Source organism: Melopsittacus undulatus, chromosome 6, assembly GCF_012275295.1.
Source record: "Melopsittacus undulatus isolate bMelUnd1 chromosome 6, bMelUnd1.mat.Z, whole genome shotgun sequence".
Lineage (NCBI taxonomy): Eukaryota > Metazoa > Chordata > Aves > Psittaciformes > Psittaculidae > Melopsittacus > Melopsittacus undulatus.
In genome coordinates this window covers 74,498,126-74,620,021 of record NC_047532.1, presented here as the reverse complement: position 1 = coordinate 74,620,021, position 121,896 = coordinate 74,498,126, and the positions used below count along the sequence as shown (strand labels likewise).

At 45.7% G+C, this 121,896-nt stretch overlaps 2 protein-coding genes across 3 annotated transcripts; one reads left to right on the top strand and one right to left on the bottom strand.

The window, feature by feature from the left end:
- The first annotated feature begins 4,553 nt into the window (after positions 1-4,553).
- On the top strand, positions 4,554-18,217 carry IL13RA2 (interleukin 13 receptor subunit alpha 2). Its single transcript, XM_005148232.3, has 10 exons — positions 4,554-4,867; positions 6,560-6,705; positions 9,432-9,583; positions 10,922-11,075; positions 11,506-11,626; positions 13,441-13,625; positions 14,468-14,625; positions 16,049-16,193; positions 16,895-16,997; positions 17,895-18,217. The coding sequence occupies exons 1-10, from the start codon at positions 4,785-4,787 to the stop codon at positions 17,935-17,937; spliced, it is 1,290 nt and encodes a 429-aa protein (XP_005148289.3). The 5' UTR covers positions 4,554-4,784; the 3' UTR covers positions 17,938-18,217.
- An 11,788-nt stretch (positions 18,218-30,005) lies between these two features.
- On the bottom strand, positions 30,006-66,236 carry HTR2C (5-hydroxytryptamine receptor 2C). Of its 2 annotated transcripts, XM_005148233.3 has the most exons (3): positions 65,594-66,216; positions 40,855-41,055; positions 30,006-31,267 (listed from the first exon to the last, which is right to left on the bottom strand). In XM_005148233.3, the coding sequence occupies exons 1-3, from the start codon at positions 65,976-65,978 to the stop codon at positions 30,435-30,437; spliced, it is 1,419 nt and encodes a 472-aa protein (XP_005148290.3). In that variant the 5' UTR covers positions 65,979-66,216; the 3' UTR covers positions 30,006-30,434. The 2 variants fall into 2 exon arrangements, with proteins under 2 accessions (XP_005148290.3, XP_033919927.1); XM_034064036.1 differs by lacking the exon at positions 40,855-41,055 and having other exon boundaries at positions 65,594-66,236.
- Between the last annotated feature and the right edge of the window lie 55,660 nt (positions 66,237-121,896).

Genomic DNA, 121,896 nt, shown 5'->3' with positions numbered 1-121,896 from the left:
CAGCAACCGCTACATCCGACGGGAGAGACAGAACAGCTGGGTTCTGGAGCTGTGGTTGGAGGTCATTCATCTCCTCCAGGGTCAGTCAGGTACCTGTGAGCTGTGTTCTCATCTGTGGCACCCTTCCAGCCTCTCCAGTGTCCTGCTTGCACTGCAGTCATAACTTGTGTGCCTGCGGTTGCTGGTTTACATGGGTTAAGTCATTGCCATGGCTGTAGCCTTTTAATATCGCTCTCTGCAGTCCAGAGATGGATGCAGCTCCAGAGCCCTGGCTCAGCATCGCTGTTCCCAGGCTCTTTGTTCTGGAGACTGAGGAGACTTTAGAAAACTAAAAGAAGTCCAACTCCTCCCTGGTTCCTCAGGGCTCTGCTGTCTCTGGTTCTGTGTTCAAACCCCATTGATCAGCTACAGCTGCCACTCCAATGGCTGCTCGAACTCCTCCAAGAGTGAAAGTTTGCCATTTGATGCTGCAGTGACCTCGAAATGTCTGTGTCATTGTTTGTGGTTTAATTAGCTTGGCCTCATAGATAATGGAAATCTTATGCTGCTCATATCCTGACTATGGAGCCACAGAGGAGATTATATCACACCTGCCTGGCTGTCACGGCGCTAATGCTGCCCTCAGCACTGAGCCATGCACAGCTGGGCACAAGCGCTTCCAGTGACCAACAGGGGCAGAAGAATTAGAGCTTGGTGACTTCTCTGACATTGACGGTGCCAGCAGCAGGTCTGACTTCACATCATCTTGACGTGGTTTTCACCATAGCAGAGGAATAGAACCACCAGACTGTGTTTGGAAAGGCTCTAGGGCGTTTTAGCTAACACTTCAATGTGACCCACTTACCAGGATACTTGTAGTTTTCAGCAACTCCATGAGCATCTGTCTTTGGAGTCTTATAATCATGGCTTCAGTATGATGATTTAACTACCAGAATTCATACAGCTTCCCATGTGTCCATACAGACACATTTCTGTATGCAGGATCTTCTATAAAGCTATTAGAGCTACATCCCGTTCCCTGCTCTTCAGCATTTCAAGCGGATTTGTTGCTCTGTCTCCCAGTGTATTCACGGGTATTTTGCTGCTCCAAGGTTAGTGTTGGGGGTCTTGGAATTCTTTTGCAGCCTGAGTGAGAAATACGGGTATCTTCGTGTAAATATTGCTTTATGTTTGTCAGAATCTGATATTCCAGAGAGACCGGAATTCAGAAGCTGTTGAGACATTGTTCACTTCAGCTGCTTGCTTTTGATGTCCAGAATTTCCAGTTCTCCTGTAATCAGACGGAAATCAAAAGAAAAGGAAAGCAACAGCAAATTGTGCTCCCTGGCATCAGCTTCTAATGCACGAACACTGAACAAACTATTGGCTTCTGCCAACAGGGGTAATTTTGTGATTTTTGGCTCACACAACACCAACTGCTATTTCCCAGGAATACCGGTTAAATGATGATTGTGTTGTTTCTGAGGAGATGTCAGGGAATGGTCAAACAGTTTCCTTCTTCCTGTCTTTGCAAACTAAAGGCTGCAAAAGAGGAGAGGGAGTAGAGAGAACTTGGACCACTGCATCCAGTCAAGCATCGTTTGTTACTTGATGTCCTTCCCCTTCTGGGAGCAGTCCCCTGCCCATCTCATGATCTGTTTCTGTAGCATGTATAGAACTGTAGGATCCCAGACTGGGTTGGGCTGAAGGGACCTTAAAGCTCCTCCAGCCCCAACCCCTGCCACAGGCAGGGACACCTTCCACTGGAGCAGCTTGCTCCAAGCCCCTGTGTCCAACCTGGCCTTGAACACTGCCAGGGATGGGGCAGCCACAGCTTCTCTGGGCAGCCTGTGCCAGGATTCTACCACCCTCACTCTACAAAGTTTCTTCCTCACATCCAGCCTCAATCTCCCTCTTTCTGTCTAAACCCATCACCCTTTGTCCTGCTGCAACAGCCCCTGCTGAAAGTCTCTCCCCATCTTTCATATAGGCCCCTATTTAAGCACTGAAAGCTGGATTGATCTGAAGATGTGTGGCTGCTGCTGACTGATTTCTCGGGAGTGCTGGAATTCTGCTGGACCAAAGAAATCCAGAGGGATTTTTGCCCAGCCCCACACCACACTCCTTAGTTCAGCTCTGAGGCTGGAGCAGACAGAATGTGCTCTGCGGTGCCATGGGAAGCACCCACAGAAGTGCTGCTGCGGGACAGAAATGGTCTTAACTGTGAGGGGACAAATCTCAACCAAAACAAGACACTGGAAAAGGGGCTGCCAGGAGGGGCTGAGGGTTGGGGCAGGTTTTCGTGCTTCCCACCACCACCAGTGGGAGGAAGGCAGTGCCTGACTTGTGTTGCGTGAGTCCTTCCTGATGGGGAGGGGTTTCTGACCTCGCATGAATGTTTTCCAGACAGAGCTCCTCAGACAGTGGAAAAGCATGGGACAGTCGGTTTTATAGTTGATATTCTCAGGCTATAAAACAGGGCGCCGATGAGGGACAGATGCTGTGGGCTGGCAGACAAGCCAAGGCAGCTCCCCCTGTGAACTGCGGCTCGTTTGCTTCCTCTGGAGCAACCTCTCTGCTGGGCCAGGCAAACCCCTCTCTTCTCCCTCCAGTCCTTCTCCTCCAACACACACAAACCATTCCCGTATCCCCAGTGCTCTCCCCTTTCCCAAGGCAGGGTGGGCACCTTGGCCAAGCAGAGAATGTGACAACCTCCACCCAGCCTGTGCATCACCCTCCCATCCACAGGCAGTGCCTCCACTCAGCATCGCTGGGATAGGACATGGATCCTGCCCCGTTTAGCCTCAGTGGATCTCCTCCAGGACCGGCATGGAGACTGCATTAACAGCAGCAGGAGAACAAGCACAGCACAAGCATCAGGTACCAGCACCACAGCACAAGGAAGGGAATAGAACAGCACTGATGGTTTGCAAAGGGCACTGGTCTGGAGAGGAAGGTGGAGGGAGAAGGCTGCACTGGTAGCACTTTGCAGCAGCAGATGCATGCTCTGCTCCCCCGGGTACTGCACTGGTGGAGCCTGGTTCCTGCAAACCCCAACTCTGCTTTTTTCCACTACAGTTTTCTCAGGAACTGACCCTGTTCCAGCACTCAGGAGCTGGCATTCACCCTACTGGGAAATGAGTCTCATCTGTTTCAGATGATCTGTCCAATGTGACCTTTTCTGCTTAAGTAAGTAGCTTACACAATGAAAAATCCATGAACGTTAAACGTTAACCTTGCACAACCCTGACAGCAGGGCCATACATTTACCAGCAGCAAAGGACTTGTTTTCCCCTGTCCTTTGCAGAAAGAACGAAAACAGCCAATTGCAGTGAAGGGAGAGCTCGCCCATAACCTGCTCACAGCCAATATGCACAGGGTGTTCAAGGCAGCAGGGTTTGTGCTACCCATCTCTACTGCTCTTTGCTTTGGAAGATGCAAAGCAAGAGGCTGTTCACTTCTTCAGTGGTCTCTAACCATGGTAAAGCCCCCATTGCCTTCACAGAACCATAGAATCCCAGCCTGTTGGAAGCGACCTTGAAGCTTATCCAGTTCCAACTGCCTGCCACAAAGCAGGGACACCTTCCACTAGAGCAGCTTGCTCCAAGCCCATCCAATGGGAATGGTTTCACACCTGAAAAGGGATGGTGCCTCCCTCAAGTCAGCACAGCCATTGGCAGCACTGCCCCACGCAAGCACACTGTCTACCTGTGTGCACACTGAAATGGGGAGCACAACTGGGAAGTGGAAAGGAGCCTGATCCTGCCTTTGCTGTTCCAAAACATTCCCATTGACTCCAGCTGGGAAACAATAACACATTAATTCAGGCATCAATTCAAGCAGCAATACTGTAGGTCTTGTAGAGGGGCTGAAAAGTGGTCTTCTCCCTGCCCCACGAAGGAAACGGGCTCCTTCGGTGCCTGATGCTGTTTCTCATGTTCTTACTGTCTCTGAATGCTTTCTCAATACACCCAAATGTGGCCATGGGCAGATCCAGCCCCAGCCCATTGTTTACTGGTGCATGTGCACCACAGTCCTGCTCTTTCCAAAGCATCCTTTATCATCCCCCCTCAGGGAAATTGCTGCAACCAACTTCCTTTAACATGCAGGGCAATATGGGGATGACCCACCTTGTATTACTGCTCATGAGCCTGGCATGGTCCCATACTCAGCTTGTTGAAGCAACCGTGCCTTGCAATGGGTCAGGATGGGGGATGCAGGGGAGGAGGATGAATCAAATGGTGTCAGGTGAGGCCATGTGAGTGCCATGTTCATAGAATCATGGAACGGTTTGGGTTGGAAGGGACCTTCAGGCTCATCCAGTTCCATGGGCAGGGACAGGTTCCACCCGAGCAGGTTGTGACAAGCTGTGCTGGTGTGCCCAGCCCACAGGAGAGCTGGAAAAGGACGGATAATTCTGTGTATTTCCTACATAGCCCCGAGGGGCAGGAGCAGTCGGGTTGGGGATGGTCAAAGCAGGGCTGGAGCTGGGGGACCGCAGCCCGGAGCTGCATGGGACGAGGTGCTGGTGGGGCCACCACGGCGAGGAGCTCGCAGGCAGCCTGCACTGATTCAGCCATTTGGTTTGCACTGTCATGAGTCATTTAAACACTCACACGTACCTCGGACCTCCCTGAGCGCGGCTGGAGCTGCAGTTACCGCCGACACCTCATCAGTCCCAGCAGTGCCCTCTCTGGGGCTGCCTTAGTAAAGCCTCTGGTCATGTGGCAAGCGCTTTAACCCCTTTGCAATGTGGCATCGGATCCCAGCTGGGCCTCTTTAAAACCCTCCACAGCTCCAGGGGGATGCAGAGCTCGGAGCAGCGCGGTCCCGGGGCTGCGGAGGAGCTCAGCGCTCAGCACAGCCGGACTCTGCGCGCTGGGGCCAGGTAAGAGCTTTGGGCTGGTTTGAGAGTTTTCCATGCGAGCCTTCGTTTGCTTTTACTCGCCTTGTGAATGCATGAACTGAACTGTGTGGGAATGGAAAGCGCTTCCTCCAGCGACATCTGTGTGTCCTGAGTTAGAGCTGCTGCTGCCCCCGGCTCTGTAAGGCTGCTCTCAGCGGGGCATCCTTGGACTCAGTTGTGAGACTTGTCCCAGGTTTTTACTGACACAAGGTTTATTTCCTATTTGTTATGTTGAGAACTAATTCCAGTCATTCTTTCTTACTGGAGCACTTCCATCTATTCTCATTTCAAACAGAAAGTATTGCTTATACTGATGTGATGGACCCTGGGGGATTTAGTATTAGAAACTAAGTTGAAAATGAGCAGTTAAAATTCCTGTAATTGCTGCCATGTGTTGCCAGCTACAAGCTGTGGGTAATTTCAGCCCCCTGCAACCTCCCAGCACAGCCCCCTGCGGCTCCCCTAAGCCACCGCTGACCCAAACACGGAGGGGTTCTGGTGGCCCAAACCCTCAGCTCCCCCCAACCACCCCTCACTGGAAGCTCAGCATTCAGCAGACCCCAGTTTTGCACGACTGCACCAGAGCTGCTGGTGCTGAGGAGGAAGCAGCTGTGCCTGAGGAGGACCTGGCTGCATGGACAGTGCAAAGGGAGTTTGTGATGTGGAAGGGGCTCAGTGATGCACCGTGTGTTCACATGGATCTTGCTGTGTTCTTACACAAGCAGAGTTCAAGCAGTGGCTTTAAGCTTTCAGTAAGATTGATATCTATATCCATATCTAGTATAGATCTGTATCTATAGCTGTATCTCTATATCCATATTCATATCTATATGTCTATATATCTGTATATCATCTGTATGTATCTATGTGTAACCTCCCTCTCTCTGTCCCCTGCTCTCTATCTGCTCTATACCTATACCTGTATGTGGATGTAAAAATTAAAGAAAACCCAATTGTTTTTACCTGCAATCCATGTACTTTCTGGCACAGGGAAACAGCCTGGGCTGGCGTGCCCATAGGCAGCGATTCCTACCCACCTTCAGCATGAAACCTACAGGAAGGGGAAGACCCCCTCCCTGAAGCTGCTCCTCTCCCTCAGTGCTGCCAGCAGACCTGCTCAGGAAGAGAACTTTGTCCCCTTAAAACACGATCCTAACGGGACCCCTCATGAGCATTCCTATTGCTCCTCCTTTTGTTGGAGGGTGAATTGGAAGGGAAATTCCCTTCCTACATCATCTCTTTTTAGTTCCCCAAACCCTAACACAGGGACACCGGAAGCACTGGCGATGCTTGCATGGGCTGTGCACGGGCTGAGGCATGGCTCGGGCACTCTGCTCTGCTGCCTTTATCTCAGTGGGGTATCAGTGATCGCGGGCTCTGCAGGGCAGGGGCTGTGTCCCTGTTCCATGGAAGCTGCGCCAGTGGCCCTCAGTCAAGGGACAGGCTGACAAGCCCGGGGAGAATGTGCTGAGCCAGCCAAAAAGGCTTTCACACGAAGCCAGGCTCAGCCATGTGTTCCCATCGCCAGGCTGACACATGGGGCTCCCCTGGGAAAGGATTAATCACCCTCCATGAGGGGTACAAAGGCGCCTGCTGTCATCAGCGCACCCGCAGAGGGGATGCCAGGGCCACAGCACTGCACCGGAGCCCTTCAGCTCTGCTCTCCCCCTCCAGCCTCTGCACCCCGCAGGACACCAGGCACCGGCCAGCACAGTCCCTCCTGCCCCTCCTCCCAATGGCTTCCCGGTGGATCTGTGCTCTCTCTACAGCGCTGGTGTGGGGCTGCGCCGCAGCATCCTCCTCCTCATCCCACGCTGCAGGTAAGGGCTGGCGTGCTAACGCATGCTCTGCATTGACTTGGGCTGGTGATGAAGTCAAGTCCTTCAGCTGGGGCTTTGCTTGTGTGTGTGTGTTACAGTGAGAGGTGGATGCACAGCCCTGTGGTAACTGTGTAAGTGCGGTGTGTGCTCAGTGGGTGTCTTTCTGAGTCACTTCAAAGGAGCAGGAACTGCCTTTGGTGCCCAGCAAATCTATGATTTGAGATAGAGTTATCGGGTACATGGCTGGGACGCAATAAATACCACTTGAATACATGAATTCTCCTGAGCATGGTCCCAGTGGACAGACTGTGCTATAGGAGTAAGGATCACAGAACCCCAGCCTGGTTTGTGTTGAAGGGACCTTAAAGCTCATGCAGTTCCAACCCCTGCCACAGGCAGGGACACCTTCCACTGGAGCAGCTTGCTCAGAACTAGGGGATAACACTTTCTGCTCTGCAAGCTCTATCCATGGCAGTGGTGGGGGGGACACGGCCCTCAGCAGGGGCTGTTGCAGCAGGATGAGGGGTGATGGGTTTAAACTAAAAGAGAGAGACTGAGGCTGGATGTGAGGAAGAAACTTTGTATAGTGAGGGTGGTAAAATCCTGGTACAGGTTGCCCAGAGAGGTGGTGGATGCCCCATCCCTGGAGACATTGCAAACCAGGCTGGATGTGGTTCTGAGCAGCCTGGTCTAGTTGGAGATGTCCCTGTTCATTGCAGGGACTGCACTGGATGAGCTTTGAAGGTCCCTTCCCACCCAAACCATCCTGTGATCCTGTGATTAAATGAAATAGAGTGTCTCCAGTCCCCTGCTCGGTATGAGTGATGTGGGTGAGGACAGTTGGCCCTGTAATCCTGTGACTGTGAGAAACTGCAAAAGACAGTGTTGACATATAAAAGCAAAAGTCAGATCCCTGAACACAAACCACATCCCAGAATAAGCGTTCCCGTCCCCTCGGAATCCAATTGCAATTGAGTTTGCAAGAATTCCTCTTTACAGCTGCAACTGGTTTGTAAAAATGCTACAATTCTGTTCAGGCTCAGGATGGAAGCAAATTTTGGTGTAACTGTTTTCAGTCAGAAACTGCATTTTGGACCAGTCCAATCCTCTCTTGACAGCTGAACACCAGGCTCAGAGCAAAGGCCAGGAACTTTTTGCTTCCTGGCTTGTGAGGGTCAGCATTCACCCACTCCAGAGGATATTCCCAAGCACAGGAACATGCAGCTGTCAGCCCGCATCACATCCCCTTGGCCAGGTCTCGCTCCAGCAGCTCCACGTCTTTCCTGTGCTGTTGTCCCAGAGCCAGATCTGGACTGCCCGTGCTGGGAATCCTGTGCCTGTGGTAGCGCAGTGATCTCAGCCCTTCACCTCCTGTGCAAACATGGGGCTGCTGAATGTGGAAGCTTTGCACCGCAGGGCTGTGCCCCATTTCTGGAGCTGCAGTAGTCCCCCTCCACCCCAGGCTGCCTCCATGGGATTCAGTAGTGGGAAAGTGTCATTTATTACACAGAAAAGGCCATAAATGGAGTCTCTCTCCAAGTTCTGCAGTCTGTTGCTCCTGGCTCCCCCAGGCACTGCATAGGGCCCTGCTTTGCCATCTCACATAACAACAAACTTCCCGAGAGGTTTACAAGCTGAGAAAAGTGGGATCTTAAGATTACTGCCTGAGGTGTGCTTCACGTGGGAGAAATAAATCCTGCAGGGATGTTCTCTGCAAGCTTCCCAAGGAGCACAATGAAGTCTGATTTCTATCATCATCTCCCACTGGAATCTGCTCTCAGGGTCTGCTTCCATGGGGGGGTTTATTTAAAAATAGGAGGAAAAAATGGTATAAATCCTGATAGAGACAAGCAAAAGGGAGCAGGGAAGCAGTGACCTGATGGCCAGACTCAAGAGAGAAGTGGTGACCATGCTGGACTGGCACTGCTGGGAGATGGGCTCCAAATCACTGGGACAAACAAGTGTCATGCAGTGAATGTGCAGAAACCCCAATGGATCTGGATAACTTCAGCTCTAGAGAGTGGAGAAAAATCACTGTCGATGTACAGAAACTGATTTAATTTAACCAATAAAACCGAGCAGCCAAACAGCTTTTGTCAATGACAGCTCCACCCACAGCTGGGCTTGGAGGCAGCAAGTCTTAGTACAGAATTTATCCATGACATATGCTGATCTATTAACATGATAGTACCTTACAATAGCTTAATAAAAGCCAGATTGACTGTAAAAGCACACTTCTGTGTGTACAGCTGATGTACAAAATAACAACGATTTTAACTCTGCTTTCCTGCTGCTTGTTTTCTCTCTTGTTTTGTTCTTGTTATTCTATAATATACTTGAATATTTAAAGCAGGATGGGTGGTTTGTCTGTTATGGTCAGGGAACTGCAGCACGCTATGACCTGGCATCCTGTGTTGTGTGTCTGAGCTGAATGAGTCTGCAAGAATGCTCAGTCAGTAAATACCATGAGCTAAGAGTCAGCAAAGACAGGACTGGAAGGATCAGCCCAGGACACTCATTTTGGTTAACAGCTCTTGAGAGTGCCAAAGGTGGAGCATCCTTCATGCCTTTTCACTGATCCTTCAGTGTCTTTGAGTGAGACCTGTGCTTGTGCACAGGGCTGAACCTGGCCCAGGAGCCCCACTCCTCAAGTCACCCAGTCCCACAAGGGGTTTGTGTTTGTCCACCTCCACACTGGTTTCCTCCCTGCTTTGTTTCCAATGCAGCTGCTCCCCCACAAGACCTGCACATCACTGATCCTGGCCTCCTGGGCTCTCTCGATATAGAGTGGAAAGCTCCACCCGATGCACAAAGCTTCAACGAGTGCACAGTAAAATACAGGTTTGAATACCACAGCGCTGGGGACAGAGACTGGAAGGTGAGCTCAGTTTAATCCTCTTACACCCAGGGTATTGTTCTGCCTTTAGTCCTGCAGAAGTTTCTGTTTGCATTTTGAGGAGGAGCGGCACCAAAGCAGTTCCAGCTTTCCATGAACAAACCAGACTGCTCCAGTGGTTTGGATCTTTTGCCAGATGGGAATGTGTTCTGAAACGCAGCCAATGTGCTATTTCTGTCAGAGGGTGTGGTGCTCGCTGCCAAAAATGGTCCAGTAATATCCTGCAGCATCCCTCACTGTAGGAGGCACAACAGCTTCTAGAATGTCTTCAGGGAGCTTAAACCAAAACTTGGTGTCAGCAGATCCTTATGGATGCAAAGTGGTGAATATATTAAGGATTACATTTCGTTAATTATCCTAATGCTCCAACATTCCCCTTATCCAGGGATACCATTGACTCTAAAGCAGCTCTGTCATGAAATGGTCTCTCATTGATGTACAACAGGACAATAGCAGCCTGCGAGGGCTGGAGCAGCTGAGAGAGCTGGGCTGGGGCAGCCTGGAGAAGAGAAGGCTCCTGAAGGGGAGACCTGAGAGCAGCTCCAGTGCCTAAAGGGGCTGCAGGAAAGCTGGAGAGGGGCTTGGGATAAGGGCCTGTAGGGACAGGACAAGGGGAATGGCTTTAAGCTGCCAGAACAGGGAAGACTGAGATGAGCTCTTAGGCAGAAGCTCTTCCCTGGGAGGGTGCTGAGGTGCTGGCACAGGGTGCCCAGAGAAGCTGTGGCTGCCCCATCCCTGGCAGTGTTCAAGGCCAGGTTGGACACAGGGGCTTGGAGCAGCTGCTGCAGTGGAAGGTGTCCCTGCCCATGGCAGGGGTTGGAGCTGGAGGAGCTTTAAGGTCCCTTCAACCCAAACCATCTGGGATTCTGTGGTTCTATGAAATGGGGTGTGGCCCACCCATCCCATGGGAGCCTGCCGGGATGGAAGAGCACAGCGCCTCCCACCCTCTTTCAGCTATGGGTTGTAATTGTGAGGGCATGGAAAGGGGCTCTTGGACCTGACATCAGTCATGATGCACATCATACTCGGTTATGCTGCTCTGCAGATTCTTCTATGATGATCTCAACCGGCATTTAAAAAGCACAAAGAAAAGCAAACACAGTTCTAATAACCACACCAGAGTTCCCTAAATCAAATTAATTAAAGTGTCTTATACAAAACAGATCTACAAAGTAGGAAAAACAACTTCATCTCTGATACCTTGCCAAAGGCCAGATAAGATCAAGAAGAATCAGTTTGGGATTGGAGAATACACCATGGGAGTACAGCTAACCCAGGTGGGTGCAGAATTGGTGCTGATGAAGTCTGTCTTTCACCCAGGTGATTTTTACTAAGAAGCTAAAAGTCAGAGTTGGCTTTGACCTCAGCAGGATTGCTGAAGTGAGGGTCCAGACACTGCTGGAAGGACGCTGTACAGGTGGTGTGGAGGTGCAGAGTGACTGGATTTATGCTACCTTTCAGGTCCCATTGCAAGGTTAGGAGCAGCCTTTGGTACCTGGTGCTGTTTGATTTTGCATGAGCCTGTTGCATGAGCCACTGGGCTGCTGGGTGGATAAACCATTGCAAGGCTTGCTGAGTTGTAAGACACCAGAGCATCTTGGCTTCCAGTGCCTGTGCTGGAGGATACTTGGGGCTCATTTTCCTTCACCTGTATCCAAGCTCTGCTGGGCTGCACAACACGAGCTCCACTGCTGAATGGAAAGGTCAGGCATGGTTCTTCCTGCTTGAGGTCCAGTGAACTGGTTTTTATAGGAAACAGCACTTGGCAGCACAACTAACAACAGTGGCTGCCTTTTTCTCCCTTTCAACTGCAGCACTCAATTGTTCAAAGAGGTAAAATGCTCTTTCTGCTGGGCCTGACTGGTACCTGGCTGAATAGTGGTTATTTCCTTCTCATTTGACAGGAAAACTGGAATCAGAGGTTCAGAATTTCCACTGCATCTATCATGACTGGGAATACCTCAAGTGCACTTGGCAACCTGGTGATCTCACTCCTCATAGTGTACAATATGGACTATATTACTGGTATGTATCAGCAAGGCAGACTGAACATCCAGGCAGCAACCAAGTGAACCTCTCAGGGTACTAAAATGCTATGGAAAATATGCTTTTATGGCTGGCAGTGCTGTTACATAATCCACCCCAAATGAGCTGAAATAATGCTTCAAGGAACATATTCCTTCTGGCAAGGAAGTACTAAATCCCTGCTGACCTTCCACGGGAAATGCCTTCTCCCATCAGCTTTTCCCTTGTATTCATCCCTAAGGAGTGCTTTCTGCATATCGTTCATCATGAAGCCTTGTCCTTTCCCTTTGCTGAATGTACCTGGATCATTTTGGCTGCACATTTCCCTTGATCACAGCACATACATCTCTATAGGATGGGTTCAGCAGGAGGTTACCAAGCTCAGTGAACCCTACAGAAAGAGCAGGGCTTCCTGGCAACTGGCAGTTTTATTCTTCAGGTATATCTTTATAGCATTAGCACATCTCATACAAGCAAACAATGCTGCCAAAAGGTAGTAATAATGCATGTTTCTCAGTTGCTTCTTTCATCCTGCTGCCTTATGATGGTTCTGCAAGAGAAACAAAGTCAGTCTTGCTGGGTTTGGACAATTAACGCTGTACTTGTGCTTCCATTCCTATGATACAAGATGAAGATTTCTAGTTAGAAGATCATTTGGTTTCCTGTCTTTGTTCAAAAAAGCTGTTCAAAAATAGCTTCCACACAGCTCTTGGCATTAGTCCTCAAAGCAGAAACCCTGATTTTGAACCATTTTTCTGACTACCAAGATCTGCTTGAAAGAAACCATGGAAATTCTGATTTGTGCCTAAAAAAACCCACCAAACCACAAAAACCTCCCCAAACCCACCCTGCTCCACTGTCTGCAGCAAACCCCGGCAGCTGGACCTGGATCCCATTGTATAATGGGTGGGAACACAGCCATGGCATCCTCTGCTCCCTGTGAGTCAGTTATAGCATTGCCACATGAATCCTTTCTCCCAGACATCATGTGCTGCTCCCAGAGGGTTCCCTTAAGTGCAGGGCAGAGGCTGATTCAGCCCTGCCTCCAGGGCACGAACCCAGCAGGATGCTCAAGGGTACAGAACACACTTGCAGCCTAGGCCAACTGTGTCTTGGGCTGCATCCAAGGGCCAGCAGGTCAAGGGAGGGGATTCTGCCCCTCTGCCCTGCTCTGGTGAGACCCCCTCCCCTGCAGTGCCACATCCAGCTCTGGAGTCCTCAGTACAGAAAAGACATGGACCTGTTGGAGAGGGTCCAGAGGAGAAGCACAAAAACCATCAGAGGGATGGAGAAACCTGCTCTAGGGGAAGGGGCTGGGGCTGGATAAGCTCTAAGGCCCTTCCAACCCAAACCATCCCATGATTCTAGCTCCTTCCTCGCTCCACCCCTGGTTTCCATCACATGCGCATGCAGGTGCAGAGACCTGCCCACAATCACCCTTAACAGCTTGTTAACACTCATTACATTCAGGTGTTCACAGTCTGGCTGGGAAGGTGACCTTCCTGCAGCCCCAGAGCTGGTGGTGCTCTGTATGCCCCAGAGGAGTACAAGTGTCTCCGTAAGGAGGGGCCACATCCTGCCCAAGCTCTGCTCCCACAGTGGCACCTTGTGAGGCCTCTTGTGCTTCAAGAGAGACTGACACAGCCTACAGACCAGCCTGGAAGCAGGATTCCAGGTGACCAATGCACAACACTGTGTTTTGCGGAAGGCAAGGGGTAGGCAGGATATAGGCAACACCTGAGGCTAAGGCCTCACCCAAGTAGTCAATGCCATTGCTCTGGTTCTTTCTTTCTCTTTTCCCTTTCCACCACCAGGTACGAGGGGCTGGACCACGCGGTGCAGTGCGATAGCTATGTTCAGGAGCATGGGGTGAACATCGGTTGCGTGCTGCAAAACCTCAGCCAGGCAGAATATAAGGATCTGAGCATTTGTGTCAATGGTTCAGTGGCCACGGCGCTGCTCCGGCCCTTGTACATCACCCTTCGCCTTCACAACCTAGGTAACACTGGCAGGGGAGCAGCCGGGCACTGGGGAAGAGCTTCTGCCTGAGTTCCAACCCAGTCTGCTTCAGTTTGAACCCATTCCTCCTTGTCCTATTGCTCTAGTCCCTTATGAAGAGTTCTTCTATGGGTTTCTTGGCTCTAGTAGCACCACCACAGAGCTGGTTTCACATCCTTATGCTGGAACTGAAATCACTGCTCTGCTCCTGCAAGCACAGGAGAGCTCTTTGGGTTTGCTGTTCAAACCAAGCTAAGGGCTGGGGAGAACTGAGTGCAAAGTGTGATGGGGTCTGCAGAGGAAAAGTGCATTTCAGACATCAGAGACAGGGAAAGGAAGGAGAGCACAGCATGATGTATCACCTGGCACACCCACTCACTCACTATTATGGGCACTTCCCATGCAGATGCAGTTACTCACTGGGGGATGAATATCTAGTCCTGCAGCTGAGCCCCTGGACTAGCAAGCAGGATGTCTGGATTCAGTTAGTGCTGCCATGTGCTTCACGTGTGGCTTTAGGCAGCTGACATAAACCAGAGCCTCTCCTGGGATGCAGAGAGTGTTTCACTAGTGGGGCCAGGCTGTGTGCCGAGCACAGTGCTCACACCACAGTGTTCCAAAGCCCCTGAATCACAGCCCAGCACAAGGACCTAGCCCAGCACACACACCAAGGTCAAGTGAACTCGCCCTCCAGCCTGGTGACATCCGCTCCTGCAGGCTGCGGTTTATGGAGATGGGAGCCCAGAAACCCCATCAGCGAGGAGAAGGGGCAGAGGCTGCTGGTGATAAACTGAAGATGTTTGATTGCTCCTCTTGACCTTCCCTCTCTCTGTTCCTCCCTAGCGAAGCCCTCACCCCCAGAGCAGCTGGTGGTTTCCATGCTTGCACCTCAGGAGCTCCACCTCACATGGATCCCACCAAGTGGCAAAACACCACCCCAGTGCCTGGAGTATGAGGTTCAGCTGGCAGAGGATGACGGGGAGAACAAGGCTTCCTGGGTGGTAGGGACAGCAAGCACCGTGCCCATGGGGGTGGGATAGGGGAGCTCTGCCCATGGCCAGCGGAGGGGAGACAGCCAGAGAACTGGGGCTTGCACCAAGCTGCGGATGGTGTGTGCAGGGCATGAGCTGGTGCTGCTGGTGGAGAACCATAGATCACAGCATGGTTTGGGTGGGAAGGGACCTTCAAAGCTCATCCAGTCCAACCCCTGCAATGAGCAGGGACATCTCCAACCAGACCAGGTTGCCTGGCCTGCAATGTCTCCAGGGATGGGGAACCCACCACCTCTCTGGGCACCCTGTGCCATTGTTTTACCACCCTCACTCTACAAAGTTTCTTCCTCACATCCAGCCTCAATCTCCCTCTTTTAGTTTAAACCCATCACCCCTCATCCTGCTGCAACAGCCCCTGCTGAAAAGTCTCTCCCCATCTTTCTTGTAGGCCCCTTTTAAGCACTGAAAGACTGCTCTAAGGTCTCCCCTTCAGGAGCCTTCTCTTCTCCAGGCTGCCCCAGCCCAGCTCCCTCAGCCTGGCTCCAGATCAGAGCTGCTCCAGCCCTCACAGCATCTCCATGGCCTCCTCTGCACTCACTCCAGCAGCTCCATGTCCCTCTTGTGCTGCTGCCCCAGAGCTGGATCAGGGCTGCAGGGGGGGGGGATCTCCCCAGAGCACAGCAGAGGGGCAGGATCCCCTCCCTGAGCTGCTGCTCATGCTCTGGGGGTGCATCCAGCACACGGGGGGGGTTCTGGGCTCAAGTTCACACTGAGAGTGCATGGGGAGCTTCTCCTTGCCCAACACCCCCCCAGCCCTTCTCCTCAGGGGTAAATGCTATCAGCTGCTCCACTGCACGTGTTCCTACTTAACACCCTGACCCCCAGCTGCAGTGTTTCCTTTAGCAGTCAAAGAGCCCAGTGTGAGTCTCAGAGACGGCTCCCTCAGGCCCCTGCCTGTTATCCCAGAGAGCTGTCGTCAGCAAGATGTGAGGGATGTTGGTGTTTGTTTTCCTGAGTATGGCAGCACAATCTGGGCCAACAAAACTGTAATTCTAACCCTCCAAGGAAGCAGCCCAGCACACAACGTCTCTTGTGCTTCTGTGATGCTTTTTCCTTGTGCATTATCTGGGTGCAGTTCTGGTGGCAAAAATGGCAAGAATTAATCATAAAGGATCACAGAACCCCAGCCTGGTTGGGGTTGAAGGGACCTTAAAGCTCCTCCAGCCCCAACCCCTGCCACAGGCAGGGACACCTTCCACTGCAGCAGCTGCTCCAAGCCCCTGTGTCCAACCTGGCCTTGAACACTGCCAGGGATGGGGCAGCCACAGCTTCTCTGCCAAAACAAAATCCAGCATTTGCAGAGCCTGTTCAGAAACCACAGAGCTGGTGTCCTGGGACCCCCTGATGTTTGCTCTTTCTGTTTGCTCCTCAGTCGGTGTCAACCCAGATGGAGACCACGTTAACGATTTACAGAGCCAACCAAAGCCACATCTCATGCGCTCGGGTCAGGGGGAGAACAAACATTTTCTGTGCGGACCGGGGCTTTTGGAGTGAGTGGACACAGGAGTGCTTCTCTGGTATGGACCCCAAAGCAACCCGCATTTCTTTTGCATCCTTTATAAAGCCTGTTTGGGACCAAGCACTGACAGCTGCTGTGGGCATCTGCTCGTGTCCAGCACTGGAGGTGGGATCCTGGTTTAGTTACACCCTCAACCTACTCCAGCACAGCCATTCCTACAGCTCTGCACCTCCTGTGTGTTGAGCAGGCAAACCCCAAATGTTAATGCTTCTGGACCACTGACTTTCCCTGCTGCATGGGGCCGGCTGGGATGGGGCAGTGACTGCTTTGCAAAAGAGGGCACGTGGTACTTGGAGTCTCTCCACAAGCATCCTCCTGCTGCCCTGCACCACAGGGAGCTCCTTTGCACCCTGTAGGCTCCTTAGGGCTGTCCCCATGTGCACTGGCCCTGCTGCAAAATGCACAATGCGGGGAAGAGGCACAGAGTGGAGCCTACACACATGTGCAGAACAGATGTTACCCTGAAGGAGTCTGTTACCCTGTACAGTAACATATACCTGGCACACATCTGTAATAGATAAATAAATACATTTAAAAACATAGAAATACATAAACAAATACATAAATAGAGGCATAAATATATGTAGCATAACAAATCCGGACACACTGAGTTTACATTGGAACCCAAGCTTTGTCAGAACTAATATGACCCATGCTGCAAGATAAAGTTTTCTTCTTTGCTGTCATTTATCTTTGCAGTACCCAGAAAAGAGGACACGCAGCTATTAATCCTTGTTCCAGTCATCCTGAGTTTGTCAAGTAGCCTCATAATATTTATGCTGATTGGTCAGTGTAAGAAAAGGTAAGCACCAAGGCAGCCTGTCCATGCAATGTGCTTTTAAGTGGGTGTCTCAGACAGCAGTTATAAATGAAACAATACATTAAATAATAAGAGCCAAATATTAACAGATGCTCCAAGACTGGACACCAAACAACAGTCTATTTTCAGAAAGCAAACCTGTATGTGTGGCTGTTTCTGATATAAAATACCTCGCAGCAATGACCCAAATCCTGCTCACATTAGTCCAGACTGCTTCTGTTAAATGCAGCATAGTTACTTGCATGCCCAGCAGCATAAATAACGCCATTATCTTGCCCCAAACCACTCAGGCAGCAGAGATTTGTACTGGTTGTGTTCAAGTGCTGTTTTTGTGAGTTATGGCCTCATTCTCTTTGTGCTCCCATCCCAGTTGTTTGCATTCATGTCAGTGGTGGCACATGGGGAAAGTGGATGCAGGGGATGAATTTTCCCATATCCACCTTATTGGTACTGATGATATTTTCCCAGGTCTGAAGAATCACTTAGAGAGTACTGATCCCCTGGTATGACAACTATCATCTTTTCCTTATGGCCACATAGTTTAAGCAAATGGGTAGCTTTTCTAATATGCCTTTTAAGACATCACTGATGAGGGAGAACTGGCTATAGAAATACCTTCATGTTGTCCTTAGAGATGAACTAACAGTTGAACGGATAGATTCAGAGACGTGCTTGCCTTCATCTTTGTTTTTATCCAACTTCAAATATTTTGGTTCATAAAACGTAAACAAACTGCAGATGATGGCAAGAAAACTGGGGCCAGGAAACGTTTCCTGCATTGCCATTGCAATGCAGCGATGTGTGATGGGGATGCTACAGCATGTGCCCAGCTCTTTCCTAGTCCTGGGAATAACAGGAGATGATCTGTGCCCATTTCAGATCCCCGGCAGGAAAGCCATTGCACGCTTCTGTGGGATGCTAACTCCATTTGCTACTGCTGTACCACTTGTGTTTGATGGACTGCTCTTAGAACATCATCCCAAGGACAGCTGAGGAGGCCTCAGCTTTCTGAAGCCCACACAGGTCTTCCCTAACTCCTGCCATCTATGAGGCTGGTTGTTGCAATTCAAGTCCTCAATGAGCCCAGGAAAACACTGGAGGCATTTTAAACTGACTGTGGAGCAAGCTGTTATTGATGACAGGACAAGGGAGAGAAGGGAGGCAGTGGAACCTGCCCTGAATAAAGGAAACGTTGTTCTGTGGCTATGGTTTGGTTTATTTTAAGGCTCTAGAAATGTGATAGCAGGACACACACTGAAGGGTAGCACCTCACATACAGTCTAGGTACAAATGCCTGCTTCTAGCCATTGCACCCACCTCACTCTCACCATGTCTTCCTAGTCCACAGATACTCAGCCTGCTGAGTGCATTTAAATGCTGAATATGAGCTACTTAAGCTATTTATTTCATTAACTGCGGTGCCAAAGCTGAAGTGGGGAGGCCTGGAGGGGAACTTGTGCTGTAAGAAAGCATGATCACAGCTGCTGTTAGGGGCAGATGCTTCACAGGATATGAAAGGGTTACATTGGGAAAGGCAGTGTGGGAGGTTTCTAGGAATTGGGCTCTCATACCAGAATTCAATGGAGCACCCAAGGTGTCTCTCAACACCAGGTATTCAGCTGATGAAATCGCTGAGTGATATGTAAGGAACTACTCCCTGTGAAGATGATGATGATGATAACAATAATAATTATTACTACTACTACTACTACTAATGAATCAGCAGTAGATGAGACACTGTTCTCCAAGCCCATTCTGATATGGTTTTGGTCAGAGACCTAACCAGCTGACAGCCAGAGGGTCAGTTTGCTTTCATCTGATCAGAACAACCAGAACACATTTTCTTGCAGGAGCATTTATTAAAGATGGGAATGTCCAGTGAACAGTGGAAGCTCAGAGAGAAAAATCAAGTTTGCATCAATCAGCTCTGTAAAGAGCCAAGCTAATCCAATCAGACACAAACCAGTGCGGCAAGTGCTGTCTTACACATCCAACTGCAAAATCATTCAGTCACTATCAGCTGCTTCCACTGCTAAATGGGCAACAACCCAATGCTACCTGGGGAGCAAGCAAAGGAAGAAAGCATGAGGAAAAAAGAGTCTATGCACAACCTGGAGCAGGGACATCTCCAACTAGACCAGGTTGCTCAGAACCACATCCAGCCTGGTCTGCAATGTCTCCAGGGATGGGGCATCCACCACCTCTCTGGGCAACCTGTGCCAGGATTTTACCACCCTCACTGTACAAAGTTTCTTCCTCACGTCCAACCTCAATCTCCCTCTTTTAGTTTAAACCCATCACCCCTCATCCTGCTGCAACAGCCCCTGCTGAAAAGTCTCTCCCCATCTTTCTTATCCATAACTCAGTAACATTTGGGTTATGGTCTTCCAGAATGGGCACCAGGACAACAGTTACTGCACTAATAATAATGGTTAAAACCAGAAAAAGACTAGAGAAAACCACTGGGAAAAATCCCACTGAGATTTACCATTACCGGAAATAGCTTCTGGTAGGGCCCTGATGTTCTGAAACCTCTCAAACAGTTTAAATGCACGCTAAAACCTCCCCAAGGGGACAAGCAAGGCAGTTTGAGCCCACCCTGTTGCCCTGGGTACCTCGGATGTGACCTCACCACACAGGCACACTGAGCACAGGCATTTGGAGTGAGACAAATGGTGCAGACACCTCCACCTGACGGGCAGTTTTAAGCTGGGTTAAAGTTTGTTGTCTAACTTTGTTTCAAAAAGAGGTGAAATTGGCACCGGTAAGACATGGGGAAGGGGCAGATGCTGCACCTCTGCAGCTACAACTCACCCCCAAAACATCTGAGCTATTTCAGTAACCACAAACCAGAAAAGTTAGGCTGAAGCCTGCCTAGAAACCTGCCTAGTAACAGAGTGATAAATTAAGTGCATCTACTTATGGTATCTGTGTGTTGCAGCCTTACAGGAGTATTTAGGTGAGGGAGGCTGGTCTCAGTCCCAAGCACAGGGCTCCCCACTCACCCAGCTCACCCTGGCAGAGGGGCCTCACTGCAGACACCCCCAGCCCCTTTCTCTCAGCACCACATCTGTAGCATGTGCAAAACACAGTGCTAAGAGGAAGCCTATTGAAGTAAGACTGAACGCTAATAGCTGCTAGTCCTTCCTCACGTTTGAACCTCACTGGGATTTCAGCACTATGCTTCCCCCCTCTGTTTGTAGAATTACACTAATTACGTATTTCTTTCCCACACTATTTGCATTACAGTGCTTTAATTCATCTGCTGGAGTCTATAATTAATATTTTCAGTAAAGCACTTTCAAAATCCCTCCTTTGCCATGCTCTGCTCTTATTGTTCCCAGCTCAGGCCTGGGTTCCCAGTGTTTTTACCATCTTAGCCCCATGTATCTGGTGAGGCATTTGCCCAACACACAACGAGAACTCCTTTGCATACCCTTGAGATTCAGGTCTTGTTTCTGTCTTTGAGTGATGTCAAGTCTTAGAGCCATCTGTTGAAGAGTAAAACCCAATCTTTCCACCAGAGGCTTTTCCCCCCAGAGAATGTCAATATTTGTCAAACACCTGAGAGCTCGATCCTGTGTGTGCTGCAGGGAAACCAACATCTTTTTGCCTCTGTCACATTCTGCTTCTGGGAAGGAGCAAAACAGGGAGGGTGGATGCCAAGGTCTCTGAATTCACAGAATCGCCTTGCTTCTCTCCCTGAGGTCTGGTATCAAGCTGCCAACAAGAGAGTGATGTGAACATCAGTTTACTTCTGTTTCTCCATTATCCAACCTCTTATTGCTTCGTTTTTCTGACTGGCCTCTGGATACACGATTGCACCCTGGCAAAGGCTGAAAGCCCTAAAGTCAGGCTGGGCTCTCTCAGGGGCTCTTTACTCCTCCTGCACTTGAGGAAACAAGGCAGAGGCTGCATCCCACCGGCTGAGGCATCCCTGCTGAAATGTTCTCTCTCTACAAGCGCTACCAGCTCCATGGCCACTGGGTGTCAGCAGCAGTGCTTGGAAGCTTTGGAGGATGGAGGCAGGTGCAGCATCCCCCGCCAGAGCTCGGCAGTCAGTGCATGGAAATGGCAGAGGGGCCAATGGCGCTCTCAGTGCCGGATGAGGTTCGTTCTCTTTGCGCTGTTGACAAGTGTCACCCCTTTGCTCCACCGTTCAGTGACAGGCTCACTGCTGGGTAACATCACCCCTCGTGGCACCGTGACCAGGACCCGCACTGCTGCACTGACCAGAGTGGCAGCATGTGCCAGCCAAACCCAGCCCTGCCCTCGCTCCCATGCTCATGCCATAGAGCACACATAGAAGTACCCCATCAGCTCCAATGGGGGGCTTGGCCAAGTGTGGATGCACCCTGCTGCATGTCCCTGCCTCACTGGCACCAGCTCCTGCATCCCCAAGCCACTGTGTGTCTTGGAACCCACCCTGGAGCCTCCACAGACCTCAGCACCCATCCCTGAGGCACTGCAGCTATAGGGAGAATCACAGAGTGGTTTGTGTTGGAACGGACCTTAAAGCTTCTCTGGGCACCCTGTGCCAGCATCTCACTACCCTCACAGGGAAGAACTTGTGCCTTAATGGCTAATCAAAACCTCCCATTTCAGTTTAAACCCATTCCCTCTTGTCCTGTCCTTACACAGAGTACAGTACCTATACGCATATTGGAGTACCTAGGTCTCAAAAGGATGTAAAGTGACACAACCCTTCTGGTTTCAGCTACCAGATGCTGAGGCTTTGAGAGTGCAGTAACTGGTGATATAATCTAAAATCTAAGCAGCACCAAGGTTTGCAGCCCCCAGCCCTGTGTGCAGGGTATGTTAGGAAGTGCTGTCAAGCTCTTTATGTCTATGTCGAAGCTGACTTTTCTCAGGATGGTGTGTGGTTCTCACAGCTTCAAGGCAAACAAGTGCAGCTGATGCATGTGCTTAACCAAACAATTTGAGGCAACATATTGTGGCTGAGCTGTCTGAACAGCTGAAACAGCTCCGCAGACTGTGCTGAGATCCTCTTCCCAGAGTATGGAGACATAAAACTACCATAGAGAAACGACAGCCACAGCAAGGCTTGCACCAGAACTGAGCATCCGCACCTCTGCCATCCTGGGCTGCTTCCTCATGTACTGGATGCTCCTCCAGATATACCAAGGGACTGATTTGCAGCACAGAACCACCCCCCCGCCGTGTGGTGGGTGCACCCCAGAGCATGAGCAGCAGCTCAGGGAGGGGATCCTGCCCCTCTGCTGTGCTCTGGGGAGACCCCCCCTGCAGCCCTGATCCAGCTCCATGGCCTCCTCTGCACTCGCTCCAACAGCTCCATGTCCCTCTTGTGCTGCTGCCCCAGAGCTGGATCAGGGCTGCAGGGGGGGTCTCCCCAGAACACAGCAGAGGGGCAGGATCCACTCCCTGAGCTGCTGCTCACACTCCTTTTGATGCAGAAGTCAGAGACAACAGATGAAGGTTCCCATCCTATCTCTGGGTGTCCAAGCATCCTTCGCACCCTTACAGGGTCTGACTGCACAGCCATGGCTTCCCAGGGAGCTTGAGAGAGCCCCTGTGCCACCGAGAGGTCCCCATCTGATGCATAAAGCCCAGGAGAGGACAGTCCTTGACTTCTATCTGATGATCTTCCAGCTTTTAACTGTTGAACTGGAAATATGTCATAGAATCATAGAATAGTTAGGGTTGGAAAGGACCTTAAGATCACCCAGTTCCAACCCCCCTGGCATGGGCAGGGACACCTCACACTAAACCATATCACCCAAGGCTTCATCCAACCTGGTCTTGAACACTGCCAGGGATGGAGCATTCACAACCTCCCTGGGCAACCCATTCCAGCACCCCACCACCCTAAGAGTAAAGAATTTCTTCCTTATATCCAATCTAAACTTCCCCTAAGTTTCAACCCGTTACCCCTTGTCCTGTCACTACAGTCCCTAATGAACAGTCCACCCCCAGCATCCCTATAGGCCCCCTTCAGATACTGGAAGGCTGCTATGAGGTCTCCACGCAGCCTTCTCTTCTCCAGGCTGAACAGCCCCAACTTTCTCAGCCTGTCTTCATACAGGAGGTGCTCCAGTCCCCTGATCATCCTCGTGGCCTCCTCTGGACTTGTTCTAACAGTACCATGTCCTTTTTATGTTGAGGACACCAGAACTGCACACAATACTCCAAGTGACCCAGCCTTTGGGACTCTCAGATTGATCTGAGCTGTTTGCTGCCCACAAGTTTGTGCCCATGCTGCCAATTTAGTTAAAACACACTGAGAAAACAATAACCTTGCTGCCTGCCAGCTCGGCTGAGCCCACTTTGAACAACAGAAGAGCTTAAAAGGCCAACACCACAATTTATTTTACTAAAGAAACCCATGAAGCTCTTGGCTGCACAGCTGGAAACACAATGACAAAGAAAAGCATTGAAGAAGTCAGGCATTGCAAGCACAGAGCAGGCTCTCAGCCCTTAAAGCTGCTCACCAGTGTTCTTACAACCACCCCAGCTAATGGCAGCTCTAGGGGACATTACCTCAACACTGTGGCTTTCCAAAGGAGAATGAGGCTGGCTCCAGGAATACTCAGTGTCCATGGAAGTGCTGCTATTGGGTACACAACACTCCCTTACGTGACTGCATGCAGTCAGGCATGGTCGCTTCTGGATGCTTTTGAGCATGGCCGTGAAATCTTGCTGCACACAATCTGGGGCTGGCTCAGGGCTGGGAACACACAACCCCTTGGCTCCATGTTGTCATGCCTGTGGGACACGCACTGCCTTGGCACGTCCTCGCCTGCCTGCCTCCAGAACCGTGATGTTTCTTGTGACTTTGCTGGGCTTGGAAGGGCCATAGCACAGAAATAGCTTCTTGCTTCAACATGTTTGTCCTGGCCACGCTCTGGGGCATGCCCCTGGTGAGGGCAGAGGTGCTGCCTGCTCATGGCTGGCTGCAGGCAGGCTGGGCTCAGTGCTCCTGCTCCATCTCTGGAGCACAGATTCCTGTATGAATGCAAGAGCTGAGCTCTCGGGAAGCTTTCTGGTTGCTGTTACTGCTCCCCTGGCAGACAGCACAATCCCAGACCTGCAAGAGCCACTTGTGAGAAATGTGCTTCTAATTTTGAGTTTATTTCTGTCGCTTTTTGTGTGCCAGTGTTTTCCTGTAGCCTACACAGCTCCTCTCCCTCCTTAGTCAGAACAAGCATTCCCTTGATGGAGTCCTGATGGAGAGCTTTCTTCACTCATCTTTGCCTGAAACAAGCCAAGCATTCTATTCTCTTCCCATTAAAAGGACTCTCTATGCCCCTGCCTGGACTTGTATCCCCCCATCGTGCCTATTCCCATGGCTGCTGCTCAGTCCTGTCTATGTTTTAAAGCAAAAAAGCCAACATACTGCAACAAAGCATAGCAGGCAATCACATTCATTTACCCTCCAGGAGAAAAGATCTGGCTAAGGAAAACCACCATTTGCTCACCATGGTTTGCTGCATGGAGTCAGTAATGCATCCCAGCACCCATAGGACCAGCCTGGTGGAGGATGCAGGCAGTCTTCTCTTCAGCAGCACCCAGGAAAGGTGCAGGATAGACCAAATGCCCATAGTTTGAGGGTTAGCACAGCTGAAACCTCTGCAGAGCATCTGCACTTACCTATTGCTTTGAGAATTATCACGATCTTTGGGAAGTGTGGGCTCCACAGGGAGCATTGAAGTCTTCCTTCCCAGAAAGCCACAGAAGAACTGTTGTAGCCTTCTGATGCCTTCGATGAGCATCTGTGCACCAGCACCCGCCTGTTCTTCTGCAGGAGGAGACACCAGCATCAGCAGCACACACCAATGTGAAACCCCTCTGTGCAGGCTGTGGTCTAACAGGCACCAGCCTCCAGCTCGACTGCAGAGTGTCACAATGTAAATAACTCAAAGTGCCACAATTAGATCCTATTAACAACACACTGGGTAATTAGGCTGTATTTTAATTAAACATTAATGCATCCAATTTGTTGAACTAATTATGATTCAAGCACAGGAAAGTTGAGAACAGTGGATTTCACTTGCCCCTGTGGGATGCTGCATGATTCATTTCTCAAGTCACCTAAGTGTTGCTAGACACTGCAGCGACAAAGCAGCAGCTATCATCCCAGGGATCTGTTGGGTAAACTGTACTTGTAGGCTAAGAGATCCTTCATTTTTTGGGGAAACAGACTTATGGGGCAACATTCACGGGAGATGTAAGACACAGCAAGGATTCACAGAATCATGGAATGGTTTGTGTTGAATGGACCTCAAAGCTCATCCAGTTCCAACCCCTGCCATGGGCAGGGACACCTTCCACTGGAGCAGCTTGCTCCAAGCCCCTGTGTCCAGCCTGGCCTTGAGCACTGCCAGGGATGGGGCAGCTACAGGGCTGGAACTGGATGAGCTTTAAGGTCCCTTCCAACCCAAACCAGTCTGGGGTTCTATGAAAATCACCCACCTGAAGATTTTCCATCTCTGTGTTGTTGTCAGATTGCAGCATCCCTGCACAGCCAAGAGGGAATGACACATCGCAGAGATATTTGTCGACTCCTGACAGCTTCAGAGCACAAGTTTCAGTGTGGGTAAAAGCGAGCAAGTGGAAGACCTGAGACTTAAAGAAAAATGAGTTAAAACCAACTTCAAACTGAAACAAATCAAAGCATTTTTTTGGTTCGTGCACCCCCAGCAGTACATTATCACCAGAGCAACCCACATTTCACAGTGACACCTACGGCTGCATTCCACCACCCATCACAGGATTCCTCCCCGGCTGTTCAGCTAGTCACAGGTTTCCAAGGGAAGCCTGAAGCACAACGACACCTCTTGCTGCTCTCTGGAGGCGCTGGGATGTGCGTGTTCATATGTGCAGATGTATGTGTACATGTATCCACCTCTGCTCTTCTGCTGCACCAGCCCAAGGCTTGGTCATCTTTGAGTGCTTTCTCACAGGAAAAAAGCTTCTGATGCCTTTTCTGCCCCAGCGTGAAATGGAGACAAAGACAAGTACGGCTCTTGGCTGGGCAGGCAGCTATCCTAATGATACTGTGACCCAGGGAGGAAACCCATCCAAGAGACATCTGCATCTTTATCACATGCCGGATGCTGCTTTTGGAATGCCAGATTAGCCTGATTTGTCTGCAAGAACAGCAGACACTCTTCATTATAAGCTCAAAGCTAAACAATATTTTTGAAGACCTGCTTGTGGTTTGTTTTTTTTCCTTTATTTTCTTCTTTTGGAATTTGGGTCTCCCTATCCAGGGCCCTCATGGCTTCAGCACATCACATGGCTGCAGTCAGGCTAATGACTTGGAAGGGAAGAGCACTGGCCATGCTGCATGTCAGTGATGAACCTCTTTGTAGGGCTGCCCAGGAGAAAGGAAAGTGTCTCTATAAAAGAGAAAGGCACCAACCACACTGTTCACGCTGACTACTCACACATCCCCTAACATGAGCATCTTTAAATTATCACTCACATAAAAACTATTGCTGACACACAGGTCGTCAAAACAAGGAGAGCCTTGCTGAAGTGGGATGCCTTGAAGATCCTCATCATTGGCTCATCCCAAATGCCACATCCTCTGGGTAGCTGCTCGCATCTTCAGCAAGCAAAGGACTGAAGGAGCAGGCCCTTGTCCTCAAAGGACAGCCTCTGAGGTCCTTGGAGATCTCCAAAGCCACCATGGTTGTCTCCATGGAGGCTACACCCCAGACTTGGCTGTGTGGAGCAGCACATCACAGATGTAGATGAGCCAGCTCAGGCCTGGAAGCCAGGCTGCTGAGCCAGAGCAAACGTGGCCAGCAACATGGGGAAGGCTGCAAGCCCCTACAGCTCAGGAGGGGGCTAGTGCAGGGACTGGTTCATGGCATCACCAGTAGGAGACTCCTTGATGCAAGTCAAAGAGAGTCATCTGTTTGCCGGGTCAGATCCCCTACGTGCATGCTCCATCTCTCAGGCAGCCTGCCCGTGCATGTCCCATCGGGTTAGGGAAGCAAAGCAACCAACACAGTGCAGCCTACGGCACCATTTCCACTTGATCAGCCCAAGCTCAAAACAAAGCACCACCACACACTGCTCGTAAGACAAACCCATACCTGAGCCAAGGCTTGAAGACTCACACAAGGCTTCCAGTGGGTACCCCCACCACCACCAGGCAGCCCTAGGGCAGGACTTCTTGAGGCACCACCATGGTTAATGGCTACAGCTCAGCAGAAGCAAAGCTGCTGAGGGACAACCTGACTCTGGGTGAGTTGCAGAGAACTAAATTAATTCTTCAGACAGAGGTAATGTTTAAAGTGCAATTTTTAACAGCTATTCCTGGAGGGAGGAAGGAGAAAAGGGGAAAGCATTTACCACCGTCTTTGCATTTGTAACCAGTACGAAGCGCTGGTATCTGCTGATGCTCATTTCTGTGATTAAGCAGCTAAGGGCCATGCTGCAATTGTGGGAGGAGAAATGAAAGTTATCCTCAGGCTTATCCTCATTTTTGTTGCTGTTTTGGTTTTGGCTCACAACATTTCTCACTCAGGGAAGATTTAAGTGGGGACAGATGAAAGGCAGAGAGGGCACATTCATTACTCTGTGTTCTGACAGACCATGAAAGGAAAATTAAGAGCGATTAAACCAACAAACTTTCTTTAATAAATTAATAGCAGCATCACAAAAACCCTGATGTGAATGACCCAAAGGAAGCTGGGTAAGTGACAGTGTCTGACCATTCCCCACACGCGGTCACCCGCTGGCTGGGAGCGGGCGCAGGCGCTGTAAGGCAGTCCCCTTGGCTGCAGGTCTGGACAAGTGATGGACATCAGAATGGGCTGACACATTTACACTTCTGGCGCTGAGGTTTTAAAAACATTTATAAAAATTCTGTAAATTCTCTGTTCAGTTCCATTATTTACATCCAAATATAGCAGGTTCCCTTTTCCCCCATACAACAGAACCGGCAAGGGTGAGACATAAAGGTTGCTATGCAAAAACAATGCCTGTGTGTGGACTTATACCAAGTCTGAGGATGCTATGGAAAAAGAGCTATTCACACACGACCTATTGACACATGTGCTAGAAGCAACTGGAATTCAACTTATTGCTAAATGCCTTCAGAATATGTGGTTGTCTTTTAAATATACATATATGTATATATATGTACACCCTCACACATATATATACACACACATATACATGTTTGGAACAGATGTGCTATGAGTTCACCCAAGGCAAAAAAAAGAACTTAAAAAGCAATGGGTTCTTTCTGATCTTTTCTGTGCTGTTGGAGATCATCAAACCTGACACTGAACAAAGGGCAGCCACCGAAGGAACAAGTTTATGTCTCTGTCCAGCCTTTTTCCTGCTGGTTACCAGACACCTTTTTGGAGAGGCAAATGGATTCTCGAGCATTCAAGCCTGTGGCAGCAGCAGCAGAATGGCACATGGAGCATCTCTGCTGCCTTCTGCAAGCTGTAAGCTTTGCGCTCGCCTGTCTTCATGGAAGTACTGTGGATTTTTCCCAGGAAGGGTGGAGGAAGAAGAGAGGATTATCAACATATTACGCTGGGAGCAGCCCAGCAGCAGATGTAACCTGTCAGTTGTGTTCCAGCAGCTGCCTCAGCAAGGTTGCTGCTGTACACAGCAATAGCACAAAGTTGTGCTGAAGCACTGGCAGAATTTCCCATTTCTTTTACAGGTTAATTTTGGTGGGATGAACACAGCAAACGTGGGGTACAAGGAATTCATGTTGGTAAAATGCTATTTATCCATGCCTAGTGTAAGCTCTTCTGTTCCAAGGATTTTCATAGGCAGAGGTTGTCAGTGATGCTAAAGGCATCTATGTTACATGAGCACTGCAGCATTTGTGTAGTAGTTAATGGAGATATAAAAAACTTGTGGGTTGGCATTAGGCAACACTCTACACAAGGAAAATTGCATGAGAGGCATCACCCCAGAGGCACACTGCCAGAAAGACACAATGCCTTGGGAGGGTTTTCTACACAAGGTAAAATTAATTCAAATGATACGTGGTGTGAATTAAAAGCATTAAATCCCAATGCGGATGCTTTCATTAAGATGTAAGTGGTTAATATGATCTACTATAATTTACTTTGGAAGTCAAATGGAATAAATCAAGTTTAGAAGTTAATCCAGAGTAATCTTCCATGTAGACTGGCTCCAGATCTGCTTCCTTCCTGCCCCTGGGCATCATTTGCTTGTGAAGCATGTCACCAGCAGACTATTCCAGTCACGTCCTCTGCCCAGCCCCTGCTGAGACAGGAGAAATGAGCAGGGACCCTCGTTCATGCCTCTCTCTCAGCATCCTGCAGGTAGGCACATCCTGCATCTCACAGCCCGATCCCAACCAGCTCCACATGTGCAGCAGCTTCTGCTCTACACCCAAAGCAGTTTTACCACCAGCACTGCAAGACCCAGGATGCTGAAAAATAAAAGCAAATGCTAAAGAAGCTAAGGAACAAACAGATGTGAGGACCAAGAAGGCGAGAGCTCTGACAAAGCCAGAGTGCTCTTCTCCAGGTCAAACAAGACCCTGATCATCCAAGCAATCTGTGCCATCCACACTGAGCACATCTTGCTCTATCCCAGAGCTGATGATTAGCTGCAAGACCAAAGGAGGGCTTTACATAAATCTAAGGCACTCCATCTCTGAAATGCCTGAAGCACACAACTGGGGCTTGCTGTTTCTCGTGCTGCTTGTCCAAGTGTGCAAGCAATCCCAGTCAGGATCGCAAATCCACACCAGAACTTCATTTCCCACCTTCCTTAGGGGAGCCAGAGCCTCCTGGGGAACAGAAAGAAAACAGCAGAATGCGAGGGGGTGTCAAAATAAAACAGAGATCCCTTGCAGGGCAGGACTACACCAGTATGGCAGCAAGCCACTACCCATAACAGGACAAGTCTGGCCAGTGCCTGCACAGCCCCTATGCTTCCATATGTCTCTCTGCCAGGTTTCTGTACAGTCTTTACACAGCACAAATAGGGGTGAGGATTTAAAGTATATATTTACTGTCAACTTGAAAAAGAAAGTTCTACTGACCAAGTCTAATAGCATGTATTTGATATATAACTATTAACGTGCCATTCTGGACTCCAGCAAATGCCACCTGAGATAAATATTCAGCATTTTTGTTCATGCACTGGAAGAAGAATTCAAACATTTTGTCCATGACATATGCAAAGTAACTAAGAGTTCTGATCTAGTATTAACAGTAAATATAGAACCTTAAACTTCACTGCATATATACTAATATATATGATCTTAAGTACTGGACTGGAAAGACAACTCCTTTTTCTTTAAAAAAAAAATGAAAAGCTTTGTTTAGAATGCAATATTTACATGGTCCTTTGACCAACACTTACATTTTTATACAATATATTTGGGCTACGGATAACCCACAGCAAAAGGCTGTGTGAGCACCTTTACACACAGCTCACTCTTTCACTTATTACATTACAGCTGTTTATGGAGACCTCTGAAGTCCCTGGTTGCATTTCAAGGCCCTCCTCAGCATCATCTAGTACCATGCTATTGAGTTCGTTGCCATTTCGATAACTAGTTAAAGTCAGATCTTTGCCATATAAAGCTGTTGAAGCCACATTCAGACACTGATTCTGCCGCAGGGCTGACTTCTTACTGGTCTTGTATAGGCAGCGGATGTAATTGGAAAAAGCCCTGCGGTACGTCTTGTTGAAGAGCGTGTATACAAGGGGATTGACCCCAGAGCACACATACCCCACCCAAACAAACACATCAAGGAGCTCACTCAGCAGGTCTCTGTCGCAGGCTTCCTTGCAAAGGACAGACATGACATTAGTGATGAAAAATGGGCACCACATGATAAGGAACAAAAAGAAGACGATGCCCAGGACCTTGGAGGCTCTTCGCTCATTGTTGATGGACTGCATAGTTCCTTTCCGAAAGAGCACTGCCTCCTTACTTACAGGAGAGTTCAAGTGAGATGCCCCCTCGTGATTGTGAAGCATTGAAATGTTCTCTGCATTGTTTTCCTTCTTGAGGCAGTTTACGCTGCTCCTCCTCTGCTTGGGCACCTCTCCACACATGAACACTGTTGCCTGTCTCTGCAGCACCTGGACAGTCAGGCAGTACGTGATCACCATGATGATGAGAGGGATGAAGAACGCCATGAAGGATCCAATGAGGACAAAGTTCTCATCGTTGAGGACACAGGTTCCATTTACGAACACCCTGGAGTCATCCTGCAAACCAATGACTGGAATAGGCATAGATATCCCTAGAAGAAGGAGACCAAAACAAGATACTGTTACCTGGATGGAGAGGGCCCCGGAAAGGCAGCAGAAATGATGTGAGTCCTGCATGCATTTTGGCCACTGCCTCAACCTGTCCAAAAGAGAAGCTACTACTCCCATATGGAAGGGAAAACCTCATGTACCAACTCCTGGGAATGCAGCTCCAGGACATGAACACCCTCCACTGGAATCAACTGCAGCTTTGCTGTGCTCCATAGCTGGCACAGTGAATGCACCATCTCTCCTTTATCAAGTCCTTTTCCAGCATTAATTGCAGTCATTACCCTGCTCTGCTCCAGCTGGCCACTCCATGCCTGCCAGATTGGGGAGGTTTTGAAATCACTGACATAGGGTGGATAACAGCAAATTTTAAAGAGAAAAAATACCAAAATGCAGAAGAACCCCAGCTACTGAAATTGAGGAGTGAGTTTCTTAAAGAAATGAAAATAAACCTGATAAAAAATGGCCACTTTTGCCTGGGCATCATGGACACATGGAAAAAAAGCTCCTAGCTTCCTGGGTGCTTATGCACTGATGATCTAGGTGCAAGCAGGCAGTGGTCCCTGCAAGCTCTGCCTGCCCAGGCATTTCATCCACAAGCAGTGTGAAACTAGAGAGATACCACAGACACAGCTTGAATTCTTAGAGGCAATTACACAGCTGAAGGAAAAGGCTGCAGCACACATCTGCCTGATTCCTATCCCTCTATCTTGAATACAGGGCCAAGAACTGGGATGGGCAAAGTGAGAGTAGAAGGGGTGTAATTAAAACAGTTAGAGTGAAGTGATGGTCTGAAATCAGAACCCCAGTGATAAACCCTCTGGCTGAAGAAGAAGGAAACTTTAAATGACTCGATTACAACAACTAGAGCACAGCTTCCAGCTACTCCTAAGCACTAAACAGTCTAATAAGCCTTGGGAATCACTGCACTTGCCAAGGCAGTTTCCCTTGTATCCTGGTGGCACAGCACTTCTGACAGTCATGGACTTCAAGGCAGACAAACGAGATTAAGAACATTTTGGATCCCTCTTCCTCTCCTGCACCACCCAGCACAGCTTGTCTGTCCAGAATTTCAGGACATCAGGAGTCCTGGATGGAGGGTCTCTGACTGTGTGTCTGTGCTATTTGGCACATGGGCAGAGCAGACAGCATGTCAAGCCCAGAGCATGACTGCCCAGGAGTGCGCATAGCTGCCTGCACCCACGGCTAGCCAGTGACTTGCCCCTCACAGAGTGAAGGAATGAAAGCATTTTGAATACCTCTAATTCAGATGCATTTACTCACTGTCCTCCAACACTCTTTTCCTCTAAGGAATACATATCTGTACTCTTGCTCTATTCTACCTTGTGAAAGTCATCATCAATTTACTGTGGGGACAGGAAGAAGAAATGCCAGAGTACTGGATCTCACTCTGTCCTGGCTCACTCCCAGACAATGACAGACCTGAGACCTTCCAAACAAATCTGTCTAGACCCGGCCAAATCCAGCAAAAGCAACAACATATTTTGGAATACCACAACCTATGCTTATGGCTGAACATGGAAAAGACATGGTGGGCCAGGTCTAGTGATACTGTTACAGGTTTATCTAGCTCTGTCTCATATCTTTGGTGGGTACCAGAAGTTTAGGGTCATGGCACAGGATGGGGCAATCATCTGCATTACAGCTTAGACAATTGCACAAGGTGCATCCACACCTTGTTTGTAAAACAACCTTTGGGAGAGCTGCCTTCTGTGAATCCTCAATTTCATTCATAACCCCACTGTACTCAGCAGCATTCAGCTCCACAGCCTGTTTGCCATTAGAGCAAAGTATTGCTTGTTCACCTCAAATTTGCTGTCTGACAATTTCCTTTGACTCCCCTCACTTCCTCTACTGTGAGAAACAGTGAATAATCACTCTCCGGTCTCCTTTTCCACCTTCGCAGTGATTTTATAGACCTTCATCATCCCTGCTGTCTGACATCTCTTTTGGAGCTGAGGAATGCTGCTCTATTTACTCACTCTCCTCATGCCAAACTCATTCTGTGCCTTTGATGCTCTTTCTCTATTTCTGTCTAAGTTCCTCTCTGTCCTTGTATGGAAGCAAACAGACCTGCACATCCCAGCAGTCAGAAGGTCTTTTGTGCTGCCATTCCCACCCTCTGACCACCCGGCTGTCCATGAGCATTCACTCCACAGGCACATCTGTGGGCTGGCCATGTCCTTCCTTAGCTTCTTCACCCAAACAATAACCAATGTTGAGGCCACTGTTGTGTCTGGATTGCTTTTTCTGGGGGGGTTGCTGTGAACAGCACAGGTCCTATAACTAATCCTGTGGGACTCTATTTCTAAACAGAAAGAATCACATGTTAAAGAGATTAACCAGGGCATTTTTCCATTCCAGCTAAGCGTTTTCCAGGATTCTGAGGAAATACATCTGCAATTTCTCATTATCATAAAATTACAATTTGCCAGTAATCTAGTGAAGAAATGTCTTCTGAAAAATAGTGATTCTAAATGCCTTCTGTGGTCATAGGATGTGCTTCTTAGCTCAAGTGATAATTCCAGGATTTTCCCCCTAAGTGCTAAAGCTTATCAGCTTAACCTTGGCAAGGCAGTTGCCTCCTTTCTGATACATTAACCCCTATTACCTTGTCTGTGCCAAATCCCTGTGACTGCAATAACCTTCATCCCATCAAGCCATTGACTCTTTATCAGTAAAGACATCTTTGTAATCTCTTGGTTCCATCAAACCCCAGGCATTCAGGGAGTGATGGGAGATGGACAGAGCAATCTTCTTGCAAAGAAATCTGAATCAGGCCAACGGCATTACACTGGGATTGTATTTCCATGGACCATTTTATGCTTTAGAGCCATCTATAACATATACCCTTTGGCATAAAACTCCAAAATGAATAAAGGTCCATTCATGAAGTAGTCATTATTGGATTTAGTATTATTGCTTTAGCCAAGGGAAAAGAGATGAGGGTTCAGGACATCTTCATGGTCACACACATAAAGTACATTTGGGAAGAATAACCTAGTTCTGGGATATGATGAATACACAAACCAAGAGCACTGCTAGCAGCCTACAACTCTGCATGAGCATGACACACCTCAGCACTGATGGCAGGTAGCTGCTGTAATGGAAAAGTGATCTCTACCCCTCTCAAAGTGGGATTTCCAACTGAGAAAGCACAGAAGAGCGAGAGCACCAGGTCTTTGCTCCTTCCTCCAGCCCAGGAAAATCCCACCATTAACAGCAGTAGGAAGAAAGATGCCCTTGGAGGAGCTGCCAACACACATTCAGTCAGCTGCTAGCTCACCTACAGCACTGCTCAATGGGGAGCATTGCTCTCATCTCAAATGCTTTCTTCTGCCTCACACTTCTCCTCTGCAACTCATTCTTTGTGATTTATTACTCACCCACTCCGCAATCCAGCCCTGGAGGGAGCTACATCTGTCACACAACTTGGGCAATGGGGACTAAATCTACACCACCCCAGGAGTGAGAAGTGAAGGGTGGAAGGCCCCAGACACCCCACAGGGACTTCCTTCATGGGGGATTACTGCAACATTGCTACTGCCACAATCCTCAATGTACAAATACCTGCTGCAGACACAGCTCTCACCCTGCCTGTGACGTCAGTCGGGTTGCCTTGATCAGTACATGCTGTGCTTATCATGGTGCTTGGACACAGATAAGCATGAATGGCTGCCTTACTTGTGTTCAGCTCTTTGAATGCGTGTGGAGAAGGCATTCAACTCCACTTGAGCCAAGCAACCCACTGTACTTACACTGCATTTGTCACTGTTCAAAACAGAACTCAGCTACTGAGCTGAGGTGTTCAGCCTCAGAGGTGTCTTCCAGTTGTGTCAAATGACCTGTTCAAACTAAGGGGGCAGAGAATTCCCATACAGGTGGGTTTGTTCCAAACACTTGCAAGGCAAAAGTTTTGTGAACTGATTGCACATCACTCTCTGCTCTTCAGAGCAAACCTGATCACCTTGGCTGATGCTTGAGCAGTGCCCAGAGGAACTGGCTTTGCCCCAGGAAGAAGAGACAAGCAGCCACCACTGGGTAGAAAGACACGGACCAGGTCCCTGCTAGACTCAACACTGGGAGCAATGTGCACCCTTCTGCCAGGCAGCAGCTTGGGCAGAACACCCCTTTTCACCACAGCAGCTCACAAGGGAGAAGAAGAATATGAATTCTTCTCTTCTCCCCTCCTATAGCTGCTGTCTGACAGAGCAGCAGGAAGCAAGTCAGAGAGAGATATCCTTCCAGATTACAAATCCAATTACAGCTGTTATCCTATCTGCTCCTTGTCAGCTTTAAAGATGTTTTTAAGCCAGCAGAATGGTTCGCCAAATGGGGCTGAGATGATGCTGCGGACACAGAGAAACAGATGCTCTTCACAGACTCTCAATTAATAAAACAAAACCCAAATGACTGCAAATACAGCTTTGTAAAACATTCACTTGCTTGCTCCAGAGAAAAAGCTGGCTAAAAAGTCCAAATTGTCATTTACAGAGTTTAGATTGGATGAAAAACAGTAATGTTTTTGTGTTTAATCTCTTGTTTTCTTCTGTGAAAGCCCATAGACTGCTAGGAATTACTGGAAAGATGGATCCTTTCATGGTTATTTCCACTGCAAAAGGAAGTAATTCCCATTCTTTCTCACAATATTCTTACAAAAGAGGTTATTTTGTTTCCTCCAGTGACAACCACTTCGCTAAAAAACAGAGGTCTGCGTATGGATTTATTCTGTCTTTCCACGTGTGGATTCTCAGGGCTGAACACAGGAGGGACCGTATTTTGCTGCAGGTACATGAGCTTGGGAATGCTGGGACCACCTCTCCTAGTCTCTGGATACAAAGCCTGCTGTGGTCCTTGGCAAAGCCTCTGCTGATGGAGGTGGGCTTTGCACCTCCTGGCCCTACACACAATCTGAAGAGAATAAGAAGCAGAAAGAGCCGTGTGCCAAAGGAGCCAATGGCTGCCACAGGAGGAGTCTGTGCTGCAAACCCAAGAAGGCTGCTGCCCATGCTAAATGCTGTGTTTACATCCAGATCTTTAACCTCAGATTTACTATTATACAAAATAGAGGTGGGTTGTGACTTTGAGACATTCACCTGAACGTTAGCAGCTGCTGTAACTACGCATTAGCATAAGGTCTGATAGAGGAAATAGGAACTGACTCCCCTAATCCTCTCTGAAAAGGGAAAACTAAGCCAAACCTGCTTGGTTTGTCAGCAAAAGCTGACACTCACAAAGTGCCTGCAGGTTTCTCTGATGATAACAAACAAACAGCAAGAAGTAAACCCCAGCAGACAGTGGCCTCCTTACTGTGAAAGCAGCAGAGCTCTTCAGAGGCAGACTGAAGAACGTGGGCATTTGAAGTGTTCAAACCCCAAAAACTCCATTTATTCCCTGTATGCCAGCAGCCTAATGGCAGTGGTTTCATGTGCTAATACAACAACCATGCACCTTCAGGGCTGCATTAGGTCTATTTTTATCTGACTGTTCTAATAAAACAACCGTGCCAGCCTTGTATTGGTTTAAAATCAGACATAAAAGGGAGCTGAACTTTGAAGGATCTCCCTGCCCCGCAATGAGCACAACTGCAAACAGATAAATGTAATTACTGGCTGTGCCTACACGAGTGGCTGACCTTTACTTAAACCTTGCGAGAGCACTGAGCAGGCTGAGCCCAGATGGGAAATCAGCAAATGTCAGTAAAAGACAGAAGAAATAAATTATTTTCCCCCCTGCCCTTGCATTTTGCTAAATCACTTCTGCTTTGCTCAGCCGTGTGCTTCCAGCAGTGCATCTGAACAAAGGGGATGGGGCTCCTGCTCACAGCGTACCTGCTGCCAGGGCTGGGCTTCCCCAAGCCTGTGCTGATGATGCTCAGTACCAGTGACCTCAGACAGGAGATACCGGCATCTTGCTTGCCCCTGGGACCAGATGGGGTGATCCATTCACCTTGAGTGAAAACACTCCACAGGTTATCACCATCTGCTGCTGTCCTGGACAGAACCCTTCACTGGGTGACAAACCCAAACTGATCCAGCTACAATGCCTGAAATCTCAAGGTAGCTCCCTTGCTACAAGCTCAGCTTGTTACCAACTGCTGTGATCTTCCTCACCCTGATAACTCTTGCTGATGGGCTAGGGAGACCCATCATAGCATGACAGAATCAACAGCGTTGGGAAAGCCCTTTAAACTCATCCACTCCAGCCCTTACCCCAGCTCTGCCAAGGCCACCCCTAACCCATGGCACTGAGGCCTCGTCTCCATGGTGTGTGAACACTTGTAGGGACGGTGGCTGCAGCCCTGCCCTGGGCAGCCTGTTCCAATGCCTGAGCACCCTCTGGGGAAGAAGATACCCTTCCTAAGGCACATGACTAAACCCACAGCCTGAGGGTTACTCCAGTGAGTTACTCCAACCCTCTTTACCTGTATGCACCAGCTGCTCTTAGCCTATAAAAAGGCTACAATTCCTTTTAATACCAGTGGTGTCACTCCAAACATGTTCCTCAAACTGAGTGTCCTTTCCCACTAGGATTATCCTGAGTGAGATAGGGGAAGGCTTAACTGATACCTGGAGGCTCTTTAAGGACATCATTAGGACAGCTTGCAGCCATGGGGCTTCTCAGTCTATGTGAGAGAGGAACAGCAGTAAACCCCTGTTAGAGTTTACTTGATCTGCGATGAGCATTTAGTGATCCTTGCAACGTGTGTCTTTCAGACTTCTATAAATAGATCTCCTCCATAAAACAATGTAGTATGAAAGTTTAATGGGAATGTAAAATTCCTTTTTAAAGTTTAATATCTACCTTAAATCAAAATGATAATGTTATGAGAGGGCCAGGGAGAGGATGAAAAGAAAAAACTCCCGTTTTAACACAGCACATATCATCATATTACCAGAGTTCAACAGAGCAATTCTTTTGTCTGGTTACTTGTTCCATTTTCAAACAAAAAAAGGGACCTGTGGGCTCGCTTATGGCACTGATACAATCACCAGAAGTTAAAGGATGGCCCTGTCTCAGTCACTTACCAAGTGACACTGTTAGTAAGGATGTAAAGCTGTGAGATGGGAAATTGGCAGCATGTGTCATTCCGGCACTCTCTAGTAAATTGCCAGATCTTGGACTTTCTGGGAAGCAGAGGAAAACCCCTTTTGTGCCAGCAGGCTGCAGTGCAGGTCACCAGAGAGTCAGGATTCAAGTGCTTCACTTGTATTCACATCAGAAGCAGCAAGAGCACACCCTTCCACATCACCGACATCCCTTCAGTCACATTTCCAAAGTGGTAATTCTCTTACATTGCTATCACCCAGTTAACACCTTCTCCTGTATTACACAGTGCGCATTAGAGTTTGATCAGCTCCTCATCACTCCTGCTGGGAGCTGCACAGGGCTCTCCTCTCTTGGCCATGGTGCCCCAAAGCCACCTTCCTCACAGAGGGATACAGGCAGGCTGGTGGGATGGTCAGCTTCACGTATCAGTCTTGAACATCTTTGCACTTGAAGCTGTGCAAAGTCTGCAGTCTTGAAACAACACCAATTTCTGCCAGCTCATATCTACCATTGATTTTCATTTTCAATCGTGTTGTATTGCCAGACTCAGTACAGCGCTATCTGTCACAAACCTCATAGTTACAGGCCCAGCGCTTCACAGCACCCACTTTAACTGAACACAGGAATATCTTGCTCAGGCCACATTTGCTAAGCAGAGGACAACTGGCAGTGATGGACTTGAATCTGGAACAGAGAGGACTTTGGAAAGACCCATTCATAAAGTAATTGTCAGCAGACGGGAGGGCTCTGTTATGTTCCCCTGCTTAAAAACCTAATCATAGGTTTAGGCTTGTGCAACCTGCCAAATTTATAGCTCAGTGAGCAAAGAACCTCTATTATATATTTTGCTGTCAGCATTAACATTCCAGGAAAAGAGAATGCAAAAGCGACTAAATTAAGATAAATTACATGCTTTTTACTTCCTTTTTAAAATTCTGCTTCAGGAACTGGTGCATTCAGCAGGGTTGCATTGAAAAGTTCCTTCATTCCCACTGAAGCAGGATCTAGGAAATGCAAACTGAGCAGCCCGCACTTCAGTTTTGCTCTGAATTTGTTATTTGATCATGCAGAGGAATGTACAAATCTTTTGTGATATTTAATACTGAAGGGAGGATGAATTCACTTAACCTGTTCCATTCTCTGGAAAACTGTGTGGGGTTTCACTGGGTCTGCCTGGAAAACTGTGTCCAGTTCTTGGGCAACAGCACAAGAGGGACGTGGAGCTGCTGGAGCAAGTCCAGAGGAGACCATGGAGCTGCTGCAAGGGCTGGAGCAGCTCTGCTCTGGAGCCAGGCTGAGAGAGCTGGGCTGGGGCAGCCTGGACAAGAGAAGGCTCCTGAAGGGGAGACCTGAGAGCAGCTCCAGTGCATAAAGGGGCTGCAGGAAACCTGGAGAGGGGCTTGGGACAAGGGCCTGTAGGGACAGGCCAAGGGGAATGGCTTTAAGCTGCCAGAACAGGGGAGACTGAGATGAGCTCTTAGGCAAAAGCTCTTCCCTGTGAGGGTGCTGAGGCGCTGGCACAGGGTGCCCAGAGAAGCTGTGGCTGCCCCATCCCTGGCAGTGTTCAAGGCCAGGTTGGACACAGGGGCTTGGAGCAGCTGCTGCAGTGGAAGGTGTCCCTGCCTGTGGCAGGGGTTGGGACTGGAAGAGCTTTAAGGTCTCTTCCAACATGGACCATTCCATGATTCTATGAAATCTCTCTAAGACTGCACTTTATTCAAGCAAAAAATTCAATACGGCAGAGGGAAGCAGTCAGACACTTCTGACCCTGCCTCAAACATCTCTTTTATAAAGAGCACTGAAGGAATTCCCCCCAAAAAATGCTTTTCTTCACATAATTCCTGACATTAATGAAATATCTGGCTATCATTTTGCCTCTTCCCTTATTTTACTGCTGCTTTATTTATCGATTTTTATCAAAGTGATACAAAAGTGCCTTCTTTTATGTCTATTCCTCATTTACTATGACTTCAAGTTTGCCAGCTCAGTACTAGCAGCAATCCTGCTGTGGCACAATGTAACAGAAGCTCCAAAGCCTGCACAAGAGCAGTAAATCCCTCTCTGCTGCCCTGCCTTCATTCTGCGCCACTTCACTTGAACCACTGCCACAATTTGAGCGAGTTTATCTACATCAACTACACTATAGATGTCATTTGTACTGGTTGGGTTTTCCTTCCATAGGCTTTGCTAATGCTATTTTCTGCTTTAGTTACTTAGCAATTTTATGATACCATTTATCTGTCTTATTGGCATATTGCTATGAACACAGCAGCAATGCTTCAGCATCAAAAGTGGTGGGGTTCCGAAAAACGACTACTACTTCTTTTGGTCGTTGACCAAGTGCAATGAAAGACTTGTGTTTCCCAGTAATCATCTCTTATATTCAGGCATGCAGGCCAGGTAAATTAATTTGAGTCTCCTCTTAAAAACCCTAAATGAAAATTGGAGGAACACTATCATTCATTACGACACGGTGAGGATCGTGAGCCGCATTGCTTACCTATGGATATGGTCCAAACTGCAGCAATTTTCATAATAGCCTTGGTGCGGGAATTGAAGCGGCTGTGCTCAATGGGATTGCGTATTGCTACATACCGATCAAGAGAGATGGCACAGAGATGCATAATAGATGCAGTTGAAAAGAGCACATCTAGGGAAATCCATATAGGGCACAACTGTTTAGGCAAAGGCCAAGCATAATCTGAAACATAGAGAGAAAAGAAATGAAAGGAAAAAAAGGAAGGGAAATAATCTGGGAAGCCAGGCCATCATTTCTGAGAAACCTGTGGGATATTTTAACCCTATGATACCAGCAAGGGGCACGTGCATGAGGAGAGGACAAGGAAATCTCTCGCAGGGCCTCTCTCCAGGCAGTCCCTGGCTCCCGACGCTCCATAAACCCATACCCAGTTCCCACACGTCTGTTTTCCACGAGCAGTAGCTAAAGGCAAACGGACATTAATTTGGCAGTGCCTCCAAGTGACTGCTCTAACTCTGCTCCCCTCTTTATCTCTCAGGCACATCTGTACAAAATCAAATATTACATTAATTTACATTATCTCACCACATCCTGATAATGGCTCGCAGAGTGTTATGTGGCATTAGCTTCACCCAGAGCTTTCTAAAGCTTTCCTGGTACATACCTCTCAGTTCCTGTCTGCTGAGGACAAAGGCAGCAGACAGGTTTTTCTAATAACTAGCTAAATGACAGTACTTCACCTTAAATATTCCCCCTAGGCAGCGTGCCTTAATAACAGAGGAATAGCTGCCTCCTTACAGAGCAGCTGGGACTGAGCGGCTGAAATATGGAAACTGCTTTGAACATAGACAGAGCTGTTATCCTTTACAGAAACAAGTGTGCCAGCAAACTGAACAGATCAGATAGCTACCTCTGACAGCAGCTGGCATGCAGCTTATTTGGGTGCCTGCATTCATTATTACTCAGTTTACTCAGAGCTGAAGTACAGCTGGAGAATAAAAGTGACCCAGAAAAAACCTCCAGGGGTGCTGGTATTTAAATCAAAGCACAGAGAAAATTGATTTGTGAATGATACTCCCATGTTAATGCTCAGAGTGGGCTGTGGGAGATCAATAACATGTCCTGCCAAGCTCTAACACACTTATCAAAACAAATCAACAGTATCTATAGCAGCTGAAAGCATGAGAGGTTTCATGATAGTTGAATCTGAGATATTCTTGTGTCTTCATTCCAAACATGGGTATCTAAAGCAACCTCAAAGTTCACATCACTCTGCAGAATCAATGTCGTATTAAGCACAAGGCAGCTCCATCCTACTGCTCACGAATGGAAAGGGAGAAATGTTAGTCTCAGAAAGCACATATTGAAACAGATTACCCAGCCAAGAGAGACCCAGGACACCTCACATGCAAAAGCTGAGATGAGCTGAACCAGAGCAAGTCATTACAAACTGTCCAAGCACAGCCCAGGAATCCCACACAAAGAGCATGGCAGAACAAGACGGACACAAGCTCATTTTACCAGTGGGAAACCCACAGGAGGTGCACTAAATAACTCACAAAACCCACATAACAAGACCTCAGCTCCTGGGAGATGAACCATTTATGTCAGCAAGTTTGCACCACTCCTACTAGATGGACTGTAAGTGGACTGAAATTCAATGTAGCAAGTAAGAGGTGCTTATCAAAGGGAACTAAGTAAAGCACTTTGTGTCTGGAGCATCTTTACTTTAAAGGGCACCTCTGCTGTGCAAATGAATTGAGCTTGGTTAAATGATGACTCAGACCCTTTATGAAGCTATGATCAAATTCTGCACGTCCTGCTCTTGTTCACACTTTGCAATAGCTTAGGGCTTCTTTGGCATCAGCCTGCAAATGAGCTCAGAGCTCCAACAAAGCACACCTCTGAACTGCTGGGTCTTTAATGATGCCTCCAGGGAAGAAGAAGCCTGATCTCCTTCCAGCAGGACCTAACTCCTTGTACAGCCCCAGGCTTTTGCTGTCAGCCCAAGCTAAAACACATTCAGTCACACTTTATCCCTCCCTACTTCTCCCTTTGAGCTGCTTCCTGATACAAACTGAAAGGAGTTACAGGTACAAGACCTGGAGAAAAGTACCAGGACCATGTTGTGATGGATGAAGTGGTCCTGGTGAATGTGCGTGGGATGATGGTGACTGTGCAGCAGCCTCTGCACAGGGGGATGATGGTGATGGTAGTGGCTGCTCCTCACATCAGGCAGAAGGCCAGGAAGTCTTTGGTGTCTACAGAAAGGGCCTCCAGGCTCCCTGTGCACGCAGCGTCTTCAATCCGATCTGTGGCACTGCAGTGGGCTCCATCTGATTCCTGGCATTTGCTAGACCTGGAAGAGGTTTCTACAGCAACCACCTTCTGAGCATTACTGAATGATGAATAACTTCTCCACTTCTTCCTTCTAGCTATCCCAACCACTTCCCATGACTGATTTCCCCTGGAACAACTCCTGCTATTGATGTGAACTAGGCAATAGCAGTACTTCTAAGCTTTAGCAATTGCATTTCCAACAGAAAGCATGAATCTCAGTTCAAATTTGGCTCCAGAAGGAACAAAACAGTACTGAACACCTAAATAAGCAAACCACAAATTCTTGGTAAGAAATGTTGATTTTTATACCTTGAATTAATCTGCGCCCTTCATATCAGTCACATAGTTAATGCACTGGCTGGTAGAGCAGACAGGAGAGCGCTGAAGGAAATAAGTGAATCCACCAGGTCAGAACAAAAGGAGATATTTCTTTAACTGGCGTGTAATAAAACTGCAGATGTTTTTGTCTTCAGAAATTCTGTGGATGTTAGAAGTTTACACTGGACAAATTCATAGAGAAAAGCATAGAGAAAACTACTGCAAGGAGAGATCAGTGTTAGCCTCTGGCTCCAATCAGGGTAAAAACACCATGGATGAAATCCTGGAAGGAAACTAATGCCTGTGTATACCGCTTTAGCCTTCAACTCTGAATAGCAGCTTATGGAACCTGAGGCACCATCTTTTTTCATGGAAAACATGGGTCAAACACTCCTATTTAACCAGGAGTCATGGTCCAGAGGTGGGATTTTGTCTCCTGCACTGGTAAGAAAAAGTAAACCCCAGTTTCTGCTTGCTAATGAGCACTGAGATGGGCCCAAACTATGCCAGCAAAACATAGAAACTCAAAACCATTTTGGCAAAGCTGCAGAGCTTCTCTGTGTGTAGCTCATTTGATGTCAGAGGAGAGGTCCCTTCAATTCCTTGTGCTTTACATCACAGAAGGTATCGAGAATGAAATTCAATCACTTTTGTCAGAGGTTCTATGCATACAGGTGAAAAGTGCTGTGTAACGCTGTGATTGCGGTCATTGTGCTGCTCACAGCATGAGAGGCAGAATTACCAGCCCCTGCAGCAGGAGGTAACTGAATAACCCAAACCACAGCAAATGGGAGCAAAATCAATTACAATAACACTGAATGACTCCAGGTTGTAGGAGAACAGCTGAACTGAGACAAAAAATGAATGAAGAAGTGTTAGACCCTGTGAGGAAAAGAAACCGTGGGACTGCAGGAGGCCGATGCAAACCCTTTCCTTCTCCACAGAGCCTCCAAGACCTCATGAGCTGTACCCAGCTTCCCTTGCTAAGCTGGAGTAGACAGGAGTTGTGTGTACACAGACACCCCCCATGCTACAAGTGGACTGGCTCACTGAATTTACATGTTAAAAAACAACTACAAATGTACTACTTCCATAGCACAGTCTGCCCTGGGAATACGTACTGTAACACTCAGGACAAATAGGGCATAACAGTGATAAAATACCCACTCATACCATAAGACAGTGAAGAGCTGTGTAAAATTCATCCCTGTAGCATCAGAAACGTTTCATGACAAACTCACAGCAAGCTGCAACCAACACAGCTTTTCCTAACCATGAACAGGAATTTGGAGACAGCTTTGGACCTCCCATGTTTATCCACGGCTGCTTTGCATGTCAGGATGGATAAAAGGGTGAAAACCACCCTTCAAGATCACACAGGAAGAATATGGGCATACTTTGTCTTTTAGACTCACAGTGACATTTATGCGCATATATACACACACACACACATCCATATATAAAGTACATATACATATGCATTTATACAAGGAAAACCCCAGAGCTAAGAGATGCAGAAAAAGAACTAGAGAGGTGTATCTGTTCAAATGCAGCCTCTTTCAATGCTGTTCATTGGCCTGGACAAAATCAAAGATACAAATAATATTTCTCTTTTTGGTTTTCTGCTTTACATTTTTGCTTTAACTACCAGATCTTGAACTACTGTAACTAAAAATGGTGGGAAATCATGAATTGGAATGAATCTCAACCTCAGTACAAAGCACAGTTTCTTAGCAGTTAACATGGCAACACAGCATGTGTTTGAAGCACATCTTCATCATCCTCCAGCTGCCACGGATCTGTTCCATGCCATGCACAGATCTGTGCTCTGGCTCTCTGAAAGGTCAGTGGCAAAAATCCTGGACTACTTCCTCCCCTAATCCCCTGGGGAAATGAGGACAAGGCCTTTCAGAATGAGAAGAGTGGCATTTGCTCAGGTTTCCCTGCTGTAACTCAGAGCAGCTTGGAGATGATGGGAAACAGCAACCCACATGTGCCCAAAACCTGTCACTTTCTGCCAGATTGAAGCGGCTTTTGAAGAAGGGCCTGGAGCCCAAGTGTGATGGGGAAGGGCTGAGGGACCTGGGGGGTCAGTCTGGAGAACAGAAGGTTCAGGGGGCACCTGATGGCTCCCTACAAGTGCCTGCCAGGAGGATGGAGCCAGGAGGGGCTGGGCTCTGCTCCCAAGGAACAAGGGATGGGACAAGAGGAAACGGCCTCAAGCTGCACCAGGGCAGGTTTAGATGGAGCTGAGGAACAATTCCTTGCCCAGAGGGTGCTCAGGCATTGGAACAGGCTGCCCAGGGCAGGGCTGCAGGCACCGTCCCTGCAAGTGTTCACACAGCGTGGAGACGAGGCCTCAGTGCCATGGGTTAGGGGTGGCCTTGGCAGTGCTGGGAATGGTTGGACTGGAGGAGCTTAAAGGGCTTTCCCAACCCACTTGATCCTATGATTCTTTCACACGTTCCAGGCAAAGCTGTTGTTATGGGCTATGGAAAAAAAACAGCTCTTGCCCACTGTTAGAAGCCTTTTAAACCCCATGGAACCATTAATATATTCACCTGAAGCTTTTTATACTAACCACACTTTTCCAGTATTCAGTTTGAAGTTTCGCTGTTGCCACAGGCTTGACAAAAATAGAAAGCAATTACATACAGTTTTAACATTACAGCATTGCATTATTCCCAAGGGAATGAAAGCATTTAAATGGTTTTCTCTCTTATCTAGGAAGTAAAGTATTTCTTAGCCCGAAACACCACATCCGTAAGTGTAAAGCTATGTTATCTATTTTTTTTGCTAATTTATTTCTTTCAGATTCCCACAGGCAAATGGCTCTGAGACATCCCAAGAGCCACACAACCAAGAGTGCTGAAAACCTCCATCATGGCAAAGAAGTACAGAATGTTTTGCTTGAACCCCCTGCAGACCCCAGTGCTCACCAGCACATCCGCACACACAGCTAAGCTCCCTGGCATGAGGAACAGCTGCTCTGCAGGGCAGTACTGCTGGTGCTTCTGACTTTATCATCAGTAGAGGGGAAGTTAGTGCTTTTCTAACATACTGAACTCCTGGGCACTGGATTCCATGAGAAATTGGCTTTACCTGTAAGGTTCTAGCCTGCATTTTTCTAGAGGAAAAATAGATTAACCTAAAGCTATCTGGACCCCTTATAAACTGCACATATTCCACTACAGCCAAGCAGAAGGACACAATCTACACACAATAAATGAAGGTGCCTTTTAGGGGAAAGACTGTATTCTTGAAAGCTGCAAGTCTGAAGGTCCAACAGATGCACAGCACAGGATGAGCTCTCAGATGGGTGATATGATGGCTAAGAACGTGAAGAAGACCTCTGAGTAAGAAAAGGAGGACGACACTGCCCACACATAGTGCTGTTGAGACCATTGTCAGGACCCTGCTCTTGAACCTCTGTGCCCAGAAGATGCTATTTTGCCATAGTGCAACACCACATGAAGGATTTACTGGAGTCTGTGCCACCCACCAGCTCCAAACTGGGCCATGGCACCATTCCTGAGCTTTGGTTTTCCTCTGAGCTATTTGCTTTTCACCTTCCCTGTGGAGCTGTAAGCATGGTACTACTGGTGCCCTGGGGCAGGGAGCACCAGGCAAGTGGTCTCCTTTAGAAACCCCCACCATCAATGAAAACCCCACATTACAGTGATTAACTGATGTGACTATTTCGTTGCAAATTAAACAATTGCACCCATTCTGCTGTTTTGAGACTTTTAAATAACTGTGTTAGCTTTTGCTTTCTATCCAGGATGGCAGTGACTTGCAGTCTTGACAGAACTTGTAAGAAATAAGCAAATTTAAAGCCAGAATGGATATAATTATCTGATCGAGGAAAAGGCTGCTTGAACATCATTTAAGTAGTATTATAAATGCAAGGAGCCAGCTCTAACACAGAATCTGCTTAAAACAACCCTTCTAATACATTGGGATGTTTGCTAAGAAGAAAACATGGAGAATGTTGTTGCCATCCCAAAGGCAGCATCTCTCCAGGAAATATCAATTATTCTGTGTGTGTCTTTCGCTCCATTAATTCATTTATTGTTGGAGACTAAAATGATGTTTCAAGTCAGAGGAAAAACTTCTCGGCTCAGTCATGTTCTTTGCTCACAGTTTCAACATCTGCAGCTACATCTGGAATTTTCACTTGGAATGTTACAGACAATTAACGGGGCAATGGTACAATTAATTGAATTTTATCACCAACTCCATCTAGAGGGCTCCTTACAGCATTTTAACTCCAAGAGAGAGATGATTCCTTCAACACAACTCTGAGATACACATTCTCCATAATACTTTATCTGAAAGAAACCACAGTTTAATAGAACATTCACCGATGTTCTGCATGTCAGCACAACGTCAGGACAGTGGCCTCTCCTTTCAGTTCCTTCATGCAGGTTATGGATCAGCCTTGACCCGCTGTTTAAACAACCAATGAAGCAACAGTTGAACCAACACTGCACTGGAAAACAAGCCCCCAAGCAAACACAGGCCTCAAATGAAATACCTTCTAAATGTAAAACTAGAGATATTTTCCAAACCCCTGTTTCATTACAAAGTGCACAAACATGACGATAACTGGTGCTTTTTCCTAGTTCTGATGAAACTGTAGAAGATCCCTTATTACAAGAAATAGCTGCTATAAAACACACCGATCATTTGAGGAACCAATCATTTGAAGATGATGGGGCATTATTCAGATTGCATCTGCCTGCTGAGCAGCCACCTTAGCTGGAACCCAGAGTGTTTCATGTCAAATGAAGCACAGACAATGGCTTGATCCTAGGAATGGCTCTGTGGCAGGTGAGGGGACACACAGCCATACAGAGGGGATTTGGGTTTAGGTCTTGGGTTTGATTTCAGCAAAACTCAGAGGCAATTTAGACCTCCATGGTCCCCTGACAGCTGCCTGAGAGCCCACCCAGGATTAACAGAACCATCAGATCATGGAATCAACCAGGTTGGAAAAGACCTTTAAGAGTCTCCAGTCCAACCCTTACCCCAGCCTTGCCAAGGCCACCCCTAACCCATGGCACTGAGGCCTCGTCTCCACGGTGTGTGAACACTTGCAGGGACGGTGACTGCAGCCCTGCCCTGGGCAGCCTGTTCCAATGCCTGAGCACCCTCTGGGCAAGGACTTGTTCCTCAGCTCCACCTAAACCTCTTTGTCAGCTCAGGCTCCCTCCCAGCAATGCAGCTGAACAAACCAGCCTCCAAATCCTGGTGGCATTCCTGATTTCAGACACAGCCATAACAAGGATTTCCTTCATTATGATGGAACAGGGTCTGTACCCAGAGAGCACGGGTCTGCCACTGTCAACCAGCCAATGCTTCTACTACATATTCCAAGAAGATGCCCAATTTTACAAGAATTGACGTACTTACTCCAAGCAACTCCTTCAAATCTTTAGCATTAACTTTGAGTGTGCAGATACAGATGTTTTCAGGAGCTCTGATATTCTGCTATCCCTTGCACAGTGGTCAGTGTTTCCCCTCCTCCTTGTGTGGGAGGAAGTAAAGAATTGCAGCTCAGAATATAAAGCACAATGTGATATAAAGCAAGATCTGCAGTTTGAAAAGCAGCAGTGATTTTTGCCTCCCATTTGCTCACAGGCTGCTGGATGGGACCAAGATACCACAGCCTTTCAGCCCTTGTTCAGCACAGCACTACACTTGCACTGGTCTAATGCTGATGGAAAATGCAACCCCTGTTCAAGTGCTGTGATTAATTTAGGGATAACAAAGTCGTTCAGTGAGTCAGCTTTCCTTCTGACTGTACAGTGTGCCTTCCTCAACAGCAGGAAAGCTATTAGGGACAGTGGGTTAACTGCCTGGCTGAACTTCATGCCAGTGTTGAGTCTCAGTTTGCTTTTCTGATGAGCTTAAAAGCCAGCACAAGCAGTCTGTGAGACTGATAATGACAAGAAATCACTGCAGGCGAGGGAAATAAGCTTTGTTTTGGTCATTCTCACAGATGTTTATTTCCATTTCTGATATTTCTCAGAGCAGACCACTTGCAAAATACATTCCCTGTTTGGCTTCCAACAGGCATCTCTGATTCTTTGTGCAGGTAGAAATGCCAGCGTGAGAGTCCTCCACAGAAGCCACTGCAAAAAGCAAGGATTCGGGGGGTTGCTAAGAAGCTGAGAAATTCTGCTCCATATCCTTGAGTGCCATCTACTGTCCTTATGTCACAGAATACCTCAGATGCACATGGGGCTTCTGTACCCCTGCTTACCCTACACCTGAGCTGACAGACCCCAACCCAGCCTAATGCAGGGTGATGTCAAATCAGCCTTTTCCTTCAAGTCACCATACTTTAATTCAATGTGACAGCCACACAATATGATGTTAAAGATCTGCATTATTGTAGGCATTTTGTACACACGTTGTTACCAATTAAAACCGCTCACCACTAACAGAGTCTGCTGTAAGACCTGATCTGGAGTAAGATTTCATCTTAGATCATGGCACTTGCATACTGCAGCATTTACAGCTTACAAAATGCCAAATTGCTGTCAAACTGCTTCATGAGCACATGTAAAGGTCAACCCAGCATAGCTTTCTGTACAGAAACTCCTCAGACTATGCCAACACATGCATGTTCATCCTCACATCCTGGGCTTCTGAGGACATCCCTCAGTCCAAAAGAAAACAAACAGGCAGCAACATCCATCCTGCCTGACTTTATGTCCTTTTCTGATGAATGAGGCAGGTATCAGTTTGGAATCCTGGGAAGGTTTGTGTTGAAAAGAGCAATGCAGGACAAGGGGATCACATCTCCCATAACAATGCTTCCACATGTGGAAGTATTCCAGATGGACAGCATCAGAGGCAATGTGAAACCTCCTGTATTACCACATTCTCAGCACAGTTGCACTCCTCTGGTTTTGAGTTTTGCAGAGATTGTAGGCCTATTGCAAGTTCCATTAACATGAAGTAGAAGTTTAATTTAATGTGGATAAATGAAGTGTGGGTGTACTGACATATTCGAGAGAATACTATTACCCAGGAAATTATAGTGGTCTCATGAGGTGGAAAAGGAAACTAAAGAAATGCTATTTAGTTAAGTTATACCACTGGGTTTTTTGATAGACTTGTTTTTGCTTTGTAATCAAGTGCAATGTTATTTTATTATCATGGTTATGCTACTATTACAGTGTAATCTTGCACTTGATTACAAATCAAACCCAGTGGTAACTATGATAATAAAATAATGTGTAAACATAATGATCCAGCAAAACGTAATAAAATAAGTGTTGCTATTGATTTAACAAATGTAAATGAGTAATATGGGTGCTGTAGTAGAACTAGTTACCCCCAAGATACAGGAGGCACTTATCCCAAAGTGCTTATCCCACTATGGACTAGAAAAAGCTTGGAAAGATCATTATGGAAAGTAGATGAAGTAGGTTATAGAGGGAATGTTTAAAGGACTTCACCTTGGAAGTTCTTTTTCCTGTGTTCATGCTTGTCAACATCAACTTGTCATTTTGCATCAAACAAATAACCTTGTTCTGCTGTTGTGCATCCTGGCTGGAGCCAGCTAGCAAGATTTTAACAGCAAATGAGACTCACAACTTTTGATTTCTGCTGTGTATAAACCCAGTGTCCCTCTCCATTCATTTCAGCTGATCTGAAGGAATCAACAAAAGCTTAAATAGCAAACTGAAAATTTTACCCCAAAATTCAAAGTTTAAACAGCAGAGTGAGAGGTAATCATTCAGAACAATGGCATGAATGGAAGGATAGAGCTCTGCTGCCTCCTAAACCCAGCCACCAATATTCATAGGTGTCAGATGCGCATTTACAGTCCTCTGCATCACAGTGGGTGCCAAATAGGTACGGTGAAAGCCTGTCATACAATTTCCATATCTCAACAACACCAAGACCTCTTTCTACAGCTGCTGCCTCTGATTGGGGCTGGAAATAGACATTCATAAAAACAAGCAAAACACCCAAAATTCACCTAAAATAAACACATTAAAAAAATAAACCTCCATCAGAAGGTGGGAGCAGATTGGTCAGGGTAACAACTGGTCTGTCCTGATAACTCCAGCACAGCTGGAGAAGAGAGCCTGCTGCCAACATGCCAACAGGAATGGAAAACAAACCACCTGAGAAATAACGGAGAATCAATAGAACCTTATCAACCATCCTGCCTTGCTCCTAAAATCTTGCACCTAAGAGCTGATAGAGGAACAGGGTATTTTATGTTCATTACTCATTGAACTTTGTAGTCTAGAACCTTTTTCATCTGGGAACTGAGAGGTTCCCTCACTAAACCCACTGCTGTCACTGTGCTCATCAGAGTGCCTGCAGAAACAGAAGTTTTCCAACATTGATACTCATTACAACCAGAGAACACTGAGTGTGGAAGAATGGAATATGTATTTGAAACTAATGCATGAAACCAAAATGTTGCTGTAGCACACACTGGTAATCACAGGCTGGGCTCTGTGACAGGCTCATGCACAAATTCCCCTCATGTCATTAGCATCTTTAATGACAATTTTGGCAGAAAAGCTAGTGAGGATGCATTCTGGTTCTCTTCTGAGTTGTTCATTCAGGAAAGTATTATATTGCGTCAATGAGGCAGCGTGCAAATTAGTGCAAGGCAGAGCAATTGGCATGTGGTCCCTCTTCCATCAGTGTAATTTCCATTTGATTACCATGCAAACAGATGAATCACATCAGAGCCTCTTTCCCAGCATGTGCTGATAAAACACAAAGTGGGACCTTAATGCTACTCTTACCATTAGGTCTCAGGGAAGTGAACTAACCTACGAGGGTATTTGCACACATTTTAATGACTATCAGACAACTCAAGAACCCAAATTTCAAGGGATATGTCATGTGAATTGGGAAGAGACATTAAAATTGTAATTTGCTGAGTAGAATTTAATGACATCAATTCACCAGACAGATGTGAAAGGAAGAAGGGAAATTTGAGTTAATTCTGAGTTAATTGACCCAATCCTGGAAACATTCATAATTCAAACTAATGTACTACATTGATACGTTTGTCTTACAGTCTAAGTGCTTTTCAAAGACTTCACCTTGTTTCTCTGGATTTCTTTCCATCTTGTGTAAAGCAGCTGCCTATACACTTACTGGTCTGCATCATGGCAGTGAATGATTTTGAGCTGAAAGGCTGGGTTGCCCATTCTATCCACCTCTTCTACAAATGCAGTAGTCTATTCCTTGAGATCATGCCATGGCACCATCACTAAGATTGAGCCCTTAGGCAAGAAATTAGGATGTTACTGTGTTACTTAAAGAATACTGAGGTTACCATACACTGAACAGAAACCATACTTCCCTTCACAAAAGGCTGAATGAAACAATACAATAAAGTGACAAATCTGATAGGATCAAATATAGCAAACAGTAAAATGCTGACATGAGGCATCTAAGAGATCACAGGTTGGCAGGAGAGCACCTGAAGAATAACACAAAGGAATTACAGCCATTACAGCCAGTAAATTGGCTTCATCATCCAACTTAAATGCATCTATGCACATATCAGAGAGAATATGCCTGCAGGGCTACTACCTTATTGGCATCAGAGAGATGTGGTGGGATGGCTCCTGTGACTGGAAGGATGCAATGGAAAGACTGAGATGAGCTCTTAGGCAGAAGCTCTTCCCTGTGAGGGTGCTGAGGCGCTGGCACAGGGTGCCCAGAGAAGCTGTGGTTGCCCCATCCCTGGCAGTGTTCAAGGCCAGGTTGGACACAGGGGCTTGGAGCAAGCTGCTCCAGTGGAAGGTGTCCCTGCCCATGGCAGGGGTTGGAGCTGGAGGAGCTTTAAGCTCCGTTCAACACAAACCAGGCTGGGATTCTATCCTGTGATCTATCTGCATTCAACAACAGGCTTCCCGAGTCAATGCAGGGCATAATTTCCAAACAGAACAAGGATGAGAGAGTTTTTCAATTATGCATTAAATCAAGACAGAGTACAGAAATACAGCTGACCATCCTTGGAGTCCTTCTGCACTTCCCCTTACATTCTCCAATATCTGCAGCTGCAGCCAGCACAGGAAAATGAGCCATATGTTAATCTTTACAACAGACTGCAAGTAGGACCGTTCCTGGAAATTATAACTGCTTTTTGGCAAGAGCTGAGAAACACATGCTACCAACCGGTTCCTCATTCCAGTTTCACTCCACCGGGGTGAGTGAGAAGAGATAGCAAGTTCTCAGCATGAGATAAGACATCCTGGATATTTGGTGCGTCAAAGTGTAGCCAGATTTAGCTGCACACACCTTTTAGGAGGGGAAGGAAGGGCTTTTCTGTGTAAGAGAAATCAGAAGCTAAAAGAGTAACTGGTGGGGGTGGTTAGGATGGACAGAATGAGTAAACGCATTGAGATGCACTCCTCTGTCACAGCTCAGGGCAGGCTGCTATGGACACATCCGTGTTTTGAGGTCTAAATCAAGAATCTATTTCCCACTTTCCTAGGTTAATGCCTGGGTAAAGATGAGCAGGAGCTGTTGTCCTCTCCCCTCTGCTCTTCCTTGTCATCTTCTGTTCGTCTCTTTGGTTTTCTCCCCTTTCATTTCTGTTTTACATTTTTCTCTAAAGATCACACCAGTTACAGCCATCAACAGAACAAAGGTCAACTCACACGCAGCTCCCCTGCTCACCAAGCAGGTGCTGCCTGAGCATCAGGCTGCCGTGAGGCTGGGGAGGCCCGTTAGCTGCTGCTAAAGCTGAACTCAGGTGAGCTGTGCAAAGGGGCACCTAGGCTGGGACCAGCATCCGTATCTAAGATAAAGTCCCCGTCAGAAGTTATCATAGGTAAATATCTATTGGACAATGACATGGACTAAAGTGAACTTGATCTTAGTAAAATGTCTGCAATTCTGCTAAAATCCTTTCCCTTGGTTCTAAATTGTAAGTTTAAGAAGAGGAGATTAAACAAACCTAAGGAGGGCTCTGTGTGGCCACGTCTCTCATGGCCCCAGCACCTGGAGGTGCTCCTGTTCTTCCATTCAGAGGAGGCTAAATCCGTCTGTAGGAAAGACATCAGCTGTCTCAATTTTCCTTGGTATCTCCGTGATCTGCCTGGCACCTTTATAAAGCAGCAAATTTATTGCTGGCACAGTTTATCATCATAGGGTTGGTCTTCCTACATATCACAATTCTGCCTTTCTCATTATCTTGTATCAATTTCAGGTTTGCTGCAAAGCATGGAAGTTTATATTTCTTTTCCACTAAACCCATAAAAGTTAATTACAACGAGGCAATGCACTTGCAAAGCTACGACTGGGTCTAACAGGCTACTATCATAAAGAGTAAACAAAGACTCATGCATTTTAAGGCACAGTTAGCTTCACTGATCCAGAAGCAAACTGCCCATGAGAAGATTGCACTGACAGCATTAAAACTGCTGCTGTATTTAAACTGACAACCCCTGTAAAACAGAAATGTAACTGTACACACTCCAGGTTCTGGGGGCTTTACACTCCTGTGAGCTTTAAAACCCATCGCACCTTCCAAACATATGTACCAAGAGGGTGAAACACAAAAATATAATTGGATCTAAATCTCTATTTGCATTAAATGACAGCATTTAAATGTGCACCACTCAAACCCATTCCAGTGAGTCATAGCTGAACAGAAGAGATTTATTTTGGATGGGCAAATCTCAATTACACCGGGCAGGCAAAACATGTCTGGCCAATTTAGTGTCTGAAATATGACAAACAGCTCTCTGATGGGATGCAGCACACATGCTACGGATAAATCAGATAACTCTAAGGCCATGTGTTCAAGCAGCATACATAGGAGTTAACCAACTGAAATCAACTTGAACAGTTCCCTTCACCTTTCAGGAAGTCGGGAGAAGGGAGAAACTGGGCCCTGCTGATGTTTTCTGCTACGTTTGTAGCAGCTGCATCAAAGGAAACATCATCACTGAGACACATGGGTGACATTTTACATGGTTCGTGTTCCCCTTGAGCTGCTTCCATGGTGTTTGCTAGGATAAGACCACATGTCCAGTTGAGCTGTGGAGCTGTGTTCAAGGCCAGGTTGGACACAGAGGCTTGGAGCAGCTGCTCCAGTGGAAGGTGTCCATGCCTGTGGCATGGGTTGGAGCTGGAGGAGCTTTAAGGTCCCTTCCACCCCAGACCAGGCTGGAGTTCTATAAAATACTGAAACATGTTCCCCTGGATAAAACTGCAAAGGGGAAGCAGTTTATTGGCTTCTGAAGTGAAGTTGCAAAGCACGTTTACTTCTTGCAGTAGAAAGGTACATGGAGGTTCTGCTTCCCTTGCACTGCAGTGGTAGCATTTTTCTATTTAAAACTGCTTCTTGCAAGAAAGTTTAGGCTGGCAAAGAGAAGTTTTCCTTTGTACCAAGGTGATCAGATGTGCCAGGGTTTTCTGTTGCTACATCCAGATCCTGGCCTCCATATCCCAACAGGAGGCAGATAAAGGAAAGGAAACAGGATCTGGCAGCTGTAAGATATGAGTAAGACATAGCTGCAGCAGCTCAGGGTCTTACTAACAGTTGGTAGCAAACAACGTGACACAGCAAGTCAGAAACTTCTTTCCACTCCTGTATTCCTGTGGGATCCAGGAGCTCCTTGGAACCTCATTGTTTCAAATTTAGTCTGAAATTTGAAATTTCATTTGAAATACAAATTGTGTCAAAATTTTGTTTTCCTGTTTGGATTATGTTGCTCAGGAAAATGGGATTTCTCTCTCTCAGGTGAATTTGCTTTCCCTGCCTTTTAAAAATCTTTATTTTTTAACCAAAACCAATGAAATAAAAAGAATAAAATAATCAACAGTCTCAACCACCCCCGAAAAGAGGAGTTCACACCTTTCTTAGCAGGAAACAGAGCAAAAGAGAGGATAACCAGCCTCAAAAAGCCCATGCAAAGGCAATCACAAGAAGCTTTTCATCCCAAACCACATGAAGCAAGTGAACGCCCACTGACAAAGACTTTAGGATGAGGCCCAGCCCTGGTAGCACATTTAAGCACAGACCCCCACTGTGCAGCATCAGGTCTCTTACCTACATGTACCAGAAAGCTGTAACAGGAGAGTGATTCATGTTTCATGTGATGGTGCTGAACCCTAAGAAACAGCAATGCTGTAAGGGAGCTGCATTGCAGTGGCAGAAGGGATTCCTTTTGACTGCTTAAAGAGCAACAAAACATCTGGGACCCTTCTAGATGAAGGATGCTGCCACAGTCATGCCAAGAGCTACACTTCATGACCAGGAAGGAGGAGTGTAAAGAGGGCTGGAGGAGGCAGAGAAGTGCTCTGGCAGAAGTCCTGACCTCTCTGAACCTGCTGCCAATGCTCCCACTGAGTTTAGCATGGTCAGGATCTCCTCTGGGGTGTTTTGCAGAAAGCCATTCCCTAGGTCCCCCTGCAAGCACAGGGGAACAATAAACCACGCACTGTTATCCGCCTGCAGCCTGCTGCCAGCCATTGAAACACAGGAGGTAGAAACTTGTTTAGTAAATAAAATCTAATGTGTTCTTCAGCATTCCTGGGTTTCAGTTTTCTACACTGAGGACTAAAGAAAACTAAAAGAACTTCTCTTTTCTACTTGATGGGTCACCTTTCATCTCAGAAAAAGCCTCTCAAACCTACAGGGCAAAGGATGAGTCTGCAGCATTGCTCACAGCCTGTGGGAGTAAGGGCCACAAGCACCCTTCCTGCAAGGGCAGGACTGGCTCAGGCTGGCAGTGCTGTACCATGCTGAGGCTATCAGATGGTGCACCCATGGCTTGCTCATGACACCCACCACAGCCCCCAGCTACCACTGTGCACCCCGAGTGCACACCCAGCACTCTGCTCGACCTCTCTGGAGGGGCACTGTTTGATTAAATCCAACTGAAGGAGATCCAAGGGATGTACGATCAACAGATCTCTAGCAGCCAACAGCAAGCAGCCATGCAACCTGCTCCGTGGCCAGCCCTCAGGATGGAAGTTACCAGAAACAGGAGCTGTTGGAAGTGTTTGTGCTGTGTTCATCCATGCTGGAGTGAGCAGCCTGAGCTCCACGGGCAGCAACATCATCCCTGGCAGATGACAGGCTCCATTAACCCAAAGTAGCTGGTTGTTTAACAGCAAGAAGTTAGGAGGAGCAGGAAAGCATGTTTATGAGGGCGAAACATTTATTGTTTTCTCCTAAAGCTGGCATATTGACAAGATTCTTTTGTCAATGGGAACGAACGCAGGGAGGGTAATAATGTATACATCTGCCTACACCAAGATGCAGGCTGAAGGCAGAGCTGGATGATAGAGAGGCGGCTCAGAGTGAAGAAATAACAAGAAAGAGGCAGGTGGTAAAAAAAAAGAAAAGAGATAGCAAGAGTTCTGCCTCTGTATCCAACAGCATAAACTGGTCTTCAGAGTCCTGTAAGATGATGCTCCATAATGTGGATTATAGCTGAGCTCAAATTAGTCATAAGGACCTGGCACAAAACTGCCAGGCTTTGCCAAGAGCAGGTGAGAAAGATGCCATTCAAGCTCTCCTAAGGCTGGTGTTCATGTACTCTAGGAAAAATCCTCCCTGCAACAGCAACCCCTTTGCCACATCAGCCAGTGCTTAGCAGCACAGGGAGCAAGATCACAGACCTAAGGCAGGGGGTCCTCTGCTCTCCTGCTGGGAAAGAGAAAAGATTTAGCATGTGCAAGCATACCCAACCAGTGCTGAAGCGATGGTCAAGCAGCTTGTGGGGAACAGCTAATCTGTGAGCTGGTGCATCCTAGGAGCTCAGGTATCACTGTCTTCGTGGCTGGCAGGGGTGGATGCACTGAGCTCCTTCCTTGGAGGAAGGCTCTTGCTGACCACAGAGACTGGCTCCTGTTTCCCACCAGCTCCAGAGAGAGCTGCTCAGTTCGCAGCACACGCCTGCAGAGCGCAGGCTGGACCAAGCCTTGGCACAGCATCTCCAAGGATGCCATTCAAATGGTACCTGTGGTGCATGACCAGCAAGCCCTGCCTGCTCCTCTCCCTCCCAGGAAATATGTTCCTGGATGTCACATCACAGCAGGATAATGCTGCAAATCTACTAGCTGCTGTTGCTACACAGAGGCCTGCTAAGGGACAGATTTATTCTAAGGGAGGGAAAAGAGCCTCAGAGCTTCCATACAGAAGATTTACAGTGGGTCCCATGGACTGTATTTGTTTTTTTTGAGGAGGAATTTACAATTCAAGCCAAGGTTTTACAAAAATCTGTATTTTCACGGGGCCAGTTGCTGTTATATTGAAAGTGACAAGCTTTCTAAATCTGTCCCTGCAGCTGCAGCACACACAAAAACCAGCTCAGTTACTGATAGAGGACATTACAATCTGCCCAGAGAAGTGACGGCAGGTCAAATGCTGCACACTTAGAATTTAATCTACTGGAAGAAGACTGATCCTGCAGCTGTTAGAAGTGAGCTACCTTTCAGATGAGCTAAGTACGCTCTGTAGCACTTCTTGTTCTATCCAACTTTAGGTTGAGAGACAGGTCAGAAGTCAAACCCAACTCAGAGTAATGCTTTAACATAATAAACCTCCTAATTGACAACAGTCTTTCTGCAGGCAGCAGACTTCCTTGGCTTGCTTCCCTGAATCTATACAATTGATTTATAGACTGTTCCTTTGCTTGCAAGCCTTGCAACCAAAACCCATGCACTGCCTCAAAAGGGGCAACTCAGCAGAAAGAAAGCAAAGACAAGCTTCACCAGGAAACTTTTCCCTGTCTTATTCCTAGACCAGAACCTCAACATCAGTGCTGGGTGTTTTGTTTTCCATGGCAGCAGCTCATCATGGAAGAGCTGGAAACAACTGTATGGGCTGCCCATTTTTGATCTTTCTCTGAACCTGATGAGGACTGAAACTTCAGCAAGGTTTAGAAAGGAGCATATGAAGAAACCACTTCTGTCAAATGAATGTTCCCAGACAATGGAAACCATGAGCACAGATGTTACAGGTACTATGTCATTGCTTTGACAATAAAACCAAGTTTCAGCACTGTGCCTCTATCAAGGGGTAGCTGCACCCACATAAACACCTTTTATCATTTAACTGCACCATGGTTTGACACCATTTGGGCCTCCTCTTCACTCCTGGGCTACCCAATAGTCTTCATTCTCTCTGCACTGTTGCATGACCTCTTGGAGGAGAAGACAACAAATCAAATACCTCAAGTTTTGACTCTGCAGCTACTGCAGGGCTGCCACAGCCCCTCTGGAATGTCTGGCAGCTTCTTCTATCCAACTGAGAAAAAATGAAAGACACAGAACAAAAGAGGAGACATTTATGCTAATTTCAGATGAAGTGTTTATCTCAATGGAGAATATGGCACTGGAGGCATAAACAACCTGCCTGTTGTGACAGTGCTGGGGATGGGGCTGCTCCTTGGATGAACAAGTGGAATTTCATCAGTTAAGACTCGAAAAAAGAACGTGCAAATGACTGTATCCAGCTCCCATTGGTGCCATTCTGCAAATGGAAGATTTGATATCTCATCTCTTCTAGCAAAGGAATTTGAAAAGTTTGAGGGCATTTTCAGACAAGACATCAAGAAAAAGACACATCAAAATAATGAGAAATAACAGCAAAAGGCTGGAGTAAGTTAAGCCCCTGTGGTAATTTTAAGGAACAATTCTGCCTTAGTAAGAGTAGAAAGATGTCAGCTCTGAAGCACCACAGAGCTCTGTGGTCTTTATGTCTTTATTGTGCAAAGTCCAACATTAAAAATTTAACCAAAACCTAAAAAAAGCAAGATAAAAAGCCCAAACTGAGGTATGGATAATCTCAGGTGAGAGCAGAAATGAAATTAAGAAGAAATGAAGAAATTTATGCATATGGAGCCAATCCAGCTTTCAGTATAACAATTCAAAGCTAAAGGCTACTCAAAGTATTTTGGAAGAGGTTGATGCTAATACCAGTGACCAAATTTAATCACTGCTCAGAAAGGGTACAGAGCATCACTCCTTCCTCCTGCCACGTATTGTAACCATCTCCAGTCCTGAGCTCCTGGGCTGACTCCAGCTCTTTGGCCTTTGACTTGCACTGACCAGCAGCACAATCTTTGTCACAGTAGGTAAACAGGCTCTTGTTCATGTGGAGAAAACTCAGCAGTAGGAGACTCAACAGCTAAATTCAAGCTTTCTCTGTATCCAACAATCTGGAAAGAAGATGAGCAATGATGTAGCATGGGTTTAGATTTCACAGAACTATTCAGGTTAGCTGAAGTTCCAAGAAAGCTGTAAGGACTTCAAAAGGGAATGAATGCTGCTGGCTGAGCACACAGCATGTCAGAAAGCACCTGTTACTGATGGCAAATGAGTTATCTAATAAAACTAATAGATGCTGTTGGGTATAAATTTCATTGCTGACATCCCAGTTACAAGGTGTCATTGGAGAGAAGGAGTAAAAAATAAACCCCATCTCTGAGTTTATGACATCAGTCAGTGCAAGCAGCCTAGGTGTGTGCGTTCACCCACCCTCTAGCAGAAGAACAAGCTGTAATGGTTGCTCAGTACAAACAGAAAGGTCACACGTTTAAAATTAACACGCATGAAAACTCATCTCTGAAGATCAGGCAGCTGCCATCTGGAGCTTGGTGCAGTCAGGATGCACCCAAGGCCAGGACTTGGCAGGATTTCTGAAGGACTGGCTGGTTTTAGGTACCTGAATATTATCTCCCAAAGTGCTAAACTGCACTGCTTCCCCAGTGCAAACCTACCATGGCTTGTCCTAAAACAGCTCATGCAAGTGCTCAGCACATCTGTGTCACCATATAATAACGATGGTAATTAACTGTAATAACAACCATCAGGATGGAAAGCTGCTCCACCAGTTGGGGCTAATGAATGCTGCGCCTAATATCAGCCTTCCTGGAAGCTGTGTCAGGCCACCAGCAGTCCAGTGTTGTTTGAAACTCAAAGAGAAGAGAGAAACCTGGGCATGAATTGAGGATGAGTGTTCTGGCCACTTGCTGGCCACGCTAGAGCAACTTGTTAGCAGCTCTGAACCCCTTTTGTTATTACAAAGAAAGCTGAATACTATCTGTAATATCCATTCGCATTAGCTGGTGAGATCTTTCACTAGTCCTTAGTAGATAAAGAGCAGCCCGTCTCTTTCTTGCCCATCAACACCAGACAATGCAAACCCACCACCACTTGTCCCTAGAATGCTCCACGGTGAGGAGAACCTCCATGTGTTGTCAGAAGCTGTTCCAGGCAGAACACCTGATTCCCACCCACACCAGTATTTTTAGTTAATCAGAAGTTTCTCCATTAAGATTAAAGAGTGTTCATTTCTTATTTACCCTCCTCAATACATGTTCATTAGTTAGCACACTGATTTGTTTTGTTCCTGAGAAACTGTATACCATGGAAAACATTCTGCATTGTCAAATGCAACTCACTGATTAGTCCAAAACATTTAAGAAAGATTAATTGAAAAACTGAAGAATAACTTAAGAAAGACTGACCAAAGAAGGGACATTCACTGCCTGAGTTGGAGAGACTTGAAGTCCACCTAACCCCGTAACTGGGCACCTCTGCAAGATCAAGGACACTTGCCCTATATGACGTTTTTGCCTTGGTCTTCGCTGACACTGGCTCCAGCCACACTGCCCAAGTTGTGAAGGCCAAACTGGTGAGAAGGCAGCATGACCCATCCTGCCATCCCCTCCTTTGTAATCACATTCCTGAATGAACTGACAACACGATTTTTCCTTCTCTTAATTAAGGGAACCACTGAAAACAAGCGGTCATTGTGGAGAATGTCTATTCAATTTCCTGGTCATGTTTGAAGTGAAATCTACTTCATTTACCTCATTATCTGAAAAGTAAGGAAATGAACCTACTCTGCAATCTAGAATTTATCACTGGGGCTGAGAGAGATAATGTGGGAACGTAACAGTAACACCATCACTCTTCTATTTATTAGATCTAGCTTTTAAAGGTTCATTTCTAATTACAGAAATTAGAAGTGCCTTGTACAGATCTCAGAGAGACGTGCTGCATATATTTCTCCATACAGCACATTGCAGCTTTTGAAACAGCCCAGTGTCATTATATACAGACTATACAGAACACACAGGGTAAAACATATAGAGCAAAAATGACTGACCATTCTCAGGTAACACCTGCAAGCAGTAAACACTCTCCCTGCTCAGTGCACAGCCATGAACCCATGAAGTGACTCAGAGCAATTCTGCTGCTGTGTGACTATTTGCCCCATTAATCACTGATCCTGGTTTGTGTGTTCCCGTGTCAAACAAAACATAAAACCTACTAAAGCATTTGTATACAGTTGGATTTCCTGACCTCCAGCTCTTAAAAAACCAAGATAAAGTCCACTGTCCTGCTTGTCACTGTGGCATCCGGGGGCTTGCATGCTGCTGTAAGAACCATTCTTCCAAAAACTACAGCTCAAACTAAGCCAAGAAACCCTGAGTTACACAAGAGGCCAGCCTTTGTGCTCCAAACCAATGTGTGCAGCGGTGCAGAGATGCTACATGTGACACCAGATAAAACAGACTCAGGGATAAGTGATGGCTCTCTGGAGGCTGTCAGTTATAACAACAGCATTTGTTAATGTTGTGACTTTGCCAAGAGCCTCTCCTGCTCCTGTCTCAAGATGCCACAAGAACTGGTCCACCAACCTGAGTATAACACACAAGACACCTGCTCCCCTCCTTGTCAAAGCTAGCAAGAGCTGTAGTACTCTGAAAAGCTTGATGACTCCAGCACAGGTGGAGCTGAGACAGACACAGCTGTATTTGCTCCAAGTTGTATGTAGTGACGAATGACAAGTTTAACCTGCTTTTCCTCTGCCTTTGCACACATTTCATTGACATGAACCACCACATGCTGAGACTGTTGATGTGCCCTATTAGTCTTACATCCTAAATGATTTTCCTAGATGCTCATAGCAAAGCATGTTATGGTGGATTTAAAGAGGAGCAATACCCTTGAAGCAGCCTCAGTCCTTTTCCTTCAGTCCTCTCTCTGACATCACTCATCAGTCCGTGCTCCTTAGCTTCTGGGTATCAAATCAAGTGCTTATTTTCAAGATGAAATAGCAAATAATCACTTTGCAGAAAGGACAGACCTTCTATACCCCCTTTGGCAGCTGCCTTCTTGCTGCTGGGTTGGCACAGCCCTGGCTGCTTCCTTCCACAATTAACAGCTTAAACAAGACAGAAGTGTGATCTCACAGGGGTCCTGCTCAAATCAGTCCAAAAGTTCCTCTGAGGTTCCAGTTTCCCTAAATAGAGCTTTGCTTCCTCCCCTCATAAAGCCTGAAGGCAACATTCCTGCTTCAGCCCAGCCCAGCCAGGGCAGCCAAGCCAGCACCCAGAATGATTCCCCTGAATAGCAGCAGCTATTCCAATTTTCATAAGTATTTCCACAAATTTTCCATGCCTGCTCTGAAATTACAACTTTTGGCACAAAAAAACCCCCAATTCACACCCACAAAAACCCCAACAATCCATTTAGTGCCGTTTGCCTGCAGAGAAGTGTTTGGGCCATCAACAGCTACTACTGGTGCTTTGGTAGAAAAGAGGAATAACTACAATTCCTCGTTCAAATTCAGTTCAATGATATTTACTTGCTTCTAAATATGCAGCGCACTTCACACCTTTAAACAACCCTAAAACCTCATTTTCTAGGCCGAACAGAAAATCCATTTCCATTCATTTTCAAAGACTCAGGAAGTATGTATGTAGGAAGTTCGCTTCCATAAATTCACCTTTTTAGAGTCACTGGGTAACCCAGAATTTATGTAAGTGTAGGTCAATCAAATCATTCAGTATTTATATGCTCCCTTTTAAGCTCCAGAGAACTGGAATAAAATGCTAAAATGAAATACACATGTTGTAATACGCAGAAGATTTAGGGATGGAACTATTCTGACAGCCCAGAATAAAAGGCTTTATGCATACAATCTCAATGGGTAGGTCTGCACCTAAATCACATATTGATTCAACTCACTGTACACAAGTTAGATAAGTTTGGGAACGATGTATGCTTGATCAATGTGTTTTGGAAATGAATCTCTGTCTGACTTAATCATTTAGGCAAGAAAAGAAGTCACATAAATACCCCTATATTTTACTTTATAGGACAGTAAACCAATTTCTAATCAAATTTGTGAGTAAACAGTGTTATTTGTTCCCAAGAAATATCAATATTAAAATCCTTTTCAAAGAAAATTTGAAAACAGGCTTCAAAAATGACTGTTATCTATGAAACACACACCCATTATATTGATAGGTGAGTCTAGAAATGGGATCATCGAAGACACAGGCGAAGGCAAATATCCCTTTGTAATACCAGTGATGGAAAGTCCTAGCACCACACCAAAAGAGGTCAGATTTGGAGACTGGGACAGATGAAAAAGCTGGATTTGCTTTATATTTTACTCCTTATAAGTGCTAACAGTGATTCTATACCTGAGTGCAGGAGCAATGCCCCCATGAGCACAAACACACCAACCCTGATGCGGTAGAGGAGAAATAAATGCTTACACCTGTACACGCAGATCTCCAAGTGTTTTATGACAGACAGGGATACAGAGGCACAGAAAGGCAAAATGACGCCCTGAAAGACACAGCCAAGCTCAGGTATGAATGCCAACAGTGCTGGTTTTCATTTGAAAGCCAAATCTACCAGTGCAAATCTCCTTTGTTAACCACATTGCTCAGATCACACAGATATCGATGGGAGCTCAAGGAGCTGGGTCACAAACACTCCTCAGCTTTTCCCTAGTTTCTTCTCCCCTGATTAACTCTGGGGCCATCCAACCAAGAGGTAAGAAGCTGACTCTGCTGCAGTTTCTCTGGGTGCCTTCAGCAACAAAAAACCCAATGGCAACACCAGTCACAGGTCATTCCTGGCAGCAGGAAACAAGCTCTGCTGTCAGCAGAGCACTGCCCTCACCTAGCAGAGCGTGACCCTTAGCACAGACGCAGTCACGTTCACTCTGATACTTCCCAAGCCACCAGTGCATGAAAACGTGGGCAAAGCAGATTGCTGCAGCCTCAGGGGATTCCCTGTGAATGCAAACAGCCAAACAAGGAGGGAAGCCACTTACCATACAGGACTGTAATGAGCGACACGGGCATGACCAGGATACCCACCAGCATGTCTGCCACTGCCAAGGACATCAGAAAGAAGTTTGTGGCATTCTGCAACTTCTTCTCCAAGGACACAGCCATAATTACCAATATGTTCCCCCCAATGGTGAGCAGGATGACAACCAAGATCAGGAGGGCTGGCCAGTTCTTCTCCCTCACAGACATCCGAGAGACTTCACTCTTCTCAGAGGCATTAAGAGGATCAGATGTAGGCAAACTCTGATTCAGAGTCAAATTGCTGCTTAAGGACCAAGCCATGAGACCACCACGCAAGCTAAAATCCAGGGTAACAGACACTGTCGTTAAGCTGAGTAATATTCCAGGACTACTTAAAGTGCTCATTGTCTGTGACGGGATTTTGTGTCTCTCAACAGTGCCTCAGAGGTGATCCCTTTTCCAAACTGCAGGTCCAGGGCAGACACTGAACTTCATAAAACCTGAGCCAGAAAATCCTATGATCTTCCATGGTGAGGCAAACCCTAGAAGCTAGTGCAGAGCAATTCTGGTTGCCTTGGATGTGGTGAAAGATGACCGCTGACCAGTGACCTTGGGGGAAAAGAGACTTTGCAATCTCCAGTTGGTTTCCAGGTCCACCATTCTGAAAAAGAGAAAGAATATTCTTCACTGAAATCACAGCACACAGAACACCTTCTTTATATCCCCCTGAACTGACACCCTTATTCTCTCCCTTCCTGCTGGCTAAGATGTTCTCCAGACGGGAAGCAATTTATCTTATAGGTACAGACTATGCTTACAATTATGGGGGGAAAGGAAGAGAATCACATCAGTGTGTTCTGGCTGGTTAAAAGCTGATTATCACTAATTAAATGTTTTGTGAAACCTGCAAAAGCAAATCTGAAGAGCAAAATATGTTTCAGTTGATAGCCACTTCAGAGCTACTCTGCCGCTGTGTACAACAGTAATCACACAGAATTCCAACCAATCCACACAGCACAGCCCAAGCACTGTGTAAACCAGCGCTTCCAGTGGAAGTGTTTGAATAGATTTTGTGTATTCTGAGATAAAGCCCAGGTGTAAAAACCCTCAGATGTTCACGATAAACTGTCCTATTGTGGTTTTATAACTCCTCTTATGGTTTTTATTGGGCAATAAGTGGTGGCTATATTGGATGACACTGTATGTTGCTGTGCTGTCAGTCTCTGAAAACAAACAGATAACAAAGACTGAAAAGAAGGGACAAATCTTCATAAAAGTTGAGCAGTTATTTCTGCTCTTCTTCATCCATTTTTGTGCCACTGTGCTCCCATGATAGTCATCAGCATGCAGCTGGGCCAGTAAACCAAATCCAACCAGCCTGCTGCCCAGGACCACTGGATCAGCATCCTCACCGCACACAGTGGGTAGAACAGATTTCCTCTGTGTATCTCTCATGATTTATGCTCCTTCACAAAGTAGTTGACAGTAAGGGCAGATCAGATCACAACCCCTGACTGCCCACGTAATACCAGCCAGAAAGCATCACACTGCTGCTTCTGAAGGAGTCCATTAGCCCTGTGCATTGACCTAATTCAGAAAATCAAACATACCCTTAACTTCAGGCAGATGCCTACACCCACTGAGGCTAAAGGTGCATATTCCCAGTCCTGGCTAAATCACAGCCTCAGGCACTCAATCATTTTGACCGTCAATCCCATATAACTTCGGAAAACAACAAAGAACACACATCACACACAGTATAGAAGCCAGCCAGATTAAAATCAGCAGTGTGCAATTTATTCTAAGCATAACTTCAACTTTTTGTGTAGTCCACGGGAAAAGAGCTGTTCTATAACTGTTAAAGAAATAACTAAATAAAAGCCATATTTCAGCCCCTGAATCCACTGTGGCACACGTGTGCCACAGCAATTTGCTATCCAGGGACCAAAAGAGAAATGTAATTCATGGGATTACATTCGGGTTTATGTAAAATAAGAAGCTCTCAGAGTCCTATAATAAAATGTTTAACATTCATGAAGGTTTTGGAAACTTACTAATGGGCTTTGTGCACAAAAACATTTCTTAAATGAGCAGCGCAGACAATGAAACCAGATTTGCTTCTGCATTATAGTTAATTACTCCCAAAGGGTCTCTAAACCTCATATTTAGGAAGAAGCTTTGCACTATGTGCACAGCAAATAATTCCGCAGCTGCACGAGCAGATGAATGAGGAGCAGCCACTGGACCTTGGGCTTTTTCTAATTTAAGTGGTCTAAAAAAAGTCCATAGAAAGTTTCAAAATACTTCAGAGTATTTATTTTTCTTGCCTCCAAAACAGCTTTTACTTGAAAGCTGTGAACAAACCCAAACAGTTTTCCAGGCCACCTTTCCACAGTGGAGGAGGTAGTAGGCAGCTCTGTGGCACTTGAGCTTAGCTATGTAGGACACTCCATTAAAGCCAGTGGGAATTTCTGGGTCTCCTTTGGGTCCGTTACTTTGGGCACTCCTGGTCATGCCACAGCGCCATCTTGGCAGGATGAGCAGAAAGTTAATGCCCAAACATGAGGATATGCTGCATCCCTGGCAGTGTTTAAGGCCAGGTTGGACACAGGGGCTTGGAGCAACCTGCTCTAGTGGAAGGTGTCCCTGCCCATGGTAGGGGTTGGAACTGAATGAGCTTTAAGGCCCCTTCCAACACAAACCAGGCTGGGATTCTATGACATGCTCAGACAGCAGGAGTCCAGCCTCGGTCTTACTTCTTCCCATGTCCAAGCTCCTGGAGAAGGTGATGACATGACATGACAACCACACTTGTCATAGATTTGAGTTTGCCGTTCCTTGCATGTGCTTGTTGGGGTTGCCAAAGGAACATAAACAGGGAGATACCTCAACTCTAGATCATAAAAGCAAAACAAAAAACACCCCTCCTACAACCCCAGTCAACAAGCCACAAAACAGAAGAAATCTAACTGAAAATATGGTTTCTGAATTAAAAATGTCTTATTTTATAACAGCTCAGGACTGCAGTGCTGCAGATCCGGCTCTACCTTAAGAGTTAACAGTCCTATTACTTCGTTAATACTTGTATTATTTCACATGGGTTTAAATCAGCTTTCTTTTTCACTGCATCCCTCAGCCTCCACAAGGTAAAACTTTATGACTAATTCCTTCAGCTACAGACTTCTGAGCACATCACTGTACCAGACAAATAATTCACATTTGATTCATAAATTCTGCATATGTTTAAGAAATATCTCCGTAATTTTAAATTAAAACCTGTGCCTCCCACAGATTTTTTTCCAATCACTGACTTCAAAGCACACATCCTGAATTCTGTGGTCAAGCATCAATTCGAGTGCAATCTACCACCAACAGGCCTTAAAACTGTAATTTAAACATTCAGCAAAGCCAGGTTCTTGGCTGTGCTACTCTTGCTTTTTGATAGAGTCAAGTAACAAGTTCTTTGGGCACATTTCCCCTTCAGATTTAGTCCAGTTTAGAATAAACTGAAAGTAGAAAAAATCAGTTTTGTTTCTTTCCCCTCAAGAACACCTGAATTATTTAAACCAAGCGTTTGAGATGCTGAAGCTTTCATATATTCCAGAAGGTTAAAACCCAAGAGCTATGGTGGTTCATAAGCCTGTAACTAGCAGGGCACTGGGGGGGTTGGATGCCTTTGGGAGTGTTTACAATCATTTCTCTTGCTAAAAGGAGCAAACAAACAGACAAACCTTTCTTGAAATAAATACAATTATTTTCCCCTTTGAATTAAATGCATTTGTCTTCAGTTGTTTCACCCTTCAAAGCTCCTGGAGAAAACCAGCCACCTGCTGGGAACTCCAGAAGTTCCCAGGCCCCCAGCCAGGATCCTGCCTCTCCTGGATGCACTCGGAGCTCTTGTGCTCTCATAAATCATTCACTAGCTCTCTAGGACTCATAGCCTGAATATTAACAACATGCATTTGGAATGGGGCAAGAAATCAAAGATTGTCAATTTAGCCCCAAAAAAGAACCCGAGTCTCAAGCTGGCTCCGAGAGGACAGGAATACATTAATTCTTGCTAAGTCTTGCTGTAAAAAACAAAAGTATTTAATGATCAAAAATTATGACTTTCAGCAATTTCCTTCCCACGAGAAAAACAAGCAACATCCAATAGCTTGTCGTAGCGACAGAGGCCATATTTGAGCAAAAGAGATGCCTTCCTCTTAAACTATCAGCAATACTTGCTTCACTGAGTCACATTCACATCTCATTGCTAAGCAGAGGAGAGCCAACAACTTGTTAAAGATCAACCATGTTTTTAAGTCACAAGGATTTCCTTCAGCCTTGGATTAGATGGGAGCCTTCCAGAGGGGTAAAAATAAACATGAAGATGAGCAAACTGAACTGCAAATACTGCAATTCTTCATGGGGAAGCAGTTGCAGATAGTTCACAACTACGTGAGCCAGACAATTGGCTAATGTGAATTGTTATGGCTCCATGAAACCCTTTGCAACATGACAAATACTTTAAAGTTATATACTAATAAATAATTAACACCATTCAGGCTCAAAAAAGCACATCTAAGGCTTCATTCCTCACTCCAAACTCTGCATTTCCAGCTATCTGCATCTTTACTAACCTATTTTCCTAATGCTTGCCAAATTCATTTTCGTTTCTGTTTGGAACAGAAGGTTGCTTTAAAATACATCTTTTCACAAGTGCTTTGCGAGAGCCCCTTTAGTTTTAGTGACTGAATAAAGGCATATTTTATATTTTCAGAATGTTGTATTTTAGGCACTTGCAATTCGCTTTTAATCTCTGTGTGGCCACAATAACATACAGCCTTATTTCTGTGAAGACCAAGAATAATGGCTTTAAACTGAAACAGTGTAGATATGAGGACGAATCATAGAATCATATGAATCACATCCTTGTACTGGTTGGAAGGGACATTAAAGCTCATTCAGCCACGGGCAGGGACATTTTCCACTACAGCAGCTTGTTCCAAGCCCTGGTGTCCAACCTGGCCTTGAACACTGCAAGGTGCTCCTGTTGAGGTGTCCAAGAAACCTATGGCTCAAATATATTCTGCAAAGTGGCAAATGTAGAAATGCCCAATTCATTTCAGTCACCTGGGAGCACCAGAAAACGTTCCTGCCTTTTGAAAGCAGTGTCAACACAGAGATTGTGTTTTCACAACTATTCCAGTGGGAAAAGAAAAATCAAACCGTAATGATTATTTTGCAGATGCCCGCTTCAAAATGAACTGAGGATGCAGCCTAGACACTTAAAATTAAGTGTTTAAATACCTTCCAGAGCCACTTCAAGTGGGGACCATATTACTAACACTTTGATCAGGGACTTTGTCTCCAAGGAATTATTCAATACTCCCTCTTCAGATTTGCAAGATATTCTGGAAGTTTTCCCAGCAGGTTCCAGAGATAAATCAGAGTTAAAAACACTTAGTAAAACCTCAGGGAAACCTCCCCAAACACAGCTTTTAACCACTTCTTTTAATTCCAGCACAGAAAGCAGCTATTTAATGACTTACAAACTAAAAAAAGAGAGAATTTCATTTTTTTCCACAGCAAGACGAGATGGATTTTCTCAGACACAAGCTCAAGTGTGTGAGAAATGACATTTTGTAGGGTCATAATAATGAATCACTACCATTCTGTCCATAACCAAACAGCATTAATTTCCCTCTCTGTATCTTCCCTAATACCAAGTCAGAAAGGCATTAATTTCTTTCCCAGACATTCCAAGACACCACAAGCACACAGAAGGGATCTTAATTTACCTTCTGGCTGGAAGACCAGCATCTTTATCTCCTGTTTTCCCTTGGTGGAAGAGCACCTGGGAGCCTCACAAGAAGATGCAGATACTCTGCCACTCCCTGCAATGATAAACTTGCTCTCTGGGCTCAGACACACAGAAGGACTACAACAGAATAAATCTAAGTCTCATCACATACTGTCCTAACTTCTTGGAATGATGGCACCCAAGTTGTTCATATTTTCTATGTGTAGATATCATTCCAAATTGCCTTTTTGGGGGGTAATATTTTTTCTTTTAAATCAGCATGTCCCTAGTGGCTAAAATTCACTGCTGTAAAAAGCTCAGCTGAGCATCCCTCAGCCTCCTTGGCAGGTCTATTTTGGGACCCTTATTACTGCAGCTCTTGTGGCTGCAAAGACCCCCCCACACACACACACCTTCAGCCACCAGTGGGGTGACATTCGCTCAGTCCCTTTTTGATTCAGCCATATGTCTTCATAATTCTCAAACAGCACATAGATGACATTTGTTACTAGTATGTGCCCATAGGAACACGCACTTACCTACATATATGTATTTAAATATAAAATAACCATGGAATTATTTTATTTTGAGGGAAATCTCACATTTGTAACAACTAACCTGACATTCTTGAGTCAATGTGCACCCTTTGCAATAGTAATAAAAAGCAGTACTTAATCTGGAAAAAAAGAACATGAACATTCACCAGGCCAGATCCTGAGTCACAGCATGAACGTACACACACCATTACCCAAAACATGTGCCCTTTTTTAGGGGAATGGTAGCAATTCATCTGTCACTTAAGGCAAATTTCCCCATCAAGCAAGAAACTGATGTAGCATTTGTAGCTTTCTTTTCACTCTGGTTCTCTGTTTCTTCTGGAATCAGGCCAATTTGGTAATATCTCATTTTTTAAATGAAGAAACTGGGATTATTAAGCAGCCACATGGGGCACATCCTACACCAAAAGCCACACGTGGTCCAGGTAGAATCTCCCCTTAGCTTTGCATATAAACCCTGGGTACAAGCAGCTCGACTCACCATGGAATCACAGACCTTAAAGCTCCCCCAGCTCCAACCCCTGTCACAGGCAGGGACACCTTCCACTGCAGCAGCTGCTCCAAGTCCCTGTGTCCAACCTGGCCTTGAACACTGCCAGGGATGGGGCAGCCACAGCTTCTCTGGGCACCCTGTGCCAGCGCCTCAGCACCTTCCCAGGGAAGAGCTTCTGCCTAAGAGCTCATCTCAGTCTCCCCTGTTCTGGCAGCTTAAAGCCATTCCCCTTGGCCTGTCCCTACAGGCCCTTGTCCCAGGCCCCTCTCCAGGTTTTCTGCAGCCCCTTTAGGCACTGGAGCTGCTCTCAGGTCTCCCCTTAAGGAGCCTTAAAAAGCCCTGCTCTCAGCCTGTCATGCCTATGCACAGCCCAACACGTCACCATGCCATGGATGCTCACTATGGAGTTCACACAGCTGAAATTGCTTCTCCCTTATATCAGTTTTCCCAGGAAGCAGCTGAACCTACAGAACCCTCTAACTGAAAGCCCAGAGAGCTATTTAATTTAAATTATAAGATATTTAATAGAAGCCTCCTATCTAACATGGTGGTGCATCATTAATACATGCCACTGAATGCCCTTCCTATTGTCAGTGCTGCCAGAGCATCTTCTAAAAACCAAAATCACAGTATCAGATGAAACAGCGAAAGGCAAAGCAAAGGTCAAAGCATAATAAAAAGTGTCCCTGACAAACTGCTCAGGGCTTTACTATTCTTTTATAATTAAATAATGATTTTCCACATACCTGTTCAATGGCAGAGAAGGAATGACCAAAACATCCATGAGTCACATTTCATACATAAAAATTACACGGGAAACATAGCTATTCATTGCAAGAGCAGACAAAGGTTCCTACTGTATGGATAATGCTCATGGAGTGATTCAAACCCAGCTCTTGGCAGTGTGCAGCCTCTTACACACCAAAGCTCTGGTCCCACCACTGCACCTCTTTGTGAAGTCTATGGAGATGCTCTACTGTAGAGAAAGAGACCATGACCCAGCAGCCACATTTTGTCTCTTCTTTCAGTTTTACAGGCTCTCACATGGCTATGTAGGAGGATCCCAGGAATGTTAGGGAACAAAGACTGATAAATGATACGTAGTTCCTTTAAGAGATTAAAAGTAAACCAAAACCAGACAAAAACACCACAAAATAAAGAAAGGTGTTTTTTTTTCTTTTTAGTGCCCCTCTCTTTTTTTCCACCCCTTGAAAACTTATCCCTCTGGACCTGAAAGGGATGACTGACACTATAAATTCAGAAAACCATGTTTCTCTGATCCAAATATAACAGAACCGGATATTCTGGTAAATCAGGACTAAGGAAAAGCCTGAAGACAAAAACAGGTAAAAAACAAAACTCTTAACAGGGAAATTAAAGATTTAAAGATACATGAAAAGTGCATAAAACATGACACAAGTTTCCCAGAAGTACATCCTAAATCTTGACATCTTATTTCTTTATTCCTTAACACCCCATTTAACTGGGAAAAAAACCCCAGCAGTGGTTCTAATTAACATGGATGTCACTCAGCCACTTGACTTGGTGTCACCAGGGAAATCATTAGGTAAGCCCCAGAGAGAGAGACAAAAAGAGCAATTGCAAAAGCCATGGAATTGGCTGCTGAAGAAATGAAGATGGATGAGGCTGAAAAGCCAAATCCTGGTCTGGAACTAAGTTATTTGTTGGGGTTGGCAAGGTTTGATCTTCACAGTCACTTCTTTCTGATTTCTTATCTTTATTTAATGATGCCAAAACATTTACTTAGGGAATTGAATGCCTGATTGGTCAAAACCAGGGTGCAGCACCCACACTGGGAAAGGCTGGAACACCACACAGGAGAAGCTGAGTGGCTTTGAGGACTGACTAATGACATAACTAATAATGAAATGTGATAATATAAACTTGGCTGTGAACTAAGAGTTTATCAGCTGGAAACAAAAACAATTCAGTGTCTGAGGCATACATCAGCACAAGAGGGACATGCAAGAGACAAATATAACCTAAGCTATACATAAACCAAGCAAGGGATTTCTTGTAGAGATAAGGAAGAACTAAGGCCACTGGGCATAGGACACTTGAATCCTAATACTTGTATTTTTATTCATTAATCTTCTGTTTTCAAGAAAGATGATTCAAACAGGAGCAAGCCTGTGTATTCATGTGCAGGAACATCATGCCTCTGAGGCAGTAGGTCATAGAGGTTGGGAGCTTGCCAGTGCTAGTCTGCAGGGCTGTATCCATATGGCACAGCAACCTCCAATGCTTACTCAACTTCTCAGTGCACTAAGGCATCTTAGATGCAACATATCCATCCCTGGAGGTGTTCAAGGCCAGGTTGGACACAGGGGCTTGGAGCAAGCTGCTCCAGTGGAAGGTGTCCCTGCCTGTGGCAGGGGTTGGAGCTGGAGGAGCTTTAAGGCCCCTTCCAACCCAAACCAGTCTGGGATGGTGGAAGTATTCCTCTGCCTTTCTTGGCAAGTATTGTGTTTGCAGAAACTTTTTTCTTCAGCTACATTGATCATCTAGCCAGCTTTAGCATCAAATGACCCCATGGTTCTCCACGTACCTGCTTGCTCTAATGCCCTCTCCATCACTCCCACACAATCAGACCTCTTGCCTTGGCTCTCTCCATCAGTTTTCACCCTGTTCCTTCCTCACCCACAGCTCTGCTGACCTTGTCCTCCTCCATCGACATGCACCAAGCCCAGCTCCAAGGAGGCTGACTCACAGATTGAGCCCAAGAGGTCATCAGCACTCCTCCCTCAGGCCAGCTTTCCTCCAAGATCAGGATCCCAAGTTCCACCCATTTGCCTTTCCTTCTCCCTGATCAGACACATCCTTGTGCCTTGCAAGCCTCCCACCCCTCCATGCTGACTGCTTCATGCCATATGTTCTAATCTGGATGCCTTATTCCAGGTAAAATCTCTGTTGTGCTGCTGCTCCCAGACTAAGCCGGGGCAGTTTCTGATATTTCACTATAATCAATCACAAACATCTTCAGGTAAACAAGATGCTCCAATTGCCTCTCTGGTCAGACAGACTCTGGGCAGACTCAGGACAGTCTTGATTTGTACCAGAAAACAGGCCAATTGTGTTGAAACATCTTCAATGAGGTTAGAAGCAGGCTTTTTATTTAGAGAAATTATTTCATTTTCAAAGGATTTGACAATTGTAATAGACATCATCTACGAATAAGTCATGGTGGATGATATGCCTGAAGCAAGAAGAAGAAGGCTCATTAACTTTGAGAGAAAAGACAGACAGGGACATTGGGGTAGAGCTCTGTGAGTTCCCAAATTATGGAAGAAGAGCGAAGAGTCAGATGCCACATGCACATGTGCAGGAGTCATTTCCATGGGAGCAAATTGCAGTGACACAAACTGGCATCTATGACACCAGTAAATGAGTCAGGGATAATGAAATCAAGGGGGCAAAACAAAATGGAAACTACTTCAGCTCCCAGCATGACGTGGAGAGCAAAGGTGCTTCATAGGAGTTGATGTAATTTGGATGAGACCAGTTCTCTTTACGAGAACACACGTGAAATAAGTATTCTGTATCATTTGGATTCTATCCCAAATGGAATGCATGAGGCATGCTGAAACTGCAGCAAGGGAAGCAGTCCTGAGGTGGCTGGTGCTGCAAACTTAACAAAAGGGCTAGCACAACAGCAAAGAAAATGAAAAAGGAGGAAAGCTGCATAAAACCACCAGGAACATGGGAGAAAATATGGAGGATAACAACTAACAGAGAAGCAGACACTGCTATGTAAAGCCAGCCTCTGGTCTCAGTGACAGCCTATGAAGGAAAACTGGCATTTAGAAGTGATGAAAAACTGGTATTTAGAAGTGGCAGCATTCAAACAGGATCCAAAGCAGCCATGCCCTGTTTGAAGAGGAATGTTTCTTACATTTATCTAAGACTTGGCTGAAATGCTGTTTTCCAGCCAGGCTGTGGATAACTGCTGTGCTGTGGTCAGAGACCCAGAGAGTGCTGTCCCCATGTGAGTGATGGGTGACAAAGCCCACCCTCTCCTTATGCACTTGATGCTAGCATGAGTATATCCAAAGGATGCAAATGCTCTTTTAATAAACTGGACTAAAGAAAAACGATGAAACTATCAAACCAATTTATATATGAATAAGGCAGCGTCTGTGTTTTAATGGCTGGAACAAAGGCAGCTAACTCTAATGGAGCCGATTTTCTCTCACAAGCAATTACTAAATAGCTTTCACTTTGTCAGCAAGGTAATATCTTTGTGAACAGCTCAGAGTTAAGGATGTAACAAGCCATCAATTGTCAAGTGGGGGAAAACATTTCCCCCTTCTCTCCCTTGGGTAAAGCACATTTGGAAGAGAAACACTTCCAACCTGGTTCATTCTATGCTCCTCTGACAAAAACACTCTTCACAGGAGGGAAACGCTCCCTCAGAAACAACAGGGCAGCACCATCATTCCTGGCTTCTGATCTCTAACAGCTCCAGCATCATCCCAAGCTAAAGGAATGTGGGTGCTGGCACTATTAGTTATAAATGAGTGAAAGTTAAGCTGGAATTTAATCCTTTCATGTTTCACCTCACAAGGAGCAGACAGATGTTTGAGGGCAAGAGGCATGATCCCTTCTCTGACATCTGAAGGCTTTCAGTAAAGAGTGGGTCCTTTGCCATAGAAGTTCAAACAGTTTGAGGCTGAAGTTACTTTGGTTTATGAGTACAACCACAGCACACAGCGAGCACTGTGCAGAGACACATGAGCCAAGGCTGGGGAGTCAGCAGCAGAGGATACTTAAGAACAAGCCGCATCAAGCCAGGTAACCTAACACTTTAAACACCTTTAAACACCAGGCAGTGTAGCCATTACAAACCCATGGTTTGATAAATGGCAGCACTCTAAAAATAAGCAATTAGGGTACTTCTATTAATTAAGAGGCAATAATAGAGTTCCTTGCATAGATGAGCTAACAGATGTCATTGTATCGTTTTTAAATTACACTGGCATCATTTCTCTCTCACACACATGTGACCCTCAAGGAAGATTTGCATAGAAAGGTCAAAGAAGTAGCAAACACATTTCTGAGTTCCTAGTTTTATGACACCAAAGCAGCGCAAAGAGCAATTAGAAACGCAAAATCCTCAGTGAGGCCAAAATCAGCTTCATCGATACAGGTCAACAGGAGCGCATCCCATCCTGGTGATGCTGCTGTGAGCCACAGGACCTTGCTGGTAAGCTGAAACTGTGACCTGATCTGTGAGGAATATGGTTTAGTTTGCAGGCTCTTTAATGAACTCTCTCAGTAAGTCCCCAAAGTAAAACCAAAGTCACTGTTGATATGGGATCCTTATGCAAAGATGAAGGCAGGGCGCAGAAGCCCATAACAGAGCTACAGGAACATCTGGAACATGAAAAATTCCTGCATGTGGAGTGTGACCCCAAGCCTTGTTTCCATTTACAACATAAACATTTCCATAAGATTGCCCCAGGGCAAAGCAAAGGTTTATGTTCTGCTCCAAGATTAACACAACTCTCAGCGTCATTAAAAATGATATCCCAAGCATTTTATTCTGCAAGTCTGTGCTGTCAGAAACCCCAGCTGTTCAGTACAGATGCTGACATGAGACAGGACAATGTTCTCTGCTGGAAAACCCCTTTGGGCATGTAGAACATCAATAGGTGGATAGAAAAACCCATGCTGATGGTAATGTGCTAATGCACAGCACTGTGCAAGAGCTTCAAACAAAGCAAGACCTAGCAAAACAGGCATCTGATCCAGATCAAAGTGACCAGAACACACATGTAGCAGCACCCACCAACAACACTGCACCAAAAGGGAGCCCTCACGGAAGGCAGCCACCTTCAAAGTGGGAAGCACCGTACAGGCTGATAGAAACCTCAGGGGTGGAACAGGCAACCAGCAGCCATTAACCATTCTGGGTAGAAACACCAGTTTACAGGTCGTGAGCAACACTTAGAATGTTGAACCCAGCTGCAGCCTCAGTGTTCATGCACGAGATGCAAAATGTTAGAAACCAAATGCCTCTTAAACACTGGGAACAGCCCCTGAAATGCAGCTGATGCGACCCAAGCATCCTCCTCTTGCAGGAATTTGTTTCGATTAAGAAAAATTGAACAGAGAGGATCCTGTTTGGGCCAATGGAAGTGCAAAGTCAGGCACATTATCATTATCTTGAAGCTCTTTCAGTACCAGCTAATCACAACTGCTGAGGACCCGGAGACGCACTGACCTGAGGCACAGAAACTTCACTCAATGAGAGGGTGCTGGGACCGGTGCTGTTTAATATTTTCATCAACGACCTGGATGAGGGAACTGAGTGTACCCTCAGCAAGTTCGCTGATGACACTAAATTGGGAGGAGTGGCTGACACACCAGAAGGCTGTGTTGCCATTCAGCAAGACCTGGACAGGCTGGAGAGTTGGGCAGGGAGAAACTTGATGAAATTCAACAAGGGCAAGTGTAGAGTCTTGCATCTGGGGAAGAACAACCCCATGTACCAGTACAGGTTGGGGGTTGACCTGCTGGAAAGGAGTGAAGGGGAAAGGGACCTGGGGGTCCTGGTGGACAGGAGAATGACCATGAGCCAGCAATGTGCCCTTGTGTCCAAGAAGGCAAATGGCATCCTAGGGTGCATTAGAAGGGGTGTGGTTAGTAGGGCAAGAGAGGTTCTCCTCCCCCTCTACTCTGCCTTGGTGAGGCCGCATCTGGAATATTGCGTCCAGTTCTGGGCCCCTCAGTTCAAGAAGGACAGGGAATTGCTTGAAAGAGTCCAGCGCAGAGCCGCAAAGACGCTGAAGGGAGTGGAACACCTCCCTTATGAGGAGAGGCTGAGGGAGCTGGGTCTCTTTAGCTTGGAGAAGAGGAGACTGAGGGGTGACATAATCAGTGTTTACAAATATGTGAAGGGTGGGTGTCAGGATGATGGAGCTAGGCTTTTTTTCAGTGATATCCAGTGATAGGACAAGGGGAAATGGGTGTAAGCTGGAGCATAGGAGGTTCCATGTTAACATCAGGAAGAACTTCTTTACTGTGAGAGTGACAGAGCACTGGAACAGGTTGCTCAGGGAGGTTGTGGAGTCTCCTGCATTGGAGATATTCAAGGCTCGCCTGGCCAAGTTCCTGTGTGATGTACTCTAGGTTACCTGCTCTTGCAGGGGGGTTGGACTGGATGATCTTTCGAGGTCCCTTCCAGCCCTTGCGATTCTGTGATTCTGTGTGATTCTGTGACCTGAGCCCCACAAAACCAGCAGGCAACTCTGCCCTGAGCACAGAGAAGCCTCTGAAAGCAGGGAAATGTGAACTTACTCCTACTTTCCCTTCCCCAGCAAAGCTGTGTGGGAGAACAGACATGGTTCAAGCACAGAACCAAGGAGGAAAGCAGAAAAACCCAACAACCAAACACTAGAGATTGTAATTTCATTGAGGATTCATAAGGTGTAACAGCACCAAGCAAAACATTCCATATTTCATGCTTCTAGAGCATTCATTTTATTTAGAAGGCTGAAAACCGTAACTCTTTCTAGATAAAGGCACTATTGTGGTCATTTGGATGTAGAAGGGCTTTATTCTGCCAAAAATACCAGAGCCCTGCTGCAGCACTGAAGCCCAGTAACACAAGACACAGCTCTGAATCAGAGCAGCTGATTCATTCAGAAACAAAGGTGCTGCACTTCTCTCCTTGATCACACTCACTGCCACTGCCGCCCACTGAGGACAAAGCAAGCTCTGCTACTCATATGGCAGGTGAGATAAAGCCGCTTTGTTCGACAGCTCAACAACACAACGTAAGCAGCAGGAAGATCACTTCTCACCAAGCTCCAGAAGAGCTGCAAGGCTTCAGTGGCAACACCTTGGAGTGGGACTGGGAGGGCAGAACAGGGCTTAGGTCTGGAGAGCTCAAGAGATTTTGGTAGCTTGCTCCTAATGACAGTGTGCATATTTAAAACATAACCAGATAAATAAGACCTGGGCAAAGCACGATAGCACATCAAAGGCAAACACTGTGCAGCTTGCTCCCAGGACAGAAACAGAGGCAGCACCTCACAGGGCCAAAGCTTAAGCTTTTTTTTGTTTACAGGAAGGACTGAAATATGGGACAAAGCTGGAATTTCAACTGTCAGATTATTTTTTTAAACAACATCACAAATTCTCATAAACATCTCATAATACTTCTTGCTTTCACTTGCTACTATTTAATATCAAATGAATTCTTCTTACTTCATTTCTTTTAAGCCACAAAAGCACAGTCCAGTTATAAGCACTGAGTAGCAAAGTGAGCTACTCAGATTCCTGAGACTGGACCTGCTTCGGAGAGGGAATTCATCTCTGCTGCCAGCATCACAACAGAAATTTAAGTGAATAATTTTATGGTTCTAAGAAAAATCTTTTCTGTAGAACAACAAACAACAGGGCTACTTATCCCATAGTAACCTATAACCTATCGTAACACCCACACCAACAGTTACTTATTCCTATATAAACATATAATTTATTGAAAAGCCAACAACAGTTATTTACTCCTATACTAACCTGTGATCTATCTCTAACCCATGGCTGTTCCTATCTATGTGCGCCTGCGTTTTGGGGCAGATGGGCCAGCAGTGTCTGTTGACACAGTGGCAGCAGCCCTCCCCCCGGTGCTTGTGGAGCAGGCGACTGCACAGGCCTGGGTTTTGTGCTGCTCCTCTGCAGCTCCTGCACCAGGCTCAGCACCAGGTTGGCATCTCCCCTGCCTGGTGTCCCTGACGCTGAGACCCAAGGGAGCTGCAGTGGCCGCTCTCAGCTGCTCCATAGCAGCTTCTGCTGCTGTCTCGATCTTGTGCAGGTTGGGGGAGTCTTCCTGGAAATGCGGATGGTAGTAGAAGAGCAGCTATAAAATGCAAAGGAGAGGAGTCAGTTGCCATCGGTGCAAGGAGGAGAGAGACAGAGATCCGATAACTGGGCATCTGCATCGGAAAAGGCAAATGTGGGTGTTCAACAGGACTTTCTGGGGCATTTTAAACCTCAGCTGTTTGGGCTGAATGCAATGTTAGGGTAGAGTTTGGTCAGTCATAACCACCCTTGTGTTTCCAGCTGCTGGGAGCAGAGAAGTGTAAGGTCTTCAAGAGCCCAAAATCCAATGGAGAACCCAAATAGGTCTTGCTTTAGAGCAGCTGAGATTGGAATGGGCCTGTTAGGAATAACAGTGGTGTTGCCGTGTATCTTGTCAGTATTTGGCAGCTGCCACAAGATGATTGAGGGTTATTTGTGTGAGGAGGAGCCAACGTACCTGTCCCAGAGCAGGCCCCGCCGCTGCTATTGCCTGCAGCTCCCAGATGGGGGTGGCCAGGATCAGATCCTCTGGCATCCTACAGAAGCCATGGACATGGAGCTGGCTGAGGAAGCTGCTCATGTTCTCAGCCATGAGGATCCTGCGTGCTGCCTTCCTGCGCAGCACTTCCTGCTGGAAGAGATCCTCTGCAATAACAATGCAGCTCCCGTTGTTGCCCCACCAGATGGAGCTGACCCTCTTGGAGCAGACAAGCCTCCATAGTGTGTAGAGAAAGGTGCAGGGTGCTGGCTTTCGGAGCCTGGCAGAGGTCTCTGAAAGACAAAATTGCCTGGTCAGGTCCCAGGGTTCATCAGGCAAACCCTGAAGGGAGTTTTCTTTTGTGGGAGGTGGGTGGCAGCAGCCCAAGGTGCTCCCGTGTCACCTCTTCGAGGCATAGCCGACGCTGAGGATGCCTCCCCTGAAGGTATCTCGAGCACCGCTCGGTTGCTCTCCTTAGCACAGAGCGTTTGCTGAGCAGGCAGACTGGGTCCTTCTGCTCAGCAGACTGAAGGGCTGTGGCACCAGCGGCCCCTCAAGTTCTCCAGTGTCACTGTGACATCAGGGTTCCATGAGGGTTCTGTGAGGGTTCCGTGAGGGTTCCATGTGTGGTGCCCATCTCCTGGCAACAGGAACGGGGAAGCAGCAGAAGCTGCCAGATCACATTGTCTTCTCCTGCAGAGAGCTGTTTAGAGCTGAGAAGTGAGCCCAACTGTATTTGCCTTTGGCCTGTGCTGCTGGGGCTGTGCTGCCTCCCGTTGGCCCTGGGAGCTGGTCCCCAAGGCGGGATGGGGAAGGCTGCAGCGTTGGGCATCAGAGTGCCCAGAACTCAAGTTTGTGCCTTGGGCACCTTCCCCCTGTGCAGAAATGCCCCAAGCCTCTTGTGTGCAGTAACCCTGCTGTGATTTCAGCAGTGCTGCTGCTGTCACAGCTGTGCATGTGCTGGGTGATGCTCTCAGCTTTCAGCAGGGCTCTGTGCTGCTCTGCAGGATGAAGTCCAAGTGAAACACCACCTGCACTGATCCTGCATGTGAAATAAAGTGGTGCTCTGCACTCCTGTACCTTTCTGGGATGGGTTCCTCTGCTTTTCTTTGAGACAGAACTATTAGATCCCAAGCCAGGACAGTTCTGGGCCCCTCAGTTCAAGAAGGACAGGGAATTGCTTGAAAGAGTCCAGTGCAGAGCCACAAAGATGATGAAGGGAGTGGAACACCTCCCTTATGAGGAGAGGCTGAGGGAGCTGGGTCTCTTGAGCTTGGAGGAGACTGAGGGGTGACCTCATCAGTGTTTACAAATATGTAAAGGGTGGGTGTCAGGATGATGGAGCTAGGCTTGTTTCAGTGATATCCAGTCCTTGAGGACAAGGGGCAATGGGTGTAAACTGGAGCATAGGAGGTTCCATGTTAACATCAGGAAGAACTTCTTTACTGTAAGAGTGACAGAGCACTGGAACAGGTTGCCCAGGGAGGTTGTGGAGTCTCCTATGTTGGAGATATTCAAGGCCCACCTGGACAAGTTCCTGTGTGATGTACTCTAGGTTATTCTGCTCTTGCAGGGGGGTTGGACTGGATGATCTTTCGAGGTCCCTTCCAACCCTTGGGATTCTGTGATTCCGTGAAAGACAAACCCAGACATCCTCACCTTCTATACTTTAAGCTCACCCAGAGCAGCTTATTCCACTGATAGGACAGAGACAGGACTGCACTGTACTGATGCCATGGGAGAGCTCTGCTGCTGAACACATTTTTCTCCAGAGATGAGCTGTGAATTGCATCAGCTTTTCCCTATGTTTTTGAGAAGACAGGGAACAGGGCTCTCAGTGATACACAGCCCCCCCAAATAACCCACAAACAAAGCTATAATCCTAAGCAGCTCTTCCAGACAAGGACATGGAGGACTTCTCAGACATCCTCGTACCTCTTCTTGCTTGGATGAATGTTCTTTCGATGATCTCTTTATCACCACAGGCAGCATGAAGAGTGTGTGCTTCACACAGCACTATCAAAACCAAGCCACAGATACCCAGGTGTGCCGGGTGCATTGATTTCTATCAGCTTTAGCCTGATTTTTGAGTAACTGCAGCTGTGCACTTATGCCTCTTCCTCCCTTTCCCTATGCTTCATCATGCCTCACTTGCAGAGCTAATGCAGCAACAGCAACAAATCTCAGGGGATCCCTCTGTGCCAGGCATAGCTCTTACTGTAGGAGATTATTTTTCCTGGTGCTTGTGAGGTCTTCCACAGAATACCAGGATCTGGAATGGTTTTGGGGGATCTATGAACAGACCCTGCCTGGGCCCTACAGAATGGCTTTCCACTGAAAACCAAGACTGCTTTCCAATTTACCACTATACAGCTCAGGTTAGAGGGAAATAAACATTTTGTGTGTATATATATGTATATATATATATATATATATATATGCATAAATACACATATATAATCCACACATGGTTTCTATCTCAATCCATTTGTCAGTAATAAATAACTCAGTAATAATTTCTTTCCCCCCATCACCATTTCTGCCTCAAATCCCTGTCATTTGGGAAAGGACCTTCCTGCCTGCAAGGTTTGGGCAAACTTCAGAGCTGAGCCCCATCATCCCACATGGCTGCAAACAGTCTTCCACACTTCCTTTTCCAGTGACAGCTGCATCCTGGGGTACCATGAGGTTCTTTCCCAAAGACATGTGGCACAGCTGCTGTAATTTGTCTTCACATCTCATAGCTTAAGAGTTACAGGCAGAAAAACATGTATGGGAACATCTCCACTGTATCCTCCTGCATGCTGAAAGGGTTCCCTCTGCTCCAAAGGGAATGCTGCAAATTGCCTGAACAGGTTGAAGCAGCACAGAACCCCAGATTGGTTTGGGTAGGAAGGGACCTTAAAGCTCATCCCATTCCAACCCCCTGCCTTGACCTTTGGATGTCCTAGTGTCCTAGAAATTGGCTCCATAGCCAATTTCCTACCATAGCAGGGCAGTTCAGGCTGCCACTAAACAGAAACGGGATTTAAGCCATTTATAAGTGATTCAACAGGATGTGTTGGTATCAGGTAGATTATAGCTATTGGGAGGTAGGTTACAGGTATTAGGTTTTCTCCTTACTATAAAGGGATTAAAACCGGTGTGAAAAGTAATTACTAGCTTCTGGAAGTATGAGATGGTTCAGTTCTGCAAGGTCTCTTTAATGGCCAGTAAAGATTATTTAGTCTCTCCTCTGCTCTCGTGCCATAAAGACTGCCTTACATATGCTTCAAGAAAATGAATCTGCTTTATCTTGACACTTTTGATAAATTCTGGCTCTGGAGAAATCCTGTTTACTTGTTTTGCTTTAAATGGTAGGATGTAATGAAGAGGATATTTATTCCCAGAGTTGCTTGGGAACAGTTCCACAAAACTCTTTTTTTTCATGTAAAAAAAAAAAAAGATGTGTGAAGTTAACAGAGAAACTTTTTTTGTGGGGAACAGTTTGGATGCATTCCTCAACAGAGAGCACTGTGGGAAAATGTTGGGGAAATTTCACTTTTACAGTCTGCAAACAAAAATAATCCCAAAGATTAAAGCCATTTCTTCCTTTTAATATTTAAAAAAGTAGCAACAAAAAAGCTATATTAAAAATTTGAAATCAAATATTCCAAGGCATGAGAATGACTCAAATTGACCCAAGATTAGTTCCTGCTGAGATTTTTAGTTTACATTTATTTTTACGCTTTCTGAGATTTCACACAGGGAAAAAAAATGGACTCCTGAATAACAGTTGTGGGCAGGAAAGCTGTTTCCCACCTAGCACTAGCTGTGTTATTAGGCTAGCAGGGAAAGAGAGAGAGAGACACCATGCTACTCTCTGGATCTAACAACTTCTTCTATCATGCTAAGATAAAAACGTGTGAACATCAACCACATGGAATACAAGTTCTTTGTTTTTCTTTTACTAATGAACTGTGCAAAGAATGCAACATAATTATGCTTTCAAAAGAAACTACTATGTTACCAGAGATACTAAAAAAGCTCTGTTCTTTGGCTGGCACCCATCTCTGCAAATGCTGTCACAACAGTCTCCAAACTGTCACTTCAGCAACTGCCCCTCATGGGAAAAACATATTTCTTCCAATCAGACAAAATTCTAGCTCCATGTTTGAAGAGTATAATTTGATCTTTTCTCTAGGAACTCATTAACCACTTGAGTTTAATTATTAACATTTGCTTTTAAAATTCACTGAATTAACTACCAGTTGCATGAGTGCTTTGGCGAGATGATGCCTATTGCTGCAGTACACGGGCATGTTACCAGGGGAGATGGTGTGATCCATGTCCACCTACGAAACTCCTTGGAACATCAAAGAGATGTATCTTCCACCTCTGGATCTGCCACCAGCTTGCTGGATGACTCTGGGCAGGTCTTTTTGCATCTATTTAGGATGATCAGGCTCAAATGTTTGCTATTTGCATATCAACTCCCCAAAATTTTTGCTTCACAGCAAGGGAATGGAAAAAAGTTCCTTTTTTGTTCCCAGATTTGACACATTTAAGCAGCCTTAAAAACAATCAGTGATACAAAGGAGCTGGCTGAAAAATAAACCCTTCCAAGTTCCCAGTGTCATAAGATATTTGCAGATGAATAAAGGCATAAACTTATGCAAGAACTTCTACATAACCTGTAATAGCAGCCTGCACAAGACTCAGGGGCTTTTGTTATTTCTGCATTTAGTAAATTCAGGCGTTACATTGCTCCTGAAGTCCTCTGCTTTTACAAGCAGGTATGATTGACAGCCTCTAAATGCTCTGCTCTTCATAATAACCATGATTGACAGCCCCTTGGTGTATAGCCCAGTCAGCCCAACAATGTTATTGTTCTCTAATAATTATCTGATCATTTTGTTTGCATGTGATGCTGTTGGTTATGGTTCAGCTAAGGGAGAGTCCTCATAACTTCCCAAAAGCTTGTTTAACCTGTGTTGATGTGGGGCTGCCTGATTCTGTGGCAGGGCTGGGACTGCACACATTAGTGCCCAAGGTGCACTGGCTGTCAATCTACTGGTAATTGATGCTTTCCCTGGAAAACAGAACATATTAAAGCCCAAATATGCGACAATCTGTGTATCAGTTTGGCATATATCACTCACACAGTTTTTGTACAAAGGGAAATGTTTCTTAACAGTCCCTGGAGCACAACAGTATAGCTAGTAGTCTGTATCTGGTTGGGTCAGAGCCCCGCATAGGATAGAGCCTGTAGCTGAGCTCAGTTCACCACAGTTGATTATTTCCAAGCTGCTCAAGATGGAGCTTATTTAACTGCTGCTGACAACAGTGACTGAGATTTTTCCATCTTACACAAAAATGATCCTCAAGAACACTCAGCCCAGGGACCAGGTTGTGTGAGTCACTGGCAGAAAATCATAACCCAGTAGGGTCACTTTTCTGAGTATTTTCTGATAACTACAAAATGAAATGAACTATATTATGTTCCTTTTATATTAAGTGAATCAACCATAACACTGTGCACTAGAGAGTGACAATCTTAGTGCGAAAATGCTCTGCCCTTTTACCCTTGTACTAGGCATAAATCCAAGCTTGCATTCTCCTGAAGTATGAAAGCACCTTCTTCATCCCTGACTTGATTTGCAGCTAGGATGGAAGCAGACAGGGCTCAGAAATGGAAACAACATTGGTTTGGATTTTCAGCCTAGGAAGACTCAAGAATCTCCAGGGTTTTTTGCACACCCATAAAACTGAACTTGGCAGAACAGCTTGAAGTTGAACAAAATGCTACTCCCACATCAGAGTAGTGTTGGGAATGAACTTCACACTCGATTGCCAATTTACCTATTTTTGATGCTTTGAGAATGTTCTTTCTTGATTGTGTTAAAAAACCTCACAAACCCACCTACCCTGCAAGAAAGGAAAAAGATTTCACAGAATGGTTTGGGTGGGAAGGGACCTTCAAAGCTCTTCTCATTCAACCTCCTGCATTGAGCAGGGACATCATCAACTAGACCAGGTTATGTTAAATCTAGTTACTCTTAAAGGACTAACACCTGAAGAAGTAAGCTCAGTCTGGAGCTTCCCAAACATTGCCAGTTCTTCATTGTGGTGCTGAAAAGAGTAAGCAGGTATCAGAAGGAGAAAGCTGAGTGTCCTGGGATTCTGCTTTCTGAAACCAGAACTGTGGACCCTGAGTGCAGTTTTGTAGCAAACCTGTTTGGTAGCCTTTTCAAAGACTGGTCTGGCATTTAGGCTGTGCACCAGCTGACACTATGCATCACCAAACATGCTACAGATCCAGGGCTTGGGTTTGCATACATAACACTGGAACATCAAGTTTTTTGTTCACATTTACTGCAATTGAAATCAAGAACACAGTGCACAGATTGTATAGCCAAATGGGCTAATTCTGCTCATCAACATTTGTTCACACAGATTTAGGGGCTACATTGGGTCCAACTGAACAGTTGGGCCTTTATTCTTTGTTAATTTGCTTTCCAGTCCTTCCGAATTTCACCAACATAGAACTGACCATTTCAGCAGTGTATTATCTACAGTCCTGACCCCAACCTCTAATTGCCCACAGAGCTAGTTCCCACCCTGGAAACATACCCAGCATCTTCTAGAAGTTGGTTTCAGGATGATAAATTGCGTACAGAACAATGAATCATTACAATGACAATGCAGTGTCTCACTACAGATGGAGGAAACTACTCATCATATACTGGATACAAAGCAGAGGACAAAAAATTCAGCCATATGTAACTTATGCAAACACCATGAACAAGAGCTACACCCGGCTTCTCACAGCTCTTGAGTCAATGGCATCTCTGGCCTCTTTTTTTCAAGGACTTTCAGGATGTCTTACTGAATTCATACTGCAATTCCTCACCTCCAGCTTGGGCTCAGAGACTTATGTAACCCAGTGCAATCATTTTGGCATGTCCAGAATCTGTTTTGGCACCTAATGCTCTGTTCCACATGCACACAAGCTCTGGTTGCTCACTAAAATGTACCAGAGAACAGAATAACCAACATACATGTAAGCCTTTTGTGGGGCACAGAGATGGTAGGAAGGGCCCATGCTTAGTACCTAGGGACCCATCCCACCACCAACAGCAAGAAAGAAGTTCCCGAACAGGTAGAGAGCAAACATTCTTCTCTGCTGTCTAAGCCACAGCAGCGTGTGGGACACAGGCACTGAAAACACATCTCCAAACCAACAGAGATGCTGGCCTGCAGGGGGTAAGAGTCTCCTGTGCATTCAGAACTTGCTCAAGTCTTGAACAACTGGAGTCCTTTCTGGTGCTTAACACAAGATTCCCAGTAATTTCCTTAGCACAGACCAACCCCTCCCAGCCACACTGCCCCCTGGGTCCTGCAATTCCTAAACTTCACAGATGCAGGGTTTAGTCTTGGGGCAATTCTGCTACACCAAAGAGTAAGATGAAGAAAGTATTTAATGTATTTTTATGATCAGAAATGAGCCAGTTCTTCGGAAACCACCATCTGTCCACAGACAAGCTGAAGAAGCTCCTGCCTGTTGAAAAAGTGTTAGTACCACCTAATAGCAGCTCATAGCAAACAGCTATATAACTACAGTATGTGTTGTACTAGATAGATCAAACTAAGACAAATTAATGCTGTTTTGAGGTTTCTTCTATGCAGCACATGGGATCATCTTTGCCTTCACCTTTTGCTCTGCTTCAGTTCATGTGCCTCACTCTGCTCCCACTACTTCTACCCTGCAATCCCACAAACCCCAGATGAAACTCCTGAGAGCAATAAATTAGATAAACTTATTATTTCTTACTCAATAAAAGTTACTGATTCATCCAAGTTTATTCAGTACATTCACAGTCCTCACAGGAGTTGTGATGATCCTCATTTTCTAACAGGGATATCTTCAGCACTGTTTCATGTTTCATTGTAGGAAAAAAATTGAGTCTTGCCAGTTAAGATAGTCTTAAACCTTGACTAAATTACTTTTATCCTCTCTATTACATTACCAACAGATACATTTCCATCCTCTTCCCATTCATGCTTCCTTACAATCACATTCTAAAACTAGATGCTACCAAACTAGAATTCATCTAATTTCCAATTTCACTAATAATTTATCAGATCAGCTAAATGAGTTTTATTTAGAATTATAGGCTTAGTTACATAAGACAGATTTTTCTCTCTATTAAAAATGTTAAGCTGCCTAAAAGGAACTAACATACTAAACTTTAATCTTTGTTTGAAGTCCAAATATATTATTATTAAGAAGTAATCTAAAATTGACAAAAACATGTTTAATTTTAGACATATCGTTTTAATTCAAAATTAATTAAACAAGAATGGAAGTAGCAAATTGTGTTATTGAGTACAACAGACCTCGCAAAATCAAACTAAAGCATTTTAACATTCCGGAGACGATGCTGAAACAAGCCTGCGTTTGGATTGTCAAAAAATGCTATGAAACATGAACATAATCTTGTCAACCAACAAGACAAAAGTTATGCTGCTGAAAGATGCAGAGACCTTCAGCTGCCTGAGTTTAGCTTCAGAGATAGGAACATCACAGGAACCAAAGAACAGCATTGGCAGCATGTGTCACCTGCCTCTACACATTCTGATCTTCCACACATGGGAAGGCAGACTAAATAACCACAAGAACACCTTCTGATATGATTTCTTGGAAGCAACATCCTTCCATCCCTACGGGTTTCCTAACTCTGAGGCAGCTCTGCAGAGAGGGAGCAGGTACAGCGTGCAACTGGGGAGCAAAGCTCCTTGGCTTCAGAGGCAGCAGCTCGTGCTGTTAGCCTGTGAGTCTTCAGCCTTGTCCCCCTGCTATGCATCACTCCTACCAGGGCACGACCTCCTCCCGAGGCAAAAAAAAATCATCACACCACTTGCTCATTACAGATTACCACCTGATTGTTCAATCCCAATTTCTCTGCTTCAGATCACCAAGCAAAGCCAAGTACTTTGGTTCTTTCAGACACTACTGACAACAGAAACACTGTGCTGGTTGGTTTGGCTCTGTGGACCACTTTTCTAGCCTAGGATTTTGGGGCATTTGAGCGAAGTGAAGGAGAACAGAGCGATGACGTTGGGTTTGTCCCATTTCCAGGCAGAGTGGCAGAGAGCCAGTTCCCAGAGTTTTTCTGAGAAGCCAATTGATTCATGCTTGTCTCAAGTCCCAGTATCCTTGTGAGAAGCTGTCAGAGGGCAGCCAGAATAGTACAGATGCTTCACCTCCTGCCAAACACTGAAAGGAAAAGCGACTGCATTTCAGTCACAAACAAAATCAGGGAACTGTCACAAAGAACCTTCCCAAAGCTCAGATTGTACCCAGAAATACAGCAATCAGTCACTGCTGTAGATCAACACAGCTAACCAGCTCATCCCCATGTCTTCATGACCTATGGGTTGGTTGGACCCAAGGTATCACTGGTGAGCAGCACAGCAGGGCGGAGAGTCACGCTCAAGAAGGCTCCCAACAAGATCCTCAGTAAGTCTTGCTTTAAACCAGGCTTCAAGGTGTCCCACAGCCAATGCTGCCAACTTCCCTCTCACATACCCAGCCAATGGCACACAGGCTGCCAAAATGGGAGAGGAAGAAAGAGCAAAATGGAGACCACCACGGCCTGGGTTTCTTTTGGCTTTGCAGTCTTAGAAATGAGCTTGTGTCAGATACAGAGAGAAATGGGACTGTAATTTAGACATGTTCTTTCTTTAAGTGAACCAATTCGCCTGACCATATTTCAAAGCATCTTTAAGACACCACTATATGGGTATATCTTCACAGGAATAATTCTACAGAAAGGCTGACAGCTAATTTAGCAGGACTCCATTCCAAGCTCTTACACAGCAACTCAATTCTCTGCAGACTCTCAGACAGCCTTCCAGCCACACAATGGCTGCATAACACGGGTAAACACACTGATATGCAATTTACAACCAGAGAAATCAAGACCCACTATCTGGGAAATAAAATCTGAGCTCTGCAGTAGAGCAAACAATGTGCCCCAGCGGAGCCATGCCTGGCTTCCCACTACAGAAAGCCTGGACTGTTACACTTGAAGTGTCCAAGCTTTTTGCTCAGGCACAAGAGCAAAGCTCACCCTTCCACATCAACTGGACTTTTCTGATAACCACTCTGCTTGCAAGCCTGGAAATAGGAACAGAAAGGCAGAAAATAGAGGGAGATGATAAAATTAAGATAGTCTGGAATGTATTTCACAGAACTTTCATGCTTCAGTGCTGTTCCATCAGATAACTGGAGGAAAGCTTTAGGCATGTTTTGGACTGGTTATTCATCTTGCCTGAAATTCATCATTTAGAAGCTGTATCAGTTTACCAGCCCAGCTCTTTTCAATTCCATCCCTTCGCTTCTTTTGTCTTCCCCTTCCTTCCTTCTTTTGCAGCTGCAATATTCACTGTCTAACAACCAAGTTGAATTAGTTCACTAATGGTTTCAGGAAAGGCAGGATTAATGCAAGAGAAGTGCTGGGAACATCCAGCTGTGAAGGCAGGGTGGGGGATCCCAAGCAGGACCACTCCTCTCAAGAGCAGTTGGATGCTCAGCAGTTAACTGAGCAGAAGAGCTCAATTCATCTTATGCAGCTTCAATGTAACTTGAATATCATTGCTGTCCTATGCAGCTAACATGGAAAGATATTCTCTACAGCTGCCTGACACAGACTAAGCTAAATGCCTGAATTTCAGCAGCCTGAATCTGAAAACCCTGTCATGGTTTTGGTCATGGACCAATTTAGTTGTGAATTGAAAGCAACTGTAATGTCTGAGACAGTTTCTTCAATGCTCACAACTGAATTCAAATTGAAAGCAACAACCAAGAGGCTCAAGCCTAAGCGTCTCTGCCTAAGGCAGTATTGATCTATTAACTAAAGGATAAGGCGGAACACATCGTACCTCAGGAAATGCATTTGTTCCAAAACACATTAAGACTGTCAACATTTTATCTTGAAAGTTTACAGCATGGCCCACAAACCAAAACCACTGCCATGTCATAGGATGCAATAAAACTGCTTTAACACTGATGGCAATGCTATAGAGAGGAAAGACACAGGGCCAGCACCTGAAATAAAAACCTTCTGGGGCTGGAATCACAAGGGATTAACTTTTCTAGTTTATGTGATGTGAAAAGTTCAGATTAGAACACAATGTTCCTTCTGGCATGAGAAAGTCCTGTTCGACTCTGCTGTGTATAATCTATGACCACTGTTCTTTGTTTCTCCATCACCTCTGTAAATACACATATACACCACAGTGCTCATTCACCCCATGCCCACCACAGGGAGTCCTTTGGCCAGAACTGCCTCTAGAGCTCCATGGGAACAGCACAGGGACAGAACCTGGATATGGAGAAGAGCTCTGCTGTAAAGGCAGCGCAAGGCTTTGTCAATCAAAATACATCTTGTACTACAAATTGGTACTTGGCTACATCTTTTAATTAAGCAAAACATCTATAGTAAATAATTACTTAGTATTCCAGGATAAAACTTGCTTGTTCTATTTAAAGCAACATCAAAAAAGATCAAGGCCTAACCGAAAATGCAGTGCATTTTCTATGCAGGAGAATAAAGTTTCTTACTCAATAGCATAGAATACTACTAAATCAGAAGAGGTGCATTCAAAAGACATCTATATAGGCAGAGGCTGCATCATCCATAGTTAAAACAGCTACAACTTATACGGTATGTGAACTACTAAGTTCATGGCAGCCGTATACTACTGACTACCCAAAGAATACATTTCGCTCTCTAGGAAATTCAATAAATAACTGTTAATATAAAACTGTGGTTTATATTTTCCCATGAGAAGCCAGGGGTAGCCAATACCAGTGACACAGTGGTAAATTAGAGAAATCCTCCAGTAACCTATAGAAATCCTCCAATCCTTCTTCAGAAAATGCCCTGTTAAAACTATTGGACTCATTGTCACCCAGTGAATGAATACTAAATTTTAGAGTTGAAAAAGCAATTAAATTAATGAGAAGGGAAAAATCCATTCAAGGCTGTTAAACAGATCTGACTTAGGGAGTCCCTAAGCAGAAACCGCTGGAGCCTGGGAGACTACACGGCTGTGTGCTCGCCCTTGGCACAGTGGTAGGCCTGCTGGAGTTAGTGTTGGAAACAAGACACTGTGCTGGATGGACCTTTGGACTGACGCAGCAGAGTCACTCTAATGTCAAGAGCCCACAAGAGAAGAAATGGGCAACTGAATTATGCTGCTTTAATATGCAAACAGCCAGATTTGGTACTTGTATACAGTCTAATGAAGTAAAGGGAAAAATGCATGCCTGTTACATAGGGGTAGAGCTCAGCACAGCTGAGAACAGAAGCACTCTTTAGACATTTCAATGACACCTTCTTGCTGCTGCACCCAACTTACTATGCTAAACATCTCATGACCAGAAATCAGGACATGCAGCAGATGACAGTGGTTTTGGGGTGTGGGGGGTTATTTTGTTGTCTCAAAGAAACTAAACAAGCTGACTGAAGCCAAACCAAATGAGAACCCCAAATCTATGATTTCTTTCCCTCCCCAGGGCCTAATAATTTGATCTCCTGACAAGAGGGAAAAGTCCAAATTCACCGTCTGAATGTAACAAATGATGTTTGGAGACCACAAGACAAAGCTCACGCTATAGTGGAAATCTGTTGTGACCAGTGCCGAGGGAACCACTCAGTCTGTTCCCTGCATGGTTCAACTCCCTCACCACAGGCTGGAAGATGGAGAATAATCCATCCTGCTGGGTGCGATATTTTTCACTGCTCTACAGTTCAACTCCTTGGAGGCTTATCTTCCCCATTGCTTACTGCTTTAGTGACCTTGGAAAACGTAGATAGAGATTATGGTAGCAGAATACTAAAAGGATTATTGCTTTTATTATCCTACTATTGGGAAGCTGATTAAAAGCATATATCCTTCCACAAACGACCCTGGGCATTAGCACTCTCAGCTGTCTTCTTACAAAAGGTCACTGGGCAGGATATTAAATGCAACCTTAAGTATTGAGCACTTTCCCATTCCAGCACAGATGTCCTCATGGCAAACATCACAGGGAGCTGTCTGCCCCTAGCCCAGGAATCCTTTTTTCGTTCTTACCAAACCCAACCACAGCAACTTGGATTTTCACAAGAAAACCTCACTTTACCAAGAGCTAAAGAATGGCTGTGGGTGATGGAGAGTTCTGCAAGTTCAGGCAGATCTCGTTTGTGATTGTCCCTGTGAGCCACTCCACCAGGTCACAGTGAAGATAACGGCTCAGTCCCCAGAACACCTTCCTGCTGTGTGTACAAAGCCAAAACAACCATGCAAGAACCACCAGAGATATCACCACATGTTTTCACAACGACAAGCTAAAGCTTGGCCCTTTCCAACCCTAACTATTCTGATTCCATGACATTTTGCAAGGTCTGAAGATAGAGCCTTTAGTATTTTCCCATAATTAAGCAGGCTGTTTCCTAGTGTCATGCTTCATGTAACTACCAGCTGCTTTGGCATGAGGTAGAATCGCCTCATGTCTCCTCCTACCATGTGGCAATTGCAAGGCATAGACCCTGATACATTCAATATGGAATAGAATCATAGAATCAACCAGGTTGGAAGGAGTTTCAAGTTCATCAAGTCCAACCATTGCCAAGGCCACCACTAACCCATGGCACTGAGGCCTCGTCTCCACAGTGTGTGACCATTTGCAGGGATGGTGACTCCAGGTCTGCCCTGGGCAGCCTGTTCCAATGCCTGAGCATCCTTTAGGTGGATAAATTCTTCCCAATATCCAGCCTAAACATCTTCTAGTGCAGCTTGAGGCAGTTTTCTCTTGTCCTATCTCTTGTTACTTGGAAGAAATGATAGGACTTCTCCTCTATCCAAATACATGAGTTACTCTGAAGTATAAAAGAAGTTAAGATTATAAAAGAAGCTAAGTATGAAAGAAGCTAAAGATTCTCCCAGACCCAGAAAGAGGTCAGACAGGGAGAATCTGCTCCCAGTCTGCCTTGCCTGTATAAAGTACCAGTTACAAAATCAGTGCATGTAAGAATGAGTTGCAGTGGTCATCTCTCTAAGCACCTAATAGAGTCACACATCTCCTTTAATGCCCTAGCTTTTACTTCATACCTGTTAGCAATGCAGATACTGGAACACCGGGTGCTCAACTGAGGGTAAGAGCAGATTGCCAAATGGATGCAAATAACTCACAGAGGCTGAAGCTATTTTCTCTGACGGCCTCTACCTCTCCTTGTAATAAATCACTGGTTTATGGAAGAATCCCCAACAAGGTTGCAGAGCACCACGAGTCAACGGCATTGCTGGGAATAAAACCAGGTGAGAGTCAGTTTTCCTGCTGGTATTGGCCCAGAGAAGCAAAGGAGTGCTGCTGGCACTCGTTATGCAATGGAGATAGCCCATCTTTCTGCAGTCATCTGTGGGTGTCAGAAGAAGCTAAGAATAAACTAGGAAAAGCCTCTGGAAAGATGTGATAAGAAGTGAGCTGAAAGAAAGATCACTCAAGATACAGCATGTATACCCTCGCTTTCACTTAAAACACACACTTACCCAACCCCTGCTAGATGACTGCAGATGATAATCACATATTACAGCTACAATTACTGATTAACCTACCCAGGAAGTGCTAAAACAAGCAGAGGAAAGTAGATGTTAGGAACAATAGTTACATCCCTGTACACACAGGATACACTAGAGTTGCCAAGCTTAGGAAAATAGATAGGTGCCCCCTCCTGATAGGTGCCCCCTCCTGCTCATTACAGGGAGTTGTGAAGCAAATTGCAGCATTTTAAATCCTGCTTATCCACAAGCTGGATAAATTGAGATTTTTTTCTTTCTTTCTTTTAATAGCTTGCCTCAAAAGAATATGCAAGCATATCCAGCAGAGAAAGCAGGTCAGCACTGACCTCTGTGAAGAAGGAGAGCTGGTCAATAACATGAAAGAAGCCAATTAGGACATAATTGTGCATTCCTACTTAAGAAGCTACTAGGCAGAAGAGAAAGAAGAACATGACTGTTGAAGTATGACCAGTCTTGCCAGCACAGGCTGGGGCAAATCTGCTGTTGTGAATGAGATGCACTTTAAGTCCTTGCCTGCAAACTGAGGGAGTGATAATCAGACCCTGGCAATTAAAAAAGTAAACCTGGGTTTGTGCCAGCTTCAAGCCTCTTATTTTCCTTGTTAATAAGAGCAAGAAATTTCCTTTCTCTGAAAACCTCTGTAATTCTGTAAACTTCTGGAAGCTGGTGAAAGCCGAGATTTCTGATGATCTCCTGAATTAATGGGAAGCTCTGGGGCAGTCCAGCAGGGAAATTAGTACTTAAACTATACACACACAGGTCAGGATTCACAGAGAACTGTTCACTCTTCTGAGACAAGTGATGTCTGCTTCAGGATAAACTGAGGAGTCCTGTGCTTGGTCTCACTTCCTCTGAGCACAATGGAATTACACCAATCCAAAACCTGATAGAACAAGATTGGAAGCAAGCCCAGGTAATAAAGGGTCGAATGAAATCCAATGAAAAGTTGACCTTCACTTTGTTGCATCTGAATTTTTGCAAAAGGAAAAAATTCTCAATGCCTTTCAAAGGACAATGCAATGGGTGATCCGACCCACTTGTACCTTTTTACACTGCCCCCAAACCCTCAATATACCCATCTATTGAAGTATCTAATACCAGTGAGAATCAAGAGCAGCAGAAGCCAAATTTGGATGGAAATCTCTCTTTTGGAAGTCACTGATGCTGACTTCTGGCAATATTAGCAAAGCACCCATAGGTAGAAGAAGCTTTTAACTAAATGCAGCAGGAAAGAGTTTCAATGAAATTTATTTCCAGGGTTAAAAACCCCCCAGACAAGCAAAGGGCTGCTCAGTATAAGAAGTAATGGTCTTTGTTATGGAGCAAAAAGACTCCTCATGTTCCCTCTCCCCAAAGAAATAAAGCTCTGTAAACACTGAGCACATTAATAATCTGCACCCTCCTGGTGCTCTGATTGACTTGGCCTTGCTGTCAGTAGGGAGCTGGAACAAAGGAAGGGTGCAAAACCAACCTGAAACCAAGCAGCCCATTTCCAGGCACTACTGCTGGGACCAAGAATAACCACTGGTAAATATTTAGCTCATGGCTGTCACAGTGGACAAGCAACAGCTACCCTGCAGCTCACACACTCTTCAAAACACAAGAGAAAGGGGCTTGTAACTGGATGAGCTTTCAGGTCCCTTCCAACACAAACCATTCTATGAGCCTAAGATTCTAAGACAAGGGAGAACAACAGGGTCTGGCTGCATGTTTCTGGAGTCATGTACTGAGCCGGGTACAAGCCAGAAGGATGTGATTTCTCTAGTAATGTGCTTATCACACTTAGGATCTGCTGTTGGCAAAGAAGAGCACTGCAAAGATTCCCTGAAGACATAAACCTAGACATTTCATGATTCAAATACAGGGCTTGTACTTTCTTTGTTCTGCTCCACCCTAATAATGCAGCTGGCTCTATGTAACTGGTGGTAAAAAAGAAACTGGCAAACCTGTGAATGTTACATAGGGAAAAAGGGATTAGCATTTCCAGCTTTCTTCTTTTCCCTAGAAACATCAGTTTCCTACCACCATTGCTTGACAGAACACAGGAACCTTCATATATTGAAGCAACTAATGATGGCTCAACGATACACGGGAGCCTGAGAATAGGATGGGAACAGATAAGGAATCTCAGATCAACCTTACAAGCATCAGAAATGGGTTCTGTAGGCAAAGAAGCAATAGACATTATGTTTTAATGGATTTTCCCTTGCACTAATCCATACTGTTGCCTGCAAAACTTCCATCATTTTCCCTTGGGCTAATAAATGACTCACATACCAGCTAGAAGCTTTCAGAAGCACTTCACTGAAGAACAAGGACTGGACTCATGGACAAGGTTTTAATACTTTTCTAGCCATCATGTTCTAAGAAAGTCATTGCCCTGCACAGTTCAGCCTAGTTGCACAACCTGCTTAGCCTTGGCTTCAGAACAAACCAGGAGTAGGACATGGGCTGGTTTATGATGGGTATGTTTTCAATTCAAGAAAATTAATGTTTCCCCCAAAAAAGTTCTCATCCTACATCTGTATTTGAATTCACAAATGGTTCCTGATAGAAATAACATGTTGATTAAGTCATCAAATAAAGTGCTCTCTGGCACTGGTAGCAGCAAGGCAGCAGCTGTTTCTAAGAGCAATTGTACATCAAGTGCAAAAGCTGGCAAGCTCCCAGTTAACGTTCAGTTACCTGACCAGGTAATCCTTTTCAGCAGCAAGAAACGTAGAGTCAGCAGGAATTTTTCTCCCCAAAGTAGCCAGAAGAAAAGGAACCTCTGCCTTTCCATTCATTATTTAATATACTTGATGCAACCCTTATGTTCACAATCTGCAGCTACACTGAGAAACATAAGTGATCCAAAACCTCCAAGGACCTTAATCGTTACAGAACATGCAGGAGGAACTTGTTGACAACAGCAGCAGTAATTTCAATCTGCTAGCACTTTCAGAGACAAATAGCTCTGTATAAAACCCAGCTAGAGGAGGCTTCCCCTCCTCCTGGTCTCTGAACACTGACACTGGGACATCCTATCCTACACTCACTGGGTGATAGCAGTGGGTAAGTACCATAGATGATCACATGGAGCACAATGGTAGGGAATGGGGGCCTTTTCTCTCCTGAAAGAAGTGCGAAGCAATTCTACAGCAACCATCACAGGCAGAAGTGCTCCCCCAGAGACAGCACATGTGCTTCTTTACAGTGTTTTTACTGCTAGACAGTAACCATGGATTTTGCATGGCAATAGTTATTCTCTCCGAATGATGAAGCTTCACCAGCAAAATCTACAGCAATAATGTGTTGTCAAGGCTTTTCTTTTTTGTTTCTCCACCAGGAAGTTATTGTCTGACAAATTTCTAGGCAAATTCTAACAAATCATTCCCACCCCTACCAGGAAAGGCAAACCAAATGTCTTCCTTGAGCAGAACTTGCACAGAAGCCTCTGCATCCTCTTTAATGCCATTCCTGGAATAAACGTATTTTTGAAGTTTGTTCTCTTATGGACTTCACAGAATCATAGAATAGTTAGGGTTGGAAAGGACCTTAAGATCATCTAGTTCCAACCCCCCTGCCATGGGCAGGGACACCTCACACTAAACCCTATCACCCAAGGCTTCATCCAACCTGGCCTTGAACACTGCCAGGGATGGAGCATTCACTACCTCCCTGGGCAACCCATTCCAGTGCCTCAGTACCCTAACAGTAAAGAATTCCTTCCTTATATCCAGTCTAAACCTCTGCTGTTTAAGTTTTGTCCAAATACTGGGAATTCCTCAAACACCAAGATAAGACTCTGCCCTTCGGAACACTCACTGGTTAGTTGCCAACACTAGCACCCATCACTGATTCTAGTCCTATCTTTTCTTGAGGAGTCTCTCTCAAAGTAAACTCCAGCCATTTGGATCTGCTGCTACTGAAACCTCTACAGAATCAAGAATTTGTTGACAAAACTAGCACCCATGCAGAGGATAAACCATCCCTCTTCTACCTGCATCAGAGGAGTTGCTGCAGCAGTGTGTAGCTTCACACACAGAGATGTCTGCTGCCCTGGCAGCCCCACGGCAGTGATGTCTTCCTTACTTCCCAATGGTTTTAGCTGCATCAGTCTACAGGGAAACGCTCATAAAATTGTCTGTGCTCAATGTCCAGCTCTGCAGTGTCAGTCTCAAATCACAGTGTTTGTAATGCAGGGTCACGGAATAGGATGCAAACCCATCTCAGTCCTGCAGTCGCAGGGAAGAAGAAATGTTGGCAATAATGGAAAGGCATCATCAGTATTACTGTGATGAAATGTTTGTACTTACTGCACTGGCAATTTTTCCAAATGGGTTGGCTTAGAGACAAATCTCTTGCACTGATTACTAAATTATTTTCTTTACAAAGGTCTAACAGGCTCTGTTTTCCAGATGAATGGCCTGAAGCCACTTGTCTCAGAGTTTCAATCCCCTGAGATTCACCTTGGACAGTAAAGAAATGAGACAGACAAACACTAAAATGTTCTCTGTGTGAACCAGCAGTGGCTTGGCTGATGAGAACACTTTAGGTAAAGTACCTTTCAATTTAAAATAAAGACAGAGATGAACTGTGGCAAGGTAAAAGACACAAGAAGTCAGAAGCAATGTCTGCTAACAAAGCATTTTAAACCAAGTAAACCCTTCTAAAAAAGCCCTTGGCTTCACCATGTCTCACCACATCTCCTCTGGGAGAGCTGCCTTGCCAGACAAATTCAGGGCAGTGGGCTGGCACTGCTAGCTTCCCAAACCAGTCAGCCCAGCTACAGCCAGACTCCTTGGCTGTGCTCTCCCCATTGCCTGATCCCAAGGAGCAGCATCCTTCTTATCCAAACAGACAGTAATACAGTTACTGACAGGCTGAGAGAGCTGGGCTGGTTTAACATGGAGAAAAGAAGGCTCCTGAAGGGGAGGCCTTAGAGCAGCTCCAGTGCCTAAAGGGGCTGCAGGAAACCTGCAGAGGGGCTTTGGACAAGGGCCAAGGGGAATTAATGGCTTTAACCTGCCAGAACAGGGGAGACTGAGATGAGCTCTTAGGCAGAAGCTCTTCCCTGTGAGGGTGCTGAGGCGCTGGCACAGGGTGCCCAGAGAAGCTGTGGCTGCCCCATCCCTGGCAGTGTTCAAGGCCAGGTTGGACACGGGGGCTTGGAGCTTTAAGCTCCATTCAACACAAACCATTCCATTATTCTATTGTTCTATGACTTGCCCAGCTTTTATTGATCAACACTTACTTTTTCCTTGGAAGAGGACACCTTTGCTCAGCGAGGGCAGCTCTTCGCAGCCTCCTGCACATCTGGTGTGTAGTGATGCAGCTGAAGAAGGGAGAGCCGTCAGGGACCAGGGCAAATACCCCACACTCACGTAGTACCAGCTAGATCAGACAGCATGGCAGGAAACTGCAAAATTCAGCCCCTCTGGAAGCTGCTCCACAGAGGATTTGAGGCCAGGATACGGTGATGAGCTAGGACAGTTTGCTCTGCTGTGACTCAGGGTCTTGCTAGCATGCCTTCAGTGGGCTCCTTCCAAAGCACTCTGCTCTTGTGGATGGCACTGAGCGGAGCTGCTCACCAGGGAGGAGACTCAAATATGCCAGGGAGACCTTTGGGAGAAGAGAGAGAAAGGGAGGAATTAAGAACGATGTTCACCCTTGAAAGTGAAATCTATCCGTAGCTTCTACACAACACGTTTCCAACAGCCCCAATAAATGAGTCCATTAGATAAAATCCTGTTAATTGGACGCCTTCATTAGCTGTGGCTTACTTGGAATTTGTGCTGGGTTTAGTATTCTATCACCAAACATAGTTCTGGTTAATTCAAACCTCACAACACCGAGCAAAAACTGCCCACAATTAACAGCTTCAAATTCAAGTAGCTTTCATCATACAAGCACCAGCAAGAGCTCGCACCACTCTGCACTCCCCTTTATGTGGTCATTTAGCTTGGTTCACATCTGAATTTCTTCTCTGGGCTCAATCGATGCAAGCTCTCCCTGGTTTGAGTTGCTCCCCTGACACACAACAAACCAGCTCCAGCCAGGAAGCTCTGATCTGTCACCAAAGTTTTCCAGCAGTCAGACCCCTAAGCATTCACTTTGGTAATTGAAGTATCTGATGAGTCAGCAGAAGGGAACATAACAGCATATTTCTGTGCAACAGGGAGAACTTTACCTTCTGCAGGCCCTGGTGGACTATCAAAGCCAGTACAGCGTGTTGCATGACGTTGCAGCATCCCCAGGCTAGAAAAGTAAGTAATATGAGTCAACCACAAAGGGAAACAAATTCAAATGGTCATTAAAAAGCCTTACAAAATTAAATAAAGACATTAATTGCTTAAAATCTCTATGAAAGAGCAGAGTTGAATTTTACTGTAGTAGTTATGATATGGCTTCAGTAATCAAACCAAAACTTGGCAGGCTTCCACCCCTACTTATGTTCCCTGGTTATGTTTACAGCATCATCAGACACCTGTCTGAAACCTCAGAAAGAAATGAAAAACCAGCCTAAAGCAGGAGCAGCAGAGAAACAAGAGCATCGTGGAGGCACTGACATCTATCAGCATAGAAAAAAGGGGAGAGTTACTGAATGTACTGATCTCAGCTAAACCACATACCAACTGTCCTACCAATATACTACGTACCAACCCATCAGGGCCCTTGGAAGAGGGAAGAAAGACAAGTGTCAGCCACAAGAAACTTGCACAGTGTGTTCTTGTAGAAGAGGATGCTGTGGTGGAACAGCCATTGCGTGTTCTTGGCTCTGCATCATTGCCTGTTTCTAAGTACCACAAAAACTCTGTCTTTAAAATGTCCTTTTCCAACAAAGTGCCCCTGAACTCATAACTCCTTCACCAGCCATCTACAGATACGACAATGTTGGTGTATGAGAAACTGAACATGCCTCGGCAGTGTGTGCTCCCAAGCCCAGATTCCCTGTGTGCTGGGGTGCACCCCCAGAGCGTGAGCAGCAGGTCATAGCTGGGGTTTGGAACTGGATGAGCTTCAAGGTCCCTTCCAATCCCAACCAGGCTTGGATTCTGTGATTGTCTGACAGAATTTACATTGCAAACAGATCACAAATCCCAGTGAAGAGTTTGCTGTGCTACCAGGTTGAGGCCAACGCACTCACCTTCAGGGCCATCTCAGCATGCGACAGCTACCCAGATTAGCCCACAAAAACAGACTGCAGCAGCTGCTTTGAGGCTAAGACAAGTGAAACCCCCCAGCCCTCAACATCAGCACTGCACCATTCCTCCTCTTGTATCTTTTACAAAATGGCCTTTCAGGGATGCAGTTTCCAAAGCCTTGCTGGTGACACACAGCTAGGGGAAACAGAGAATTTACAGTGATTAGAGCAGATCAGATTTATAGACTAAACAAGACAGATGATGCAGTGAAGCAAGGAATGAAATGTAATGAGGCCAAGGAAAAATTAAACACAAGCCATATTCCAGCCTAAACAGCAGTCTAAAAACAGACAGGAAATAGAATCTAAAACAATTCACATAACATTAGCAGCATTATAAGGGAAAACCAGAAAATATCTTGCAACTCTGACAGACTTCATAACACAGAGTAAAAACCAATGGGAGTCCGTAAGGCAAGTTAAGAGGGGCTGTTGAAATACTTGTATGAAAGGTTCGTATCCAACCCTGAGAGATTTCACAGGTATCAAGTTATTTGGGCAACATTAACAGTCATGCTTCATCCTTCTAAAGCCTGCAGGATCCAAACACCTTCAGGGATGTGACAGAAATGCAACAGTGAAGGGTTCTCCCAGAATGAAAAGGTGAAGCAGGGAATGAAACTGGCTTTGAGGAGAACAGGAGAGAGAACCCAAGAGTTTGAACTTGTCCCTGGAAAAGCCTTGGGGTCTGGAACTCATGGCTGAACCAGACTGAAGACAATACGGTGTCAAAGGATACACTGGTTTAACCAAGACAATATTGCAATAGATTTTAATGCAGAGAATTCCTTTACAGACAGGAACATCCTTAAACTGTAAAGGCCCACTGTACATACAGCATCACAGCAGATCTCCTCAAACCCAGCAACTCATTAGCTGTGCTCCCGACTAGTTTCTTAATTGGGCTCAGCAGTAAAATCATCATTCAGATGTGAGCAGTTCTGCTGCTCAACCTCTCATCTATTTTGAAAGCTTAAACAAATTCCATAAATATTTAAATTAAATATAATCTGCATTTGCTTAGGGATTTTCATTAAGAATTAAGTTGCCATTCCCCTGAAAGGTGTAAATCTTTAAAGCCAGAGCAGTAGCAGGATAAAGCCAGGGCATTGCAGATTCTGTACCATTATGAACACATTTCTCAGTGTACTGCAGGCCCAGTTTGGTGCTGGGGCACAAGAACTCAGACTCAGCTTTACAAAACCCCAAAAAACTACAAAACAGGTTAAAAACTTAATTTCAAACTGCTGAGACTGAGACTCAGACACAGGGCTTTACTCAGGGGTTTCTCCATGTCTATTTCTATTTCAAGCCTGGTTTCTCTAATCCTTCCTTCCACAGTCAAAACCCCAAGCCTATGACTTTGAGTCCACTGATTTCTTCTGGGTCTGATGAAGAAGCCTCACACAGGTGTCTATGTGTAGGAAGGAAAGGCTCCTATGTTGGCTTCACACCATTCTTTTGAAACAAGCAAGTTACAATTCTATTTCAGGCAGATATTTATTCTTTGCATGAGGGTCCAATATCTGAACCCTACTCAGGGACTCCCCAGGTAGACCGAAGGAATAGCCAGGAGACCTGAGAGCACATCCCGAGCACACCAAACTGGCTCCAAGGATGCCCACTGCAGAGCATCCTCCTCAAGCTCTGTGTGAATGAAGGAGGGAGGAATCACAGTATCACACACTGGTTTGGGTGGGAAGGGACCTTCAAAGCTCATCCAGTTCCAACTCGCTGCAATGAGCAGGGACATCTCCAACTGGAGCAGTTTGCTCAGAACCACATCCAGCCTTACCTGGAATGTCTCCAGGGACGGAACACCCATCACCTCTCTGGGCAACCTGGGCATTTCCAATCCCACCATAACACAGCTAGAGAAAATGCATCCCATCACAAACACGTCTGAGAAGTTAAAAATTACATGCAAGACACTAGATAGCAACAAATGAGCTGTCTGTAGCCCAGGACTGAGAACAAAATCATTACAGAGATTTAATTAGAAAACTAGCTATTAAAGTAGACTGCAGTTGTTTAATAGTAGTTTGTCAGTGAACTAATGTAATTAACTGTTGGACAGAAACTGGGGCAATACAGTGGTTACAGAAAAAGTAACCAGAGAAGAATGAACTGCAAAAGTCATAAATCACAGACTCAATCGCAGGTCTTGTTCTCTTTTAGCCCACAAACCATTTAAAATGCTCTTCTATTTGTTCTAGTCACTGAAAGTATGAAATATGCTGACTGCAGCCCTGCCCTGGGCAGCCTGTTCCAATGCCTGAGCACCCTTTGGGGAAGGAATTGTTCCTCAGCTCCATTTAAACTTGCCCTGGTGCAGCTTGAGGCCGTTTCCTCTTGTCCCATCTCTTGTTCCTTGGGAGCAGAGCCCAGCCCCTCCTGGCTCCATCTTCCTCTCAGCTGGATTTTACTAACTAAAGCACAGGAAAATTATTATTTTACAGAAAATGGCTTTCAATTTTCCTTTGAATGACTTCACAGCACATAAGAAGACAGTAAAAACAGAGCTGCGTATCTCCAGAGGCCTGACTTCAAACCTCAAACTTGCAACCAACCGGACACTTGCTGATCTAGGATAAAAACAACCCAGCACAAAACCCCAGCTCAACACCCCACAACAGCAATTCCCACACACACACTGAGAAGAGGGCAGAAGATTTACCCTCATTTTGATGAGAAAGGGCACAATTTTGACACCGAGCTGCCTGTTCTCCAGGGGACACTGAGCAACTCAGAGCATTTTCAACCTGCCATCCACCTAACTTCAATATGTTTCACCAGTTCAACAAGTGGCATCCAGAGTCCCATTAAAAAGGCCGTGTGGGCAGTTTCAGATCTGCAGATTTTCTGGAACACTCTTAGGAAAGGAAATAAAGAACAGCAGAGCTAAGAGTGAAGGATGAAGCTTTTCCATAGCCAGAAAGAGCAGACAATAACATTCTTCACCATACTCAAGTTTCTCATCCAGTGGAAGCTGGTCCCAAGGCTGAGATCACCCTGGGTGCAAAGCAGCAGATCCACTGCCCCCAAGGTAGGGTAGAGCAAATACATTAAACCCACAGCAATTCCAAACAGCTTCAGCTTTGCCCTGTTATTTTCCTTTGCACTGCAGTCCTTGGCACAGAGAATGAGACAGATGCAAGCATCACCTTTCGTTCTGTCCCTCAGACACTTCTGCTCTGACAAAGCCTCCAATTAGCATTCCTGTTCATTATCCAATATATCACTCATCCTAATTCTAGTGCAGCAAACCAGTTCCTCCCCAGATTAGAGGGAAGTTAATGATGCTTTCTGCTACTACCAGCTTTGCATAAGAAAGGGGGTGGATTTCTTAAATATTAGACAACATTCCCTTCCTGAAACATCTTGGAGCAGACTTCCCTTCTTCACCAGTGAGGTTCAGCTGGGCTGCCAGGTCAGGAGATTCTTTCTCTCCCTGACACATATTTACCTTATGGCCAACAGAGAAGTAGCCCAAGTGTCTTTACCTCTATCTTCTTCTGTAACAGAGCTAAAAATCGTCCCTTGAAAACATAAAACCAAATCCACATGTGAGAGAGCGATTTGCTTTGGTGCACGTTGGGGTTGTTCCTCCTTTCCCCTAGACTAGGTATTCAGCCCATGAACCACACACCAGCCCCGGGATCAGCGCAGGTAGAAGGAAGGGGAGCTGCTGCTCTGGAATACGAAAGGTGTGAGGAGAATCATCTCCACATTGCACCTCCAAAGCACTGCAAGCTGAACCCAGCATGGGCACCTAAAGAGCAGAACACATCACAGGGAACACTATGCAGACCAGAAGCATCTAAAGAGAAGTTTGACCTAGGAGCCACTGATTGCAGGCCAAAGTATTCCCATGTAAGTAAGCGATGTTAACCCTAATTGCATAGAATCATAGAATGGCTACAGTTGGAAGGGATCTTAAAGCTCATCCAGCTCCAACCCCTGCCATGGGCAGGGACACCTTCCAATAGAGCAGCTTGCTCCAAGCCCGTGTCCAACCTGGCCTTGAACACTGCCAGTAACAGCTACCATTGGCTGTGTCATCAGAGTAACTTCAAGTGTTCCTATGTTAATAGCAAACCCTCATTAGCAACTCTACTTTTTCCTAACTTTTACATTTCTTATTTATTAGATGGCTCATTTTAACTGTAATTTGTGTCAGACTCCTTCTGGATGAAAGCTGGAATTCCATTAACAATACAGACACAAATTATTTTAATAGGTGCACTGGCTACAAAACCATCAAACATTATTTGCATTTAAATGGGAGTCATCATATGAAGAAAATTATCTCCATAATTAGTGACTTGAGCCAACTGTTGCTGATCATAATAAGATCAAAGGGCTAGAAAAGACCTTACCTCACCCATACCTCTGCCTAAGAATGTATTGATGATAGATGCTCTTTTGAATTAAAAGTTTGCAATTAAACATCATTTCATGTGTTTAGCTAGAGAATTCCCTGGGTTGCAGCTTTCTTTACATGTTAATAGGAAATGTTTTATGTTTAAATATTGGGTTTATGCAAATCTAAGATATTACGATGGGTTTAAATCTTAATATTAAACAATGAGATGTGATTTTAATTCTGAGGCAGATTATTTCACATTTTGATTTCAAACACTAGAAGATCTTAAGGTCCTTTCCAACCCTAACCTATGATTCTATGAAGTAGACAAACCAAGTTTAAGTTAAAAAGACACAAAACCACACCACTTCAGGCCCCTGGAGATGGAACCGATCTGAAGGAAGATATCAAACAAGAACAAGCACACTTAATCCCCAATGGCTCTGAAGCAGATGGGGCAGGAAATGTAGTCCCGCACCCTCAGACAATCAATTCACAGGAGCAAATAGGGGACAGCACCTGGTCTGAGCAGGAAGCTGGGCACTTGGATCAACACTAGACTCAAACCCACTCCTTCAGTCCCTGTTTCTCACTGGATCCCGCTGACCTGCTTGCTGAAGTAGAAAAACTGCACACCACTTGCCCTGGCCGTTTTGTCACATCAGCACAGCTCAGCATCACCAGTGTGACCCACACTGGTCTCAGGAGGGTCCATGATGCTCAGAAGTCTTATTTCCCTCCCTAGGGATGTCATCCCTCCAGCTGGCAGTGAAGACCACAGGCCAGCACATACAGGGAATCGCAGGAGAGAGCTCCTCAATCCCCATGCAGCAAAGCACTACCATGCTCACAAACCTGCCCAGAGCTCATCCAAATGCCAGCTAAACCCAAGCCCTGTGACAAAGCTGCAGGCAGCTGCAGAACTGCAAGGTCTGGCTTAAGCTTTGAGCTTTAGTTCAAACAGAAATTGCCCTGTTTGAAGCCCATAAAGATCCATTTTGGCTTTAGGCTCTCTTAAAGCGAGCACAAATCATTAGTGTTTTGTCCTGGCACCAGGATTTATACTTACTTTGTGTTACCATGAATGACTGCCAACAGAGAAGAGAAAAGCTCAGGTCCATTAGCCATCCTTTATTTTTTCATGATCTTCCCAGAAGTCATTGCCCACACTGTTCTGATGCATCTCTGCAATCCTCATCCAAGTCATTGAAAGCACTTGCTGCAGCCCTGGGATATCTACAGTTTTTAATCCCGGGTGACAGCAGTAACAGGCAGCAAAAAGAGAGCCAACCTCTGAACAGTATCACCAGCGAGAACAAATTCTGTGTTAGCTTGTCTTTTCTTCACTACTGCACGCACTGCCCATGCTGCAGACATCATATAAGGTACTGATTCAGAACGTGAGCAAAATGAAGGAAGTGGCATTTCTATCAGCAGGGAACAGTTGGGTGGAATCTAAGATAAGTGCTTAGGAATGCTCAAGTGTTCTTATCCCAGCAGTTCAGAGCCACAAGTCTAATTCTGTCACCATCTAAATGCTACTGAGCCATTCCTATTAACACAGGTGTGCTTATTTCTGTCCCCTCAGGTGGGACTCACCAAAATGATCGGCCAGGTGCTCACAGAGGGGAGAAGAAACACACACCAGGGCCCCTGTTCCAGCCACTGCCTTCACAAAATGCTTATTCACCACTGACAGACTATGAGGCTATGTTCTGCACTGGCAGCTTTAAGACCTGGTCTACCTAAGACAGAAGGAGAGCAGCTTATTTCCTTTCATCAGTAGTCTTTCAAGGTACTCTCAAGAGAGCTCTTTACGCACACTGAGCTGTAACAACTGACAACACCTGAGCCACCTGGTTTTAGATGTTAAGGGGTTCTCTGTGGATTTTCCCATTTACCAGCTGATTTGGGCTGGGTTTTTTTTCAGATTAGAACATTATTTTTATAATCACAGTTGTAAAATCTCTTCTGAGGGTTTTCACGCAGGATTCCAACTTGGTTTTAATGGAAAATTATAGAGCCTCAAAACTTGAGTTTCCTGTGGGAAATACCATCACTGCAAAGTCAGTACCAATGAATAATAGTTCAAACTCATGGAAGTACATTTCCTGGGGGGCAGCTAAAACACCTCATGACCTGACCTGTGCCACATGAGCTGAGCAGCTGCTATTTTCAGCTGATTTTTGAACATCACCAATTTGGGAATTACAACCTCTCCTAGACATAGAATGGCCAGGACTTAGAGTGAGACCACAATGGGCATCTCCTTCCCTGACACAAGCTGTTACCTTCCATATCGTTTGCTTACACAGAACCATAGAATCCCAGCCTAGTTTGTGTTAGAAGGGAGCTTTAAAGCTCATCCAGCTCCAACCCCTGCCACGGACAGGGACACCTTCCACTGGAGCAGCTGCTCCAAGCCCCTGTGTCCAACCTGGCCTTGAACACTGCCAGGGATGGGGCAGCCACAGCTTCTCTGGGCATGCTCACAGGGAAGAGCTCCTGCCTAAGAGATCATCTCAACCTCCTTGGTTGAAGTTTGAACCTATTAACCCTTGTCCTATTACTGCAGTCCCTGATGAAAAGTACCTCTCTGGCATCATTATAAAACTCTGCTCTCTATGCTTTAAGATTCCAAAAATCTTAAAAATGAAAACCAAATTGCACATAATCCTGATAAATGCAATAAAAAGCAGCAGCAGAGAACTCATTCACCTTTCCCAATCATTTTCTGAGGAATAACTTTGTAGGCACTTAGTATCAGCTCCACACCACAGGCTACACAGACATCGTGTTTGAACAGCCACCAGCCAGCCCTTTGGAAAGCCATCATCCCAGTTCCCACATCTGCCTTCAGTCCAAACCACAGTGTTTATTTAAAGGTTCTGCAGCATTTCAGAAGACTGCACAACATCATCCAGATAAGCCACACTGCAGAGGAAACGGAGCCAGGGAAAGGGCAGGCACTAGGGAAAAGGATGTGCTCCACAAGACACCTACCAGGGCATAACTAATACTGCATGCAGATTCACTGGTGCAAAAAAGGAACTAAAAGCAGTGTAATGAGCCATAGGACCTAACAGCTGAAGTCTACATCTGTATTTCCTTTGTTGTAAGTCATAGAACCATAAAATGGTTTGGTTTGACGAGACCTTCAAAGCTCATCCAGTTCCAACCCCCTGCCACATGCAGGGACACCTTCCACTAGAGCAGCTTGCTCCAAGCCCTGTCCAGCCTGGCACATCAACCAACCATGTGGCTATTTCAATTGTCATAATCCTGGGAGCACAGTGGAGGTTATTCCCCATGGCCAACAACCAACAACTGAAAATAACACAACCTGAAAATGGATCAAATTTACAGTAGTTAAAAGAACCATTAAACATCCCTCAATGTGGAAGTGCTGAGTCATGAGTTTTGGAGCATGTGCCAAGGCTGTGCTACTCACCCAAGAGATGAACTCTTTAAAAAAAGATCTTTTGTAACTCTTCTGAAAATAATGTTATTTCACTTCACTTGATGAAATTCCCAACACAGACAATGGAGGATCACACATCCCTTGCTACACTGTGTTATGGCAAAGCTGGTCCTACCTCATTCCTGGTCACAAGCACTAATGCACATCAATTATTATACAAGGAGGTGAATTAAACATGAAGATTATTTATTTTCCTAACACATTTTAAATATGCATTTACTTGTGCCTGATGAAAACTGCATTGGTTTTGCTTGGGAGCTGAAAGGGGCAGGATGCCTGCTGTTACAATGCATTTTCTAATTAGACTTTAATGAACCTTGCCAAACTTCTTGATGCAGCTTTCTCACTTTTAAAGACCATTCAGTCCCTGTCTAAAGAATGAGCCTGCGTTAGGATTTAAAGGTTTCCCTTTCAGTGGCGGGGCTGTGCACACGGAGTCTGAGCTTCAACCAGAGGCAAACCGTTTTTCTTGTTAAAATCGAGCAGAATCAGCACATTGGCCAAACGGAATTGCTTCATTTTACATCATGTACATCATTCATTTGCATTATTTAATTTGTGAGGGAAAACACTCAGGAAAAGAAACAGACCAAACAAGCAAACAGAATCCTGCCAATTGATTGCAGATCAGCAGCAATGGCAAATTCTACATCCCACAAGTATTTTCCCCTAAAACTTCCCCTTGAAAAAAGAGATTGCTTTGGCTTTTCCAAAAGAGATCCCAGTCTGAGCAGTCTGCTGTGAGCGAGGTTACAGGCAGTGCCTCCAAACTGGCAGCAAGTTTATGCTGTTCACACTGCCAGGAACGCTGCAACCAGATCTCTTGATTTATTTATTTTTCACATAAAGATTAAGGGGTTTAACAGCAAAGGAAGATTTTGTGCAAGTCAAGTGGAAAACAGTTACAGACTGCATTGAGTGTCTGCAGACACCAGTGTCAGGCACAGAGGACACTGTGGGTGTGCTGCTCTCCAGTCTCTCCTGCCGGTCGCAATGGGTCCCTGAGCACCTCAGTGTGGTTGCCATAACAGCCCCAGATGTTCTTAACAATATGGCAGATGTGGCTTCCAAGTTTCTCAGACCTTTTGGAAACATTTTCTTCCTCTTAATGTCAACCTTTTTCTCTTACATACGTCTCTCCCTTTGCCTCAAAGAGGCTTTTATAGCCACTGTGTCTCGTATTATGGATCTGAAATGCCAAATCAAGCTACAACATCGCAATGAATTATTCCCATCAGCCCCATATTAGAGACTCAGGAACTCAACTTGCTAGCATCATCAGTACCTCCAAAATTAAAGAGTGCAGTTGATGAGCAGCTCTCAGCTCAATTTCATTACCTTCCACTAAACATGAAATAGGGGAAACCACTGCTTCAATGCAGAAAACAGTATTCATCAACTGACAGGAGCTCTCCTAATCTGAGGCTGGGCAACCACATGCTCTCATGCTTCTGTGGGATCAAAGGCTTCTTTCATTATAAAAATCTTTTCAATTATGCCATTTTCCTATCCTTTTAACAAAAGGGCCCCTAAAGTAATATAAAATCCTCATTTAATTACATCCCTAGCCCTACAAGCCCTTGCTGCTTTGTAGGACTAAACATTTCCTGATGTCAAACAGGAACATCATTCCAAAGGAAAAATAATCACAAGGATGAAACTTTAGTCATGGAGAAGACTAGAACTTAATTTAGTATTTTAAAAGACTTCATTAACAAAGTTCTCTGTGGGTATCTACAAATGTTAAATTCAGATCAAGACCTTAAATTGTCAGACGGATGAGCACATCAAAGTGCTCTGAAAAGGAAGAGCCCAACACTTGAAAAGCTATTAGAGAGCAGAAGTGTGAAGAAATAAAGCTAATGAAGGAACTGGAATGCCTGAAGAAACATTTAGAACAGGTTTTCCTTTGTCTTATCATCCTCTGACCTTAAGAGGACTAAAACCAAGGCTGAGTTCACAAGGCTGAATTCACTTCATAGCTTTCAATGTTTTATTATACAGAGGTGCTTGTTTCTGCAAAAACCTGTTCTTTCTTTTTTAATCTCCTCTTGATGTTATGAAAGATCTCTGTTGGATTAAAATAATTTGTTGCACTGGGAAACAGAGGAGAAAATACTGCACCCATTCCCATAAACCTGCTGGAAAGATGCTGTAGTCCTGGCACAATCCCTGGGCCAAGTGCTTCTGCAGCCCTGCACCTCCACAACTGCAATATACACACACAAGGAGCTGCTCCCAAGCATCCTCTTCAGCAACCAACAGCCTATAACCTATAATGACCTACACATATCTATACATGTATACCTCAATGGCCATAGTTAGGCACAGAGATCAATCAGCAAAGTCTTCAGATGTGTTGCTGGCAATGGATGAGACTAAGGAAGTTAGACATGAGGCACCCATGCCGTAATCCCAGGAGATCCTCCTCCTCTGCTAATTGCAGGACAGTCCAAGTTTTCCTGTCTTCAAAACTTAAATCAGACCCTCAAATGGTAAAGCAGAGAGAAAAAGCAGGTTTGCTTCAAGCAGTTCAATGTAATTTCATGTAGACCAGTCTCTGAATATCCAGAACAAATGCATCAAACTTCATCTGCAACCTAAGGCTCAAAAAACAACAGGACACCCTCCTGGCGCAACAGCTTCATGTTTGAGACACGAGCTGTGACAAACAAGGACCCACTTCAGCATACCGCACAATACAATTCTGTATGTGCCCCTCTCCTCACCAGAGAAGTCCAACAAAACATGTCTATTAATTGTTGACAGTAAAGAATTCATTGTGAAGAAGGAAGCCAAGTTACCAACAGCGCCCAAACCTGAAACAGCAGAGCCTGCCTCAGCTGTGGAGTCATCTTTCTATCTCCCCTCAAAAACAAATGGGTATGAGCTGCTGAACAGTGCCCTTATGCTTTCAAAATGATGGTTTTCATACCCATCATGATTCATAATGAATTCCCATTTGTATTCTGTGTAACACATGCTAAGACTATGGTCTGTGTTCTAATGCTCTCAGAGCAGCAAGCTTTGAACCACACATGGAGAGCACTCTATCTGCTGTGAGCATAGGGATTAATCCCTTTGATTTGCCAAAATCTGGTCTCAATCCTGTCTTGGGCTATTCACTGCTGTGTTAACCACACACAACCTGAATTTGAAATGTAGCAGCTGAGAGAATATTGGAGGATGATTTAGTTTCTTTTTTTCATTGAGTGCAATGCTGTTCAAAATGTGATGGCTTTGGATGCCTGATTATTTGAAAACCCTGCTCTTAAGATAAAAGCTAGGTCAACAAAATAATGCATTTCATTTAGCATAGCCCATTTGGGAACACTGCTAGAGAGCCATATAAAAGCATTCATTTCCAGACTGCAATAGTGGGTGAATTGCTTGTGGGAAAATTGCCACGGTCAGATCACGAGCTTCTTTCAGCAAAGGGGGGCTGCAAAACCCAGGTGCCAGGGAGGAAAACTCCAGGAGCTGAGGGAGTCTGAGGTTTTCAGGCTCGGTGCCACAACTCCAGCTCCCTCTTTGGGTTGGATTTATCACCTGGTGCCTCAGGAAGGAAAGTCCTTGTACCCCAGGAGGCAAGTTCCCACAGTCTAAACCCAGTTCTTCAGGCCCTGGAGTCTCAGCACAGAGGAGCAGAGAAGGGGGTGGGCACTTTCTAAGCCCATTAAATGGGGGGAAGGAAATATCATGTAAGATGACAGGCTGAGACAGCTGGGCTGGGTCAGCCTGGAGAAGAGAAGGCTTCTGAAGGGGAGACCTGAGAGCAGCTCCAGGGCCTAAAGGGGCTGCAGGAAACCTGGAGAGGGGCTTGGGACAAGGGCCTGTAGGGACAGGCCAAGGGGAATGGCTTTAAGCTGCCAGAACTGGGGAGACTGAGATGAGCTCTTAGGCAGAAGCTCTTCCCTGTGAGGGTGCTGAGGCGCTGGCACAGGGTGCCCAGAGAAGCTGTGGCTGCCCCATCCCTGGCAGTGTTCAAGGCCAGGTTGGACACAGGGGCTTGGAGCAAGCTGCTCTAGTGGAAGGTGTCCCTGTCCGTGGCAGGGGTTGGAGCTGGACGAGCTTTCAGGGCCCTTCAACCCAAACCAGGCTGGGATTCTACAAAGATGATTCCTTTACCACTGAGGAGAATTCATCATCACAGAGTCATGCTTGGCAGCTGCAGAGCCACTGTTATCTCCCACTGCAAGGGTTTCATAAAGGGGCATGTTGATAGATAAGATACCCCTGAACTCATCTCCCCTCCAGTGGAGCTCAGGTGGGCTCCAAATTACCATGAAACACATTTTTTTACTGTAATGCTTAGTAAAGCATAAAGCAAACAATTGCTATCAGAGCAGAACTACAGCCACAGAGCCGAGTTTGCACCAGTTGGAAGTGACATGATAAGCCGCCTGCAAGCTCATTGCCACCTGGCTTCCAAAATAAATCAGAACTTTTCAAAACCAGAAAGATGAATAATCGAGGAAATTCTATAATGTCATTTACTGAGGAAAGAGCACTATGAAACAACCTCTGCTGCTGCTGCAGATCTTTAGCCACTTACTAGCCACAGATGAATCCCAGTCATGCTTTTCTATCCCAGGCAAGGCAAACCCTTCAGTTGTGTCAGTAATGTTCTTCATGCTAGGGATGAAAAGAAGAATGGGATTCAATATACAGTATTGTTTCTAAACTTTAATGAAAGGAAATACACCAATTACAAATCTGGGTGCTTGCTCCTCCCCAGAAGACAACTATTCAGGCACTTCCCAATTTAAGGCATTTGGATTAAAAACATACAGTTCTGCTGGGGTTTGTTTTTATCCTTGGGCTGTTTTGCAAACGGGCAACTAAACAAGCTCTGCAAACAGAACAGGGCTCGTGCTGGATCCGTGCAGCTATCGCCTGTTACTTCTGGCTGGCCTCCTTGTTTTGGCTGGTTGGGTCTACAGCTGTCTTCGGATGTGCAAGAGTCGCGAAGTGGTTTGGGACCAAAGAGCCCCAAAGGGTGTTTGCAGCGTTAGCAGCTATTGCAGAGAATCTGGGTGACAGCACCCACATATTTACAGTTTAAGGAAGAAAGATCCTCCCAGCAGACCAGAGCCTGCAGGAAATCTGCAGAGCATGTCGAGTTCCACTGCTGGGGATGGGTCACATACAGATGAGGTAAGTGAGAAAGCAAATAGCTGCAAAATGTATGTGAGGGCTCCATACACCCACATGTGAAATTTCACCCTGCATAAGAAGTATTTGTAATCTCCCATAATGCCCAAGGAAGTCAAAATGCTCAGAAATGTGATTTATTTTCAACCACAACAACTAAAGGAGCTCTCAGAGAAGGGAGAGCTTTCAGTTCAAGCAAATCTGCTCAAGTATTTTTGTGCTATTTTCAGGCCCTGTGTGCACAGAGGAAACTTGCATTACTTTCAAAGTCACTTCGCATGGCACCATATACACCAGAACAGTCCAGATGACTTAACACAATCTGCTGTTCAGTGCTCTGTGTTAGCTTTTGTCTCTGGATTAATCTGACAGGCTGGCACATGAACATCACCCTTGATCTCAGAATTTGTTCCATTCCTACCTCCTTACTATTATTGCCTGCCTCCTATTGTTTCTTTCACCAGTACATTGTCAGTCTCACAACCACACTCACCAATTCCTTTTGAAGTGACTGGAAGAGGAGGCAAACACCCATCTGCAATCAGAGCCCATCTCTCTGAAGCCTGTGCAAGCTTTGTGGCACCAAAGCAACCTCCTTAGAGCCACATCAGGTCCCAGGACCTTTTCTCTGTACTTGGAGTCTCTCTGCTTGGTCATACTCTTTAAAAGGAAGGGCTGTGCCACACTGCACCCAGAGAGTCTGTGTTACAAGTGAGTTAATATTGACATTTTCTCAGGCCCAGTATTTAGAAACCAGTCCTTACACATCCCTCCTCAGTGCATCATCCACCGAATTCACATGGCCTGGTAGCACCATTACTTCTACCTACACAGTTTTCAAATTTCCACTGAGATAACTAACACAAGGGAATGCCAAAATTCCTTGCTACACCTACTTGAGGGATGAGTTGCAGTATAGCAGGTTGGTAAGGCAAGAGTATTTGCATGTGAATGGTGCTGCTCCCAGAGCAGCCTCCCAGCACTTCTCTTCTGCCATGGCAATGACAGGCCTTCTTGCAGTTGCATGTGCTGAAGGCTGAAACTTTTTTTAACAATCAATGCAGCTGCTTCATAGAACACACACTGGTTTGGGTTGAAGGGACCTTAAAGCTCCTCCAGCTCCAACCCCTGCCACGGGCAGGGACACCTTCCACTGGAGCAGCTGCTCCAAGCCCTGTGTCCAACCTGGCCTTGAGCACTGCCAGGGATGGGGCAGCCACAGCTTCTCTGGGCATCCTGTGCCAGGACAACACATAATAAATCCAATCACATAATAGCAAACCAAAAATGACAAAAAAACACAGCACAGCACCAGTCTCAGAGGTGCTGATCACCCAAATCACAGCTCCCAGCCTTATGCCTTCATCACCAGAACTTGCTCAGTCTAACACAGGGACAAATTGCAATGGGGATACAGCTTCATCTAAACAAAGATGCCATAGAACACAACGTGCAAATACAATATCTACAGATCATGAAATGCCCATGATGCACCCAACTGAAATGCCTTGCAGGAGGCCAACTGTCAGAGGCTCACCACCCCCCACCAACTGGAGTGCCAGCTTGCAGGGTAATTTTGGACTATCAGATTTACAAGACTCTGTGGTGCTGTGGGGTGTCACAAGAGAGATTATCTTTGATGGTCAGATCTGCAGTATTTCTGAACGGCAAAAGGTCACAAAAACGTCCTAAACACTTGTCAGGATGCACACACAGCTATAATAAGCGTAACTCTTCAGACTAAATGCAGCACAGGTTTCAAAGGGACCACTTCCAAGCCTCTTGAGTTTCTCACAGATCACACAATGACGCATCTTTAGAAGGATAAGAATTTCCTTTCCTGGAAAACGAATTCTTGTCAAGTACGTGTATGTTTCTAAAAACACATCAGGCTCATGTAGGGGAAGAGGTAACAAAGTCATTTGTTCTGATGATTAGAAAAAGAGGGTCAAAGAAGCCCTTGGTTTCCTTGTGTTCCACTGCTTGCATATGGTCTTTCTGGTACCCAAGTGTTTGATCTAACAGCCCCCTCTCCCTCACAGTAACATGGGTTCTTGGCCACCGACCTCACCACTGAAGATGAAAAATCTTGAATGAAGAATTAAACTTCTTCACATGGGCCTCATCCAGCTCATCAGCTCACGTCACAAGGTGCACCAGCTAACTCTGCTAGTCCTGAGGCACTAAAATGACACTGACTTAGGCAGCTTCCCAGTTAAGTTGCTTCTTTATAACTAAATCCTACCTGTGTTACTTTGATGTTTGTGTGGAATCACACGCTGTAACTTCCATAATTGGGCAAAGTAAGGAAAGATTCTTTATCTATACAATATAAACATGAAAACATGAAAGATGAAACTCTCAGGCCTTGGACATAATCCAAAATTCAACTGGATTGGGCCTTGAGAGTGGTCATCTCAATCTCATCCTGCTTGCAGCAAGGGGTTGGACCAGAGACGTCCAGAGACCCTGTCCAACATAAGCTACTTTATGACCCTAAGAGCTTGGATTTTTGCTGATTCTGGGTTTAGACCCAAGTATGCCATAAAGCCACTTGGTACTGAGCTCACCACAAAACCAGAGCTTTCCTACCCATTACCCATCACCAGCATTCGCTGCCTTCCTTTCCCCACTGCAATGCCAGCTCTTGTGCCAGCCCATACAGTCTGACCGGACTATCTGCCTCCTACCCTGGAGCTGGAGAGTTACAACATCCCAGTATCCCAAGCTATGAATCACCAGACCTTCGAGTGAGGAGTGCCCAGCAGCTGCCATTTCCCACCAGCTCCATAACCAGTCAAGAAACCCACATCACTTCAAACTTTTCTTTTTCCCCAAAGTTGTAAAGAGAGAAAATGAGAAAACATTGACAGAGAACACACACACAAAACAACCCTCCTCCAGTGCTAAAGCAGCCAGCTCACAGCCCTGCTCTCCGTGGTGAAGTGAGAACTGCTGCTATTGAGGCAAAGCAGGGTTTCTTTGAGGAGGTGCCAACGCTCTGAGCTCAAGCGTGGAGCATCTCTTGCCTCCTTAGCAGGGCTTCCTCCTCCTCGGTTGCTGGTACTGCAGTGCCCGCCCTGGTACTGCACACAGCCTGCCTGCACCTCGTTTTCCATACCGCCTGCTCATTAGCACTTTCTCTGCTTCAAATGGCTTGTTCCCGGTGCAGACAAACACAACAAAGACAACAAACCAAACTTATGCATCAAGTATTGAATGTACCATCGCCTCATCAGATTTCTCACTAAGACTCTCCTGTCAGCATGACATGATCTGGTGAAACCACCAAGTGCAGACCCTGTGTGATAGCACAGCCCTTTCCTAAGCTTGGCCACACAGACTCCTCCTGGGAACCCTTCACACACTCACTGGAGCCACCAGCTCCACATGCTGCAGCACCCCAGGGGCTGGCTAGCAGCAGCTGTGTGATCACAGGGTTTTGCCTTGCAGTAAAGAGAGAAGAGTTAAAGTTGCATTTAAAAACCAGCAGCATTTACCAGAGGCTAAGGGCTCATACCCCATTACTGCAGCTCAGCTGATGCATAGTGAATTGTAAAACTAAGCTTGAACCCAAAATCTTATCCATTTACATTGCAGTGATGACACCCATCTGTCCCAAATTCCCTGGAATCAATGCAGACTTTCTCTGCATTCAGTGCCTTATGTTTCCTGCTATGGCTACATTATTTACTTTGATTAATGATCACTTTGTGCACTATTAGCTGAGCAAGCAAAGTATGACTCAAGCATCTGAAATAAGATCAGGGAGATATTAAAGCCTATAGCAGAATCAAATGGCCTTGCAGCTCCCTACCCTCTCCTTTCCTGCTCCTTTTTTACCAGCTCTGAACTACCACATGTATTTCCTAAGAACCTTCCAAAGATTCCATCTTATATTAAAATAAACAAGAGCATCTAGAGCTCTGCAGGGCTGGTACAAACAGCCTGCCCCAGCTTTCCCCCCAGGCCACAAAACTAGCAGCACTGCAAAAGGTAGCCAAAATGCACATGCAGTTGTACTGACCAGCGTACCACAGGTAACTCATCACCAACTGCTTGGAGAGTTTCAGAGGAAAATTAGGGGCTAAATGTTCCCAGAGTAGTAGGAAATTCTGCCATTACCTCTGCATCTCCTGTGTAAGTCAGATGCAGGGGCCTGGGGGAATGACTGGTAGAGCTTTCATGGCCAGTGCCCTGTGGTCCCAGTGATAAGATGGATGAGAGTCCTAAACAGTTGAACTAAAGACACCCAGAGAGTTTGTCTTCCCCTCTCAGCTTATTTCAATTCCATATGCAATGATTACTCCCTTCCTTTTGCTCTAAAACAAAAGGCAGCAGAAAGCATCTTTCTGTAGAGGAGATTGTTAATAAAAACATAAAGCTTTTAAGAATTTTTCTCCCCCAAACCCACTGGATCACATGAATGCAATGGATATTTATGAAACATTTCAGAGACATCAGCAAACAGGTCTTTTAGTGGGGGAAAAAAGTAACCATGGAAGGAAAACTTTGTCTTTAGTCAGAACCAGGATTAGACTTGCAGTTGTCCTTGGCTAATGTCTGAGCCATCTTCTTCCCTACACACAAGAAGACCTTGACCAATGAAGCTTTCTCATGGTTTGGAGCTTTAGGCAAATTCCCCAGCTATTTCTCACAGAACCATGTACAGAGGTAAAAGGCCAATTGTCCTTTTGCTACCAAGGGAGGAGAGGTGTAGAGTGGAGTTCAAGGTTCTTCAACCTCTACCAAGGCAATCTGGCAACACCACGCTGCAGATCTCAGCAGCTTGCTGGCCCCTGTTATTGGCAGCAGATCAAGAGCCAAGGAAAACAAACCAAAAACCCAGAATCAAACAACCCAACCAAGCAGACAAAACTATCTGCAGATGCTTTAGTAGGTGTCTGTCCTGGGTTCAGCTCTAACAAATCATTTCCTTCCTGACAGCTGTGCAGTGCTGTGGTTGGGCTTTGCTCTGAGAATAATGCTGTTAACACATCCATGGTTCAGTTGTTGCTCAACAGCACTTATCCTGGTCAAGGACTTTTCAATTTCATGCTCTGCCAGTGAGGAGGGGCACAAGAAGCTGAGAGGGAGCAGAAACAGGACACCAGGCCCACACTGTCCAAACCTGTACCATGGATTTGCAGAAGAGTTCTGGCAGACATTTACACAATGGGCTGAAAATACATAGTTTGGACAAAAATAACCCTACAAAAAAGCTGTCAGAATACATGGGATAAGGAATCTTTCATTTTTTAGAAACCCAGCATTTTATTAAGGTGAAAAACTCTCAGAGTTCTATTTTAAGCTCCAAGAAATTCAAGCCCTGGAATACTTGAGAAATATCCTTTGATTCACTAGGAAAGTTTTCCTCTTTTATCCCT

Excerpts from the sequence above, each read along its gene's own strand:
- HTR2C (XM_005148233.3), bottom strand. The coding sequence starts at position 65,978 with ATGAGCACTTTAAGTAGTCCTGGAATATTACTCAGCTTAACGACAGTG. Across the intron at positions 41,056-65,593 it reads GCTCATTACAGTCCTGTATG|ATTATGCTTGGCCTTTGCCT; the intron begins GTAAGTGGCTTC and ends TCTATGTTTCAG. Across the intron at positions 31,268-40,854 it reads AGTTTGGACCATATCCATAG|GGATATCTATGCCTATTCCA; the intron begins GTAAGCAATGCG and ends TCCTTCTTCTAG.
- IL13RA2 (XM_005148232.3), top strand. The coding sequence starts at position 4,785 with ATGCAGAGCTCGGAGCAGCGCGGTCCCGGGGCTGCGGAGGAGCTCAGC. Across the intron at positions 4,868-6,559 it reads ACTCTGCGCGCTGGGGCCAG|CCTCTGCACCCCGCAGGACA; the intron begins GTAAGAGCTTTG and ends CTCCCCCTCCAG. Across the intron at positions 16,998-17,894 it reads ATTGGTCAGTGTAAGAAAAG|ATCCCCGGCAGGAAAGCCAT; the intron begins GTAAGCACCAAG and ends TGCCCATTTCAG.